The sequence below is a fragment of the Pygocentrus nattereri genome, chromosome 9, assembly GCF_015220715.1.
Source record: "Pygocentrus nattereri isolate fPygNat1 chromosome 9, fPygNat1.pri, whole genome shotgun sequence".
NCBI classification, from domain to species: domain Eukaryota; kingdom Metazoa; phylum Chordata; class Actinopteri; order Characiformes; family Serrasalmidae; genus Pygocentrus; species Pygocentrus nattereri.
Genome location: NC_051219.1, coordinates 39,071,717 through 39,215,413, shown reverse-complemented (window position 1 = coordinate 39,215,413; position 143,697 = coordinate 39,071,717). Strand labels below are relative to the sequence as shown.

At 40.2% G+C, this 143,697-nt stretch overlaps 5 protein-coding genes across 6 annotated transcripts; 2 read left to right on the top strand and 3 right to left on the bottom strand.

Annotated features, from left to right (window-relative positions):
* Positions 1 to 9,613: 9,613 nt before the first annotated feature.
* On the bottom strand, positions 9,614 to 15,259 carry zgc:103759 (U8 snoRNA-decapping enzyme). Its single transcript, XM_017712707.2, has 4 exons — positions 14,977 to 15,259; positions 13,317 to 13,357; positions 12,986 to 13,211; positions 9,614 to 10,234 (listed from the first exon to the last, which is right to left on the bottom strand). Exons 1-4 carry the CDS (start codon positions 15,115 to 15,117, stop codon positions 10,028 to 10,030), a joined length of 615 nt encoding a protein of 204 aa, XP_017568196.1. The 5' UTR covers positions 15,118 to 15,259; the 3' UTR covers positions 9,614 to 10,027.
* A 17,868-nt stretch (positions 15,260 to 33,127) lies between these two features.
* On the top strand, positions 33,128 to 55,514 carry myh7bb (myosin, heavy chain 7B, cardiac muscle, beta b). 2 transcript variants are annotated; one of them, XM_017712764.2, is made up of 43 exons: positions 33,128 to 33,230; positions 33,423 to 33,549; positions 34,149 to 34,252; positions 34,495 to 34,638; positions 35,577 to 35,733; positions 35,845 to 35,872; positions 36,110 to 36,206; positions 36,721 to 36,813; positions 36,904 to 36,967; positions 37,046 to 37,144; positions 37,223 to 37,326; positions 38,422 to 38,560; positions 38,644 to 38,762; positions 38,876 to 39,025; positions 39,155 to 39,325; positions 39,716 to 39,895; positions 40,359 to 40,491; positions 40,679 to 40,755; positions 41,188 to 41,275; positions 42,848 to 42,965; positions 43,173 to 43,296; positions 43,385 to 43,521; positions 45,987 to 46,242; positions 46,443 to 46,685; positions 46,778 to 46,954; positions 47,492 to 47,637; positions 47,758 to 47,848; positions 47,931 to 48,320; positions 48,476 to 48,602; positions 48,682 to 48,800; positions 48,891 to 49,087; positions 49,304 to 49,487; positions 49,630 to 49,795; positions 49,885 to 50,009; positions 50,113 to 50,228; positions 50,316 to 50,508; positions 50,690 to 50,893; positions 51,014 to 51,139; positions 51,460 to 51,630; positions 51,720 to 51,824; positions 51,905 to 52,000; positions 54,882 to 55,019; positions 55,159 to 55,514. In XM_017712764.2, the coding sequence occupies exons 2-43, from the start codon at positions 33,450 to 33,452 to the stop codon at positions 55,168 to 55,170; spliced, it is 5,808 nt and encodes a 1,935-aa protein (XP_017568253.1). In that variant the 5' UTR covers positions 33,128 to 33,230; positions 33,423 to 33,449; the 3' UTR covers positions 55,171 to 55,514. The 2 variants fall into 2 exon arrangements, with proteins under 2 accessions (XP_017568253.1, XP_017568251.1); XM_017712762.2 differs by lacking the exons at positions 33,128 to 33,230; positions 33,423 to 33,549; positions 34,149 to 34,252; positions 34,495 to 34,638; positions 36,110 to 36,206 and having other exon boundaries at positions 35,674 to 35,733.
* Positions 55,515 to 56,754: 1,240 nt separating this feature from the next.
* On the bottom strand, positions 56,755 to 66,123 carry trpc4apb (transient receptor potential cation channel, subfamily C, member 4 associated protein b). The gene is made up of 19 exons (XM_017712761.2): positions 65,965 to 66,123; positions 64,934 to 65,062; positions 64,668 to 64,784; positions 63,719 to 63,776; positions 63,105 to 63,160; positions 62,860 to 62,988; positions 62,484 to 62,685; positions 62,050 to 62,238; positions 61,428 to 61,570; positions 60,557 to 60,685; positions 60,412 to 60,470; positions 60,173 to 60,274; positions 59,989 to 60,072; positions 59,800 to 59,890; positions 59,564 to 59,704; positions 58,259 to 58,370; positions 58,061 to 58,173; positions 57,703 to 57,909; positions 56,755 to 57,597 (listed from the first exon to the last, which is right to left on the bottom strand). The coding sequence occupies exons 1-19, from the start codon at positions 66,085 to 66,087 to the stop codon at positions 57,460 to 57,462; spliced, it is 2,322 nt and encodes a 773-aa protein (XP_017568250.1). The 5' UTR covers positions 66,088 to 66,123; the 3' UTR covers positions 56,755 to 57,459.
* A 2,632-nt stretch (positions 66,124 to 68,755) lies between these two features.
* Positions 68,756 to 77,609, top strand: emp3b (epithelial membrane protein 3b). Its single transcript, XM_017712760.2, has 5 exons — positions 68,756 to 69,070; positions 70,174 to 70,286; positions 74,386 to 74,488; positions 74,581 to 74,721; positions 76,489 to 77,609. The coding sequence occupies exons 2-5, from the start codon at positions 70,209 to 70,211 to the stop codon at positions 76,662 to 76,664; spliced, it is 498 nt and encodes a 165-aa protein (XP_017568249.1). The 5' UTR covers positions 68,756 to 69,070; positions 70,174 to 70,208; the 3' UTR covers positions 76,665 to 77,609.
* A 2,005-nt stretch (positions 77,610 to 79,614) lies between these two features.
* On the bottom strand, positions 79,615 to 89,041 carry nsfl1c (NSFL1 (p97) cofactor (p47)). Its single transcript, XM_037541488.1, has 9 exons — positions 88,819 to 89,041; positions 86,458 to 86,555; positions 86,255 to 86,326; positions 84,442 to 84,607; positions 84,103 to 84,198; positions 83,906 to 84,015; positions 82,664 to 82,801; positions 81,324 to 81,494; positions 79,615 to 81,204 (listed from the first exon to the last, which is right to left on the bottom strand). The coding sequence occupies exons 1-9, from the start codon at positions 88,918 to 88,920 to the stop codon at positions 81,042 to 81,044; spliced, it is 1,116 nt and encodes a 371-aa protein (XP_037397385.1). The 5' UTR covers positions 88,921 to 89,041; the 3' UTR covers positions 79,615 to 81,041.
* Positions 89,042 to 143,697: the final 54,656 nt, after the last annotated feature.

The window sequence follows — 143,697 nt, the reverse complement described above, 5'->3', positions numbered from 1 at the left end:
GAGGATGTTTGTGTCTTTAAAACAAGCTGCATGAAAGCAGAAGAATCTGGAAATGCATGAATAAGCATGACACATACCCGGTTTGAAGAAGTAAGGATTCAGTGAGAATCTTATGATGATAAATGATGCTTTGATATATGCGTGGTCATAAGTTTAGTGTTAATGGCTGATTAGTTCTTATAGTGCACAGGGTAGAGAGAAGTAGCACACCCTTTCCACCCCCAGCTTTCCTGTGCTTGTTTCCTTCCTCTGTTGGCCTGCCTCTGTCTCTGGTTCTGCCTCAGCCTCTGTCTTTGAGGCTCAGGATGTGGTGACAAGACTACGAGTTCAGAAAAACATGAACTCCGGTTTTTTTCCTTTAGTCTGAATTCGAAGGACAGGCACATATTACAGCAGCACAACATAGACAAAATATAATATTGCGAATATATTGCTGGCATGTATTCTTTTGACCAAAATTATTTAATTTTTTTTAACCTCCTGTAATAGAATCCAAAAGTGGTGGGGCAAACATGTATTGGTTCTTAAAATAAAACAAACTAACAAAAAACACGTGTGCTACTGGAACCGGAGAGAAATAACCACTTTGACTAACAGAGGACAACCAGGCCGCTGACTGACTAAAGATAAACAAACTTTCAGCACTACATTTACCATATTTCATGACTGTTATCTGTTATATGGGTCATATTATCAAGGAGGAGGACAGTTCACTGCTTGTAACGCTCAGTTCTGCGCATGTTTACAGGAAAAGTGACATGCTTCAAAAAAAAAAAAAAAAGAAAGACCCAATCGGCTTGTTTTTCCGATGTGATCGTGCTGCACGTGACAAACTCGTAATTTGGGATGGAGTTCAGTGTTTGACATTAATCAGTGTAACTGCTCAGTCAATATTAATTAACAACTTCTATACTTTTAAACAATATTTCAATATTTAAATTAGTCAACATGCTGACTCATCATTAATGTCAGCTGGTTAGCTTGTTGCTCACTTTCATAGAGGCATCGTTTTTCCCACATTTTAGCTTGAATACATTGAAAATGATGCAATTCTGACCTCCAGATTCCCTCCTCTGTGTCATGTCAAACGCTGAATAAATGAAAAACTGGTGGATCCTCACCTCAACACTTTGAAAAGTGGTGGGTCAAATGCCCTAACACAGGCCGTGATTTCAGGCTGCAAGATCACCTGAATGTCTTAACACTCTCACAAACACTCTGGAACATCTGCAACCACTGTACACAATAAAAAACTGATTTATTAGAGGCTCATTGCATGCGGGATCTGTCTGCAATAACATATTGCAAAGACTAATACTGCAATATCAACCTAAGGGCCCGTGTTATGGAATAACATGTTTTTGTAGGATGTAAACATTGTCAAAGTTTCAGAATGTACGATTCACTCCCCAGGCTATTTACGGAAAATGAGAAGCAATTTCGGAATTCATATTTTATATGATGTCACAAAAACCAACACATTTACCGGCCTGTTCAGTCTTCAGCAGTTAGGCCGTGGCAATTCATGGTGATGTTTTAAGTCATGTTTCAGCCTGGACTGCTTTTTGAATGAGGCAATACAGGGCAGCCAACTAGAAGAGGGATTCTTCACATGTCATTTTGAAAGGCACAGTAAGAAAAAAGGCTGTTTAACTTTAAGAAATAAATAATTGTTGAACAATCAGGTAAAAATGAACTGGAACTGTTTTTTGTACATAAATAAAGAAAAATGGTTTAACAAACATCATATTGCACAGCATGCATTCATGTTAAATCTGTACAAATAAATGAAATGAAAAGACATTTTTAGTACATTACAAATGGAGAACTGACTGGTAATTCCTTTCAGTTTCACAAGGAATAGAAAAAACATTCATAAAAAAAGGAGCAGATTCACAGCTGCACGCAGACGCCTTACAGTAACCCATTCCCAGCCAAGAGCTCATCAATCTCAAGAGACGTCCCACTTCAGCTACGGTCATCAAACTCTCGCAGAAGCACAGATGTAGTAGGTGTGGAAACCGTGATTGGCCGGCATGATACCACAAGACCAAATGTGGCATGAACATTAGAAGTTGTGACATTGTGGGGGTCTTATACAGTCTGGCAGGAAGCCTATACACACGCACACACATACATAACACAACAGTTAATACCCACCTTTATGCTAACGCAGTCTTTGGTGCCTCACCTGCCCCTCCTTCTGCTGCATCCCATGCTGCATCACTCTCTCCCCCAGGGACAGTTCAGTTTCCACTTGGTCAGTCAGTCCTCACAGCCCTGACCTACTTCATCACTGTGGCTTCACACACATGCACACACTGAACAGAGCTGTGCAACTAAAAACAGCAAAGTTACAGCACCATAAACGGTGCCATGCCAAACACAGAGAGACCCGGATCAGTGAAAAAAAGTCTGCACTTTCACACTTGACCACACTGGCAGATGTGACAAACCGCATTTCAAACTGTTGATCAAACAGAACTCATCATCATCCCGAAACTAAAATTGATTTTCTAAAGAATGGTGAGACCGCTGCCAATATGGCCTGATATAGAGAGAACACTCAGACTGAATTAAGGGTTAGGGTTAGGGTTAGGTCATCAGGACAATGATTAGTAAGTACAATGATATTTTGTTCTTAAAAATATAAGATAATAGTTAATACCCTTCCTCCTGCCTACATACAAATGGTCCACTGCAGCAAAGGCCTACTTTCCATAGCTTTTACCTCCAGCTTTTGTTTTTAACCTTAAAATCATTAATAAAAATGACCTGAGATAACACCTGAAATACCATATACCTGAAATAACATCTCTACTGAAACACACTGATTTTTTAAACTTCTCATTTTACATATCGATACTGCAAACACTCGTGTTTCTTTACTTTAAATGACGAACACAACAGCGATTCCTGCGCTATAAGTAAAAATAAAGTATATTTTTTTATCATTTTAACTTGTGGACCATCACAACTCTAAAGCTGTAGGGAAAATTGTGAGGATTTGTTGAGACAGTATGTTGCATTCTGGAAGACCCTCAACAGAGACCCTGAGTGCATTTACATGCACTTAATAATCTGATAACTGCAGAAAATCAGATTTTGTCAGCAACCCGATCAACAAGTTTGACTGCACTTAAAACTCCGGCTACATGAGTCAGACAGAAATCCGATTTCTGCTTTACAACCAGCCCATAAACTCATAGAAGATGTAAAATAAACATGACATAAAATCTTCATGCCACAGCTTTTCTTTAAAGCATCCCGCCACATTACCTGAAAATATGAACATACGTCATCTAGAAGATGAAGAATATTCAAATCCTTTATTTTGTGTGGTTTCAGTGCCACTCCAAAAGTGTCTTGCTGTGTCTCGTGGCAACACTACACATTTATTTCTGGTACGGCCACTTGTTCTCGCGCGATTGAGAAACACAAAAGAAATCAGTAATAGTTTACATGAACTGAGGAATCTGATTAATGAGCCAAAATCCAGCTCTCTTTATCGGATTTCTTAATCAGATTTCTAGATTGGTATGGTGTTTCCATGACCATTTGAATAATCGGACAGCTGCAGAAATCTGACTATCATCAGATTATTCAGTGCATGTAACACTCAGTGAGGACTTGGCTCCTCTGTAGTCCAACAGTTTATTACTGCCCTGTAATAATCCGTTGCTGTAACAGTAAAATGGAGTAAAGCTTTTTATGCAAGTTGTTTAAAATTAAAATTGTCCTTAAGTTCTCTGCAGGCTCTGTAAAAAAAATGCAATTATTTTCTGTGAATCATTGGCTTTTTTCAATCGTCACCAATTTTCAATTACATTGCCCGTTCACCCGTTCACCCGTTCTACTGCAAAGGTTTTAGAAATCTTCTGCAGTCTCACTTAAACACAAAACACATGTTTGAAGACTTGCTATTTCAAGGCAATAAAGCTAAAACTTGCAGTAGAATTCATTTCACTCCATCTACAACTGTTTGATCTAGTTATACTAGGCTGACTCCTAAATAAAAGGCACTAGATCATAGCCTCTAGCACATTAGCACAAACAAAGCACAAGCAACTAGCAAACGACATGTTGTGGAGCTTTAAATAGAAAAATGGATAAAAAAAAAAAACATCTGGAAATTTGCATAGTTTACTCGTGCAGTACTGATATGCTTTTACAAGAAAGGAAACCTTTATGCACTAAACCTGAAAACAGATTACATTTGGGTGAAGCTGCATTCATAGGTTGGAAGTCTCTCCTCCACTCAAGATACTTTTTCCTAACTAAGCCATGTTTTTCCCCAAAAGGCCTCAGCAAAAGCATTACTGACACCATAGGCTCGAACCCCAGCTATGTCAGGTGCATTTACATTGTATGTCTTCACTGAGAAGTTTTGGAAGTGTGTGTAGTGTTGGTCTGCAAGGTTAGAGTGCAGAGAGTGTTCACGGCGAGTGCTCATATAGTAGTAAAGTTTTGGGCAACACTGTGTGACCGTGGATGCAAAAAGATCCAGTAGCAGTAGGTTTTAAATACTGGGTCGGGTCAAAACACAAACATTCTTTAAATTATTTCATTTTTTTCCTTCTTAAAAAGGGATTCTCAACAGTTTTTAGTTCATTAACCCACTTTGCATAATTCACTCACTCTTCATAATGATGGTTCTTCATGGGTTCTTCGGTAAAGAAATTTATAGAACCATGAAAACTCAAAGAAAGATGTGCATGATTAAGAGGGTTCTTTGCATTGTGAAAGGGTCCTTCAGACTGATGGAGTATGTGTTGTATATGGCTCTACATGGACTACAGAGGGGTCTTTGAGTGTTTATGGTTCCATATTGAACCATCATTTTTAGGTGTGTCTACCAGTTTTAAGCAGCTCAACAAAACATTAAAACTAATTTGTTGTTAGGTACTCCAAAACCAGAATCAGAATCAGAATCAAGCTTTATTGGCCAGGTATGCTACACATACAAGGAATTTGGTTTTGGTTACAGGAGCTCACAGTGCACAGTATCAGACAGTCATTCACATGTAGGGAGTAAGATAAAACAAATATAAAATATAAAAAGATAAAATAAAATAAAACCTGCATTCCTATCATCACTCACTCAGACACACACACAGTCATACCTGTAAACAATGTGCAAAGTATGAGTCTAAAGTTAAAGTGCTGAGTGCAGCAGCAGTTAAAGGGTGTATAGTGGCAGAGAAAGGGATCTATGGTGAGTAAGATGCTAGAATAAATACTGGTTTGAGCGGCAGTTCCAGAGGATGGAGTTAACTTGATACTATATACCAGCGTATGTAGAAGTGCAGTTGAAGCTGGAATATTGTTGTTGTGTAATATTTAAACTGTTCAACAGAGTGATGGCTTGGGGAAGAAGCTCCTTGGTAGCCTGTATGCCCTGATCCTCATCTGGCTGAAGCGCCGGCCTGAGGGAAGGAGCTGGAACAGGTGGTGTCTGGGGTGAGAGGAGTCTATGGAGATCTTCTCTGCACGGTTCCTGGTTCTAGAGGCATGCAGTTCCAGCAGTGCAGGCAACGAGGGGCAGTCGTAGGCTGGAGGTTAGGGAGCCAGCCCTGTGACCAGAAGGTTGATCCATGACTGAAGTGCCCTTGAGCAAGGTACTTAACCCCCAAATGCTCCCCAAATGTAGGTAGGGCTGCCCACTGCTCTGGGCAAGTGTGCTCACTGCCCCCTAGTGTGTGTGCGCTCACTAGTGTGCATGTATGTGGGTGTTTCACTGCATGAATGGGTTAAATGCAGAGGTCTAATTTCACAGTGTGCAAACACAGTGATAAATGGTTCTCAATTCCAATTCAATTCAACTTAACCCCAATTGTCCTCTCTGCAAAAGAGTTAAAAACAAACACTGGGCCAAAATCTTCCTGTTTTTTCTTAAATATATTCTTGAAAAATGGCCTAAGAAAAAAGTCTGTCCGATTCACTATGTGTTTTAAACCACACTTTTGTGCTCTGGAGTGTGTGTAGATTCAGTTCTTACCAAAGGAAAAATCCCAAATAAGAAAACATTGGTGAAAGTCAGAATCTTCGTGAAAACTGCAGATGTGGGATTTAAGAAGAAATTTCTTCTTAAGAATGAGGCCCAGTGATCAGATTCGTCCAGGCAATGGGCTTTTCTGTATTTCTTTATGACTGCAAAAGCTGGACAGTAAAAAAGTGAGACTGGGAAAACTATCATTCCGTTGAACTTTAGTGTTGGTAAAGACTTTTGAGATTATCCTAGGTCACTGAGAAAAAAAAACCCAAACAAATGGATGCTTGACCAAATCATGCCTCTCACTCAAAGATTGAAGCTCTCCTATTTTGGGCATAATATGAGAAGAACCAATTCTTTGGAAAAGCCAATTACGCTTATAACAGCTGAAAGTGAAAGAGGAAGAGGACAGCCAGCCACAAGATAGATGGATACAATTACAGGAATCAAGAACAAGCCATTAAGGAGCCTGAAGACCCAAACAGAAGAGACAAATTCTGGAGAAACACTAGTCATATGATTGCCAGGATTCAACGGAGTCGACTTGATGGCACCTAATAATAATCATCCCATTAATCCCATTAAATAATTTTTTTTTTCTCTAAGACATACTATAACAAACTATAGGCTTTCCTGATTTCATATGAACATTTTCATGATTGGTACAACCAGGCCAAAGCCATTTACTTCAAGCATACACCTGAGAACGATGATGTCAGCATCAAAGTTTAAAAAAAGAAGACATAAAAACAAGTTATAATGCAGCCATTTGGAACATATCATCTTTAAAGCGTCTATGACTGATAATCTAACAGGACTGTACTGTTGCATTTCTGGCTATCGTGCTTACAGTCACAACTGTAACCAGTGGGATAGCACAAAGGCTCAGATGTGCTGTTCACCAATACGTTTCTTCAAATAGCTTGACTTTGTCCAAGGTTTTGAGCATGCTAGAACATTATAACCCAATAAAGTCTACCTGCAACATTTCCGCTATTATACGTAGCACAGTGCTTCTGTTTTTTAACATGGTTCACTGTTTATTATGAATGTGCACATCTAATCGAGTAGATGGTTAACCGTTTGAGGTGAACACTGAAATCACTATTCGGATACTCGTCCCGTTTCGTCACAGTAGAAAATATATTTTTCATAAAATATATATTTTAACGGTAATCTTGTTATAAGACTATACAACGGTTTTGCTGGTGTTACACGTTGCCGCTCCAAGGCACAAGTACCTAACCATGAGCTGTTGCCAATGATGTGTTGAGAAAGTAGCAGCACGACTTTATCGCTAACCTAGCTATGCTAGCTAGCTACTCTAGCTAATGTTAGCTGGGTCACACACACACACACACACACACAGCCGCTTATCCTTCTGGGTCGCAGGGGTGTCCTAAAACAGTGGAAATATATTTCCCTGACAAACTAATGTGTTGTGACATCGTCCACTGAGGCCTGTTTTTAGTCAAAGCCATTCGGGTATCCAGCGCTGTAGCTAACGTTACTAGTTTAGTCAGCTAGTTAGTAACGTTTCAGTTTTACATTGCCGTACATTTTCTGAATAACAGAATTTTTAAACATATTCCTCTGCTCACTACTAAATTTTTGTGCTACTGATTTTGTGCCCCTTATCACCTAAACGATAAGACTTTAGCCCTGCAGTAGTTAGCTACAGTTTTCTTTCGTTGGCCGTTATTTCCTGACCCTTCCCTACTTGCAGTTAAGCGGATATTCGTTCATTAGCTAATTCTGGCTCAACTCGGATGCCAAATTAGCCAGCGTCCCTGAGCTGTGTATCCCTTTATTTTCACCCATGTTTCTTCTGTAGTTAACTGGGTCTAACTGTTGCAACCGTGATGTAAGGTTTGATTCTGTCACAGCTGTGGCCAAGAATGACACTATTCACTCTATTGCTACGTTTACACAGCAGGTAAAAGTGGCCCAAATCCGATTTTTCCACCAAATCCGATTTTTTGTTTGCCTGTTCACACTCTCTTTTAAATGTGATCTGTATGTGACAGATACTTCACTTGGCTCCCGGTTTCGTCTTCGCCAGCATTACAGGAGCGATTATGAAGTTCCAGTGGTTGACAGCTGGACAATGTGTTCGAGTTCACTGTAAAAAGGGCGCGTTATTCGTTCACGGCCACTTCTTTGGTTCGTGTTCTCGGGTTCTTTAAACTGTTTCTGGCATTGCGGCCTCGGGCTCCTCCGGCCGCGCTCGGCCACTTCGTTCAAAACCTCTACAAACACGGAGCGGCTGCGATGAGTCTCCTCTAATTTTTGTACAGAAACATCAGGCTGTATGTTTATGAGTCTCAGCAGCGTGAAATGATGACAAATGACGTAAACGTCGCATGAATTCGGATCTGGCTGTTCAGACTGATTCGCATTGCCGCAGATCGGATACGGATCAGATTTCAGTGCCACTGAAAGCGTCTCAAATCGCAATTGAAAATGTCAGATTCACTGCATTTCTTGCTGTTCACACTGCCACACAAATGACACATCTTTGTCACATATGAAGAAAAACATCAGATTTGGGCCATTTTTACCTGCTGTGTAAAGTTTCAGTGACACTTTTTAATCCCACAAACGGGGAAATTCCACCTCCGCATTTAACCCATCCGTGAAATGAAACACTACATACACACTAGTGAGCACACACACCAGGGGGCACTGCGCACACTTGCCCGGAGAGGTGGGCAGCCCTATCCACAGCACCCGGGCAGCAATTGGGGGTTAGGCGTCTTGCTCAAGGACACCTCAGTCATGAACTGTCAGCACTGTCACAGGGCCAGTTCCCTAACCTCCAGCGCACGACTGCCCATAAACATAAACATAGCCTATGAGACACACCTACCTTGTTGGTCCACCCTGTAGGAGACAGTAACTGCATGATTTGTGTTACTCATCCTCTAGTCCTTCATCAGTGGTCACAGCTGCTGTTGGCTGGATATTTTTGGTTGGTGGACTATTCTCAGCCCAGCAGTGACACTGATGTGTTTAAAAACTCCAGCAGCACTGCTGTGTCTGATCCACTAAGATCAGCGCAACACACTAACACATCACCACCACGTCAGTTCCACTGCATTGCTGAGAATGATCCACCACCCAAATAGGACCTGGCCTGGGAGGGTCCATGGGGGTCCTGACCACTGAAGAACACAGTAAAAGGAGGCTAACAAAGTATGCAGAGAAACAGATGGACTACAGTCTGTAATAGAACTACAAAGGGCTCCTGTAGAGTAAGTGGAGCTGATAAAATGGACAACGGTTGAAGGTGGCTTTTGTTGTGTTATGGCTGACCAGTGTACAGTGCATTTCGACACTATTCACTGGGTACTACTCAGAGATGTGCAAAAACAGCACAACTCTGTGGCCAGTTCTGAAAACTGCAACCAAGAAATGACCTTGACTAAAGTCCCCTCTCCTGGGGCTTAACAGAGTCTTTAACATGGAGAGGTTACTTCAGTTCAAATTGAAGTTAAGTGGTTAATTATACACACATAGAAGAACAAAACCTATAAAGAATAAGTAAAGTTATTTCTGCATCCATATCTGAAGCTATTCTCTTAACCTTCCAGTCATGAAGCAAATCATTAAAAACACCAGCCCGGGAGTTTCATTTAATTATGCTTATATTGGAGCAGACATTAAGCGCATCTCATTATCATTCTCAAACAAAAGGATTTTTTCTTTTCATTGCAGGCTGTTTCATTTCCCACAATCATCTATCCGAGCTGAACGCCCACACAGATGTACAAATTATACTAATTTCACAGGTGTGAACACATCACATTTACACGTGCCCAAATTAACAAGCTCTGACCGTTCGGGGGACGGCACATCTATCTGCATCGAGGAGATTTCTCCCATTGAGTATGTTATTGCGGTAGCAGAGAAGGTTTAAGAAGACCCCAGGGTGTAAGGCCCATCGCGTCTCCTGCCAGGGTCTAGGAGATTGTGTCGGCTCTGCTCACTTTGATCGCAGTGGCGCATGGGACCACAGGGCCAGCAAAGCCGAGGTCAGTGAGGATCGGCTTTGCGTGCATGTCTCATGTGCTCTGCCTGTTTGACTGCCTCATCCAGAGCCCCCTGGGGCACCAGTCTCAAGCGCTGCAAGGCCCCCAACAGCTGAGCCCGTGAGTTACTGATGAAGGAGTGAGACAGGAACCAGGGAAGACCACCACCGTTCCTGAGGGTGTAGAGAGGGACACGAACCATGCCCAACACCTGGAGGACGCGCACACACACACACACACACACACGCACACACACACACACACAATACTGGGTTACTCTGGCTAGAGATGATGTTGCAAAGATAACTGCAAATAAGATCTACACTGAGTTGCCAGTTTATTAGGTAGACCTACCATATACAGTTGTATGCAAAAGTTTGGGCACCCCGGTGAAATGACGCTTTGTTGATTTTTTTTTTTTAAAAGTGAAACTAAGCAAACTCATCCTCTCAGAGACGACAGTTCTGCACACTTTATTGCACAATTGCTGTTTATTTTCTGAATTTAACATAAACGTAAAATGTGGCTTGTGTAAAAGTTTTGGCACATTTTATATTTTATTTTTCCCTAATATGTTAAATTCAGCAAATAAACACAAATTGTGCACTAAAATGTGCAGACAAATGACACATTTAATTAAGTTCTCTGTAGATGATGTGTTAACTTATTTTTACTTAGAAAACCAACAAAACATGTAATCTGACTGGGCGACAGTGGTACCAACCAACACTGTGTACCCTTACTGGTTACTCTATTAGACACTACAGGTGAGAAAAATCATTCTTTGAGGCAAAAATGTAAATATTCCGCATCAATGCACAGTCATAATCTGACTTTTATACAGGCACTGTAAGTGGGCTACATTCAAAAATCAACTAAGCTACAATACTATATACAAATATAGGCAAAAAGCATGATGTAGGTTATAAAATAAAAAATTGACATGCATAAAGAATCAAATCCTGGCACACTGCATCAAAATCATATTAAACTGTGAGGTGTCTCAAGATTTACACCCCTGGAAGACACTCCTAACTTGGTGTGGTACACAGTTCAAGTCTCAGGTGTGTAAAATACTAAAACAATTTGAACAGTACTAAAACTGAGTGTTATATTAAACATCCAGCAATGTTTGGATGATGAAACATAATATATATTATTAAAACACAGCTTAAAAAACACTTATTAGGCCTATCTGAGAAGTGCCTGGCCATGATCCTAATATTCTGATAAGCAGGGTCCAACACACTCAGTCTGCTACACCACTGAAGCAGAAATAAACACAGCATAAGAGAGAAGAAATAAGTGAAACGGGCTCGACAGGTGGTGGCGTATACAGGTGGTGGCGTAGACTATGCCTTCTGTGTCCAGCCGATAAAATATTAGCCTCATTTTATGTAACGATGTTATATAAACAATACTCAGTTTACATCGAAAGAGGAGAATTTTAGCTAAATACATGAACCATTTAGTGAACACTGTAAAGTTAATTACAGAACATAATTTGTACATGTGAGCTCATACTGTGAGCTCACAAGAGCAAGATTAACCTACTTGGATTTAGGTTCCCTCAGGCTTTAAAGAACATAAAGAATGTAAGGAATACACTTCGTGTTAATCATCTTCTAAGACTATTCTCAACCTGGCATTGAGGCATGTAAAAACGTCAGCATGGAAGCTATACCAGAGCAACACACACCGACCTGCCACATCCGTATAACATCTGGTCAGTGAAGGTCCTACCCTGGTCCCTTTCCATTGATTTATGTGGAAGATGGTGGCTGACCAATGGCGCAGCAACAAATGGGATACACTGGTGTTTACAGGCACACCAGTGGTTCAGTATTTGTCTAGACTGTTAATCTAGCTAATACACACTCACCAGAGAACACCTTTAATGTTTATGATCAATTCACATTGGATAAGAAATCTCATTACAAGTCATAGAGATGAAGCTATTTAAATTACCCACAGCCTTCACAGCAGAAAACAGTAGTCAACATGTTAAAAACATTTCATTTAAAAGTTTTTCCCTTTACCCTAACATATCAGAACATGCGTAAACCCTTCTTTAAATGCCTCCAAACTTAAGAAACCTTTTCCACAAGAAATGATAGCATTTTTATTGACGTGTTGACTGACACAGGATTAATACAACCTGGGGTTAGTTCTACCACTCATTTTACAGACGGTAAAAAGTGCCAGAATCTTTACTGAGTCAGAAATTATGAGAAACAACGGTCAAATGATATAACCTCACCTCCGCGTGCAAAACTAATCCTGTACGATCATGGGCTGGGCTGATTATCGGCTGATTGTCACGGTCTAACTAAGGCCTTGGTCAACTAAAGCTTAGTGCAAGATTTTGCAGCATTTTCTGTTAAACCACATGTGTGATGACAGCTTTATGACACCAAAACATGAGTGGGGGGTTTTGGGGGGGTGGTGTTAAATGTTTTAAGGGACAGACATTTTGGTCTTGTGTTCCAGAACTGGATTTAGACTAAGATTACATGTTGTCACCACTAAAAAGTCCAAGATTACGCTTAATTTACGTCCATGAAACTAGCCCCATGACGTATTTGGATGTACAGTATTTATTAATCATCACAGCACTGCTGCAGTGACAGCTTTATTGTGTTTAACTTTTAAAAAGTGTGTTTTTTTTTTTATTTAAAAGGCAGAAAAAGCCATATGTACAAGCTGAAAGGGTGCCTCACAAGAAAATGGGACCATAAATGGGCCAGTTCTCGCTCTTAATTCATGTAAATGTTTTGGCTTCTGTCTCTTAGACACTTAGTTGGCCTATTGTGTGCACATGGATGTGATTCGTCATCGTACACCTACAAAGTACACCTATAAAAATTAGGTGAACCACATAAAATAGCCAATGAATGTATGTGCAAACATGATATACACAATAAACCGGCAACTCAGCACGAGTATGAGCACACCTCTTTACCTCCAAGCCATGGTCCACAGCATTAGCTACTGCAGCTTTCTCTATCTCTACCAGCTCAGGCTCTGACATCTTCTTGGTATAGAAGTGGGTGATGAGTTGGGGAGGGGATGGAGCGAGGCGAGAGGACACGTAGTCTTCCACGGTCACTGGCACTGCAACACCCACCTCCTCCTGGAGCTCTCTGCTCAGTCCTGATTCCAGACTCTCCTCTGATGGCTTTACTAATCTAGAGCACAGACCACACAGCAGACATGGGGCCTATCAGCAGGCTGTTTCAGTGATGTTCAGAAAGTTTAAAGTGCATTGGATTATCACACATAGAAGAACTCACCCTCCAGGGAAGCCAAGCAAACCGTCAAATCGCATCTGCATCTGAAAAAATGATCAGAATTTTTTTCTTTACTCATTACTTTAAAATGTTGGGTGTGGGTTTAAAGAAGGTTATACTGTAATCCATTACATACAAAAGGCATTTTTGTGGAAATGATTCGACAACCTGCTAATCTGTGCAGATTTGCTTCTGTGCAGTTAAAACAGGAGTTCCACTGATTTTATACATTTTATGCATCATCCCGTTGTTGAGATATTAATGTCATTCAGAGTAGTCTAAGAAACGGCCCAACATGACTTGGAAAGATGTCTGGTTCCATTGACTTACATTAAAAGTAAATTAGCTTTATTTCTTGTCCTGTGAAGTTACCAATTTGGAGATACACGGTTTTGTTCCGACAACAGTGATATACCTATATCACATACATATCATAAGGTTGTACATTTTTATTATAAACCTCTCCATTATAAACTATTATAAATAAATGCCTCAATATCATTAGCAGTGGTGGACAGTAACTAAGTAAATATAATTCGTTACTGTACTTAAGTACTTTTTTGTTTATCTGTACTTTACTTAAGTTTTTCCATTTTGGGCGACTTTTTCCTTTCACTCCGCTACATTTCAGAGTCTAATATCTGACTTTTTACTCCACTACATTTTGAGAAATCTGTTGTTCCTTTTGGTTTCTGTGTATAAAAACGTAACATGTCTAAACAAAAGAAGCGCAAAGCCAGAACACCAATCAGGGCACAGCGGTCACTTTGTTTAGAGCTGGTTTTGACCTGTTGGCTGAAGGACTTTCACCTGAAATGAGTTCATGAAGCGAGTCTTGTTATAAAAATGATAACAGGACATCAGAGCCAGAATTACTCTTTTAGTACTTTTACTTTAGATACTTAAGTACATTTGAAGGCAAATATGTTTGTACTTTTACTCAAGTGGAGGTCTAAAGGGAGGAACTTCTACTTTTACTGGAGGAATATTTTACCTTAGGTATCTCTACTTTAACTCAACTACATGGTTTGTGTACTTCATCCACCTCTGATCATTAGGCATCATATTTACAACCACTGCCTGTAATAACTTCCTGTTAAGTAACTTTTAGAGGGATTACACTCTACAAATGTCTGGTTCCTAAGACCACCACTGTGACCAATTCTGGCCACATAAATTTCTCTAGAAAAGAGAATTTCAGATCAGACCACTTTGATTTACATTGTTTATATCGTGACCACTTAAGCAGGCGTTGGTAAAAATCACTGGAACTCTCCCCAAATTTTGTATATTGTGCCATGAATCTAGTATTTATTTCATAGGATATGATGAGCAAATCTGACCCCAACACTCCCAACCAACTACCACCATCGTTCTACTGCCATCAGGCTGCTTTACACAGAATAGACTGGGAATGCAAATGGAACGAAGCATAATCGCCAGCGTCTACTTCCAATTTTCCGTTCCACCTTAAATGGTGCAGCGGTCTCACGCTAGCGCCTGTAATTTGGCGTTACATGTGTCATTTAAGGTGGACCGGCGTGACATTAAGAACATTCTGGGAACCAGCAGTCACACACAGGCGTAGTACACAGCCGGTCAACCGGCCTGGTTGTTTGTTAGAGAGCACTGGGTCGGTGAGCCGCAGTGAGGACCGTCTTACCAGCACTACGTGTTTAATGGGGATTTTGCCGAAGAGTTTAGCTCTGGTGTCGGCATGGAGAAGGATATGACAGGCGTGTTTGTAGCCCACCCGGGACAGCGCCTCCTCTCTGCTGATCTCCTGCCCCTCCATTTCTTCCATTTACACACTGAGCCCCCACAGTGAGTTATTAAAGTTGATTAGGTGCGACTGAAGAGAAGCCACTGTAAACGTGTGCGTAGGGAAACAGGGAGAGGCAGCCAGCAACAGCGGGAACTATCTTCGGTGGCGAATTAGCACCGCATTTCAAAATACTAGTCCTAGAGCCTGTAGCAGAGAGAGCAACACGCACACAAAAGTCCCATAGAAAACTGGCCAGCACGACACAGCATTTCACCTGCATACGGTCATAAATCACTCTGAATATTTCAATCAGATTCAGAAATCCATCAATGAATATGAGCAGTGTCACCGAAATCACATGAAATTTTAAAATCAAATGTATCAGTCGGTCAGTCAGTCGATTGCACATTAATAAAATGTGTTATATCAACACAATTTAATATAAAGTAAGTAAACTGATAGAAAATGCTTGTATGCAGAATATTTTATATTTAAAAAATATTTTATATTTTATATTATATATTATATATATATATTAAAATATATTTTATATATATTGTCCAGGGTGTATCCTGCCTTCCGCCCGATGACTGCTGGGATAGGCTCCAGCATCCCCGACCCTGACGGAGAACCGGATGGATGGATGGATGGATGGATGGATGGATGGATGGATGGATGGATGGATATATTTTTCATGTGCTACCATTTGGCTTACAACAACAACAATAATAATAATAATAATAAATCTTAAAATGTATTTAAATTAAAAATCCAAATTATTTATTGTGCTGTTTTATTGATCTGACTTTCAAAAACACTGTGTGCCTCTGAGAGGAGGGACTTTGAATCCAGTTAGACTGTTTGCTTGGACATATCTGACCAGCAGATGGTGACAGAGAGCTGGACTGTGACAGAAAAAAGGGGTGCCTGATGGTGATCCTGGAGATGTACCACCCTGCAGAGTTTGGCTCTACCTCTAATCCACACCTTTCAGGGGTATCTGACCATTAGTGATGGGTGTGCTGGATCTGAACTCTCCAGGATGGTAAATCTCCAGGACCAGGATTGAGCACCCCTGATTTAGACAGAGGGAAACCCTCAGGGCCTTTGAGGCCATCAGAGACAGTTAATGATTTCTGGGAACTAAAAAAAGCTTGTCTGTAATGTTTAGTTCATTATTATTCAATAGAATCATGCTTGTATTCAAACCCTGCGAGTACTGCAGTACTACTCTTGTTTCATTGTTAAGTTTTGGATGGAAACAAAAGGGTTCAACCTTGAAACTGTGAGCGGAAAACTGTTGGCCAGTCGGAGTTTGTTTTTTCTGTGGTATCTAGGTAGATATTGCTAAGTGAGTTCTCCTATTGGTTAGGACTTCAAGAGCTGAAGAGTAGGCCTAACACATTAGATTAACTATCAGCAAAAGTGACAGGGGAATCAATATTAATTTCCAGGCAACATCAATTTTATGAGAAAAGAATGTAATTCTAGGGCCCAATCCCATTTCCTATTTGTACCCCTACACCTTGTTTTTGAGTGTCACCTTGCCCCTTGGAACTGAGTTACAAAGGGTAAAGAATACTACTTCATTAACAGCTACTAGCACTGCTCTGTAGGCAACCCAGCCTGTCTGCAGTGACAGCAGAGGAGGGGAAAGTTCAGCTCCTCACTGCTGGGCTTTAATTCAATTCAGAGCATCATGTGCCTTCAAAGATAAGGGATGCAACAATTACTTACTATCACTAACCCCTAATTCTTCAGTGACATGAAGCTGAAGTCAGATATTTGCCAGCTTCTCATTCAAACTTTGTCTGAGGTGCCAGAATGTAAGTGCTGCACCATTTAAGGTGGAACAGGAAATTTTGCTAGCTAGCTGCTGAGAAATCAGCATACAACTAACAATTTTTATACTTGTTATGTAGAAAAGCTAAGATAATATGATGGTTATCATATTTTTTAACTGAGAAAATTCTCACATTTGTGGGTTTCTTTGGTCGCTTGTGTAGCCATTTTGCCATTTTTTCTTTTTTTCTCATAATACTCTGTTTGGAGCGAGCCTCTGAAAGTTCTCCACTTGGAGGGCCATGTAGCCCGAACGCTTTGCCCTTTGTAGCTGTAAGAGCTTCCACTCTTCTGGGAAGCTTTCTACAAGATTTTGGAGAGTGTCTGCAGAAAGTTTTGCCCATTCATTCAGAAGAGCATTTGTGAGGTCAGACACTGATGTTGGTCGAGAGGGCCTGGATCTCCATTCTGTTTCATCCCAAAGGTGTTTGATGGGGTTGAGGTCAGGACTCTGGTGGGCCAGTCAAGTTCTTCCACACCAAACTCATCCAGCCATCACTTTATGGAGCTCGCTTTGTGCACTGGGGCTTAGTTATGCTGGAATAGAAAAAAGTAGGTTCCCGCAAAGTAGGAAGCACACAGTTGTCCAAAGTGTCTTGGTCTGCTGAAGCATTATGATTTTCCTTCACAGGATCTAGGCCAACCCCTGAAAAACAACCCCATAGCATCATCCCTCCTCCACCAAACTACAGCTGGCATAGTGCAGTCATGCAGGTAATGTTCTCCTGGCATTCGCCAAACCCAGACATCAGACCTCCAGATAGAAAAGTGTGTCTATCTTGACTACATAGTGTGTTTTCATCCCAAAACATCTAACCCATAAGCAAATTATCAAACCCCTTATTGAAAGAATCAGTTGTTTTGTGCTAGGAAATCAGGAAACAGCAGGGTTTTTCTATTATATTTATATTTGTGTAGGCCTTTCTATTATATTTATGGCATAAAAATTCATATTAGAGTCTGAAATATGAAAACTAATTTACAGTTTACATCAGGGGTGCTGGGCCCTGGTCATTTAAGGGCTTACCTGTCTAGAGTGATGGAGCCACATTGGGGCTTTATTTAAGATCCAGTACTAATCATCCAGCATTAATACCTGACCTCTCTCTATGCTCTTGAGTCTGAATGCAATCAAATCCTCACAGCAATGTTCCAACATCTAGTTTAAAGCATTCCCAAAACAGAGGCTGTTACTGCAGCAAAGAGGGGGGGCAAACTCTCTTTTAATACCCCTAATTTCAAAAGCAACGTCGAAGGACCAAGCATCTACAAACCTTTGGATATATAGGGTTGGCTTCATAGACACGGCTTAAGCCTAGTGATGGATTATATAGCAAGACTCTCCAATGAACATAAACTGCAGTCCAGGACTAGGCTTAATCCCTGTTTGGAAAACTGACCCCTAGTGCATTTATGCAGTAAGATTCTAACAAACAGACCTAGTTTGTTCACTCAGTTCTGGTTTTTGACAACAGCCTTCATGGCGTAACCCCCAAGCAGTTGCTTTCCAAAGCAAATGTCTGGCAGTATATTACCACTGCAGTGCTTGCGGTCTGGAGTGTGTGCTGTCCATCTAAGGGGTGCAGGAGAGAGAAAAGGAGGGAAGCAGGAAACAGATGGGAGCTCAAGTGTTTGGCCTTGTGCCCCCAAGCACTTGTCGCGATTCTTGAGCAGCCTTACAGGGCGCTCGGAGGCTTGCAGCAGCACTAAGCTATGGGCTTTCCACCTCCTGGGAGGAAGAGAGGACGGCATGCGTTTCACAGCCACACCCTACTCTCCTCGAAAAATAATTTGTCTTCACGGCTCCTGTGCCAGCTGGATATAGCAGCACACGCGAGCTTGGCACTGCAGACCATGAAGACATTAACTTCAGAAGCATATCCAGCACGACTGTGTTTACTGTGAGCTCATGTATGTGCTGACATCATCACCTTTCCCTAAGCACAGTGTATACACATATGACGATCTCACTGAGGAGGCCTCAGCCGGTAAGTCATCTAAAGCAGCAGCCAATAAAGCCGCTTAATGATAAAATCAGTGTAAGTTACTGTGTAAACGGATAAAAATCACCTCACTGATCACAAACAAGCAAAAACAATTCCTACATGAAGAGCAGTGATTCTAAAATGTGTCATGTCAGGGAGGCCATGCCACACAGATGGTGTTACACTCTCTGAGAGACATCAAGTCTACAGAAAGCAGCAGCAGTCCTAAAATCTTCTGTACACAAATGTAGCTTCATGCTAATTACATTTAGCATTCGTGTGTGTTGTAATTCTCAGAAGTAGGAAAAATTATTCTTAATCCAACTCTTAATTTAATTCTAAGTCAATTGTTGACCCTTTCTATTGGTTCATTGGTTTGTCATGAAATTTTGACAGAATCTAAATGGCAGCTGGCAACAGCAAATAAACACTAAAAAGCAGCACATTTTACACTAAAATGTGCAAAGGTGTTTCCTCTGTATTGGATGTGAAATCATTGTCACTTAGAAAATCAGCAAAATGTAATACAACAACTTTTGCCTACAGCTCTCTCTATATATATCATTCACGTTGGTCCATTCACCATGAAATTTTGACCCACTATAAAGCAAAGTTACAAACTGTAACTGCTATGACAGGTAAGCCTTTAGTTGAGGCCCTAAATGTTAAAACTCTGTCAAAAAATGGAAAAAACCCACTACAATAAGGTTAATTTCTGTGAGCACACCATGTGGTTTCTAACAGCGTAATCAATAAAATAATTTAGTGCTTGTTAAAGACATCCCATGTTTTTTTAACTGGTAACATACATTAATATACAGTTTATCTTGTATGTTGTGGTTTTACAGTGATTTTTTAATAAGCATTGTTGATGTATAGTTGCTGCTGTTCCCATTTGAAACCTAGTTAAACTACAGTCACTGATAAAGATGTATCAAGACTTCCAGAAGGCCTGGCACTACGTTTTTTTCTCATAAGGTTGTTCCCACCCATTGTGAATCAAAATATAATAGGTTGATACCCCTGTCTTTTTTTCTAATTATGTAGGCAGATAATATAATGCGCAAGGCCTTCAGTCCAGCTCCTGAAGTCCTAACCAACGAGAGAGGTCGCTTGGCGGTATCCACCTAGACACCACAGAAAAAAATCTGGACTGGAAAATTTTCTGTTAGGCGGTTTGTGAATTTAACACCTTCGTTTCCAAACAAGAATAAATAAAATAAAAGTTTTACTATAATATTTACAGAGTTTCAATACAATGATTCTATTAAATACCAATGAACAAAAAATGACTTTTTTTACAGGAATAATTTCATTTTACAGAAAGCATGGAAAGTCATGAAGGTTCCCAGAATCTATTTACATAAAATCTTGTTACATTTTCATTCTTCTTCTATAAAGTTACTGTTTCAGATACAAGATTTTGTTACAACAACGATATACAACATTATTGCATGTCTACATTATACACATTCACACTGATTTGAAGTATGTAATAAATGTATTACCTTTAATGTGCAGTTAAAAACATGCATTTAAACTGTGGGATGTTGTGGACTAACTATTTTGCTTTAAAGTTCATACTGAATATACAGTGCTGTATGTATGGAGGTGCATATGTGTGTGTGTAGCAGCAGTTGTTGCAGGGGACAGGTGCTGGCCGTGTCTCCGGAGGCTTCTGAGTGAGCCGCTCTGAGGCCCTCTCTTTCTGCCAGCATTCCGGGCCTCTTTGAAGCGCTGCCTTCTCTCAGAGTGGCTCACTGCGAACACACATTTTACACTGACATATTTGTGGCACACTCCTCACACACCACGCTGACCCACTTCACCCCTCACATCTCTCATCCGCCCCGACAGGATCAAGGTCCTCCCAGCACCACACTGTGTGTGTGTGTGTGTGTGTTTGTGTGTTGAGGGGGAGCCATACATTTGTGCAAAGGCATGTGCACATTTGTGTATTTGAAAGAAGGAGACTGTGTTACTGTGTCAGAATTTTAAGTGCATGTTCTGATTATCGGTCTGGTTATAAACTAAATACTTGATAGAGAATGATGTTAGCAAATGAATGAGCGAGGGAAGATTTAAACTAGAGTGTGAAAGAGAGAGAAAATGCTACGTGTTATTTCACATCGCAGAGAACATCAAATATGGCTCAGTTGCTTTGTGTTACAAACGTTGTTTACCAGCTCTGCATGAAAATGTTTACTGTGTGGAATTTACTCTAGTACCCTGCATTACTCTAGTACCCTGCATTACTCTAGTACCCTGCACTACTCTAGTACTCTGCATTACTCTAGTACCCTGCACTACTCTAGTTCTCTGCACTACTCTAGTACCCTGCACTACTCTAGTGTCTTGCATTACTTTAGTACCCTGCATTTCTCTAGTGTCTTGGATTACTCTAGTATCCTGCTTTACTCTAGTACCCTGCATTACTTTAATATCTTGCTTTACTCTAGTACCCTGCATTACTCTAGTTCCCTGCATTACTCTAGTACCCTGCACTACTCTAGTACTCTGCACTACTCTAGTACCCTGCACTACTCTAGAAGCCCACATTACTCTAGTACCCTGCATTTCTCTAGTGTCTTGGATTACTCTAGTATCCTGCTTTACTCTAGTACCCTGCATTACTTTAATATCTTGCTTTACTCTAGTACCCTGCATTACTCTAGTTCCCTGCATTACTCTAGTACCCTGCACTACTCTAGTACTCTGCACTACTCTAGTACCCTGCACTACTCTAGAAGCCCACATTACTCTAGTACCCTGCATTTCTCTAGTGTCTTGCATTACTCTAGTATCCTGCTTTACTCTAGTACCCTGCATTACTTTAGTATCTTGCTTTACTCTAGTTCCCTGCATTACTCTAGCACCCTGCATTACTCTAGTACCCCTAGTAACATGACTTAAATATTTTTAATTAATGTAATCAACATATTTTTTCCCCTATGTTGGCAAATCTATTGGCTAGTTACGCTTTAGAGAGCACTGCTGTGTAAAAGCGGAGGGAAAAAACGTTCACCTGAGAGACCTTATGGAAAACAGGCAGACATTGTACTCTGTGGCTATTGTGAAAAAGGCTTAAGGAAAAAACCTTTCCCAAGCCGAATGCTAGCATCTCAGCAGCAGAAGTAGAAGAGTGCAACCTTACATGCCGGCCTGGGCCGACTGGGATTTGGTGGAGTGTGCGAGACCCTCACACTCCCAAGAGAGTATCAGTTTTCAGTCCAGGTACAGTTCAAATAAATTTCCTAATTCTCCGGATTTAGTTGTGTTTATTACCGAGAATAAACTAAACAAATTTTGCCGCCTTGGCGAAATACCATAACACATATTTATAGGTGGCTTAGTGTGCTAAATAAAACTGTAGGTAGGATATATTTTTGGCCTGAATGACCTCATCAGAGCTGAGTCTGTATAATACACTCAATGTAAAGTTAAAAGTCAAATTAACAAAGCTAAAAGTTAGAAACACTAAGAATGAATCTCAAATGGCGCTTAACATAGTGACTCCTTCACCATAATATGTTTAACAAAGAATCCAATTTCATTAAGGCACATCTGACAGTTCTCTACTGCACATATAGTCCACTGTTTTGTTGCAGAGGCCAGTGTTTCATGGCTCACAGTCCACTATATAGGGAGTAGAGAGCAATTGGATATTTTGGCCCAATTCCTTTTATTTTTACTCCTACCCCTTGTTACTCCTACGCATTGCCCATTACAACTGAGTTATGAGGGGTAGTGATTAAAATCTTCCCCTATGAAATAGGACCACCCAACCCACAAACATAAAAGAACATTACCTCATAAGCGCTGCTCTGTAGGCAACCCTGCCAGTCTGCAGTGATAGCAGAGGAGGGTAAAGTACAGCAACCTCACAGCTGGGCTTTAGTTAAAAGTAGGGAATCATATTGGGGTGGGTTGGGGGGCTTGCAACAATTATTTTCACCCACCCTTAATTCTCTGGGGATATGAAGCTGAAGTCAGCTATTCCGTTTTAAATAGTGGCACCATTTAAAGTGGAACTGGAAATTTAGCTAGCTATGTACTGCAACATTAGCACACTACTACCAATTTTTTACTCTTGTTATGAAGAAATGGATCATAATACATGGAGTATAAAATTGACATCATTTGAGATGTGAATATCTGAGTAACTACATGTCAAATGAAATGAAATAGGTTTTCGATTTATTTATCAAAAATTCGACAAGAAATTCAGCGGGATGAAGATTTTATAACCGATTTCACAGCTTCACAAATGTTCAATATGTGCTCTGCCCACGAAACACGTCAAGTCGGTAGTCCAGCTCCTGCCAAACACGGGTTTCAGGAGATGCTCTTCTTACAGACTTTCTGGGGCTTCGCGCAAATGTTTCTCGAACCTATTTGATGGTATCTTCAGATACCGGTGGTCATCCAGATCTCTTTGTCCTGCACAGACAGCCTTCCTCTTTGAATTTTTTGTGCCATGTCTGAATCTGCTTTGCTGTTGGTGCATTTTTATTGAATTTTCTCAACCATGCACGCTGCTCACTCTTGTTTGACTGTGTTTGAGCATATTCTAACACACAAAATGCCTTTTCACTTCTAGTGAACGCCATTTTTTCAACCTGTAAACAAACCATTAAAAATGAGTTTTTACACATTTAGTTCAAATTTGAGCTTATTTGAGGGAGAACTGGCTGTGTTATTCGACTACGAAATGATATCAAATTCTTTGGGACACCCTGTACATTGAAACGGCATTAAACTGATAAAATGGTTAGCGTAATTTTTATAAAGGAGAAAATACTTACATTTGTGGGTTTCTTTGGTCGCTTGGAGGGTCATGTAGCCCTAACACTTCGCCCTACCCCTCAATCGGGACACCCTACCCCTAGACATGAATGGGCAAAATGGAGGGAAATTGCTGAGTGGTAGGGACAGAGGGTGAAATGGGATGGGGCCTTAGCCGAAGTAACTACGCTACAGTAATCATGTGCACATGCGTGGTAGAACCACTTGGTAGATTGTCAACCTAGCAGCTGTCCAGAGCTGCTGGAAAACTATATTACCAGGTTTAGCTCTTGCTTTGCTATGAAGCGATGTTGAGCTTCATCACTCCCTCGTTTACCGATTAGAGTTCACCAAAAGTTATTTTCATATTTTAAGACGATGGTTTAAAAAGATGCTCTTAGGCAACAGTGCTGTTCAGAGCCAGATCAGGGTTGACAGATTGGGTGATGATTTTATTGTAACTTGCTATGAAATAATTACTTAATAAATGCTGTTTTGTTACATTGTAGTGGATTTCAGTAAATACAGTTTATGCAGTAGTGCAGACAAAAAAAACAAGTAAAAGTTCAAGAATATAATGATATGTAAAAAGTTTTTGCTCTATTCAGTAGTTAAAATGAACTGTGTTTTTATACTGTTATAGAATATTTGAAATAATACATGGTCAAATATTTGAACATTAAATTATTCGATAGTTGCAGCGCTAGACTTAATGCAATCATTCCATAAAGTCACCAATGAAGAAAATGATGTGCTGAAGCAGTCAAAAGAGCATACTCTGAGCTTTAACGAGTGTAGAAATCCTTTAAGCGGGCATTGGACCAAAAATCAGCAGCAAATTGTCAAATGTCTGTTCAGGGTTCTGTGAGAATGCTCCTCCTGCCAGAGCCCTTCTCTCTGACTCAGGATTTAAAGAACTGTTGTGTGCAATTTTATGTGCAAATGTGCAATTTTATAGGCGCCAGTGACCCTGAGCTATTTTCAGCAGTGAAGTTTATGGCGTTCAGAATTAGTGAGTTAGCAAGTAGGCAACTTATTTTAAAGAAGCTTTAAAGAAGCTTTTAAAGTTTCACGTTGCATTTTGGTAAACATCAGCAGGCATCAACTCCAAAGAATTCCAGCAAAGGTCCTGTACTTACATCTCATGTCCACTTGCTGTTTGCCAGTTATGCAGCAGTTCACTATTTCTACAGCAACAGGCTAATAGTAAAAATCAAAATTAGCTGCAGCGATGGCTTTTGGAAAATTTTAATGGGTACTAAATGTGGTACTTTCAAATGAGATTAAGGGCTTTGACTCTGTTATTCAGGCAGCCCACGAGAGTAAAAATAAAAGCATCTTTAGCTTGAGGTATTAACAGTTCCACAGATGGTAGCGTCTCATTTTTGAAGTATAATTTTCTCCTCGATTTAGTCAAGTTGCTCTCACTAGCTAGGTCTCCTCCAATCACAATCACACACTGTAACCTCTCTGGGAGGTGAAGACGATGTGCTACCTCTAAGTCATGTGAAGCACCACCACATCTTTTCAAACTGATGAAGAGGTGAGGCCATCCTACCTGCCTCCTACCCACAGCTAATGGTGGCATTACAGAGGATTGAAATTGCAATCTCCCATTGATGGGGCCAGAGAGCGACTCTGTATCAGGGGTCTCAAATTACCCACCCGAGATAGATCCATATGGCCTGTGACATGCTTACAATTTTTCTTTGAAACTGGCCTGCACACCATGCACATCTTTTTCAGTTTTTCAGCTAAATATTTATATTTGACAGCTATACCAAAGTGTCTGGTTACCCCATATAAAGTTATTATTATATGATAATACCTGGGCAAATGTGTGCTGCAAGCAAGGTGAAGCAAACAGAAATCTGACGCCGCATGAATGTTGCACAGTGAGTGGGTATGGCTGTGATTTGGCTCTCATCCCAAATTCAGAACCATTGTTAAATCTGCCAACTATCTGATACAATCCTAACACAGTGGTAGATAAAGTGTGTCAGAATCAAGAAATGAACTGAACCACTCAGAACACAGATTTACCCTCCACTTAATTCCACTCACATAATCCCCGCCCCCTCTGAAAGAAGACCACCTCACTAGTGGTTCCCCAGTAAGTTTCAGAGTTTGAGACCATTCTCTGTGTACTACTTAACAGCACTGTTTAAATAAACTCCAAAACACAGATATTGTTATCTTTCCTGGTTATGCTTATAGTCAAGCATCTATCCTTTCTTGCTTTTTAACTTATTTCATTGAAAGGCTTATTACTCAGTAACTATTTGGACTTCAACACAAACTAACAGAGCCATCTTAGATTATAGAAGTGTGTAATACAACTATGGGCCCGTTGGCGGGCTCACAGTTTGTTAAGGGGTTAATTAGGCCAGATATCCTCCCAGGAACCTTTGGAAGAGGTGCTGGAATTATCCACCTCAACAAGACTTCCTGGAACTTGTGTTTGGCACTCAGTACATGGAGCACTGTTAGTGTCTTATAATATCACTCACAGTGCTAATACGCTGTCTGGGTAAAGTTTAGTCTCCCAAGGTAAGAACAATGTAAAGGTTCTTAAGGTCCAGTTGTGTACCTTAAATGAGTTTCAAAGCTGCACTACATTCACTTTCCCAGCATAAAGGTACACATTTGTACCCCTTTTTATCTTGAAATAAGTAACTGAAATGGTAACCAGTACAATTATCTTGCCTAATTAAAGGTACTGAAGATGTACCCTTGATGATAACACCACAGTGACAGTGTTTGCACACTTTTCATTTTTAATGGAACTTCTGACCACTGTATGTTTTGAAAACCATTGAGCCAGCACCTAAGCATGACCCTAGGGGCCATTGGTTTAATCCCAGTATATCCATTGCCTAGTGCCTTTGCACTGGAATCACTTCTGAAGAAACATGACGAAAACGTCATCTACATACCTCACTTGAGGAATCGGTCTTCTTGTGTTGACTCAAGGCCTCATGAACCCTGTCCATCTTCTCTGGGCTTACAGTGTGGCAGCACAGGGATTGGTCTGGCATTGCTGTGCTATTCTGGAGCCAGTCTACTTTCTAAGTTTAAAGGGTTTTACGTGAGCTGGTGGCTATTGTTCTGGTTCAGGCGTCGGGGTTTCGGAGAGAAGAGGGGGGGGGTGGACATGTCGCTGTCAAAACGTTGACAAAAATAGACAAACAGCTGTAGGTGCTCATATCTGGGTTATGTGTTGGAGTGTGTGTGTAGTGGGAAAAGATGTTGCGGGACAGGAGATCAGCCCTATCGCAATGCAGACGGGCCCAGGGCTGGAGCCGCGAGGTGGGGGCGATGGCACTGGCATGTCCCTCGTGTGAGACACTCGCTAAAAGACTGATTAGCTCACATTATTGCTAACCCTGAGGGTGGGCTGGTCTGTAAGCTGGAGATTAGAGCTCCTAGTGATAGCCAAAGTTGAACAGACTCAGGCTCGCTCTCTCTTTCTCTCTCACACACAGAACCGTGATTGATCGGGGGGCATGAGGGGCTGCCAGGGGCTTTAAACGGAGATCAGGGGGAGAAATTAAGCTAAAACCTTAATTCAGATAAACAAATCAGGGAGGGGAATCAAAAGCCTGTGGGTTGGGTGTTGCCCTGCAAGAGTCAAATGCTACCGGCAACTGCGGAGCGCATAAATCATGTACAGGATCGAGAGAAAAGCTCCCATGTTTGCAATCTTTTTATTGGCTTCAGAACAGGATTAATCAGTGTGCATGTGTTTAGGTGCCCTTTTAAACATGGTTTTTTAACATATGAAGGAGCGCACCATAAACAGCCCTGTGTCAGCTCTTCAGCCTGGGTGGCATTAGCTCAGTGTGTGATAATCTAAGGCAACTGCACAGCTCCATGAACTGAGCTCCAAACCCAAGTTCCAGGAATTCTTGCTAAGATTGGGTAATTCCAGCTCCTCTTTCAGTGGTCCCTGGGATAATATTTGGCCTAACTTAAAGATCCTTTCTGGCGAGAATAACAGTACATTTGCAGATTGCTTCAAAGCCAACTAAACACACGTGAGTGTTTGGTTCATCAAGAGGTTTGGGTAGAATGAGCTGTTGGTCATTTTTCAGCTGTTGGTCATTTTTTTGACCATGAACGTAACTTCTTCTCATCATACAGTTCCACACAAAATACCAAGACCAGTCAAAACAGACAATAAGTAGAATGTATTCATTTTTCAGTGGCACACATTTAAAAGCAGAAAAATATATAGTACTATATAAGAAATATGTATTTAACACACTGTTTATCTGGCCAGCAAGCAATTATTTATTACTAATATTAGATATATCAGACATATTAATAATACTAATATTGGAATAAATACAAAGATCAATGTAATAACTCTTAATAGCTAGTGCACCTGTAAGTGTGTTCCATTTCCAAACTTCATGGCAGCCCAAAGTTAGTTGTAGATATTATCCAGCACCTGCTTTAGCTAACCAATGCTTCTTTACATTAACTCAAGTGTAATGGTCATGAAATTGAACAAATCCATGTGATTGCTGGAGACACTGAAAAGAAATCTGGAAACAAACTAACTTACAAGATATCAATTACTTTTTCAAAAGAAAACGTCTTGTTTTTTTTTACTGTATTTATGTTTATTAGTATTTAATGATAATAATATATGGTATTTGGTGATTTCACAAGCACAAACAAACTTAGCATCAAGATAAATGGTTTTAAATAATGTGCTTGAGGATTTGCGCAGTACTGACTATCATCAATACATTACACAGAAGCCTCAATAAGTAAATATAATATTTTTTCATTTTCCGGTATTTAATGTGCCTTGACTTTGCCTTTAATACAACTTTCATCACACTTTAGGAGACTTGCTTGCATTTTTTTCCCAAAGAAATCTGCAAAGACATGTTTCCACACTTCTAAAGTTCAGTCGTAGAAGGTGGCTGCATTTTCTGCTGCTATGGATCTCAGGAATCACACTCAGTGATGCTGAGGTCTGGACTCTGGGTTGACCAGTTCATTGTTCTTCAATATTCTTCTTTATGTCTGTTTCCTTTTCTCAGTAACAGCTCCTTAACAGCTCCACATCCTTTCTGACCCATAGCGCTGAGTCGTCCTCTCACAGTGGAAGCATGGACAGAAACACCTGTGGATGTTTTGGATCTGAAACGAGAGCAGAGCTTGATTTTCTCCAAGCTTGATTTCTATCCCTCAAAGACGAAAGTTTTCAGTACGGTTTATCTGATGACAGTTTTGTGGCCTATCAGGTCTTGCATGAGGGTTAGGAACCCAATGTTCTCAGTATCCTTTGATCTTTTTAAACTCTCTTTTTTTCACTTCTTTTCTTTTGACTTGCACTTTTGTTATGCAGGTGGATCATCTTATATCTAACCTCCTCCAAAATACATTCTGAAAAATACATAGCTATATATTTATTTGCTTTTCTGGTAATATATGCTCTTCTGGGGTAAACAAGGACAGATTTTAAGTGGATGTTACAATTGGCTCCTTTATCTGTTAATCTGTTATAGTGTGTTAGGTGGTGTCCTGATCTCCCCTTGTATGCACAATATCGTCGCTGTCCAAAGAAAAATGTGTTTCTCCGTTTTTTCTTTTCTGCATCATCTGAGCTCAGCAGTTGTCCTTCACATTCTGTGAAAATTCCATGAAGACTGGACCAATAGAAAACCTCCAAAATTGCTTACAATAAAACCTCTTTCCATTAACTTATTTTGAAAGTAAAGGAGGTTTTTGCCCTCTCCTGTAAAGTCAGTGTTTTGGAGATACTTGTTTTCTTTGGACAGCAAGAAGAAACAAGAACATGCTGTTATTTTTGCAATTATAGGCTGCCTTAATGTCAAAGTACCAAATTTAGTGGTCATTCAAATGCTGCAAAAAGCAAAGCAGAGCTTCAAGCCATTCTTTTGATTGAAATAACATCAATAAAAAATCCAACATGATGAGAGCAGCTTGAGTAATAGAAGAATACATTTCTGTGGGCATATCAAAGCACCGTAAACTGTAAGTGATCTGAAACAGAAGTGCCGTCTGCCTCTTTAACCACAGAGCCATGCCAGACAGTGTGTCTATCTCTAAACATGTCTATCTGTGCATGGAATGGCTGCCATTGGGAACGGGTGTCCTCTTCTATTTTGGGCCTCCATAGTGGGCTCTGGTCTTTGCTAGAGGACTCTTATCTCAGCTCCGGCTCTCAAGGTCGAGAGCTTCTGAACCCAACCCCACCATCCACCCCCAACCCCCAGTCCAGCCCATAAGGAGGTTCGGGTTTTATGAGTGATTAAATGTAAACACTGCTCGTCATATATCACTTTAGTGGGGCATTATAGTGCAATCACCAAGACGTGCACCCAGCAGCAAGTGTATCTGTCACATAGACAACAACAGAAAACGGCGAGGCTGCTTCAAAACATATAGGAACCCCACAGTATATTATTATAAAAATACTTTATTTTTGTCTTTAATTTGACGTATTTTCTGATGTTACTTTTATCAATCTCCAACTTTAATTATAACTTTGTAAGCCACTTTGAGCTGCATTTAATGTAGGACAAGTGAATTTACTTTTAACTCATAAGAATCACGTCAGTACAGCCATTACGCACAAATTCTTCATTTTTCAGGAGATGTTTCAGGGGATAAGGAAGAGAAACGTCGAAGAAAACATATGAGAAAACAGGAGTTTCCAAAACTGGAAACGTATTAAAAGATACAGAGAGAGTGGAGCCGCTAGCCACTGTGCAGGACCTGGTAGACCACCAAACATGTCCCCATCAGATAAACAGTACTTAAAGCTTTTATCTTTGAGAGAGCGAGGAGAAGATCAAGCTCCACTCATGCTTCAGATCCAAAAAAAGCTCTCAGAAAGGCAAAGGGTCAGTACTGAAAAAAAGATATATTTAGTTGCGGAGGTGGTGCAGTTTTCTGAAAAAATACTGGAAATAAAGAAAAAAACATATTATATTTAGTTGTTGACGCCGTGTCATTTTCTGTTTAATATACAGTACTGTGTGAAAGTCTTAGGCACCCAAGACACATTTTCAAAATCTATTTATTTGTGTAGTTTGTATTTATTTGCTGAGAAAAGTGTTAATATTTGAATAAACTAAATTTATAGAATATTAATTGATAGTGATTATATATATATATATAAATAATAAATAGTGATTTTCTGGATGTTGGTGTGTTTGTGTGATTGTTTAACCATTTCCAAGCCTCTCCTCGAGGAAGTCCAGTATTATATGTAGTTAAAAAGCAGCTCCTGCTTTGACCAATCAGAGCTTCAGTAAATTGAGCTCATGATGTAACTGATGATATTAACGAGTCTCTGTGGCGGCTGTGAAGGTGTCCAGGAAAAATATGGACCCAAGAAATTCTCGTTACTTTTTATTGCATTTATGTTTATTTGAATTATGAATATGACTTTATTCTAATGTATATTGTGATAAACTCACTGCTGAGGTCAATCGTTTACAAATTGGCTTAGATGCCTAAAACTTTCACAGAGTACTGTGTGTTTTCTGCTTTTTTTTCCTGAATGAAAAACTTTTGACTGGAAGATTTAAATTATGCATCAATTTATTTATTTATTTATTTATGTATGTATTTTTATTCTGTCCACCTGAGACAATTATGTAATAGAAACATTCATTATCACATAAAAAAATAAATAATAAAATAATAATAATAAAAATAATAATAATAATAATAATAATAATAAAAGACGTCCTCACTCCACACCAGTACATGAAGCAAAAGCTCTTTATAGACTAGGTGACAAATCAAGTCAGTATAACAATATATACACAGTATATGGCTCACAGATAAAGTATATAGGCTACATGCATGACTGTCCACCCCCTGCCCATTAGTAAGTCATAACCCATAAATAAAAATAATGTCTGTTCCTCACCTTTAGAGATTAACATGTGCTGACACGGGATGTATTTCCCACCGTCCTCCTACTTCACCACCATTTCAATCCCCATTTATATTCAGCACATTTTCACATGCCTGTAATGTCACATTACTGCCAGTTACAGACATTTTGAGCCTCTTGACTCCTTAAAAGCCCCCTGACAATTCTCCGGCAGGACACCAAACCGCAGAGTGATGCAGATTTCACACTCAGGAATGAGTTTAAACTGTCTTATATTTAAAGTCTAAATATAAAAAAATGTCGAACTTCAGAGAAATATTCACAAAACTAAATAACTTTTAACAGTAGCAGATTATTTAGATGTCTAGAATAAAACAATATTGAATGATATGGAACGTTGCAAATATTTATTACAATTATTTACCATCACTAATAAAAAATGTAACGGTGTTACTCCATATAAAAGAAAAATATGAAGTAAAAGATACGCAAATTGGCTCATATTAAAAATAGGTTAATTATATGGCAAATATTTGTGAGGTTTTAAAATATATGTGAAATGTATTTAATTGAGTCTTTTAAAAATATTTCAAATATGGGCTTATGGCAGTATATTGACATATCTGTAAAATATATGCAATATATACTTCTTTTTTTGTTTACATATCGCTGCTGCCAGAACAAAACCTCATATCTCCCATTTTCAGTTTTTGACATAATTTGAAATGACCTGTTGGCCTTTACATTGTGTTTCAATTTCATGATGAATGGACTAACGTCTGTTTTTTTCCTTCTCCTGTAAAGTTACCAGCAATATATTTTAGATGTACATATATGGAAATATATTATAAACATGACAGATTTTGAAAAAAATATATAAAATATATTTCCTTTGTATATAGGTCTGTACTGGTTGGGTTAAATATCTATTTCTTACAGGTTACTCCAAATTCTGCAGAAAGTGAGGAAACTTTTATATTCTATATGAATTCTGCAACATTTTGCTAACTTCTATTTTATACTGTCATATTTGCTATGAACTAAGCAGTCCACGGTAGAGGCTTAGTGCACTTCCACTGTGTCTTTAACAAACATTCAGTTGAATATCTATGCAGAATCAATAAAGTTAAATATAAAAGATTCCACTATAATTAAACCAGATAGTTTGGTAACAGTTCTGTAGTTAGTCTATAGTGGACTATTAAAATAAAGTGTGGCCTATTTCGTGTTCATTTCGTCAGAGCTCAGTTTTAATCTCTGGATATATCAGATAAGATATATCTAATAAAATATTAGATCTGCATCTACACAGAAGTGGGTCCAAGCTATTTAAATGAGCATGTTTAGACTTTTAAATGTACAACGATTGTAGGATTGTAAGTTCCACATTGTAATTGCAATAGGAAATCTTCACCAACAGCAGTGGAGTTTTAAAAATAACCCTCTTACAGAAGAGCCCTGCGGAGATAAAAATGCCGTTGGCCTTTTCTGACGGCGCAGAGCTGGTGCGCGCTCACAACCAATGAGCGAGTGCACACACAGGGACACGCTGGGATTTCTGACATATCTCCCCAGCTCTGACCTTGAGCGAGACAATAAAAGGGGATCAGTCCCTGTGCCTTGGGCCAACCCATTGAGAGCTTTCAGAGGTTAGTGACCAGGCGCATGTGTGCTCCACTGCTTGTAACCATTTTCAGGAATTCCGGCTTGAGGAATTTCCTTTACGATGTTACTCAGTTTTCCAAGAACTTCCAGAAGTTGTTATTTAAAGTAGAAAGAAAGTGTATGAGAATTACTTTTTGATCTTATATTGGAGTGGAATAACGTCTGAATACTTACAGGTGTGTCCGGGGCGCAGAGCATTAACCATGTCCCGCTTTATGGAACTGAGGGAGTTTGGAGAGGCAGCCCAGTTTCTCCGCAAAACCAACCTGGAGCAACTGGCTGCGCAGGCCCATGCTTTTGACGGTACGCTCCATTGTTCACTTTCTGGCTACTAAACCTGAATTTGGATTTCCTTTAAGATTTTTAATGAGGGGAAATTGCCTTTACGTGCTGGACCAGTGCTGGATGAGCACTGCAGCTGGCTTGTTCTTATGCCTGCTGGTTGACATTGAATTAGAAAGATGTTTATTGCATTGAAATTGTTTATCGTGGATATTTAAGTACTGGCAACATTTTATACCATTTTAAACTCTTGTATTATATTAAGAATATAATGCTCAGTTAGTAGATGAGTATATCACTGCTGTCGAAACAAAACCTCGTATCTCCATGTTTGTCCTTTTTCAGTTTTTGACATAATTTTAAAATACCTGTTGTCCATTACATTGTATGTAAATATCAAGATGAATGCACCAAAAGAAACGACCCAATATGACTCTGGTTCCACTGACTTACATTAAAAGTAACTTGCGAAGTTACCATTTCAGAGACAAGGTTTTGATCTGACAGCAGCGATATGTAAGAAAACAATTACCATTGCTATTAACTGAGACAGCCAAGAGTTGAAATCCTCTGTCAGTGTTATTTGACTGCTGTCTTTTCTTGGCTACATCCATGTGCAGGAAAGAAACGAGTGTGGATACCAGATGAGAAGGAAGCTTATATCGATGCAGAGGTTAAAGACATAGATGGGGACAAAGCCATTGTGGAAACCAGAGATGGAATGGTTAGTAACACGTAACATTCAATGTATCAATAGGAACACAGTCTAACAGATCACACGTGTGAATAGTCAGTGCTGTGGGGACACATCCGAGCTGTTGGTAAAAGAATGTCATGAACTGGATTTTATCAATTTGAAGCTAAACGTGGATAATTAACAACTGGAAAGTGATGTAATTAAATACGTATCAAGATTGGGTTCGGCAGGAGTTCAAAACTTTGTTACTCTTGTTCTGCTACGCTCAGATTTTAACAGTCAAAGAGAACGACATCCAACCCATGAACCCGCCAAAGTTTGACATGATCGAGGACATGGCCATGCTGACCCACCTCAACGAAGCCTCCGTGCTCTTCAACCTCAGCCGTCGCTACAGCTTCTGGATGATCTATGTGAGTCTGACCCAGAGTGGCTCTTTACAGTGATAGGAGGCAAAACATGCCATGACATATTACTGCTAAACACATTTTAAAGACTAACATGAGGATGTCTGATCTGACAGTCAGCCTAGTACTGCCACAGGTAGCCTGTCGCAAAAGCGTTGTACTCATTATGCAGTCGTATGCCAAACCTTCAGTGTTTTGTTGATTTTCCAAGTGAAAATAAGACAAAACACATCATTTACAGGGAACAAACCAATCTAAATATGGCATATTTCTGCACATTTCAGTGCACAAAATGTAGTTTTGTTTTTTAATGAAGTGCCATAAATGTTTGCACAGGCCACACTTTTGTTTAATTTTTTCCCCCAATATGTTAAATTGATTAAAGTGATTTTGTGATGATGTTTCACAAATCAACAAAAAATCATTTGCATATGACTGCATTTCCTGTGGTCTTATTTCTGTTTTTTTCTTTCTAAACCCCTTAAACTGCCCATATGTCCAGCCACACTCTTGAAACTGGATATTAGTTTTATAGTAGTTGTTACTGGTTAATGAATTAATGTCTTAAAGTAAATGGCCCATTTAATTTTCCTTGCTTTTGTTTTTTGTTTTTTTTTATATGTAAACATTATTTAAGCCATCTTTCTCATATCACAAGCATCAGTGTATGTTCATAAATCAGCCATTTCAGTCTACAACTCCTTTTTTATTGAGGCACATTACAGGGATTTTTACATATATCAGTCTTAAAGGCACATTAAGGAAAATAGCCCTAATTTAATGAATGTAATAGTTCAATTTTCTGGTAAAAAAGGTTGGGAATTGGTCATTAGCATAAGTGGATTTATGGCAAATGAAGCACAACACAAAGTGGGCCCTTTGATAGCAAAATAAAGCCACCTGTAGTTGGAGGGGTTCAAAATGTTGATGTCCTCTCCCCACAGACCTACTCAGGGCTCTTCTGTGTGACAGTGAACCCCTACAAATGGCTCCCAGTCTACGCTGCTGAAGTGGTCGCTGCCTATAAGGGAAAACGGCGCTCGGACACTCCTCCTCACATCTACTCCATAGCAGACAATGCTTACAATGACATGCTGAAAAGTAGGCCTACGTCCACTCACTCACTCACTCTTCTCATGAATTTTACAATAATCCAATGGATGTATGGAAGTTTTCTGATTCTGATTCTTCTCTGACTTTCCCCGTTCACAGATCGGGAAAACCAGTCCATGCTCATCACGTAAGTCGGCTCTGTCTTACTGAGACCTGCTCCACACTCAGCTTAATTTACTGCCTATTGAGGATTTGTAGTCACTGTGTGAACATTATTTAATCACGAAGAGATAAAAAAAAAATTATAAAAGGATGCTGCTGGTCTTCTTTTGTAGTTATTCCCAGTGACCCGGTCATGTTCTCAGTTTTTATACATGCTCTTGGTGTTTGTACATATTTTCTGATGCATTTTGTCCACTCTTAGCGGAGAGTCCGGTGCTGGCAAAACTGTCAACACGAAACGAGTAATTCAGTATTTTGCCATTGTAGCTGCTATGGGCGATGCAGGTGGCAAAAAAGGAGTAAGAGCAGAAAGTTTCCCTTCTGTGTTTTTGTTTTTGGTTTTTTTAATCACTCATTCTTTCCCCTATTTTTACCCCCAAACCTTATTTTTTTGCTCCATTTTATGTTGCTTTTTAAATTTCTTTTATCTCTCCTGAATGTTTACCAATTCCCCTCTGATACTGCCGTACGCAGAAAAGGGCATTTTTAACAACAAGAGTCTCCCAAATCCCAGATTTTCCTAAATGTTTTTTGTACCACTGTTTTATACCAGTCCTCGTTCTCATCTGTGAGCAGTCTTTAGTTTCAATAACGGTGTACGTGGGTTTTTTCTGCTGTTTTTTGAGACCAAGTCCTGTTTTCATCCATTCCCTTGCATCGTGATGAATAATCTTTCATTTCCATCAGCTTCCATCAATTTGTACCGTCTCCCCTCAAAGATTCCTTCTTTTGCCTTCCTTAATATTTTTTAAATCATTGATCTTTGACTCTGCGTGCACACCCTGCTCACTGTCCACCTTAAAACCCCCACAGGGTACACTAGAGGACCAGATCATAGAGGCCAACCCAGCCATGGAGGCCTTTGGCAATGCTAAGACTTTAAGGAACGACAACTCGTCTCGCTTTGTGAGTGAACAGTGAATGACGTGTAATATGCTCTGAGATGTTTCTGCAGTTCCCCACGTCACTTGCCCTTTTCCGTTTCTTTCTGCACAGGGCAAATTCATAAGAATCCACTTTGGCCCCACAGGAAAACTGGCATCTGCTGACATTGACATCTGTGAGAAACTGAGACATTGTTTTTATCACAATCCCTTCAAATACTGATCCTCTGCTAAACGAATTCATACGTTTTTAGATCTTCTTGAAAAATCCAGAGTGATATTCCAGCAACCCGGAGAGAGGAGCTACCACATCTACTACCAGATCTTATCTCACAGGAAACCAGAGCTCCAAGGTATGGAACAGCGACTGCACTGAGCGTGAATAATGTACTGTTTCACTACATCTGACTTTTTTCATTGGTCAAACACAGACATGCTGCTGGTGTCGTCGAATCCCTTTGACTACCACTTCTGCTCTCAGGGTGTGACCACAGTAGATCATTTGGATGATGGAGAAGAGCTACTTGCAACCGATGTAAGTATAACTATAAACAATTCTTCCTTCAAAAGGAAACGATCGGAAAAATGACGCAAAAGTCAGAGACCCCCCTTCATTTATATCACTCCTAGTCAAAAAAAACATTAGGGACAAGCTATTCAATTACTAATTTATTAGATTTTTTTATTTAGAATTGTTTATATCTTTATGTTTGTGAAGGATCAAGTTTTACCTGTAGTTTTATGGATATTGTCTATAGAGTAACAAGTAACAAACTTTAAAAACCTTGTTAAGTAATTAACCTTATTAATTACTTGTTAATTCTGTTCTTGTTGCTTCTTTTTTAGTGCCTTGTTCTCCCTTTGCTGCTGTAGCACTGTGAATTTCCCCGGTGTGGGACTTAAAAAAGGATCTGATCTTATCAGAATCAAGAAAGAACAACAAGCATAATAGAAAATTACTCTGAATATAACACAGTTTTTTTCAGTATTCAGTCCAACCGTTGCAGAATCTGCAGGGATGTTTTTCCACACCTTTAAAGTTCAGGCCTAGAAGTTGGTTGCATTTTAAGCTTTTCACGATCAAAAGAATCCGAATCACAAATTTACTCACCACAAACCTCACAAATATTTACTCCACATCTCACATGTCCAGTTTCATTGTTGTGCAGCACTTGTGAGGCTTCTTAACAGATACTCATCCTTTCAGATCCGCAGCACTAAGCTGTCTTCTCACAGTGGAAGGGTGGACATCTGTTTTCCTCTGTCTTAGAGATGAAAGCTTTAAGTCCTGTTTATCTGACGGGGGCAGTTTTGATGGTTTACCAGGTTTTGCATGGTTGTTAGGAGTAGTGACTTTCTCCGCATCCGTTAATAACTTTTTGAACTCCAGTTTTGGAAACTCCTGTATTTTTCCCTTGTTTTTCTTTAATGTTCTTCTTCCTTATACAAGTCTAATATGTAATCTTCTCTGATCTAGCTCCTGAAAAACGAATGCCTTACATACCTAATGGCCAATTTGAGTAGAAATGAAATGACGGGTGATCTCAGATGTTTGCACAGCAATGTACGCAACAGTACTTATGGCTTAAGCACTTCGTTTATCCATTCTTTGCCACCTTTTTCACTCCAGCATGCCATGGACACTCTTGGCTTCACTCCTGAGGAGAAATATGGCTGCTATAAGATCGTGGGCGCCATTATGCACTTTGGCAACATGAAATTCAAAGTAAAGCAGAGAGAAGAGCAGGCAGAAGCTGATGGCACCGAAAGTACGACCAACTCACTTACAAAAGCACATAATTCATGAAGCTATAAACCATGCCACTCTTTAACTATGATGTATGTTGCTTAGGTGCAGACAAAGCCGCCTATCTGATGGGAATCAACTCAGCTGAGCTTATAAAAGGCTTGCTTCACCCCAGGGTGAAGGTGGGCAATGAGTACATTGTGAGAGGCCAGACTGTGGAACAGGTGGGTTTGAAGCTTTTGACTAGAAGAATCATGAGAACATGAGTGTAAGTGTCTTAAAACATTATTAGAAGCCTTCAGACTTGGACTGAATATCTGTTTCTGTGGGTTCGCAGGTGACTTACGCTGTTGGAGCGCTCGCCAAAGCTACTTATGACCGCATGTTCAAATGGCTCGTCAGCAGGATCAACAGGACACTTTACACGGCCATCCCTCGCCAGTTCTTCATTGGAGTTCTAGACATAGCTGGCTTTGAGATCTTCGAGGTGACTGCATTACTTTAAGAATATTGTTCAGGAAGTTCTCAGAAGGCAGTTCATTAAAGGAACGCATTATTTTGTATATTCCAACACATTGTTCAAATCCTGTTAACCTTCTCTTTCTCTTCTCGACAGTTTAACAACTTTGAGCAGCTGTGCATCAACTTCACTAACGAAAAACTGCAGCAGTTTTTCAATCATCACATGTTCATCCTAGAACAGGAGGAATATAAGACAGAGGGCATTGAGTGGACGTTCATCGACTTCGGCTTAGACCTACAGGGCTGCATTGACCTCATTGAGAAGGTGGGCTTATTATCCGCTTATTCTTCAGGATATATTTTGGTTTGTCCATCTGAATTTACATGACCAAATCATAAGGCAAATTATTCAGTAACTGCATGAAATTTTGTAAGAGACACCATCTGTTTATAGTTTATAGCCCAGATTTGTCTATTTGCCATCTATTTGACTGGAAAGAAGATAGTTCCAGCTCTCATGAGACACCCACCTTTTTAATGTAGCTTATGAAATATGAAAGTTATGAAGAATATGACATGCATTTTGGAACCACCAATGGTTCCAAGGAGTTTACGAGGTTAAATACATTAGTTTGAGTCAGAAGGTGCTTGAGATGAAGCACAATATTTATCAAAAGTGACCTAAACATGAGATTGTTTTCTATTCTGGTGGCAGCCACTGGGTATAATGTCTATAATGGAGGAGGAGTGCATGTTTCCCAAAGCCACAGACAGCAGCTTCAAAGCTAAACTCTATGATAATCACCTCGGCAAGTCCCCCAACTTCCTGAAGCCCAAACCGGACAAGAAACGCAAGTATGAGGCCCACTTTGAGCTGGTTCACTACGCTGGCGTGGTGAGTGTGTTTTGCCTTACGTAACTACTCAATATACATATATGCCCCCCAAAAGTATTTGGACACTTCACACTATCAATCTTAGCATTGGTAAAATTTTAATGAAGTTCTTTAGGTGACTTCTTTTCTTCTTCTTTTTTTTTTTTTTTTTTTTTTAACAAAATCATTTTTTTTTCAGACAGAAACACATTTAGCTCAACATTAAACTGTTGGTAGACTCTTTGTGTAGAGAAGGCCTGGAGAAGAATTCCAGCCAGGTTTCAGTGTGCTTGTATTCACAGATGGGAACGTGAACTTAGAGTTCATTTTGGATGCAAACCTGCAGATGTCTGCAAACATACTTGTTTCCATACATTTTTAAGTATAGCACAAATGTCCAAATACTACTGGGGGGCCACTGTATTGCCTTAAATAAGTGTAAGAATAAGAAGTTTCAAATATCCCCCTACAACTGTGTTCACAGGTGCCATATAACATCAGTGGATGGCTGGAAAAAAACAAAGACCCTCTAAATGAGACTGTCGTGGGCACCTTCCAGAAATCATCCAACAAGTTAATGTCCTGCCTGTTTGAGCACTTTGTCAGCTTAGATGCAGGTACATACATCACATGTCCAAATCTAGTTTTTGCTGTTTAAAATAACAGTAAAATACTATGCAAACATAGTCTAATTCACAACAAGCGCATTTGCATTTACTGAAATGAACATGTATGTCCTGTAAGCACTGTTGACAGGACATTAGGAACATTATTAAGGACCTACATTTCTTGGTACTCTGGCAGGAGCAGAGCCAAAACCTGGCGGCAAGGAGAAGAGGAAGAAAGGAGCATCATTCCAAACAGTGTCACAGCTTCATAAGGTGGGTTCTAAAGCAAGGGAGCCCCCCTCAGGGATTGAAAGAATGAGGGAGCATTGATAAATGTGATCAATCATGAGTGATGATGCAAAAGAAAGGAATCAAACTGATGGCATAGCAGAGCAAATAACAAAAATGTGTATTGCTTAAGTACACTTATATCCAAAGAAAGATGTGACCTTTTATTATGGACCCGTAACCCCCACACTGACATTGGAGAGCGAGGCAGTTAAGACTTGCAGTGATGTTTAGGTAACTTCACCCATGAACATCACTTTAAGTCTGTGCTGGCTCCACTCTCACCTGCAGCACCAAAGGTGATGATGGTAAGAGTCCACCTCTTTGGATCAGACAGCCTACAGCTAAAGTCTTCTCAATGTCTTGCAGTGTTCACCGAACTTTTAAATATGAAGATAACTTTGTCTTTTTTTACAGGAGAATCTCAACAAACTGATGACCAACCTGAGGAGCACTCAGCCTCATTTTGTGCGCTGCATCATCCCTAATGAGTCCAAGACTCCAGGTATGCAGTATCACTCCAGAGCAGTGAATTATATATAATAATCAGTGGTGGACAGTAACTAAGTAAATATAATTCGTCACTGTACTTAAATCATTTTTTCATGTATCTGTACTTTACTGAAGTTTTTCCATTTTGAGCGACTTCTTACTTTCACTCCACTACATTTCAAAGTCAAATATCAGATTTTTTCCTCCACTACATTTTGTGAAATCTGTCGTTCCTTTTGGCTTCTGTGTGTATAAAAACGTAACACGTCAAAATGAAAGAAGTGCAAAGCCAGAGCACCAATCAGGGCCCAGCGGTCACTTTGTTTTTAGCTTGTTTTGACCTGTTGGTCATACCGACCCAGTGCAGCACACGGTTCAACGTCAGCGCAGCAGCGTAAAACTTTGGGAGAGTCTGTTCAACATAAATGATGAACTAACCTAACTTTGTGTAAATAGATCACAATATAGAAATATGTCCACATATGCAGTCGAGACTGACGCGGCTTTTTTCTGAATTTCTACAAACACCATTTCATTTTATAGTAAATTTGTCTTGGCTGGTTTATGTTTATGAACAGAGGCCTACAGATCAACATAGTAAAGGAGCTCATCTGTGATCCTGAGTTTAAAGCCAGTTTTTATTAAACTTAAACTTGGAACTAAGTTGCAAATAAATCTTAACTTTTTACAAACAAGCAAAGTTTATTTATTTCAGAGCCACTCGGTTCTCCCTGATGGAAACTGTTTACCTTCAGTGTTTTGTGCTTATGATCATTTTAATAGACGTCAGTGTCACTAATTAATGACGTTCTATTAAAAGACTGGTTTACCAAGAGAGACGCTGGAGGATTTTCACATAAAATGAATTCATGAGGCGAGTCTTATTACAAAAATGATAACAGGACATCAGAGCCAGAATTACTCTTTTAGTATTTTTACTTTTTGATACATTTGAAGGTAAATACTTCAGTACTTTTACTCAAGTGGAGGTCTAAAGGGAGGAACTTCTACTTTTACTGGAGTAATATTTTACCTTGGGTATCGTTATTTTAACTCAAGTACATGATTTGTGTACTTCGTCCACCTCTGATAATAATATAAGTACTGAAGTCTCAAATCAGAACTTGAAGCCTGGCCACCTTTAGGCAAATATGGCCTTTTTTCCTCCACTGCAAGGCCCAACAGTTCTGAGCATGGAGAGAAACGGTACAGAACTCTTACATACTTAGCACGGTTTCCTCAGCTACTTTATGCTTCTACATTTGTCATTTTTGTGCCACTGCAGTCAAATCAAAAGTTAAGTTTGCCCACAGAGTCACCAAATGAATGAATGCAGTGCACGTTTCGATCCACAATTCAATACATGTCAAACGATCCATCTAACAACAGCTGCCAAATGTTAAATGGTGCTGCTATCCAGGAGAGGAGCTGGTTAGCATTAGCTAAGCTAGATGGCTAACAGCTTTGGTCACCACAGAACAGTTTTGATTCTGGGTAAAGACTCCCAGCACGTCCCATCTAAGATCCACCTCTCTTTTTAGATGTCTCATGTGGTGCCTCTTGGTCTTTTGCCTGTTGCTGGTAGGTATGATGGAACCGTTCCTGATCTTGCACCAGCTGCGGTGTAATGGAGTCCTGGAGGGCATCCGCATCTGCAGGAAGGGATTCCCCAATCGCATCCTATATGCAGAGTTTAAACAGCGGTGAGGTTTAACTCTTTTCATTGTGTGTACTTTTGCATTCCATCTGTAGACCAATCCCAGGATTCAGATAATTTTAGGTCCCAGTGGTTTACAGAACCTTGCATATAACCTGTATAAACTAAGCATGTAATTTAGTCTCTTAAAGAGATCTGGCCTCTCTTTAGCATGGCTCTTTGAACAAAGGTTTGAATGTGAATATTTCTCCAGGTACCGCATTTTAAACCCTTCAGCTCTTCCAGAGGACACGTATGTGGACAGCAGGAAGGCTGCAGAGAAGTTGCTAGGCTCGCTGGACATAGACCACAGTCAATACAAATTTGGCCACTCCAAGGTGAGGAAAACTTCTCTTTCTGCTCTGCCAGTCTGTGATTCCTCTGGTGTCCTGACCCTGACTGCATTGCAACCTGTGAAATCCGCAGGTTTTTTTTAAGGCTGGTCTGCTGGGTCAGCTGGAAGACATGAGGGATGAGCGACTGGCGAAGATCATCACCATGTTGCAGGCATTCTGCAGGGGCAAACTTATGAGGATGGTGCGGAGGAAGCTCATGCAAGAGAAGTATGTCGCATGCACAGGGAGTTTACTGTTCTACATGGGCCAGAGTTTTACAAATTATAGGACAAATTTTACACTCCAGAAGTTGAAGGTGGTGGGCAGACAGTAACTAAACCATCAGTTTTATACCAACAATCTACTTGTACACACCTTTTAATGAAGAATTACAGATTTTTTATCAATGAATATATAATTAAGCTGTTGAGAAGTAAACAAAGTCATTCAGAGTGGTGAGAAATGAGAAATGGTTCATTGCACAATGTACAGTGGCAGTGATATGGACCAGGGGCTGGGGTGTCTACAACTCAAATATAGCCATTTTATTCATTAACCAAACTACTAGTGAACCTACACTACACTTGTCTTCTAAAGCCTATATGCAATGTTGATAAATAGTGATAATTCTTAAGTTTTCTTGAATGACTATTTTGCCTTACAATGCCCTTTATTCCTCTCTCTGCCATTAGTGTATTTTCATAAAAGAGGTTTTAGGCCAAAGAACAGCACATTTCACATCAAACATTTTCAAGCAGCCTTTCACCATTAATTCAATCAGTTTCTAGAGAGGAATCTTTCAAGATGTTTGCTGTTCAGCTCTGAAGCTATTCCTAACCACAGTGCTAAAGTGTTGAATGCGAGGGTGTGGGACTGTGAGTTCATAGATCTATGTGAGGAATGCATGGAGTAGTTCTGGCCTGTGGTGTGGCGTGTGGCGGGCGTGTGTCCACACACAAACAGACAGGATTGTGTGTGTGGTCCCTGTGGAAAAAGCCTGTTAAACCCTTTCCATTCCAAATGGCATTGACAATAGCAGGTGTGGAGGTGGGTCATGTGTCCCGCACTGAGTCTCCATGCCAGTTGTCCAGTATCCCCCCGGCTGCCTCCCCTATTATAAATAACCTCCATCTACGCACCTGCTCCCTCTATTGCTCCTTTGTTAGGAATGGTTGTAGTCAAGAGCAGACACATCACTGAAATGCCAGCCCAGGTGACTGAGGATTAACTCCTCTTGTTTCACCAGTGAGTTGGGTTGCAGATAATCAATGACCTCTGTCCAACCTCTGACTGTCCCTCAGTGTGCTGCCATGCCAGCAATGCGGAATTGATTTACTTTCCAGGCATGTTCAGTGTCACCACAGGCATACTGATATAGAACACAAGACACAATGGCGTGTGGTGTTCTGGCCCTATTTGGTGCTGGCCTCGCTGAGCTAATTTAGAACAATGGGGGCAGTGAGTTTGGGTTACACCAACAAAATGAAGGCTGTTCCACACATACCCAAACCAGAATTAAAAACCGTTGTGCCATTTTATGTTCTGTTAGTTGATGAAAATCTAAGTTTGTTCAACCTAAGGAACCCCTAAAGCAGCAGAGGTCATTAGTGTTGGTCATCTGTTGAGTGTCATTTAACATACTGCTGCTGTTGGAATAAAACCTTGTATGTCCAAAATGATAACTTTACTTTTAATGTAAGTCAATGTAACCAGATTTTTCCTGTTTCCTTTGGCCCAATTATCATATACTTCACCCATAAGGTAAAGGACAACAGGCCTTTTAAAATTGTCAAAAACTAAAAAACGACAAAAATGGAGATCAAGTTTTGTTTTGACACAGCGATTTGTGACCTAACCCTAATTTTTCCAGCTTTATCAACTAGTTGCCCTTAATGTTGTGCAAATAAAAATGGGCCATAGATTAATAAAAAAAGTCCAAAATTAGTTTGTAACAATAAAATAAATTCAAAGTATGGCCATGTAAAATAAGATAGTTTTCCTTCTCTTATAAGTTATCAAATCCCATTGGACAAAGAATTGCTTTTTTTTTCAGGCTTGGAGGCATCATTACAACAGTAAAACAGAATGGTAGCCTCTTATTCTCTGGGGTATATTTTGTTTTTTCCATCAGAATTTACGTGACCAAATCATAAGGTAAATTATTCAGTAACTGCAATAAATAAATGTAAACTTAAGTTTTTTTGTAAAAGCTCCCCTCAAATGAACACAAAATGTGTTTTCTGATCACACATATTGCTATATGCCAAAAATCTGAGATGCTCTTATTATTTTTATAATACATTTTACAGATTGTATCACTGAAGAGACGTCATCTGTTTATAGTTTATAGCCCAGATTTATGAAAAAAATGTAGATAAAAATGGAGACAAAAAAATGTTCTATTACAGAACTTCTATTATAAGGGTTTAAAATTACATTACCTGTCTATTTGACTGGAAAGAAGACAGTTACAGCCTCATACAACACCCACCTTTTGAATGTAGCTTATGAAATATGAAAGTTATGAAGAATATGAGGAAGCGCATTTTGGAACCACCAGTGGTCTCAAGAAGTTTAAGAGGTTAAAGTCCTCAAAGTTTCATCCCTGTAGTGCAACTTAGCAGCTAAACTGATGGACCCAGCTCCATGCTTACACAGCAACTTCAGAAAACTACTCTTTTCTTCTTTTACAGGGAAGCTATAATGGTGATTCAGTGGAATATCCGATCATTTTATGCAGTCAAAAACTGGCCATGGATGTGTCTCTTCTTCAAGATCAAGCCTCTCTTGAGGAGTGCAGCCACTGAAAAGGAACTGGCCACTCTTAAGGAAGAATTCCAGAAGCTAAAGGAGGCATTTGAGAGATCAGAGGCCAAGCGAAAGGAGTTGGAAGAACGACAGGTTTCCCTGGTACAGGAGAAAAATGACCTCTCTCTGCAGCTTCAAGCTGTAAGTAGCTAAAATCATAAAATTCAATGTGTCGTAAGATGTAGCTTAAATGTTACAAACTAAATATAAGCAATGTTTGTAAGAAGCTTCAATAGAAATTTCAGTGACATACCTACATGGCAACACGTGATCCACACTAAATCATTGCTAAAGCACACAAATGAAACAGAAACTCATCCTCATTCACATTTGACCTGCAGGAACAAGACAACCTGGCAGACGCAGAAGACAGATGCAACCTGCTGATCAAGGCTAAGATTCAGATGGAAGCGAAAGTGAAGGAGCTTATGGAAAGACTGGAAGATGAAGAGGAGATTAGTTCTAGCTTGCTTACCAAAAAACGCAAGCTAGAGGACGAGTGTGCAGAGCTGAAAAAGGATCTCGATGACCTGGAGATGACCTTGGCCAAGGTTGAGAAAGAGAAACATGCCACAGAGAACAAGGTGAGAGGAGCAAACCTGATAGAAGTGCTAAAGGTTTCCTTCACGGTTATCTCCAGCTAGACAGTTCTCATTGTTTTTCTGTTTGGGTCCAGGTGAAGAATTTGGCAGAAGAGATGGCAGCTCTGGATGAGACCATCCTCAAGCTGACTAAAGAGAAGAAAGCCCTACAGGATGCCCATCAGCAAGCTCTGGAGGATTTGCAAGCAGAGGAGGACAAGGTTAACATGCTGACCAAGGCTAAAATCAAGCTGGAGCAGCAGGTGGACGATGTAAGTGTGAAGTAAATCCAACAAACCAACACTGGCATAAGCCAGCTTATTAGGGTGTTAGGCAGTGCCCATGTGCCACATAGTGTACACCGATCAGGCATAACATTATTGCCACCTCCTTGAGTAGACACCTACAATTACAGACTGCAGTCCATCTGTTTCTCTACATACTTTGTTAGCCCCCTTTTGCCCTGTTCTTCAGTGGTCAGGACCCCTCATGGACACTCATAGAGCAGGTACTATTTGGGTAGTGGAACTGCACTACAGTAACACTGACGTGGTGGTGGTGTGGTAGTGTGTGTTGTGCTGGTCTAAGTGTATCAGACACAGCAGTGCTGCTGGAGGTTTTTTGCACCTATATAGTAAGTGGAGCTGATAAAATGGACAATGAGTGTAGAAACAAGGTGGTGGTCAAAATGTTATGCCTGTGTACGTACTGCATCTGTACTGTATAGCTTCACTATTAGACAAGCAATGAGATTAGTTTATTGGAATGCATTGTGAAACCTGTATGAGCCAGTGAACTGTCATTCACAGCTTGAAGGCACGTTAGAGCAAGAGAAGAAGGTGCGTATGGACCTTGAGCGAGTCAAGCGTAAGCTGGAAGGAGACTTAAAACTTTCAGTGGAGTCAGCCATGGATCTGGAGAATGACAAACTGCAGCTAGAAGACAGGCTGAAGAAGTGAGAAATCAAACGTTAAATAGAGCCCTTCTGCCTTCAGGAGGCACCTAAAAAAATGGCAGCTAGAGTTCTGCATTCATGTTTATAAAGCTCATAAATGTGCTCCTTCCTCCTGTTTAGGAAAGATGCTGAAATGAGTCACATTAACTCCAAGATTGAAGATGAACAAGCCATGGTTCTTCAACTGCAGAAGAAAACAAAGGAATTGCAGGTGAACTGACAAAGCTGGTAGCCTAACATTTCAAGTACAAAAATAAATGAGCAGCATAAATGATGAGAGTATTTGCTTATAGACTCGTATCGAGGAACTGGAGGAAGAGCTGGAGGCAGAGCGGGCAGCTCGAGCAAAGGCAGAGAAACAGCGTACAGATGTAACCCGGGAGCTGGAGGAGCTGAGTGAGAGGCTGGAGGAGGCAGGTGGAGCCACTGCAGCTCAGATCGAGATGAACAAGAAACGAGAGGCAGATTTCCTGAAGCTGCGGCGAGACCTGGAAGAAGCCTCTTTACACCACGAGGCCACGACAGCGTTGCTGAGGAAGAAGCATGCAGACAGCGTGGCTGAGCTGAGTGAGCAGTTAGACAACTTGCAGAGGGTCAAACAGAAACTGGAGAAGGAGAAGGCTGAGGCCAGAATGGAGGTTGAGGATTTGGCTTCTAATTTGGAACACCTCTCAAGGGCCAAGGTGAGACATTATACTTCTCCTGTTCAGCAGAAGATGATTGAAAAGAGCTACAGGCACATAAGTATCTTCTTGAAGACTGATATGAGCTGCAGACTCTGCAATTTAAGGGTACCTTTTTAACAAAACTGTGATATTCCCTTGATCATCTGCCTCAGGCTGCAACAGAGAAGATGTGCAGGATGTTTGAGGACCAGCTGAATGAATCTAAGACCAAAGTGGAGGAACTTCAGAGGCAGCTGATGGATGTCACCTCTCACAAAGCTCGTGCCCAGACAGAGAGTGGTAGGTGAAGATGTAAGGAACTCTTCTTGCTATTGTTTTGACACAGTCTTTTGACATCATATGTCTTGTCCACCCGCAGCGGAGATTAGTCGCAGATTGGAGGAGCGGGAGGTCCTAGTTATGCAGCTTCAGCGCACCAAACTCTCTCTCACACAGACTGGAGAGGACCTGAAGAAACAGCTAGAGGAGGAGTGCAGGGTGAGAAGATCAGATGCAAGATAAAAATGTTGCTCAGTTAATTCACAAGATTAAAAACACAAATAAACATTGCTTGCATTGCTGCTTTAGGCAAAGAATGCTTTAGCTCATGCAGTGCAGTCATCCAGACATGACTGTGACCTGCTGAGGGAGCAATTTGAAGAAGAGCAGGAAGCCAAATCTGAGTTGCAGCGGGCCTTATCCAAAGCTAATGCCGAGATTGCTCAATGGAGAACGAAATATGAGACTGATGCTATTCAAAGGACAGAGGAGCTGGAGGAGGCCAAGTAAGTGTTCTTTGAAAAGTTGTACGTTATCAAGGGTGCAGTTTAAAGGAAAATGATTAAGCTATGAATTCATGATGACGGTGTTTCTATAATATGTGGCAATTACACATTGTATACTGACACTTGTTTACATATGACAGGGTGCCTGAGCATTCCTTACAATTTTCCAAGGCTACAGTGCAGATCTACCAAAGTCCTTTTTCATGCTCCACTCAGGAAGAAGCTGGTGACTCGGCTGCAGAGTTCAGAGGAGGCGATAGAAGCTTCAAATGCTAAATGCGCCTCACTAGAGAAGACCAAACACCGCCTGCAGATTGAGATAGAGGACTTAATGGTGGACCTGGAACGCTCCAATGCTGTTGCCGCTGTATTAGACAAGAAGCAACGCAGTTTTGATAAGGTTTGAACGTTTCTATTTCTAAGGTTGATTCACAAGCTTTGCAGTTCAGTTCAACTTACATGTGCTCAGATTGCTCTCTTGACACTTTAAATCACAAAACATTTTGGAGCCGTATTCATTGTCACTTTTTTTCAATGTCCAGGTGTTGTCTGAGTGGAGGCAGAAGTTTGAGGAGTCACAGGCAGAGTTGGAGAGTTCTCAGAAGGAGTCCCGCAGTCTGAGCACTGAGCTCTTCAAGCTCAAGAACTCCTATGAGGAGGCACTTGAGCACCTGGAGACTATTACTCGGGAGAACAAGAACCTTCAAGGTATGACAAGGTCCCTAATCAGTGCATTCATTTAAAGAAGCTGTTCAAATAAGGACTTTCATATGCAAGCCAACCTTGTGCTTTTGCAGAGGAAATCACTGACCTGACTGAGCAGATTAGTCAAGGAGGCAAAACCATCCATGAACTGGAGCAGATGAAAAAGGTCTTGAACCATGAGAAGATTAACATCCAAGCAGCTCTGGAGGAAGCTGAGGTAGATCACATACAGATTCTGCCAGCTCTCAACAGATTCCACTGTCTTTTTATGATGCCATGAGCTGTTGACAGTTGTCTTCTTTCCCTGTTACTGGCCACAGGGTACACTGGAGCATGAGGAGAGCAAGACCTTGCGAACCCAGATGGAGCTCAGCCAGGTCAAAACTGAGATAGACAGAAAGCTAGCTGAAAGGGACGAGGAGATTGACAACCTCCGGTAAGGAAGACTCTGGTGTGTAAATTGGAGGCAACAGTGAAATGATGAATGATGAATGAAAAGATACTTTTTCCTGAACTAATCCAGGCGGAATCATCAACGGGTCCTGGAATCCATGCAGACCTCTTTGGATGCAGAGGCCAGAGCAAGAAATGAAGCTCTTAGATTAAAGAAGAAGATGGAGGGAGATCTCAATGAGATGGAGATCCAGCTCAGCTATGCTAACAAACAGGCCGCTGAGTCCCAGAAACTCGTTCGCCACCTACAAGTTCAAATAAAGGTGATAGAAGAATAATTTGCAGGAAATTGGAAAATCCTGAGTCATGAGTGCAACTTAAATATGTCTGCAAATGAATGCATTACATTATATTAACTACAATAAACAGTACCATATGTCCACAATACATCTCTGAAGAGCCCATAAGGTCAGTGATGTGATCCTAGTTGTATGTGGCACTTAGGACTTGCAGCTGGAACTCGATGAGTCTATGCATCAGTGTGAGAACCTGAAGGAGCAGGTGGCAGTGACGGACCGCAGAAACACCCTTCTTGCTGCTGAGGTGCAGGAACTCCGCACAGCCATTGAACAAACGGACCGAATGCGGAAGGTTGCTGAACATGAGCTGCTGGAGTCTGCTGAGAGAGTGAATCTGTTACATGCACAGGTGAGAAACTTGCATATACTGTTTATCAAGCACATTCAAGCAAATACAAGCAATAAAGCAGATAATGGTTTGCGTATGCCCCGTGTTCTGTTTTCTAATGGGCTTTCTTGGCTTTTGTAGAACACTGGTTTACTGAACCAGAAAAAGAAGCTAGAAGGGGATCTCTCCACGTTGGCGGGTGAAGTGGATGAGACGCTGCAAGAGTGCCGAAATGCTGAGGAAAAAGCCAAGAAGGCAATCACTGATGTGGGTTCCCACAAGAACATTGTCAATTCTAAATAATCCACCTACGCCTGGCATAAGTCATATCACAGTATTCATATGAACACCAATTCGATTGTTGAATGGGAGTATCCATAGACTTTCTGCAGACCATTCCACCAGCAAAAACGGAAATCTCATATGTTGAATTAATATATGAATAAATTAAATATTTTTCAATGTATAACTCCATTATGAGATTTACTAGTGCACTGTTGGCTCTCAGTGTGTGAAATGTTGTGACTATGTTGAGCTGCTAGTGAACAATGAAGGTTGAAAATTAAAGCAACCTATTCATCCTACAGGCTGCCATGATGGCAGAGGAGTTGAAGAAAGAGCAGGACACCAGCTCCCATCTAGAAAGGATGAAGAACAACATGGAGCAGACCATCAAAGATCTGCAGATGCGTTTGGATGAGGCAGAGCAGATCGCCCTCAAAGGAGGCAAGAAACAGATCCAGAAACTAGAAACACGGGTGAGCACACACAATGTTTTAGAGGCTGTATTAAATATGAAACTTTTCTGAGCAAATACCCATCATCTGTTAAACATGCCAAATCTCAGGTGAGGGAGCTGGAGGGAGAGCTGGACTGTGAGCAGAAGAAGAGTGGGGAATTCCAAAAAGGAATACGCAAATATGAGAGGAGGATCAAAGAGCTTACGCACCAGGTATTACACACATTTATACAAAGAGGGCGTGATTTAGTCCTATATCAAGCCTTACTGAGAGGGCTGTACTCTCTCTGCAGACAGAAGAGGACAGGAAGACACTGTTGAGGATGCAGGACCTGATAGATAAGCTCCAGGCCAAAGTGAAGAGCTACAAGAGGCAAGCTGAGGACGCAGTACGTATCTTTGTCTCATCACAAAGCATTAGCTTTTCTATTAGAAAACAATAACGCTTTCAAGACAACACAAGTTCTAGGAAAGCATTCATTAACAGCAAGGGTCTGGGTCAGGGGTTGGCAACATGTGGCTCTGGAGTCTTTTACTGTCCTGTTGTGGCTCCACAGCATTGGGATTTTTAGGAAAAAATAACCTTCCTTTGCAGTAAAATAAAACTCTCCTGATCGTTTTAACAATAAATGGTCTTAAAACACCAGAGTTAATGTACAGTTGTGTTCAAAAAAAAAAGTTAAGCAAAAAAAAAAAAAAAAAAAAAATATATATATATATATATATATATATATATATATATATATATATATATATATATATATATATATATATAAAATAGTCTTTAATTCCATGCATTGGGAACATTGCACACTGTATTCTAAATCAAAATATGAAGAGAAAGTATATCATTTTTAACGACTTTTAAGAAAATAACACAAAGGAGTCATTGGGCTGTTCAAAAAAATTGCAGTGTCTGCATTTGTCTTTACAAACTCAAAATATGTGCTTGCTTGCTTATTTATTTATTTATTTATTTATTTATTTTAGGATTTAGCATTCCTGTGAATCACTAATCTAATATGTAGTTGTACAACCAGTTTTTAGAACTGCTTCACATCTATGTTGCATAGAATCAACCAACTTCTGGCACCTGTCAACTGGTATTGCAGCCCAGGATGCTTTGACTACATCCCACAATTCATTTGCGTTTCTTGGTTTTGCCTCAAAAACAGCATTTTTGATGTGACCCCACAAGTGTTCTATCGGATTAAGTTCCGGGGATTGGGCTGGCCGCTCCATAACCTCAATTTTGTTGGACTGGAACCAAGATTTTGCTCGTTTACTGGTATGTTCAGGGTCGTTGTCTTGTTGAAACACCCAATTCAAGGGCATTTCCTCATCAGTGTAAAGCAACATGACCTCTTCGAGTATTTTGACATATGCAAACTAGTCCATGATCCCTGGTATACGGTAAATAGGCCCAGCACCATGGTAAAAGAAACATGCCCATATCATGATGCTTGCACCACCATGCTTCACTGTCTTCAGAGTGTACTGAGACTTGAATTCAGAGTTTGGGGGTCATCTGTTGAACTGTCTGTGGCCCTTGGACCCAAAAAGAACAATTTTACTTTCATCAGTCCACAAAATGTTTCTCAGTTTCTCTTTAGGGCAGTTGATGTGTTCTTTGGCAAATTGTATCCGCTTCAGTACGTCTTTTTTTCAACAGTGGGACTTTGCCAGGACTTCTTCTTTCTAATAGATTAGCTTCACACAGGCACCTTCTAACTGTCACAGTACTCAGTTAACTTGAGACCGTCTTTGATCATCCTGGAGCTGATCATCGGCTGAGCCTCTGCCATTCTGGCTATTCTTCAATCCATTCGAATGGAAGTCTTCCGTATTCTTACACATCTCTCTGGTTTAACTTTCCATTTTAAAGCATTGGAGATCATTTTAGCTGAACAGCCAATCATTGTCTGCACTTCTTTAGAAGTTTTACCCTCTCCAATCAACTTTTTAATAAAAGTGCGCTGTTCTTCTGAACAATGTCTCAAACGACCCATATTTCTCAGGCTTTCAAGGAGAAATTCATGTACAACATGTGCTGGCTTCACCCTTAAAAAAGGGCCACCTGATTCACACCTGTTTCTTCACAGAATGATTGACCTCACTAATTGAACTTCACACGGCTATTATTTTGAACACACCCCTTTCACTTAATTATTCAAATACACAGACTCAAGAGCATGCATATCATGAATGCTGAGTCTGTTATTTTTCTAAGAATCTACTACACCAACTGGTAAATTGTCATGTGGTAATATAATTTATAGTGATTAACATGGTTAGTTATATTGGACTGCTATTATTTTGAACACAACTGTAGTTTATACCTGCTAATTCACCCTTTAACCTTTTTGAAGATTGGTGTACAGACTGCTGGTCTGTACTGACTGCCATAGCAACACCCACAACAATCTTGCCTAGCTAATAGCTTTACTAAAAGGCAGAGAGAGATTTAAGATGAAGAATTTGGAGACAAAACTCTTTATTTACAGTTATAATCACTCCAATTGGTTTCCTGATATATTTAATCTGCAACAAGAAACAAACACTAAAAAGTCACAAAGCTGAAGCTTCTCATTTGCCAAAGAAAACAGACTTACTTTGGTCTACTTTAAGCTTTAGCTCAGCTATAGCTGTTTTTCTTGCATCTCTGGCAGGAAACTTTTCCACCGAAGTAGAACAGTTTGTTGCACCATTTAAGGTGGAAGAGGACATTCGGACAAGAAACGAGCGAAAGAGAAAACCGACTTCAGCCTCATAAATAAGACAAGCATTGAGACATTATACAAGAAATTTTTCTACTTCTGTGGAAAAGTTTCCTGCTGGAGATGCGAGAAAAACAACTATAGCTGAGCTAAAGCTTAAAGCAGACCAAAGTAAGTCTGTGTTTTCTTTGTTTTTTTTAGCCTATCCTAGTACATTAGCACATACCGAGGCATATTTACAGCCAAGATGGTAAAATGAACATAAAATGTTTGGAAGGTTGAAAAAAAAAATGGCTTTGGAGGTTGATTGATTTATGTTGAAAGGACAAAATGGATCTTGTTAATAGGTTGCAGACCCTTGATCTATGCCAAGGCACAGTGAGTGTTGGCTCATTGTTAGTCAGCACCGGACCAAGACACTGCTGGCTTGTAGAGCTCATGTGATTACAGCCAAGTTGCTCTTCTTGTGCTATGCACCCCTATTGCCATTGTTCTCTGAAAAGGCCCACCAGGCTGCTGAGACTGACTGAGTTGTGTGTTCTCTGTGTGACAGGAGGAGCAGGCCAACTCCAACATGACCCGCTTCAGAAAGATCCAGCACGAGTTGGACGATGCAGAGGAGAGGGCAGACATGGCCGAGACTCAGATCAACAAACTGCGCGTGCGCACTAGAGAGATGCATACTGTCAAGGTACAGCATATAAAAACAAAAGTAGATTCTAAAGCATACACAAGAAAACCAACGTGATGACCAAATTGTTTTGAGAATGATGTTTGTCAGAAAAAGTGAATAACTGTATAATCGTAACAAAAACAACATGTGTTTGCAGATCACAGAGTGATGAACGAACCACATCTGCTAAACATGCGGCAGAGGACTTCACAGAGTGATGCAGCACGTGTGAATCTATTTCTGATGAAGTTTTTGATTTACACAATGCAATGGACTAAAAAAGCTTAATGTAATGCTTACTGGTGATCAACGAAGACAAAAATGTATCATTTTATTAATACCGTAGAGTAGAGCATGCATATATGGACATGGCGGGTTTTAAATGGAGTCGAGATGCTAAGCTTAAAGAGTGATTGTGAAAATCTGAAATACAAAAGATAAATACAGGGCACTGCTGATGGAATTCAATGTGTGTGTACAATAAAACAGTAATGTGTGGCTTTTGATTTTAAACCCTACTTTGTGCATTCATTTCAGGGGAAAACGGGGCGTGGTTGTGGGGAAGTGGTTGACACATTGTTTTTAATTAAAACGAGAACACTAAAGAGGTTGAATTTACGACCCAAACTCATTTAGTGGCATTATTATTTTAATAAATAATTTTTTTATCCAGTCCTAGTATTTAACCTTTAATTGCATGAATATGACACATAACAGAACAGATTGTGTTCATGTAACAGTGAGCTGCAAAAATTCACATACAAACTTTCTGATGATAATCTAATAAAATAATTAAATATTTTCATGGCAATATGCTAAAGGGGCCCTTATTTTTACCGGGGGGTAAAACAGGGGGGTACTTCATATCACTTTGAAAGATGGCCCCACCCCACTGCTCTACTCCACAACTAAGTGTATTGTTGTCTGCACAACACCCTCATGAACATATATTTTAACTCATTTTCTTATACAGATTATTGTAAATACACAGATCATTTTTAAACCAATGACAACTTTTCGGGTCAATAAATCTGGAATATGGTACTTGATAAGATCACCGCCATTTAGTAAATATGTCCCATCATTTGATCAAGAACGGTTGGTTTCAGTAGCCCATTTCCATCAGAACCACAATGATGTGTTTCACTGGTAACTGGAACACACTCAATCACACTGTCACACAGATCCCCACACCTACGTTACCTGACATTGATTCCCAGCGTTGATACAGCAACTATGATTATATTAAGCTCACATTGGACAAAATAGGAAAGATGACCTCAATTAACTGCTAATAAATGTCCAAGAACAGATACAGTTGGGTGTAAAAAATTTGAACAGAGCTGGTTAAACTACACGTTTTGTTGTTCCTCTACAGTGAACAAATTTAAATCTGGCACTTTTCTACAACTTTCAGTGCAAAATTTCAATTTTAAGTTTAACACACTGTAAACATAAAAATGTGCACAGGACACATTTTATATTTTACCCACCCCCACCTCTCTCCCAATATGTTAAATTCAGTAAATAAACAGTAATTGTGGATTAAATATGCAGAAGTGTTCACTGTAGAGCATGTTTGCTTATTTTCACTGAGAAAACCAACAAAACAGCACAAATTTTGCATTTCGACTGTATTTGCAAGCCAATATTTAGTTCACATAGCTAATTTTCATTAGCAAAAAAGAAAACGATTAACGCCTTTCTTAGCTAGATCTTAAAAAAAAAAAATAGATGCCACACAGACACAAACTCGAATTGCATTGTGAATGATAGTTTATGTAATCATAAGACATAATAATTGTGATAAAACATGTTACATCTTTATTTTCATTTACTATCTTTTGTCACTGGGTTTTAAAGTTAGAATTTGAGTTGAAGAGTGAGCTACACAATATTATTAAATATAGAGGCAGTACTTAAACTAAGCAAAACACCAACACCAACAATTGCATTGGCCCTGAATTTCAGCTTGTTTGCTGGAGGAGTGGGCTCTTTTCATGGGCATCTCAAGGTTATGTTTTTTTTTTTTTTTATTTAATCAGTTCACAACACCCCCAAGTATCTAAAAAGGAGAGAGCCCTTAGACTACAGCCAAAAGAAAGTGTGCCTATGTAGTCCTGGAGAAAAACAGCCAGCGTCTACAGCGAAACACTCACAGGCGTGCTTACACACTCACAGGCGTGCTTACACACTCACACACACACACACACACACACACACACACACACCTAAGATTTAGAAGCACTGGTTCACTATAACCAGCACTTTCACACACACTTGTAAAAACATAAGCGCATCCACGCCACTTACTTGTTCACACACACACATTCTTACAGCATCCCTATAGAACAGTCCTATGAGAGGAGACTTGGGTGTAACTCTGTGGAAGTTCAGAGCTGTCAGTAGCTCATTACAACCTCCCTTTGCTTCCACAGCTGCCACACAGTCTCCAGAATCACACCTCCAGAAAGTCTCTGTCCAGATCCCTGTAGGCCTCATCTATGTACATGGCAATGGCACAGAGGGAGCTCCTATCCGAACTTAGCAACACCGTCACTGTTTCCTTCCAGTAGGTAAAAGGAATACAGGAACTCTGTACAAGAAGGTAGAAAGATGGAGTCATTAATAAACTGATTTAATGTATGTTTACAAGTGTGTCTAAGTATATGTGCCAATGTTGGACTAGCGCTGTGCTCACATTCTCCAGGCAGGTGCTGTCCTTGTCTTTGTTGAGGTAGTGGTGTTGCCAGAAGCGCAGGAGGTGGTAGAAGTTGTTGAATAAGCAGCCAGGGTATTTCTCAGCATACTCCTTCTCTTTAAGAGCGCTCAGGTAAAATGGCAGCTTGCCTCTCCACCGCGCCAGCATCAGCACCACCAAACTCGTGTTCAGGCAGCTCACATTCTCCTGGAATTGGCGAAAATAAATGTTCAAATGAATAAAAATTCTTACTCAGTACAGTAAAGGTTACTGTATTCCACAAACCAAAATGTACAGGATTCTGTCATGAACCAATTTGACTAAGAACGGGCAAAATGATGATGAAGTACAGACTTGCCTGAGTTAGTGTCTGAACATTGATGATGTTGATCAGCCTGAAGAGGAAGGAAAGTCTATTCTCTACTTGAGCCATGTAGGACAAGAGACGACACTCCGACAGCACTTCTACAACTGAGAAACAGTTTACAAACCTGCTTTAAAAAAAATCATGTTATAAACTTGACTCAATTTATGTTCATGACTTTCTCACTAGTACCTTTTATGTCATCCGTCTGGCCCTCAAAACGGTCCAAGGACAAAACAATGCAGCGCACCAGCATGTTGGAGTCTACCAGTGAGCTATTGATCTGGCTCAGGAACATCTGGAACTGAAATAGTACACAAGGGATAAGAATCTTGTGAACATAATTTAGCTGAGTAGGCTTTGGATGGCTTTGCTTCGTTCATCACTGGTTGTAAATGTTCAGAGAAAATAGTTTTTGTTTTTTTTTTAAGATGTGATCCAAATGTGTATCTATGATTATCTCTGATTATCTATGTTAGAGGACGAGCCATTTTCTGATAAAGCTGACCTTTCAGGTGGTGATAGGAACCACCAGACTCACCTGCAGCTCTCTTATTGGCCTCAGTGAAATGACTGGCCAAAGCGCTCAGGGCAAAATTTGGGAAAAAAAAAAGACCAGGCGTGTGTCTGCCACTGTGGGTTCCTTTTTTTTTTAACTGTGCTGCTAAATGAGCTCCAGCAGAAATCCACATCAGCGATTAATTTTTCATTCAGCATTCAAAACTGTATTGTATGCCCAACATGAGCCCTCAAAACAGTAAAATCATGCAGGCTCTCACATCATATGGCTTTAATAGGTCAGGCTTTATTTATATCTATACACTTCATTGCAGTTATTTTGTGATGATTTTTTTCTACCACTGAAGCGGAACAGAAGCAAATAAAGTGACAGCATGCGAATGTAATCTCTGTCAGATAAAAGAACATAACAGCCCAGTTCCCCAAAAGCATCTGTTAGGATCATTTTAACACACAGAGATTGTGTTCAGCTTTGGGCCAAGCTGCTTTTGAGAGACCCAGCCCTGATCAGTAAATGTTATAGTTGTGGCCAATTAAAAAAAAACAAAAAACACAACACCTACAAAACTGTAATCCAATATGAAAAAGCAGAAGTGGACATCACACAAATTTTACCATCTAAAGCTGTTTTGTTTGAGGCTGCTTAGCCTGATGTCCAATAGTATGAGAGCTGACAACACAGCCAGGCCTGAAGCTGTTTTGCCTGATGTCTGAAACATGACACTGTGAATGACACTCAGAATGTACGTGGCTTTTGTACAGGTGTGGTATTTGGCTGCCACAACACGCAGTGCCGCCCACCCCACGCCAAAATTATTTTTAAGCCTGTGGTAAATGAGTTTCTAACCATCACTAGGCGCCATTACCACAGTACACACACGTACACACCCACATATACACACGCACACACACACATATACATAAATGGAATGAATGGATGGAAGGGACAACAATTTTACACTTCTGACAAAAACTAACCTTCTCTTCGGTGTTTACATATTTGTTGAATCTCTTGAAGGCATCAATGTTGAACTTCATGAGCTCACCCAGAAGATCAAAATAGCTCTGAAGGACATCACGTGATTTACAGCCACTGTCAATGATGCAAAAGAGGATGTGCTGCAGGGACACAGAAGCAGGGGCAGATATAAAAAATACAGCAAGATAACATACAAATACAGGCATTGTGGAAAAGAAAAAAAACAGTCACTCACCTCCAGCAAGCCCCTCTTCAGCAAGAAAATCTGGTCTGCATAGGATGTAGCTCCTCTGAGAAAACTTTCCACTGCTCTAGCTTGCCAAAACCTACAGGGTGGAGTAGGATTGACATCAGGCAATGCACATAGAACAATCATCTACTTTTAAGGTCAGAGGTAGTATCTGCTCAGTTGCAGGTGTCTTACCTGAATGATGAATCAACAGGTTCTTTCTTCATGATGGAAATTAGGCGTGTCAGGAGACCCTTCTTACCATCACACACAAGATTCCTGAATAAGAGTGATGGAGAGTGTGTTAAAATGTGAAAGCCAAGATGAAGTGGATTAAACTGAATCCTTATGCAACAAAAAATTCTCTCTTGGTCAGTACCTGTCTGTGTTGACCAGTGCCTCCACTTCAGGGATATTTGCTTTTAGAGAGATGGCACTTAACTCATTCAGCTCTTGCCCATTCAGGAGCAGATACTTGTTCCTGAGGTCAAAAGGACGTTACAATACATTCATTGAGGCCCCACAGAAAACCAAACCAAAATTCACTACACCATAAAGCACTGCATAACCAAAACCAAAGTGCTGGTTTTCTTTGCTCAAAGTCCAAGTCATACTCACTCATGATGGTCACTGAAGCTCTGCAGTAGCCTGAGGAACTGGATCTTGAACGAGATCTCCTGCAGACAGAATAAATGCATTAAAGGTGTGGTCCCTGAGTAAAAGTTGTAAACAGAACCAGTCTGATCAAAGGGCTGGGTCTTACTGGGCTGCAGTCACAGTTCTGGTTTTGTCTGTGTAGGGTCCGGCTAGATAATTGCTTCCTCCAGATCAGCTTATCAAACAAGTTGTTCAGGCCAGGAATCAACCGGTATTCTGCAAGCATCCTGTGAACCTGTTTGATAAAGAGTTAGAGAGGTAGAGTAGACGTACTGCTACTGTTGTAACATTAGAACCATGTTATACACTCACCTGCCACTTTATGTTCAATTGCTTGTTAACACAAATAGCTAATCAGCCAATCACATGACCGCAATGCACTTAGGCATGTAGAGGTGGTTAAGACAACTTGCTGAAGTGCAGACTGAGCATCAGAATGGGGAAGAAAGGGGATTTAAGTGACTTTGAACGTGGCGTGGTTGTTGGTGCCAGACGGGCTGGTCTGAGTATTTCAGAAACTGCAGATCTACTGGGATTTTCACACTCAACCATCTCTAGGTTTACAGAGAACGGTCCGAAAAAGAGGAAATATCCAGTGAGCGGCAGTTGTGTGGATGAAGATGCCTTGTTGATGTGAGAGGTCAGAGGAGAATTGGCAGACTGGTTCGAGATGATCGAAAGGCAACAGTAACTCAAATAACCAACCAAAATCTCAGAAGAACGTTTCCAACACCTTGTTGAAAGTCTGCCACAAAGAATTAAAGCAGTTCTGAAGACAAAAGGGGGTCCAACATTTTACTGTGTACCTAACCTAATAAAGTGGCTGGTGAGTGTACATAAACTTCTAAAGACACACACTCTGAACCCATGCCACCATTACACCCACAGATTTATAAACCATCCAGAAAGTAAAAGTATAAAAAAAAATTACAGAAATTAGATACCATTAAACAAGACAGTTTCAGTACAGACTTTACCTGATTTCTCTGCCGGCCCATGAGCAGCACACACAGCACATAGAGAACCTCTACTTTGTACATGATCTCATGCACTATCTTCATAGACTGAGGCAATGTATGCCTAAGAGGACTTGAAGAAAGTGAGCCTTCGTCTGATGACTCTGGAAAAAATGAGGATTAGTAAAGAAGATGAGTCAAAATTTTCAAAAAATTAAATTCTTATGAAAGACTAAAAGTATTCTAATAGTAAATTAGGGTTTTGATATGCAAAATAGCTTCACTCTGTTATCCAATTCATGTTGAAAAACCCTGTGACTTCTTAATTATATTCTCCACTAGAGGGCAATGTAGAATGTGCTTTTGGTTAGAGTCTCTTATCTGTTTTGTCCAAAAGATGCACAGAAAGACAACTGCAGCTGGTTAAAAGCTAGAGCACACCAGATGAGACGTTCTGTGCTGTATCTTATACCAGGTAGCAGAGAGTACAAAGCGCAGCTACAGCACACAGGAATTTCAATTTAGAGCATTAAAAGACTGAAAACTACAATCTCTACAGTACTGTGGCTTTGCAAGAGAAGCAGCGAGTCCGACAACCCTGCTCTAGTAGCTTTCTCTGCTGTCAACATGACCTCTCTCTCACCTGTACTGCTCTGTTCAGCCTCCTCGATTGCCATTTGCATGAGAGCATCCAGCACCAACGCATTGTCTAGCCAGCTGTGCCAGTCCTCCAGCTCTTGCAGCAGGGCTGAGGTGCCTGATGCCTCCGACACCTTTCGTGTGGCCAACTTACAGAGCCGCTCAATAAAGCCTGGGATATTCAGCAAAGCCACTGGAGAAAGAGCAAAATGTCATTTACTGCCATGTGGAAAGAAAGGGAAAAAAAAAAAAAAACAAATGCTCCATGACAACTAGAATTCCTCCTTAAGTTTGTAATTGTTGTGGCACAACCATAAATGAATAGACATGACTTTCAGATACACAAGGCTATAATAAACATAGCTATACATGCTGTAATCACAAGCAAAACAGACAGCATTTTGTACATTCAAGCAACCATATAGGGTCCACACTGACCTTGGTTGCTCTCAGCACGTGATGGAGAGGCGTTGATCTTCTGCTGGGCGTTGCGGGCAAGGAGCGTGTGCTTGTCATCCACCCCCATGTCCGGCTCCGATATGGTGACAGACAGGATACGACAGAAGTTGGCCAGTTGCTGCTGGTTGAAGCTCTGGACTAGACTAGCCAGGTTTGGAATGTCCTCCAGTCGAATCACCTCCTGCACAAAAATTTTTTTACATCAACATCTGGACCTCCTATTATTTTATACTTGGGTAATTCATAGTATCCACACATCAGCCACCACTCAAACTGCAATTACACAAAGAACACCAACTCAGCAGATCAGAATGCATATCTTTAGCCAAGAAGAGCAAAATAACACACTGTTTACCTTCCTAACCCCCATTATGTCTTCAATAAGTGTGGCAGTCTGTAAGAAAGTCTTTTTATTTGACATGAGTGTAAAAAGGAACATGACAAAGTCATCCCTTGCTGCGAGGCTTTTTGTAACACCCTCTGTCTGCAGAAGAAAAAGAAAGAGAAACACTATATTTACATAAACTGTACAAAAAGTCAAGGATTAACATGAATTAAGCTTCAATCCTCATTAGCTGACCAGTATAAAATGATACCTACACATATACAACAGTTGTAAAGAACACTCAAACAGTCCTTGATCAGGTCATCACTCACTGCAAAGTAAATATATACATGATTAAAAACACTTAACATAAAAGCATTTTAAGTATCTCTTTACCAGAGACAGAAACAATTTGCAATCAATCTTGAAAACCAGTGGTCACAATAACAGAAACATTTCACATATGCTGCATTTATAATTAACAAGCATGTTTAAGGACCACAAAAAAAAAAAAAAAAAATTCTGGTCCACTTTGACATCAGCAGATGTCGTACTGTTTAGCTACAGCAGTAACAGCCAGTTGGTGCAATTCCAATACATTTTACATAAAACCTGTGTGTCATAAAAAGATGTTGGCAAAGTTCAGTCAATAAAACAGCATCTAAACTGCCAGGTAGACCTGCTCATTAAGGGGCCACCAGAGTTACCACACAATCACACAAGCTACCGCAGTGGTTACAGTAATTACCTTTAATCAAATCTTATTTAGTGCAACTAGTCCCTGTTTGACCAAAAGGGTTTGTTAAAAGAGCAAAATGTGGCCAGGGGCACAAGGCAACAGGCAATATCTAGCCTTAGTTTGTACAAAGCCGCTTAATTTAATACTTACTTATGGGTACATCCCCCTGTATTGAGAGAGTGGGCCGCATCAGAATCTCTACAAACAACTGATGAGAAACAGGAGGGTTAACAATGTCATTCATCAACTTCAATGTTTTCAATGACACTAAAAACAACTTAAAGCCCGCTGTCTGGACTTACAATAGACCACCGTTTTCATGCATCATTCTGAAGAACACGTTATGCCAATATTAGGAACTCTATGTGTGTTTGTGAATGAATGTTTTTTTTTTTTTTTTTTTTTTTTTTTTTTTAAATCACACCCTGTTGTGAAAAATGTTCAGAACTTTATTATTTATCATTAATAATGTCATACCTTTTAAGTCAATAAGAAGCTGATGTCAGCGTCTTTTCCAACAGCTGCTTGTTTGAATTTTTCTGGCCCATCTGAAATGGTGCAGCAGTTCAAAACATAACTGCTGAACCATTTAAGGTGGAGCGGGTGATAGCATAAATCAGCTGATCAGGGGGTGAGCAATAACATTAAGCTGGGTTTGTGCTGAATTAGCCTGAGTGCAGGTAAGTTCGTACAGCTTTTCAAATCAAGCTATCTATGAGATGTATGTATCAGATGAAGAACAGTCCAGGTGCATTAACTGACACATAGCAATATTCATATTTCGACTCTTTAACAACCTCTTAATTCAGAGGATCCAGTGATATTCAAGAGAAGACTGTTCATAGGACAAAACGTATCAGCTTTGGAACATATTTGACTATTACAGGACACAACAGAGACCATTTTTAAAAGCTTCATTCATTCTTGTAATAGAGAAATTCCTTTTAGACCCAGAAATCCTAATATGGGCATAAGAGCATGGGGCAGACAACAAAATGAAACCTTTACTTGCTTCATATTCGTCTCATAGACTTGAAAACAATTACTCAGACAAGCAAATTGTTACGTAACAAAGTACAGCGAGTTAGACAACACTCACGTCAACTCCTCCAAAAAGGTCAAAAGTGTAAGTGTTAGGTGATACAGACTCCTGCGGTGTCTTACGATCTTCTGTGACAAAGGACATCGCCTCCATGGAGAGCAGCGACGACAGCTCCTGCATTTGCACAAGGAACATTTACTTTCAAACGCTGAATCACTAGTGTTAACAGCAATATCTTATAGATGAGCGTGGCGCAGATATACAAGAACACTCAATATGAAAATATAAACACGTTGATCCACGTCATCCATGGGTGCTGGTACCTTAACAACACTGTGTGTCTTGGAAAGGTCGTTGTTTATGTGGCTGCTCTCATGAAGTTTCCTCAATAACAGTGGTATTCCCTGCCATCGAGCCTTCTTATCCCTCTCCTCAAGCAGGTCCACAGGGATCTACCAGTCAGTCATTAAAATAAACAAATCATTAAAATAAACAAGGAATTCAAACATTGCCACACACATACAGCCTACAGAGTGTACATAAGCCGAATCACGTTAAATATGTGTACTTGTTTGCTTAATGCAAAGGTAGACAACGTAAAGTAAACCTGTGTTGTGTGAAGAAAGAACTGTTATCGCAGGAACTAAGTGCCCAACAACTAAGACCAGCCTAGGTAAACAATACTGCGTGGGTACAATAAAGTAATCGGGTACAGATCCTAGTTAAATTAACCAAGTGAAAGGCAGCGTAAGACGTGTGGTACTTCTTCAAGGTGTCAGGTTAGGTAACCAGACTGCTAAAAACAGGAACGTGTTATCTAACGTTACTGCGAGATTATCTTTAGCAACCCGTTTGATTACTAACGTTAACGTAACCGCATTTAGAACAGGATTAATATAAAACCTCTCTGACAGTTCGTACAATATAAACTTTGAACAAACGTGATCCGAAAAAGCTGCCTAGACAAAGCCAGGAACGCAGAACGGAGTCAAAACAAGACAGTAAAAAATTATGTTACGTTAGCTTAGCTCGCTAGCTTAGCTCGACAACGGAGCCAGCTAGCCAACCACTCAACAAAACGCTACGAAGGCGGCATAAACAGCTAAACGCTCGCTGTCTTTCATTTAGTCTCACGTAACGGTCTGTATCGAGGCGTCTGAGTGAGTCCACTGACTAGAAAGTCAGTCGGGCTGACGGGCTTAAAGCTTGGCTGTACAGCAAGTAAACACAGCTAAGCTAAGCTAAGCTAACGCTACAACTCCAGAGTCGGGGCTTGCGAGGCCTGCTGGGCTGTGAGCTGCTGCACAGGAGCAGAACTGCAACCAGAGGGGCAAAATATGCAGGGGGTCCTCACCTGTGTGCCTCGGGTCATCGCCAAGCCTGTTATCTGACCATATTTGATCTTACTTAATATGTTTTTGCCTCGGCTTCTTCGCCTTGTCTGAGTTCTAGAGAGTCGCTGCCCGTTAGCCGCCATTGTTTTTCCTCTGACGTCGCAGCGCTTTTCTGTTTCTTCATAAGATTTGAGCCGAATCGCTCCTCACGGAAATTACTGTCGCCTGCTGGCTCGGAGAGCCGATGATTAATAGGGGGTTTGAAAAAAACAGAAGTTGGCTGACTTCAGATAGTCGAGAGTGCAGTTATTTTACAGACAGAAACCGTAAATAACAGAGAAAAGAGCCTGAGTGACCCTCACCCAGCCCACCTCTCACACTGAGAAGGACCAGGCTGTGGGAAATCGCAGGTAACGTGAAAAGTGAGGGTGGGAAAAGTACAGAGAGACTGTACTTAAAGCGAAATTCCACCTATTTATCCATGTTTCTCCATAACGCAGTGGTTAAGATATAAACAAAGTAATTCAAAGTGATTTGATGTAAAATGATTTATTTGTAGAGAAACATACCAACACAGATGGTCTTTTCTGTGGTGGTGATAGGAACCAGAGATCTCAACGTCTGCGATTCAAATACAGGCATTTTATTTACTGTCCAAAACCAACAATGGACCTACACGTGTCTTGTGAGTTTATATATGTAATGTTGATGATGTCAGTTCATTTTTTTTTTAAGTTTTCTTTGGGGGCTATTTTACCATAGAATATTCTTCATGTATCGGTCGATCATAAATGATTAAAATACTTTTTAAACCAAAACTATCACAAAACTACCATAGAATCAATGTGTCAGATATCAAGCAGTGAATTTATAACCATTTCATGAAATAACTTTATGTGAGGGAGCTTTTAGAGGTCTGGTTCCTTTCACCACCACTGTGTCCAATTCAGACTCAGTAGTTACTCTAGGACAAAGCTTGTTTGTTGAATGTTTGTTTTGCTTGAGTTTCCCTTTAAGTAAAACATGTTGGTTAGGGTTGAAAATGAAGGGGAAAATATGTAACTGTGATTTTTCTGATCAATATTACAATTGTGATTATTCATAATATACTACCTTCATATTTATCTTATGACCAGGCATAAGCTCTATTGGTGCAACTGGCCTTGTTTTCCGCCAAGAGTACCAGCACATTTATTTTTACGAGCGTGTGGCTTGAAGGCTAAATGTAGTGTGGCAGACTGCTTGTTCATAAGCTTGCCATTATTCAGTTTTACTGCTTACCATTAGCAAAGACAGCGTTGAATAAGACATAATTTCTCTTGCAATATGAAAATTGCACTTCTTCAAATTGTGATTCCTATTTAAAAACGCTTAATCTGTTAGCACTAGTGTAGGTAATGTAATCAAAGTTTTACTCAAGTAAAGGTGGAAGTGTGGAGCCAAAATGTTTAGATTAGATGACCCTTATTAGTCCCACAACGGGGAAATTTCACCTCCGTGTCTACACACTAGTGAAGACACACACTAGGGGCCAGTGAGCACACTTGCCCGGGGCAGTGGGCAGCCCTGTCCGCAGTGCCTGGGGAGCAGTTAAGGGTTAGGTGCCTTGCTCTGGGGCACCTCAGTCATGTACTGCTGGGATCACACAGGTGACCTTCCAGTCACAAGGCTGGTTCCCTAACTTCCAGCCCACAAATAGCCCATGACTCAAATAAAAAATTATCTACAGGGTGAGTCAAAAGTCACAGGACGAGTTTTATTTTATTTTATTTTTTATTTTATTATCGACTTTTATCTCTGGGGTCATTGTGTATGCTGAGAAAATCCACAACAAACACCACCTTCAGCACCACATCGTGGAGGCTTGTGACAGCAAATAAAATAAAATAAAACGGTGTCCTGTGGCCTTTGACTCACCCTGTACATTTAAACATACTTATAGATGATACTGGGCCAAATAGTTTCTTTGGAAATTACTGAGCTTTCAAATATTTCTCCTCTTACTTCATAAGCTTTGTTAAACTTGTAAAACAGATTTCTGACTTAACGTCACCGTCAGTTTGTTTGAAGATGAAATATCTGGCTATCTAAGATGCTTTTTTCCCTCCAATATATGATTCAACATCAGCTCAAAACCGATTTCAGTGTATACCGTTGTCCCATCTCTTCTTTTATTAAATTCATTAGAAGTGGTCTTTTTTGGTGGGGTGTGGTGAGCGGAACTGGTCTTTTTACAAAAGCAGTTAGCATAGATATGAGCTGTTCAATCAGTATGAATTTGGTTGGATCCAACTGAGAAATAGAGAAAAATCCTTCCCTTTGAAATTTGTACTTTGAAGGTCAACCTGAGAATGTAAAGAGTAAAAATGATGTTTTTATTCTTACAGAAACGTAACTGATTACGTACAATTATTACGTTTCAATTATACTCAATTAGCAGTAGCAGCCTCTAGTGAACACCAGGCCTAACAATACAGGTCTTAAAGAATGGAGCCATTTCAGATCCAAATGTGTTCATTTTGGTTTTAAGTCATAGTTCTGATCAAGCTGTATATCTAACATCTGCCTCCTTACAGTGAGATTTTTCATAGTAATGCAGCAGCTACTTTCAGTGCACACCCGAACAAGTAAACAGCGTAGTTCATGTAATTTTCCTCATTAAGGTGTTTACTTCCTCCCTATTCAATTATAACAATTTTATACGGTGAAACCCACCCTGTGGCTCTGGGCTCCATTCACATGGCAGAGATGCCAGAGCGATAGACCAGGCCTAGGAGATCTGGTGGGGTCAAAGAAACGTGTTTGTAGATGCTCTCATGTGTTTTCATCCAGATGGGTGGGCCTAGTTAAAGAATCCGTCTGTAGACGTGGGGGAGAGCGGGAGAGCAATGGGAGTGTTGTTCTCGCAAAAGGAAACAGCCATTTAGACGATCATGAAAAAAACAACCCTTCTTCAAGAAGTAAAAAAAACTGGCCTTTCCACCTACTGGAAACCTAGAAATTAAGAGAAAGGGAAAAGGAGGAGCGTAGTATGAGTGGAAAAGACTGAGGGATCAACAGAGCGGAGGAGAGGAGTACAGTTGAAGCTGGTCATATCAGTTTTTCCATTGACCGGAATCTTTTAAGGTGAGCAATAACTTCTTTTTCATCTGATTCAGTTCTTTTTCATCATAGTAATGTTATGCCATGTGAGTACTGATTCAGGATTTCCATACAGAGGTAATGTTAAGTAATGCTATATGCTTTATGACTGGTGAATAGGAATGAATATGAGCCAATAGTTTACCTTTATACAAAGATTTTACATTACAAAATGTGCATTTTATGACATCACCATTCCTTCATTACTTCTCTTACTGATGTATTTTTGTAATCTTCTGAAAATCATCAGAAACATTGTTAAACGTGTAAAAAAGGAGTTATAACTTCATTACTCAATGTCATTGTCAATTTGCTTGAACATGAAATATCTGGCTTGCGCCTGAGAAGCTGTGGCCCCCTTGTTTCTATGTGATGTACAAGCTGATGCGGTCGTGTGGGCAGTAATGTGAATTTGATTAACTTTGCTGATTAAATCCCTCCCTCTGGTTATAATGGGAGTCAGCACACCCTAGAATCTCCAGAGACCGGAAAGCGCTTTGAAAGAGCGTCGTCAGCTCCCGCTGCTGGCCCAGAGCCAGACAGAGTTTACCTAGCTTTCCAGGAGGTCTATTAGTGGCCCACTTTCTGCTGCTGGCTGTGGAACAGTGTAGTTCAGGATCCGAACTGCATGATATACACAAGCATGGTGGTAGGCGACACATAAATCCCATCTTTGGAACTGAAGGCATTTTAAATGTATCTAATATTTGCACAATTCCTCAGTAATGTTATGTTGTTCTATCAATTTATAGACATTTTACTAATTTTAAATGACTTCATCCAGGAAATTATGATGATATATTTGAAAGAAATAATGCAAATGTGTAGAAATAGGTTGAATAATATTATAACATTATTACAACAGTCTTATAATGAGAAGTATTCATTACATTGCTTACAGTTAATAGGACCAGACATGGTGTTTGTCATGCTCAAGTCAAAACAAGCACTTCTTACGAGACTCTGTCTGCAGATTTTATTTTAAAACCAGTTTAAAGGACATACTGCACCATTTCTCAGCTGAACAATGTGTTTTGAGGCCTCTGTGGTTGCAGTACGACTCTAAATAGAAATGCTTGCTGCTCTAGGTTTCTCCAGTGACTCAGAGGGACTGTCCGGCACTATGGCCTACCTGCTGATGTTTGTGACCCTGCTTCATCTCATCACACTGGCTGTCCTTTTCATTGCCACCATGGAGAAGGTTACTTTAAAGACAATTAAGCATCTGTCCACAGTTCAAGAATTTTTATTCTTGTTCTTTTAAATTTACAATCATAATATATTTTGGCTTTGTACTTATAAGCACAACAAAGTATTCATGAGCATAAATAAAGATACAGTAGGGTCCAAAAGTCTGAGACTACTAGTGTAACACTTCTATTGTACATTCCTTTCCAATTGAACCCAACGGTTTTGCATTAGAAATGATATTATCAGCATCACAGTCTGAGTGACATTAGAATTGTTGAAATTTTAACACAAAATTTAGAATTTCTTTGTATTTGTCCCCCTTTAGCTTTAACTGACAGTACTCAAGCTGTTATGAACTCTGATCACTAACAGTGACAAAAGCTTCTGATGAGTAGACCGAATCCACATGAGGGTCATTTTTTAAGTTTTAATGGAAGGAAGTCATAAAAATCTGAGCTTTTCATACAAAAGACCTCAACATGGTCAGCGTCAGGAATTTGCTTGATTCAAATAGTCACTTAGAAATCATGCAGCTTTGCGAATATTTCTTCTTCATTTTACTTGTTTTCGTTTCTTTGTTTTCAGTTTTTAAAAAATGTAAAGCTTTTCTTAACAAGCTTCAGCTAGTCCAGAACGCTGCAGCCAGAGTCCTCACAAGAACTAGGAAGTTTGACCATATTAGTCCAGTTTTATCAACCCTGCACTGGTTACCAGTTAAATTTCGCATTGATTATAAAATTCTATTACTGACTTATAAAGCTCTAAATGGGCTCGCCCCTCAGTACCTGAGTGAGCTCCTCTCCCAGTATGAACCATCACGCCTACTTAGATCACAAGGTGCTGCTCACTACTGGTACCTAGAATAAATAAAGCTACATCAGGGGGGAGAGCTTTCTCATACAAAGCCCCCCAGCTCTGGAATAATCTTCCTGCCAATGTTCGGGAATCAGACACAGCCCCAATCTTTAAGTCTAGGCTAAAAACTTATTTGTACAGTCAAGCATTTGGTGACTAGTCTTCCCTGTCAGGTCTAGACCTGCTGGAGTCTACACTGCTCTGTTTTACTGTAATCTGTGGTCAGCCACTCTTTACAGTACTAACTCTGTTTTTTCTTCTCCTTTCTCTGCCGAGCTGATCAGCTGCCCATCCTGTGCGCCTGATGCTGTTGCCTCTACTGCCTTGATTGGTGCCGCTGCTCACCAGCTTCTGGACCGGTTTGACCACCACTGAGCTTCTTGCTGTACAGCGCTGTGCAGTCCTCACCCTCAGATCTTTCTTTTCCCACTTTACTATAATTCTTCATACTAATAATGTTTGCTATCCGGTGTCGACCAGAGGAGGATGGGTTCCCCTTCTGAGTCTTGGTTCCTCTCAAGGTTTCTTCCTCTTTTAGGGAGTTTTTCCTTGCCACCGTCGCCGCTGGCTTGCTCATGGGGGCTCGGACCCAGATTTTCTTTCTTCTTTTCTCTTCTCTCTGTAATACTGATTGTTCTGTAAAGCTGCTTTCTGACAACACCTGTTGTAAAAAGCGCTATATAAATAAATTTTGCTTTGCTTTGCTTTGCTTGCTTCTGATCTTCATTTCCAGGACTAAATGAAAAAATCCCAGATTTTGGTATCAGATATTTGGACCCCACCATATGCTTAAACAACAACAATTATAGGGGGAAAAGTATTCATTCACTAAATTAATGACTTTAGTACCGTGTTGTAAAGCTGTTGTTGGCAATTACGTACTTGAGACGACTGCCATAAGAAGTCATTTTTGTATTGTGGTTGAATTTTGGCCCATTTGTTTTGTCTAACTGGACTTTTTTCAGCATTTTGGTCTATTCATGTGTGGCGTCCCCGTACTGCCTGCAGAGAAGAAGCTCTATATTATGATGCTCCCACCTTCATACTTCACTGTGGGTGTGGTGTACTTGGGATTATACCCACAAAATTTCTTTCTATGAACATGATAAGCTGAATTATTGCAGCTATTTTTGCTCTTTGGTTCTTTGCTGTTTCATATGACTAAAGTACATTGTTTCAAAACTTTTTGTGTGCAAACTTTAGACGTGCATCTCTGTGCTTGTTTTTTTTTTTAGCACAGCGAGTTCTGTCTTATCTTCCTTATCATCTGTCTCAGAGTATGTTGTGAACTAAAAGGACCTCTGTGGGACCCACCACAGTATTTTGTGGTGTGGGACTAATTTCCAGTGCTATATGCGGGAGTGTGCGCTAAACCAACACCATGTGAGAGGGAATGGGACAGTATGAGTCCAAACGTCTGAGTGAAAATGCTTCTATGTTGCATTCATTTCTAATTTAATAGTTTTTTTTAGGTACAAATGATATTAGCATTAGCATTATGAAATCAGCATAACAAAAAAGTACAAGTAGAATCTTTGAATGTTTACATAAATTTCAGAATTTGTGTCCCCATTTTACTTTAATGGCAGCAAGTGCTAAAGTTTCCAAAAGCATCTGATCACCTAAGACTTGTCTACCCACATGTTTCACTGGAAGGGATACTCTGTTGTCCTTTTGTACAAAGGCCTTAACATGGTCAATTTCAGAAATTTGCTTTAATTTGAAAAGTGACCTAGAAATATAGATTTTTGCTTGCCGCACCTGTCTGGGGACAGTTAGTTGGTTCCATGAACTTTCCACTTATTATTATATTATTGAGCCAACTGACAGGGATGTTCAAGGTCTTTGCTATGGCTCTGTAGCTTTTTCCATTTGAGTGTTGTTTAATAATGTTGTCTCTGAGAACTTTAGCAAGTTCCTTCAACTTCTATCAACTATCTACTATTTACTTGTTGAGTAAAGTCTTTTTGCAGAAGAACACTTTTTTTTCTTTAGAATTTTTAATAATATCTTTAAACAGCAAATAATAAATCAAAAGTGACAAAATACTTGTTTCCCCTCCCTGCATACACACAAATAAACTGATTTATCATGTTTACATCATACAGTGCCTTTAGGCAGTTTAACGCTTTTTTGATTACAATCAGTATTTTTGTAGTGAACTCATAAGCATTAACATAAAATTTTCAAAACTAAAATAAACCAAATTGTCCACATGTATGACCAGAACATATTCTAGTTACATAAGCATTCTACATCAATATATCCTAGTGTAATGTGCTGAAACAGAACTTTTGGTTTCTTGCTGTAAGTGTGTAGTGGCCTTGTACACTTACAAATTCAGGAATTAATCGTCTAATTTTCAGAAGGACGTGTGTTGGTTGGATGATGTTAGTGGACGGCAGTTCAAACAGTGCTACAGATTCTCATATGATCGAGCTTAGAACTTTGACTAGGTCACTGAAGGGCATTCACCGTTTTGTTTTTTAATCACTCCAGTGTTACTGTTTCTGTGCTTGGGATTGTCATCTTGCTGAAGGTGAATCATCAGTTTATTATCAGATTAAAGCAGAGGTTCATTTGTTGTCTTTCCCTGTATCTTACTCTGGCCAATTTTCTTTGGGTTTTGGCAGGATGCCCTGCTTGTTGATTAAAAGCATGTGAAACAATATATGAAACAGTGTGATACTACCGCCACCATGCTTCACTCTAGGGTTAGTGTTTCTTAGGCAGTGTTAGGTCTGCTCTGATCAGAGTGCTTTGAATTTTGGAAAAAAAGCTCTTTGTTTCCACTTTCTGATTATTGATCCATTACTGCTCACCTGGATACAAACACATAGATATTATGTACCTGTTTTTTACTCTACCATAGTTTTCATTACTATGATCTTTAGCCTTAATGATCTTATCTCTCCTTCAGTTTCACAGACTGAGTAATGACCACTTTAACGGAGTGATCAGAGACTTTTTTGTCCTTGTTAGGGATTTTTTCAGTTCTTTTAATTTCTCTCAAATATCTACAGACAAATAATCTATTTTGGCTTTTTGCACATTTGTTGACATAGGAATTCACAACAACACAGAAATATGTGTAGTATCATTTGTAATCTGGGAAATGTCGGTAACTTTCAAGAATGTTTCATGTGTTGGCAAGGCAGTGTATAATTGCTGTGATAAGAGATTTGATTACTATAATATCAGGATCATCTGTCCTCGGCAACAGTCTTATCCCTCTTCCTCTCTTCCTGACTTAGTCATGGTGGGTGTGGTCCAACACTGAGAGCTCAGATCTCTGGTACAACTGCAAATTTGACAATGAAAAAGAGACATGGTTCTGTGAATCATCAAAAGAAACGGGTGAGAATTCTCCTTAGGCTTTAGTAAAACATGCCTTAAGGATGACTCCACCTCTATTCTCATATACCCATGACTTTCATCTTTCATTTCAGAGTGGCTCCAAGCTGTCCAGGTTCTCATGGTCTTCTCTGTGGTCTTCTCCTGCATCTCATTGCTCGTTTTCCTTGGCCAGCTCTTCACCATGTCTAAAGGTGGACTCTTCTACCTCACTGGTATCTGCCAAGCATTTGCAGGTAAAACTGAGTTGTATTTAGAAATGTTGATTTTGCACCTAGTTGATTGGATATACTTAAGTATATGTATGAAGAAAGGAATCTACTGTTTACTCTTTGCCTTTTACCTTTTTTAATGACATTTTAGTCATTAACGTTTTAGACCAAAAGCATCCTAAAAAGAGGAGAGTAGCACATATTGGAGGTATAAAGAAGTTCTGCTACAGTTCTGTAAGTTACTGAGTACACAGTTTTTAGACTTGGTACTCTTGTGTTTCTTAAGTTGTTTTTTGGACAGGTGCATTTACTTTTACTGCAGACATTATATAAACAAAGTAACAATACCTTTGCATGAGTTTAGGTTTGGGCTTTTCAACCCATTTCTTAATACTACCAAATAGGGCTGCACCATTTATCACTTTCACTGATATCAGTTTCGATTTTTGTTAAATTTCCATTCACTCCCCAGAACATACGGTTCATTTACGGAAGCTGCAAAAGCTGTATAAAAGCAAAAAAAAACTAATATGGTCCACAGCAGATTAGCTCCATCCACTTGCACTGAAGTTATAAAGAGTGTTTCAGCTTGGACTTTTGACACAGGGCAGCCAGTGAGAAAGGTCATTTACAGATATCATTCTTAAAAGCACAGTAACAAACACTGCCTGTTTAATTCTAAATCATGTAAAAATGAAGTATGAGTTTTTGGCACATAACTGAAAATACTGATCCATGGTACTAAAGTTTAGAGATATTTTATGAGAAGCTCAACTCTTTTGCTTTGTATACCAAACCTGAGCTATGAAACCTGGATGTAGTCTTAAGATTCTGAGCTCTGTTTTATCCTGCGTGTAAACACAATTACTAAAGTAGCTTTTTATCATTTGAGAAATATCGCCAAAGTTCAGCCTTTTCTATCTCAGAGCGACGCAGAGTAACTTCTTCATGCATGTGTTACAAGCAGAGTTGATCACTGTAATGCTCTTCTTACTGGACTTCCTACAACTCATGCAAAACGCAGCACCACACATCCTAACAAAAAACGAAAAGAGGGATCATAACACCACACTGGAATTGCACTGGCTGCCTCGGTCTTTTAGGATAGATTTTAAAGTTGTTACTAGTGTTTAAGGCTCTAAATGGCCGAGCACCTGCATATCTCATAGAACGTCTCTCTGTTTATGTCTTAGCATGTGATCGTAGATCTGCAGATACTGGCTTTCCACAAACATCTTCCATAAAATACAGAAAACATGAAGATGTTTAAAAAACATTTGAAAATGTATTCTTTAATTTAGCGTTTAAAATTCTACATCTCTTGGTGTTTAGCTTTTTAATTTGGTGTGATTTCCTTAAATGATTTGAATTTAATACCCATAATTTCTGTTAAACTTTATAAACACTTTTATTAATATCATGTTATTCTCATTAGTATAAACACACACAAATGTCAAGAAAAATGGGGGTTACTTTTACTGCAAACACTACTTCAGCAAAGTAGCTGCACTTTCACTTGAGTGTGGGTTTAGGCAATTCTACCCACCTCATACTACTGCCAAGTAGGGTATGTGATGTAATTTCACGCTGTAGACTGTGTGCAGGTGTTTGCAGAAAGGCAGAGAGCTACAAAGTGATCATGTCCAACAGCTACATGGTGCCTAACTACTAGGCTGTAAAAAAAAAGTCCATCATCTTCATCGCACATCGCATTTTGTCCATATGATGCAGCTAAACTATAGAAATCTCTTTCCTGAAACATTCTCAGCTCTCTCCAAATCTGCCCTCTAGGTCTCACAACCTTTACGGCAGCACTCATCTACACCCTGCACAACAAGGAAATCCTTGAGGACCCCAGAGAATTGAGCCTGGGACAGTTTGGCTACTGCTACATTTTGGCCTGGATTTGTGTGCCTTTGCTAATATGGAGTGGAATCATGTACATCCATTTGCGCAAAAGGGAGTAGCTTCACAGTTTGTTGAGTTAAAAGAGAAAAACTGTAAGTCTCATGTTGAAAGCATTCCATGTAGTATATATTTATATAACCTTGACTATATGGATCATTCTGCTGAAGTGGTTTGAAACACATTTTGGACTTTTGGAATTTTGGACTAAATCCTAAATCCTGCACCTTAATTATGTTTATTTTTTGTTAAAACAAACGATTGAACATTACATTTGTCACAAACAAAGCAATCAAAATACAACCCAAACTTTACAGAATATTTTGGTAGTGACAATTTTAGCTAATTTTGAGCTTGAAAAGTGTACTTGACTGCAGAAAATATGTTTTGGTAGTGATATTTCATGTTTCACACAGATTTTTAGACTTTGGGACAGGGATGCAGTCACACTGCCTGCTCTACAATGCAGGGGTGTGGCTAAAATAATGGGCTAAAGCTCTTTGTGTTTTGGTAATGACAGGGGCAGCATTTTTGGATAAAGTTTTTTTTTTATTTAAATAATAATACAGGATACACAAAAATGTAAGTATTAATTTCACAACTTGAAAACCCTTTTCCTTGAAAGGGTTTGGTACAGACCCCTCCCAACAGAAAGTAACCTATTTTTGTGCATATTTATCTTATTACTATCTCAGTTACCCCAGTTTAAATGGATCATAACAGAATCCTTGTAAATGTCTGTGAATGCTCCTTTTTTCAGATCAGCAGTTTGAACTAATTCTCTTTTTGCATATCGCCTGATTAAGTGGACAGTATCCTAAGCAGAACTGTAGACATTACATATACAGAGGGAACTACATTCTTTCCATATAGACAATATATAGACTAACTTCATATTCTTTTGTATTTCCAATATGAGTGATATTTTTCTATACCATGATATTACTCTTTATATATGCTGTAAAGAGAATCTGTATTTTTTACGAATAAAACCTGATAAAAGTGAATTTGAAGCACGGGTTCATTATGGGTATCTCCAGCCATCAGGGCTAGATGGACTGAGAAAAGACTGCTACTGAATTCTCCAAGTAGCAAACTTGGTCTTGGTGTGTCTAAATGGAAAGTTTTTACTGTTTTTTTTTTCCTAAATTCCTGCATAAATAAGTTATTGCAATGATGCAAACAAAGTCATTCAAAGTGGTTTGATGTGAAATGGTTCATTGCAGAAAAAACTTAATGACAGTTCTTCTCACTGGTGGCAATAGGAACACCTCTGAAAGCTACCTCACAAAAAGTTATTGCAGAGAATAGTAGTTAGTATGTTGCCTAAAACCAAAGACATTATTTTAAGATAAAATGACCTAAAATGCATTTTTACAATGCTGGAAAGGGTCTTCTATGACAAAATAGTACCCAGTGCAGGGCTGCACATGCTAGAATTGGATCCTTGTGCAAATACAAAAAAGATCTCAGTGCATGTGTGATTCAAATACTGCCAAGTCCAAATGCTCATCGAAGTTATAGTAAATTTTTCACAGTCAGTTATTTGACGTGTACAATATCAGTCATTTCCCCACAGCCCAAGTCGTCGGATCAAGCTCAGCTGTGCGAGCTGTTCAGTTCAGTGTCTGTTGAGAGAACAATTCCAAATGTTTGTAAACATCAGGGCTTTGATGTCCTAAATTTAGCCAGCAATGATTTGATTTTACTGTTTGCCTGCATAAAAAGTCTGCCTTTCCTAACTTTAACCTATTTCTTCTGTTAAAATAAGTGTTACGCTTATCGAGCGTTATTCTTTTTCAAAGCATTTTATGGAGTTTTTATCTCAAAATAAAATGTATTAATTTGTCCTAGATTTGCAACAGCCTTACCCTACAGGTGTTTCCCAGATTTCACACTATTTTACCATCATAAGCATTACATATAAAGACTCAGAGGACAGGGTACTGGTGGTTTTGGATAATAAGGTAAATAAAAGTGCTCTATTTGCGCTATAGACATTGTCAGCCCTGGCTTGTATCATGACCACTGTAAAGAAATAAGTCAGTAAGTTTTCTTATATAAAACCTTTAAAACACTGTTCAGCCTCACAAAACATCCACTATGTATTTGGACACACTATGTCTCATGAAGCCCCTGGACACAAGTGTCTTTGTAGGCCAACCATTCTTACAATAAAAATAGAGCTGAATTCATAAACTTTAATAAACTGGTTGTGTTTATTTATGTGCACTTCAAACAGTTTTGGAATGTATCTAAACAAAGAAAATCATTAATACTCTTTATACATTAATTAATGTGTAATAGCCAACCAAAGCTAAATCAAAAAAAAATCATGCGTTTATATTTCTGTATTCTTTGTGGTGTTTTCAATGAACTAATATTTGTAAATATGGTGCCTTTATATATTTATTCACTACATATTCAACGGCTATTTTTTTGCACCTGTTGTGGACTGTACCACCCCCCACCTTATTAGGCCTTGTCAAACCTTGTGGTCTGAGGCCCCAGGCAGTGGCCCCTCTGGGCTCTAGCCCTGACTCTGTATGTGTTATAATTTCAGAGGACATTAGTGTGACTAAATTGCAGTGGTTTCTAAGCAGCATAGATGTGCCACACCACCAAAAACTGAGCACTGAAAACACCTTCACTTTGGCAAGGAAATGGATCAAGCTGTACAGTCAGCTGAACTCCAGGCTACAGTAAGCAAGAGAATGAACTAAAGAGGCCTAGCTTGGGAGACCTTGTGCGGCATGACAAACTCATGACTTGCGGTTCAGTGCTAATAACTTCCATCACGTTGTCTAATATGCATGATATTGCTGAGAGCACAGACGTCACAAATAGACCAATCAAAAGCCATGTGAAAGCTGCCCAGCCCTGGCACTCTTACAAGGACTCTTTTTACTTTCATATTGCTAGTTACACTTCCTCCGGTTGGGTCCACACCTAGATACGAACAAAGCTGTGTGCAAATATCGTGGAGGTGTGTCACACAAGAAAGCGCTCTACAACAGCAGACAGAGGGATTTTAATCACAGGTTTACCACAGCTCCACACAACCACGCAGTGGCTCCAGTTGAACAAGAAGTCGCTGCATAGAGGACAAGGTGGCTGCCAATGTTTTAACCAGCAGCCAGAGTCCAAAAATGAAAGTGATCATCTCACAACCAGCTATTTAGTTATCTTGCTAGCATACAGTCAGGCAAAAAAATGTTGTGACAACTATCACTTCAAAATAAACCACTTTAGGGTTAAAAGGGAATTCCACTGATCCAATTTTTCAGAATTTCTACAGTTAAATTGCTGAGGTGTAAAGTCGTTCAGAATGGCTGGATGTGAAATGGTTCATAACAGAGAAACCTACAGACTCAAATTACTTTACAGTGGTGGTGAGAGGAACCAGGGGTTGTGACATCTACCATCAAATATAGCCATTTTATTTACTATCCAAAACTACAAGGGAGCCTTTTCAAAACTATCTGAAAGCAATGTTTCAGGCATCAGACAGCATATTCATAAGTATCCCAGGTAATGAATTTACATGAAGGCTTTTAGAGGCGTTAAACCAGTGATGGGGATCTCCAGCACAGTTTGAAGATTTCCCTACTCAGGCATACTGGATTCAACTCATCAGCTAATTAGCAGGTTTGGTTGAAGAGCTAGAGCAGGGAAATCACCTAACTTTGCCGAACCCCAGCCCTCAGTTCCCCTCCCCTGCCTTAAACTCTTCAGACGTCTGGCTCCTTTTGCCACCACTGTGAACAATTCTGGCTCAGTAAGATTCTGTAGAATGGAGCATTTCATATCAAACCACTCTGATTGACTGTTTGTCAACCATTTTATTATGCAGAAATTTTGGAAAATCAAGGGATTCTCCTTTGAGAATGCACAACCCCCACTAGTCTCAAAAAAAATAAGTAGAAAAAAATAGTTTACCCTTTTACATTTGCAGCTGAACGTGGAAGTCCATTGGACTGGGTGTTGGGATGTAAGGCTACTGGCATTGGTAGAGAGAGAGTCTGGTGACAGTGGAGAGTTTGTAGTGAAAGAGGAATCATACAGAGAAGAGAGAAAAGCGAGAAGGTAAAGGAGGAGCAGCAGAGCTGTCTGACAAACACAGTGTCAAAACTCTTTAGAAAGCTCTTTATTTTCAATTTAGATAAGTGTTCGCCTACTTTGCTCTAACAGTAAAATTTGCTGTTCCACTCCATCTCTCTCTCCTTCCCTTAAAGCATCTCACACAATCTAGTTTATTCCACCCCAACTCCATTTTGTTAATTCAGGGGTACCCGCTGCCACAAACTGCTGAAGAGGGAGATGAAAAATATCACTAAAGAAAAAAAAATTAAGTAATTAGAAGTCCTTTAGTCCATGCGTTTCCTGTCGGGGAGGAAACTCCAAGTGCCATGATAAAACCAGGCCACTAAAGGGCACCATCACTTTAGCCGTTGAACAATGACAGCATTCAGCAGGTTGGCCTCCTTCAGTGTCTGGCTCTCATCTGTTAGCTCCTTGTTGGGGAAGGTAGTCATGAGAACAAACTCGGCCGCAGCCATGGCCGGGCGAGCATTCACCACAAACTGACGCAAATCAGACACCCTGAGGAGATAAGATCAGAAATGTACTACAAGCTAGAAGTGTAGGATATCTGCAACAACAAGAGTATGAATATTAATGTAAACGGAGGCCAACAAGCCTAGCCACAATTAACTCTTCACCTGTGGGTGTGGTTGAATTTCTGTACCAGTCGGCCTCCGTCAGCCAGTCTGATCTGAATGTTTGTGACAGGCTGTGAGTCATCCACACTGATGGAAGCGCTGGCCTGGGCCTCTCTGGCAGCCTGTTCCTGCTGGCCCATTCTTGGGGCAGATACCAACTCTGGTGTTGCACTGAGAGAAGGATTAAAAGGGAGAAAGACAGAAGTGGGAAAAAAAAAAATCATCTTACGCCCCTTTGTGGGCAAATGGTGGAATTGCATCTTAGCAAATGCACAGTTAAGCACTGAACTCCCATATCACGATGTAATACAGGATCAAGACATCAAATCATATAAATTCATACTGTTACTATTACTAGGTTACAGTGATACAACAATTTAGCTTAATAAGACCTGTTCTCATAAAACCACAAGCTTAGGCTGGGAGTACAGGACAACTTTTAGAATCCTCGCCGATTTCTAAAACTGAGCATCACTAATGTAACGCAAGTTTATCCCAGAATTTCTTGTCTTTTTGCCATGTGGACACTCACAGTTAACAACAAGGCAAAGAGAGAGTGTAACAAGTTTCAGCTATGAATAAGAACTCAAAATTCTAGATCTCATCAGAGATCACGACACAAACAAAGCTAAACATACTGGACCAGTCCTGTTTGCGCTTTTATTCATAGTCATATCACAGTGAGAGCTGGAAAAATATTTCACAACAAACTGGCAGCTGACTTAAAACTGTAGAGAGACATCTGGTCCATGCAATATAAACATAGGAGCTCTTATTTGCCCGTGTAACACACAGTCTCTGTCTCTGCGGAGCGCTGTACAGGCAGTGTGCATGCATGTCTCTTCTCTATTTTCTCCACTCTTCTAGCTCTCCAATTGGCTGCTGAATCCTTCACTGAGTACATCTTTGACCTTCTCATACTACAGGACTCATAAATTTGAGCCGTAAATATCAAAAGTTTCATAACATCAGAGGGCTAAAGATTCACTTGTTCCTTTCATACTACCAGATTATCTGCTCCATCAGTCGCTTCAGACTATAAAAAAATCTGTCGCAATGGACATATCAGGGTTAAAACTGGGTAGTATAGGCCAAGCTTAAGCAAACTGCTGGCCAGCAGCGATATTATTTTAGCCTTTTTTATAAAATACAGTTAGTTTAGTTGCATTTTGTTTATTTTATACTGCTTTTTGAAAAGGGCAGTGTTTTTTTTTTTACATATGACCATTTATGGAGTTTTTTTTTCTCTGTTCAACATGGGTGAACACTAGAAACAGCTGATTAGCTAACTGACCATTAGACTGTAAGCCAAAGTGAAACAAACAGACACACTTGCTCACCTGCCAAGTTTTTGTCCCTCTCCAGCAAAAGCCTTGAAAGCAGCCTTGGGTCGACTAAAATCTTCATCTCTATGGTCCTCCATATCCAGATTCACCTGCCCTCCACGAGAACGCTGTCTCAGCTCCAGAGGAATCTCCCTGAAAGATAAAGAGTGTGACTAGTCAGCTTAGCTACAGCAGGGAAAAGGGAATATTAACAGCCAACAAAATCACCAGCTGCACCAGTTAACAGCATTGCTTAAAAATGCCTTTCACTCGTAGGTCCATCTACGGAAAGCTTCACAATCTGTTTTTAATCAATTGTTTGTGTGATGTCACAAAAACGAACACATACACTGCTTCAGCCTACCCTGATTTAGCCCACTCATTCCTGTTTATGCTGCTTTTTAAATGATGCAAAATACAGGGCAGCCAATCAGAACAGAGGTCATTTACATATTCTAAAAGGCACTTTAAAAATCTTGTTTATTTCTAAGGGATACACAGTTTGTAAAAATGGTCATGCAAAAAATGAATGATAAATTTGGGTACATCCTGCACAATTGGTACAAAAACTAACAAACGAAAAATGTAGAACACAGCCGCTTTAAAGGGCACATATACTACATTTTCCAGTATACTACCTTTCCCTGCGGTCCACTTATTACATTTGTGTGGTTTTACGTACTGCAAAGAGTCATAATTCATTTTTACACAATGATTTTCCAAACTCACTGTATCCTTTAAAATTAAATATATTGTTTGTTACTGTGCATTTATATTCATATATCAATTCAGCTCAATTTCCTTTGGGATCAATAAAGTACCTATCTATCTATATGTAAATGTCTGTTCTCATTGGCCGTCCTTTGGAGTCCCTTTTAACCTCACCATGAATCAGTGAAGCTAAACTGCTGTAAGCTGAACAGGTGGATTACAGTGCTGTAAAAAAAACACTCTTTATTGTTTATCCTTTTGACCTCTAGTTCTTTTATCTTTATCTGAAGTACAATGATTGCAAAAAAGAAAAACAAAAAGACTAAAACTGCAAAATCAGAACAGGATGCTTTTGCAGCTTTGTTTTAATATATAGACTGTATGCAGTGGCGGAGTAAAAATTACATTTAGGAAATTTAACAAGGTTTACATACCACAGCAAACTTGGGCCCTTAGAATATATACAAAAAAAATCCAGCTATAAATAAGCTGCACTATAACCGTCCTTCCCTGTCACTCAATCACTTATTCTAATAGTGAACCTACCCCCTGCGGATAGACTCCAGGAAGAGGGCATTCCCAGGATCGTCATAGTTTCTGAGGTCACCATCATCAAGACTGAACCCAGTCTTCCACAGCTTCAGCACCACATGTACCTGTGTAACAGAAATAGTCACTAAGTAAAACTGCATTAATTTAACTTTAATTTCAAACACTGCAAGGTCATAAATTTGTTCACGCACATCTTGCGTACTACTGGAGGTTCTCCTTTCTCCAGCTACATAAGCAGACTCTTCCTCTGGTGCTGCACCCAGTCGATAACCACCTCCTCCAAACGGCTACAGAGGACACAAAAGGATGAGAAACAAAACTGAAAAAAGAATCAAGATAATAAAGAGGGCTACAGGGTCTATTAATGTCAATCATAAAATTCGCCTCTGGAATACTGACATTGTAGAAGGCTGCTACACAGAAAAGAACACAGTAAGAATTTTTACTGTGTGAGTAATAGTGGGCAGTTATGACTAAATTAATACTGTGTAATCAACAGGTGTTTAATTACAGTAGTTGACAAGTAATACCTTAGCCCTGCTAGACTCTCCAGGCCCCCTGCCAGCTTTGTCGACTGGAACAGCCCCATGCTCCTTAGCACCCTTAAACAAGTCCTCAACCACCTCATTCGTGTTCTTCTTCTTAGGAGGACCAACAATCTGCTGTCCACTACGCTCTGAACCACCAGCAAAGAATCTGTGGGGAAAACAACAAGGTCAATACCAATATTGGCAGTGTGCTGAGTAGTGACAGCCAGGATCTAATGATCTGATACAGAGATTCCCAATAAAACGTTCCCATAGGACGTCCCACAGCACAGTGTGCTGACGTGGGCATTTAAAGAAGCGCATGTGCCACTGCCGACTTGGTCTGTCAGCAGTTTTAAGTAACTGCTAAACTGTTCAGATGAATGCATTACATTGTGTTGACTTTTGAAGTGAAAATAAGTAAACGCGGCCTCTGAAGCAAACATATATACATATAAAAAAATGTTTTTCTGCAAGTTACAGAAGAGTTACCTTATATTTACATAAAACAAATACAACAATAAGTGTGGCATGTGCAAATATAAGGATACCCTACTAAATGAGTACCTTTTGAGCCATTCTTGGGTCGTCTTGCCTGTATAATATCTAACCAGACTTTCAATGATGTTCAAGGGTCACTCCAGAAATTTCACCTTACATTTCCTGAGGTAGTTCATGGTGGATTGAAGTATGTTTTGGATCAGCCAGCCTCATTTCAGCTTGTTTCTTGATTGTCTGTATCACATTTTTGTGATACTTCACTGACATCAATGTGTGGAATGTTTCCTGTGCCAATAGAATACCCCCATGCTTAACAGCTGGCAAGTTTTTTTTCTCCAAACAACAATGATGATTGGTGAGTGTGACCAAAGAATTCAAATTTACTTCATCAGTCGACGGTACTATTTTCCAAAATAGACCTGGCTAATCTAGACAAAATACCTCTGACAATTCAGATGTTGACTAGATGTAGAATTATGCATTCGTGGTACTGTGTCAGCTAAACCTTCCTACAGGTCCTTTATTGTCATGTGGGGGGGGTTTTGCTTTGCCTTTCTGGCCAGCAAACAAGCAGTTTTATCTGAGAGTTTTCTTGGTCTTCTAGATCTTGCCTTGGCTTCCACAGTTCTCCTTAACTGTCATTTCTTATTGACATTTTAGACACTGAAAGCAGGCAGACAGTAACGCATCGATATCTTTATATAGCCATGCCTAGCTTTGTAGGCATCAATTACCTTGACACTCCAACTGACAATTCTTGCCCTGTCTAACAAGTTCTAATAAGCCTTATTAGTTATTTAAGTTCTGAGACTTTTTATTTAAAAAATAGAATTAAAATAATCACACACAAATTAACTGTGCATTAATATTTGCAGGGGGAAAAATTTAATTAAATTTTACATACATACATATATATATATATATATATATATATATATAGCAAAAGTTATTAGCATATATGTACATGAGAAACACTGAATACTGGCATTGATACACAGCTATGTCAGATTAAAGGTACATCCACAGAAATAACACTACTACCCCACAGGAGGAAATAATCACCTATTTCAGGCTAGATTTGTCATAGGATTGGATTCTTTTTCCCCCTTCAATCTCCAATAAACCATTTTCTGCTGATATCAACCCAAAACTTATACCTGATGTCAGACTGTCTAGTTAAAACAACCAACTTTGCATTACCCAACTTAAACAAGAGTTTAAGAATAATGGGAGAAAAAGTCTTTCTGAAAGGTGAACTGTGTTTACCAGCTTAAATCAACTTTGAACCAACAATAGCATGAATACATATACTGACCTTTGCCCTTCGTCATCACTGTCGTCTTCATCTTCATGCATCAAGTCTCTGAAGGAAGTCACTCTGTGTTCACTGGATGAGCAAAAAATAAAATCAGCCTATAAATCTTGCAGGGAAAGCCTTTATACCTTTATCCTTGCATTGGATAGCAGAAGGCAGGTAAAAGATGAGATGAATCAGCTTTGACCCACACATATGATTACCTTGGCCCTGTTGATCGGGAGACTGATCCGCTTTCTGACTGAGGGAGAGTAACAATATCATCTTCTGCTCCATCCTCAAAGAAACTGGCAAGAGCAAGCTGGGAAGAAAGGCATATGAGTGACACAGTGGCACATATATACAACTACATCATTACATATAGCTGTCAAATAAAATATATTGCTGCAGCATCTAATTACCTAACATGGTTATCACACAAAACAGGAACATACCAGTGTTCCCAAGTGCCCTATGTACAACATTTTGGCAGAACTAGTGAGTAATGGCTGACGTGGAAAGGCGAATGATTTCTGGGCAAGCTCTGCTCCTGAATATTCACACTGACTTGATCCCTCACTGCTCTAAGGTGTCACTTGAGCTAACACAGCAATAGAACAGGGATTAAGCCGGCATCAGAGATTCCTCCACCAAGTAGGTGAGGGCAATTTGACAGGGGCGTGTTAAAAACAGTACTGAAATGGACGGTAGATGTCGTCACTGAGGTTCTGCTCAAAGATTTAATCGTTAACACGTCTGTCAACTTTGATAATGTTCTCCAATGTTGTTAATATAGTATAGTTCTAATAAAATTGTGTTTAAAAAAAACCTAATTGCTGAATACATTGTCATTTCTTATATGCTGAAATGTACAACCAGATTGAGTTTCAATAAGGAAATCTATTTCAAAGAAGTATGTCAGAAGTCAAATTTTAAATACAATTTACAGAAAACACAATATCAGAATATGTACATGTGCAGACCTACTCTCACTGGCCACTTTATTAGGTTCAGTTGCTTGTTAACACAAATAGCCAGTCAGCCAATCACATGGCCACAACTCAAAAGCATTTAGGCTTGTAGAGGTGGTCAAGACAACTTGCTGAAGTGCAGACCGAGCATCAGAATGAGGAAGAAAGGGGATTTAAGGGACTCTGAACGTGGTGTGGTTGTTGGTGCCAGACGGGCTGGTCTGAGTATTTCAGAAATTGCTGATCTACTGGGATTTTCACACACAACCATCTCTAGGCTTTACAGAGAACGGTCAGAAAAAGAGGAAACATCCAGTGAGCGGTCAGTTGTGTGGATGAAAATGCCTTGTTGATGTGAGAGGTCAGAGGAGAACGGGCAGACTGGTTCCAGATGATAGAAAGGCAACAGGAACTCAAATAACCAACCAAAATCTCTGAGGAATGTTTCCAACACCTTGTTGAAAGTGTGCCACGAAGAATTAAGGCAGTTCTGAAGGCAAAAGGGGCTCCAACCTTTCACTAGCAAGATGTACCGAATAAAGTGGCCGGTGAGTGTATCTGAAGTACACACGGTGAGTGAAACGACTGAAGCAACACGGAGCTAAGCATTATGGAGCACACTGCCCTGGGGCAGATTTTGTCAGAAATGTCAATGAGCAGATAAAGAGCCCCTGGGTACACAGAGACAACACAACAATCAGGAAACAAGTGACCCAACAACCTCATCAGCATATTGGGGTGAGCGATACGGCAAAAACAGGTTGTCGAGATGCTTCGTTTTCATGATGCCTAATATGCAACACAACGTTTTATTATTTCAGACACTTAATAGGTTTGAACAGACAAATTATAACGTGTGGTGTCACGTGTAATACTGATAACATACAAACAACTACAACGGCTTTTATTCAATGTTGTACAAACTGCACTGTAATAAATCCAATTAAACAGCACTAATTATGCTCACGGTATAATGAAACATGCAGCTGGCGTTCTCTAAGAACTGACGATATCCACGACATGCTCTGCAACGCGTACTGTGACATTTTTTTTTCGATATTGCGATAAATGATCATTTCGCCGAGCCTTAGTTATCAGACTCGCAGATAAACAGAAAGCAAAGGTAACGACGCTGTTTCCCAAAACGTCGTGGTGAGCTGTTTTATAGTTTGGGGTGAATAACCTACGCCATTAGCAAAGTTGCGGGGGGTTGTTTACTGGGTAATAATTTGCGTCCAGAAACGAAAATGAATGAAAAGCAACCAAGTGGAGAAAACCGGGTTAGCCAGTTAGCCAACTACAGTGGCTGCTAGCTAACTGACATTAAGTAATGGCAAAGTACTCCGGCTGCGTAGCTAAACAGGGCGCAAACGTTTGCACTGAGTCGTGATTTTCGTTCGTTGTCACGACAAACGGGCTTATAATAGCGAAAAGATGGTCAAGCTAAAGCCGCTTCCCAAGACAGTGACTTGCACATTTCGTTAGCCTGTGCCGGCTAACGGTCGTCCTGCCGGGTCGGTGAGCCGCCGCGGAGCCCCGAGCGACAGCCTGCTCACCGGCCGCCGCTGCGCTCAGCCCTCACAGCCACACACAGCACATTCACATCCCCCTCACCTGCAGATCCCAACCAGCCGACTCGAGGAAAAACCGGGCCCTCTCCTCGTCCACATCAGTGACTGCAACAAACTCCCTCACCGCTTCATCCCGCTGCGCCATTTTGATATGTTAGACTGAGAGGTCCGGTCTCTGAACGGAAACAGCAGCCCGAGAACCTCCGTTCCACTCAGCAGCTGAGATAATCCTGAGAGCGGATCAGCGCTACAGCTGCCGAGCGCAGCACTTCACGCCTAGTACTGAGCAACGCTGATAACATCAAATATCACGATATGTGATCAAAAGTTCGCGGACAGCTCCCCTAATTATTGAGTTCATGTGTGTTTTTTTTAAGAACCATTTTGCCAACTGTGGAATACACTAGTGAACACAGACTCTAGGAGCGGCGGGCAGCCCGGGAAGCAACTGGGGGTTAGGTGTCTTGCTCAAGGGCACTTCAATCATGGATTGTCAGCTGAGGGGATTGAACCGGCGGCCTTTCGGTCACAGGGATGGTTCCCTAACCTCCAGCCTATGACTGCCCCACCCATTGCTAAAAGGTGTACAAACCAAGCACAGAGTTACGCCATCTCTATAGATTCAAGAGTTTTATTGTCATGTGCACAGCAGAACAGGCAGTCACACTGTACAATGAAATTCTTACTTTGCTGTTCCTCCATTCCCCAAATATAATCTTAAGAGAATAATAAAAAAGAAAATATAAGAATAACTCTAAAAACAGTAGTAAAAAAGTAAAAATACAAGTAATAATGTTCAGTATGTGCAAAGTTTAAATAAAATTAAAGTTACATGTGCGTATGTGCAAATCTGTAGAGCAGCTGTTCATAAAGTGCATCAAGTAACAGATGTAAACAGATGTAAACAGTAAACAATACTGTTCTGTGCAGGTAATAGATGTAAACAGTATTGTTCTAACAGCAGCAGTACAGTGTAGGTAAGGTGCAGTTATTGAGTGCGAGGTTAAATCAGTTCAGATTGGGAGGGATGAAGAGGTAGTAAGTGAGGTATTCACCAGCCTGATCGCTTGTGAATAGAAACTGTTGGTCAGTCTTGTAGTCCTAGACTTCACACTCCTGTAACGTCTGCCTGAAGGTAGGAGTGTGAAGAGTCTGTGCTGGGGGTGTGTACTGTCCCTGATGATGTTGTGGGCCCTCCTCATGACCCTGGCGTGATAAATGTCCTGTAGTGAGGGGAAGACTGCTCCTATAAAAACCATCCTCCTGTAAAGCATGCCACTGCTGGACCCTGAAGCAATGGCAACATGTCCTCTGCCGCGATTAATCATGCTTCACTATCTGGCTGTCTGATGAATGATTCTGGGTTTGGCAGTTGCCAGGAGAATGCCACCTACTCGAAAGCGCCAACAGTAAAGTGTGAAGGAGGACGGGTAATGGGCTAGGGCTGTTTTTTCAGGTTTTGGGATCCCTTAGTTCAGTGATGGCTAATGTTAATGCTACAGCATACAAATACATTTTAAACAATATTTTGAACTTTGTGGCAACAGTTTGGGGAAGGCCTTTTCCTGTTCCAACATGACTGTACCCCTGTGCGCAAAATAAGATGAATAAAAAGATGGTTTGATGAGTTTGGCGTGGTGCAAATATAGTGACCGCAACCCCACTGAACACCTTCGCGATGAACTGCAATGCTAATTGTGAGCCAGGCCTTCTTGTCCAGCATCAACAGCTGACCTGAAAAGTGCTCTTTTGACTGAATGGGCACAAATTCCCACCAAAACACTCCAAAATGTTGTGGAAAGCTTTCTCAGATGACTGGAGGCTGTTATGTCTGCAAAGGGGGAGGCGACTCGATATTAATCCCCATGGTTTTAGAATGGGATGTCAAATGGCATGATGTATAGGTGACCACATACGTTTGCCATATAGTGTATATCGCTGTGTGGCCCCATGCTTAGTACTTTGACTCTAGGCTAAACCTTACACAGTGTTAACAGACAGTAAACAATTTCCAGAAAGAAAACTTACTATTTATTTAGTTTTCATGTATCATAAACTGTTCTTTCAAAGTATTCAGAAGCAGTCAGCAAATCATACGATTATGTGGTTTTCCATCAGATCTTGGATATCATGTGTAAAGCACGCAAAATAGAGTTAAAAAATAAAAGAAAAACTGAAACAAATAATTTGGCAACAGGAACATTACACAGTATATCAGTATCAGGGTATATTAGTATAGATGATACATTGCTCAACTTCACAATATAATACAAGTTCAATTTGGTCATTTTTATAAGGTACTTTTTGCTTTTCACTTTTACATTTGATTGGCAGCCTCTCAATCAAACACAAGCCTAAAGGAGTTTCTTCTTATAATCCAGTGAAAACTACTTTTGTTTTGATTGTTTTTAATAAAAATTGCATATTTATAGCATTTAGACACACACACACACACACCTCAAAAAAATTAAGAGAACACTCAAATAACACATCCTAGATCTGAATGAATGAAATATTCTCATTGAATACTTTGTTCTGTACAAAGTTGATTGTGCTGACAACAAAATCACACAAAAATCATTAATGCAAATCAAATTTATTAACCAATGGAGGCCTGGATTTGGAGTCACACACTAAATTAAAGTGGAAAAACACACGACAGGCTGATCCAACTTTGATGTAATGTCCTTAAAACAAGTCAAAATGAGGCTCAGTATTGTGTGTGGCCTCCACGTGCCTGTATGACCTCCCTACAACGCCTGGGCATGCTCCTGATGAGGTGGCGGATGGTCTCCTGAGGGATCTCCTCCCAGACCTGGACTAAAGCATCCGCCAACTCCTGGACAGTCTGTGGTGCATTGTGGCGTTGGTGGATGGAGCGAGACATGATATCCCAGATGTGCTCAATCGGGTTAAGGTCTGGGGAACGGGTGGGCCAGTCCATAGCTTCAATGCCTTCATCTTGCAGGAACTGCTGACACACTCCAGCCACATGAGGTCTAGCATTGTCCTGCATTAGGAGGAACCCAGGGCCAACCGCACCAGCATATGGTCTCACAAGGGGTCTGAGGATCTCATCTCTGTGGACGTCAGGCCCTCATACCATCCTCATGGAGTTGGTTTCTAACCGTTTGTGCAGACACATGCACATTTGTGGCCTGCTGGAGGTCATTTTGCAGCGCTCTGGCAGTGCTGCTCCTGTTCCTCCTTGCACAAAGGCGGAGGTAGCTGTCCTGCTGCTGGGTTGCTGCCCTCCTACGGCCTCCTTCACATCTCCTGTGTACTGGCCTGTCTCCTGGTAGCGCCTCCAGCCTCTGGACACTAACTAGCAAAACGTCTTGCCACAGCTCGCATTGATGTGCCATCCTGGATGAGCCGCACTACCTGAGCCACTTGTGTGGGTTGTAGAGTCCGTGCTACCATGAGTCTGAAAGCACCACCAACATTCAAAAGTGACCAGAACATCAGCCAGAAAGCAGAAAGGTACTGAGAAGTGGTCTGTGGTCCCCACCTGCAGAACCACTCCTTTATTGAGTGTGTCTTGCTAATTGCCAGTAATTTCCACCTGTTGTCTGTTCCATTTGCACAACAGCTGTGAAATTGATTGTCAATCAGTGTTGCTTCCTAAGTGGACAGTTTGATTTCACAGAAGTTTGATTTACTTGGAGTTATATTGTGTTGTTTAAGTGTTCCCTTTATTTTTTTGAGCAGTTTATATAGCTAGCTACATTTCAATTTTTGATAAGTGTGCTTTTATAAATACCTTTATGAAAATATATGATTAGTGTAATAATAATAATAATAATTATTATTATTATTACATTCTTTAAAATAGCAATAATATTTTGTATTTAAATAAATGTATTTATAAATGTGTTCATCTTCTAAACTGCTTCTCATTCTGGGGGTGCTGGAGCCAATAGATGCTAAAACACCTTCATGTAAATAAACAAATAACTTGTGCAGTACCTGCTTACAACACTAGATGGCGACGTAAGTTCGAGTGATGTCCACTGTTATTTAAAAGCTGGCAGATCTGTGAGGAGGACAATCCTGCGGGCAGGGATCCGTTTATCCCAACCCGTACCACACTAGGCACGTCCAAAAAAGATGTTCCCATTTCCTCTTCAGTGGTTATATAATTAAATGTTCTCAAACAGGCATATTTTGTTGACAACAATGTTTTTGAATTGTATCTCGTATTGACATTACATTGTTGCTACATTGGATTTCTTTACAGTGGTGGTCACAGGAACCAGAGGTCACGAGCATGGTCAACGTTTTATTTACCATCCAAAATGACCAGTGAACCTACACACCTCTTCTCAGGCTAAAACCTGAAGTCAAGGCTATCATTAAACAGTGGCTCAGGCATCTGTCACACTTTCCTGTACTAACTTTCCATGAAGGAGCTTTTAGAGGTGGACGTCTGGTTCCTATCATCACCACTGTGAACAGTTCTGACTCTGTAAGTTTCTCCAGAACAGAGCATCTCACACTAAACCGCTCTGAATGACTTTGTTTACATCTTCGCCATTTAATTATGCAGAAAATATGACAAATCAGTGATGTTCCCCTTTAATATTGGGCGCCCCAGGGTTGTGTGTGCATGCACAAACACAAAAACACTATAAAGAAGATTAATTTAGAGTGCATTAAGGGTCATTTTTTCCCTTTTCCTTAGTCAGAACTTTAACAATGAAACAATAGCTGGGCAAGACACAAACAAGAGTGGGTACGCTTCAGTACCTTCAGTGTTTTGGGAATGTTTTGGAAGAGTTATGGAAACATTCACTTAGTGTGCCACTGATGAATGGCTGCAAGAAAAGTTTTCCTTCCATAGGCAAATTCAGCGCGTTCTCCGGTGCTTCAGTGTTTCCACCCATGGAAATATTTATTTATTTATTTATTTTATGTGTTATTTAGCACGTTACCAGCGCTGTTAACAGGAAACGAGGCCCTGCGGTTTGATTCCCTGTTTCAGTGACATTGCTAAAGTGCTGCAGTCCTACTTTTTAATGATAGTGTCAAAAGCCATGTTCTGCATGAGGATCATTTCTACGAGGGGTTTGTTCAATTGGCAGTGTAATAAAAAGTGACAGAGCGGTGGGCAGTGATGACAGAGGGGGCAGTAGTTAACACGGTTAGTTATGGTGGGTGAAGTGACCTTTAACACAGCGACTGGCCGTGATGTATCGGTCTGCCCTGCTGTCCTACAGTCTGCATACAGACTGATGACGAGAGAAACACACAGGCAGTTTGATCTCCGAGCTCTAGAGGCTGATTACAGGCGTTTGTCTGATGCTGAAACAATGAGCAAAGCTATCAGGAATCGCTCCTTTAACATCTCCTCTGAACAGAACGAGGGAGGGGGTGAGGTGGAGGGGTGGGGGGTAGTGATTCCCCCATAAACCCAAAATGCGAACACTGAGAACAGCTTGCTCATAAAATACAGACTGTTATGGCTTTTACGACTCCAGACAGTTTTGACAAGAGAACGTCCTCCTTCTCACCTTTCATGACATGCAGAACTCTCTCTCTCTCTCTCTCTCTTCCTTTATCTCTCTCTGCCCCTCTCTCTCTTTCTTCTTACTCCCTCTCTCTGCCTCTCTTTCTCCCTCTCTTTCTTTGTCTCTGCCTCTTTCTCTCTCTCTCTCTCGTCTTACTCCCTCTCTCTTCCTCCATCTCTTTTTTCTCCCTCCCTCTTTCTTAATCTCTCTCTTCCCCCTCTTTCTCTTTCACTCTTCCCACTTTCTCTCCCTTTCTCCATCTCTCTTTCTCTTTCTTTCTCCCTCCCTCTTTCTCAGTCTCTCTCTCTACTCCACCCCCTCTCTTCTGCCCCTCTTTCCGTCTATCTTGCTCTCCTTTCTCCATTTCTCTCCCCCTCTCTTTCTTTTTTCTCCATCCCTCCCACTTTCTCAGTCTCTCTCTCTCTCTTCCCCCTATTTCTCTTTTTCTCCCTCCTTCTCTCTTTCTCCCACGAACACCCATCACTTTCTTTCTTTCTTTTCTCTCCCTTTCTCTTTTCTTTCTTCTCCCTGTCTCTTTTTCCTATTTCTCTCTGTCTCTCTCGCTCTCCTTTTTTCATTTCTCTCCTCTTCTTTCTGTCTTTCTCTTCTCTCATATGCTCTCTTTTTCTCCCTTTCTCTTTCTCTTCTCTGTCTCTCTGCCTCCCTCTCCACCTTTGTCTTTCTTTCTCTCTCCTTTTCTCCATTTCTCTCCCCCTTTCTCTCTTTCTCTTCTCCCCTCTCTCTCTCCTTCCCTTTGTCCATCTCTCTATCACTCTCTTTCTCTCCCTTTCTCTCCCCCTTCTCTCTCTCTCTCTGTCTCTACCCTTCTTTCTCTCCCTTTTTCTCCCTTCTCTCTTTCTCTTCTCTTCTCTTCTCTACCCCACCCTCCCCTTTCTCTCTCTCTATCTCTCCTTTTCTCCATTTCTCTACCCTTTCTCTGTCTTTTGTTTTCTTCCCCCTCTCTCCCTCTCCTTCTCTTTAATCATCTCTCTCTCTCTTGATTTCTCACTCTCTCACACTCACACAGAGAGAGAGAGAGAGAACCAGTCTTCACACCCTCGTCCTGGCTGCTGGAGCAGGGCCACAGAAACACAATGCAGAAGAGCAGAGGCCTGTGAAAACCTGCATGTAGGACAGGAAAAGCAGCCAGACAGAGGATCCTGCGCCCAAAATACGGAAGCCTCTCTGCCAGCCTGTCCAAATGAGGAAGTCCGTGAGGCTCACAGTACAGCTGAAATAACAAAACAAACGGGTTTGTCCTTAACACTACCCATGTTAAAATACCCACTCTATCCATGCTGGGGTTTTGGAGCTGATTAATGATGGCTATGGCTGATCCACGACACCACATACGACTTCTATGACTAGGAGCACGTGTACAGTGAGAAAACATATACATGGACCTATTCCAGCTGGATAAGTGTTACCAAAGGAGGTTTGGTAAGGCAATCCTCAGAACAGGGGTGTCAAACTCAACCACTAAAGGGACCATATTAAAAATCCGTGGGCCAGAGAGAAAAAAATGTATTTCATTTTTAATTTATGTTGTGCTGTAACCTGAACTGGCCATTGTTTATTCAAAATACGCAATATTTTCAGCAGTAATATACAGGCACTTGTAGTAGATCTTGAAATATTAGATGAACACTTGAAATATTCAAAATTTAAATGTTCCCAGGAGCTCAGTCTTTTAAACTGGCCTATTTGCTTTAACTAGACACCTGGCATACTTTCTTTGCTGCAAGTTCATTAAGACCTGGGCTCAATTTCTGAGCTGCTAAGCTGGCATTAAGTGGTAATACTGGCTGAATTACATCTATAATGCAGCTTGTGTGTTTCGTGACATGACTGGTGTGGAACTATGTAGAATTGAGGTGTAACTGCTGTCCCATGGACTGTTGTTGGGGTAGGACAGTCAGAGCACACATTACGCTGCAGTGCATGCTGGGGATTGTAGTGCAGCACATTGTGAAATGGGCTAATATTAACAGAAAATTAAAATACTTTTGCAGGCATGATAGGATTGTGTTGCAGGCCTGATCTGGCCTGCAGGCCTCGTGTTTGACACATAGCCCTTAGAGCAGGGATGACCAACCTTTCAGACACCAAGAGCCAGAAAAAATGCTCATTATTACTAGGAGCCACAGGCTATATTTACACAAACATTTATAGTTTTTAAAACCATTTTCTGACCTGTCATGTAGATGAGTTTAGTGGGACTTCTGGCATTTTTTGTTTTCCACAGTCTGTTTCAAATCTGGCTTGTATTTAGTTGGTGCTACTCGAAGCAGTTCTTTCACATGTGTATCAGTAAGAACAGAGCGATGCTTTGATTTCACATGTTTCAGGGTGGAAAATACTGATTCACAAACATAGGTTGAGCCGAACATTGGCAGGAGCTTCAGTGCTGCTTGTTTTACGTTGGGATACTTCTCCACAGTCACGTTTTTCCAAAATTCCAGGGTTCCCTCACTCAGAACAGACCTGAATCTGTCATCTTCAAAAAGTTCAGTCATCTCCATTTGAGATGTAGCGTCGTCTGTCACCAATGGGGGTTTCAAACAGTCTGAATCAGCAGCAAAAGGGTTAACAAGGAATGTAATTTGTGGCCTTTACAGCTGTAGATCATGGAATCTGTCCTCAAAGTTCTGACTTTCAAGAAGTGTTGCATAGTGTCCCTTTTAGGACCTTAGCTGCTTGGGCACTTGCATTTGACACAGACTGGAAATGTGTTAGTTCTTCCTTTTTAAGATGAGTTTTAAACAGCATGAGTTTCTTAACAAATGCAAATACTGACTGCACTAGATCAGGTAGCATCTTTAATTTTCCCTGGAGATCAAGGTTCAGGGTGTTCAAGTGGTGCAGCATGTCCACCACGCTGGCATGCAGTGAGGTAAAGTGGCACTGAAGATTGGAAGCTTTAAAATTGGATAACGACGTTTGGCATATCAAACAGAATAAATAAAATAATAAAAATAAATAAAAAAATTAAAAAATGCAAATCCTCCCACTGTAGTAAGAAGGTTTTGTGTTCATCTGCATATTTTCGTTTGGCTTTACATTTGCCCGACGCTGCCATGTTTCGGCAGTTGGATAGCTAGTAGCCTGGCTCAGTGCGTGGTTCTGCTGCGACGTTCTCCTTGCAGGGGGAAAGGCGGGGGTGTAGCATCACTGAGGCTTCTTCCAGCGTGGAAAATATGCCAACATCTGCTACAAGTCACATAATGTTATACACTAAATGCTTAAGATGTAAACAAAGTTATTTATAGTGGTTTAATGGGAAATGTGGCATTCTAGAGTCAGAATTGTTCACAGTAGTGGTGATAGGAACCAGATCCAGATCCCCAAAGCATTTGATTCCAACAAGTGATTACCTGAAGTAGTTTTAATACATTGCCTGATTTCTTTACTTTGAGGAGGTTTTTTTGGCTAAAACAGATATATTTTTAGATACATTCACAGTGGTGAGGTAACTGCATTCTTGCTATTTTACTATTACCAGCACTGATGTCTCAACCACTTGTGATGGTTATGGACAGTAAATAAAACGGCTATATTTGCGTTGTAGACTTCATAACCCCTGGCTCCTATCACCACCACTGCAAGAAATCTGAGTCAGTAAGTTTCTGTACAGAGAACTATTTCACATCAAACCACTCTGAATGACTTCGCTTCTGTCTCATTAATTGAATAATGAAGAACATTTGGGAAATCAGTACTCCAAAACTAATCCAGCTATTGTAGTTTCCATTTTACAGGAAATTTCATGTTAAAAGGTTAAGCAAGACTCGATTAAGCAGGAAGACAGAGAGGAAGACAGAGGTGTGGAGCAAACGGTCCAGAACTACAGGCTACACCTGTCTGTGTGATTTAAAGCCAGACACTACTGACACAACCCTCTCCATCACACTGCTGACACTCTCTCTCTCTCTCTCTCTCTCTCTCTCTCTCTCTCTCTCACACACACACACACACACACACACATACACACACACCTCAAGGACAGGCAAACGCTCACACAGAAGAATGGGGTAAATGTGATTGCATGTTGGTGAGGCACGACAAGATACACATTTTTCAGAGCCATAAACATCCCACCCGTTTGTGTACCTCTCGCTTTGCCAATCTCATTTAGATAGTGAGGCTGTGGTTTGCCCTGTCTAAACAGGAAGTTGTAAAATGTGCAGTGGTGGACAGATGGTGAACAGCACAGCGAGGAACAGAGAAACATGAAGAAGTCATTAGTGAGCATCCGTATCTACTGATAGGGTGTGATACACCTCCCCCTGTAACTGCTGGGGTGGTGCTTTTATGGTACATGGCTCAGAAGGTCAAGGCACTTGAAAACATTTAGCACCACCTAAACAGCTCACCAGAGAAATATCAGTGGTGCATTAGAGCCAACTATCCAAGAGGAGAAACAACATCTGCCCTCTTCTTGTCTACTTGTCCTCTCGCCCCCCCCCCCCCCTCTCTCTCTCACACAGGCTGTGTCCCAATTGTAAATTAAAATCAAATTCTGTCTATAATGCCTGTGATGTATACATTGTACAGTTGTATGACTATTGTGTTGATGGACATGACTGTCCTGCAGTGCAAAGTGAAGTGAAAAGGGAGGAGCTTCTCAAGGCTGAAAACATGGTAAATGCCAAAGTAAGCACTCCTACAATGGCCTGTCCCAAAGTCCAGTGTGTGCTTTTTTAAAGTGCCCTGCTAGGAAAAACAGCATATGTTGTGTTTTGGATGCTGGTGTGCTGGTCAACCAGCATGACGACGCTGGGGTGACCAGCTAAACCAGCACTAGAGCAGCATAGATCAGCACAGACTGGCTTAGACCAGCATGAAATGCTTGCTATTCAGCTAGTTGTACACTATCATGGCATATTTTTGCATTTATCAAACTACTCATTAAGACCATGCAGTGTGGGCAGGAGTGCAATTGTAAGGGGACCAACAGTGAGAAGCTGCATACATACAGAGCCTACATACAATGCTAGCACCACATAAACATTGCAGCTTTTACACGTAAAACTGGAAAAACAAAGTACACCATGTTACAATGTTCTTTTTCTATGTCAATATTAAAAAGCATATCATTGGAGTCCACAGAAAAACATGTACCTCCAAAACAGCAATTTTGTTCTAGATTTGGGGGGCAGTTGCAGACTGGAGGTAGGGGCCCAGCCTTGTGACTGGAAGGTTGCCGGTTTGTTCCCCAGAGTTGAGTGACTGAAGTGCCCTTGAGCAAGGCACTGAAACCCCAACTGCACCCCGGGAGCCGTGGATAGGCCTGCCCACTGCTCTGGGCAAGTGTGCTCACTGCCCTCTAGTGTGTGTGTTCACTAGCATATATGTGGGTGTTTCACTGCACAGATGGGTTAAATGCGGTGGTGAATTTCCCCGTTGTGGGTCTAATAAAGGGTGCAACATAACTTAATAACTTTAGAGGATTTTACAGTTATACAGTATACAGTTAACGTACAGAGGCACAGAACCAAAACTACAAACCTGAATCTGAACCTTTGAGCTCTGAGCCCATTTAAGCCCATGCATGTATGTTCTCAAATTATTGCAAGTGAATTGCTTTAGCAGGTGTTACACATACAAACCCTGTCCTGACTCCACAGGACGGTGTATCAGCTATGACGTATTCTCACCCTGGCTCCACCCTCAGAGCTCCACAGTCTGATATATGTTATATGGCCAAAACGACTGAAATCTTGTCGGTTTTGCTCTGATTGGCTGTCTGCACTGCTGTGCGTACACACCTTTTTCTACCAGTCGGGTGGGAAACTTTTGTTTATCAAGCTGAATGCTAGCTAGTCACTGGATTGAAAGCCATATCATCCAGTCCAATTAGCAGCAATTAAAGATATCTTCCCATGTTTGCTCATGGCTTAGGTTCTATGTGTAGCCCCATCTTAACAACTGCCTGCCCTTTTCTGTCACGAACAAACAGCAGTTGTGGTTGGTTGTTTGTCCCTGGTCGCATGTCAATCTAACAACCCTTCGTGTCACAATGTGCTCAGTTCTTCATCACATTGAGCAACGAAACCCACCACACATTCTGGGGATCATTAGACATTTGGCCTGCAAGACTAGCTGTGATGTGCTAGCGTTAGTAATGGATGGTCCCAGGACATGAACGTGCGGCCCAAGTCAGGAAATAGGATCTCCATGAAAACTCAATATTCACAAGAGAACAAGTGCAAATATTATGTTAACAAGCACTGAATGAGCACCACAAATTAAGATAAGGCTTCAACTGTCAGCTCTTATCTTAATCGAGATCTGTGCACATCGCTGTTTATTCAGGAAGACCATGTTCCCCACGTATCTGCAGCTCTCCAGGGGGCTTAGCTGGACTAGTCTGAAGCTCTTGAGGCCTGTACGATGGGTAAATTGGACTTGGATCAACAGGAAGAGGCCTGCCTACCCTGGCTTTATCTCTCCTCTCCCGCCTCTCATCTTATCTCTGCCGCTGCTGTCCTCCTTTCCGCCACAATCGCAATGTTGACAATACAGGACTGAAGTTAGTGTTATCCTCACTGTCTGCATCCCATCCCAGTGGGATTCCCTTTCTCTCCCTCACGTTTTCCTCTCATTTCTTTGCTAGGTTTTTGGATGTACCTCCCCCAGCCCCCTCACTCTGGCCTGTGTGGCCCTGTCATTTTTCACCCTGACACTTTAATCAGAGAGTTCAACCGAACGCCATCTCATCTCTCCCTCTATCCCCTCCGCTCTGTCTCAATCCTCCCTTCATAAATCAGCTTCCATCTCTCTGATTGTGGCTACTTTTCCTCCTGTAGTCCTATGTGCGGAGTTGAGGAGGTGTAGGTTCCTTCCAGAACACTGCTCTGCAGAGATTTGCCTTTTCCTGATTCTATATTTCATATTTGAGGCCTTACTTAGTAGCTGATGAATTGAAATAGCTTCAGCAGAGCTGTGGCCCGGTACACTCTCAGAAAAAAGGTACTAAACTGTCACTGGGGCTGTTCCCTTCTTGTCACTGGGGTGGTACCCTCAAGGGTACATCTCAGCACCTTTAGATAGGGAACATAAGTACTGTAATTCATTGAAATTATATTTCCTAAATTGTATTGACTTCTAACACCCTGTCTCATCTCCAGGCTTCTTATTTTATTGTTCTGTTTTAAAACATTCAGTTATGAAAATGTACAAATATGAACTTTTTTATGAACTTGAGGGGAAAAACTTATTTAAGGTGCACAATTCGACCTTAGAACCACTGCTGTACCTTTAAGAGGACATTTACATTGTTTGTACCTTAATGAATGAAAAATGTACCAGCACAGAACCTTCATTTCTAATAGAGTAGGAACCTAGTTTGACATCCGAGAGATGCGTAGTGTATGACTTTTCCCTGCGTCGGTACTGTGCAACTAATGAAGTGACTAATTAACACTTTTTTAACTTTTATCTTATCAAAGAAAAAAAACAATGGTGATATGAGACAGAGAAAGAACATTTTTTACATAACATTAACATAAAATTATATAAAACCACAAAGAGCAATGGCTCACCATTAAAATTGGTCTGTAAACTCAGCATATTTCTCAGAAGTGTTTTTACAGAGTTTTAATGGGGTTTTATCCTCTTGCACACTGTTAGAAATGAAGGTTCTGTGCAGGTACATTTTTGTCCATGAAGGAACAAACAATGTAAATGTTCCCTTAAAGGTACAACAGTGGTTCTAAGGTCCAACTGTGACCCTTAAATACGTTTTTCCCAGGTGAAAAGTTTGTATTTGTACCTTTTCATAATCAAAGGTTTTTAAACAGAACAGTGAAATAAAAGCCTGGAGACTGGACGGGGGTGTGTGGAGTCTTAGAAAAATCTTAGAAAAGCTTAGAAAATATCATATCATTGGATTATGGAACAGATATGTTCCCTGACTTAAGGTGTTGAGATGTACCCTTGAGGGTCCCACCCCAGTGACAAGAGGGGCACTGACCCAGTGATGATTTAGTATCTTTATTTCTAAAAGTCTATAGAGCTGATGGAAACCCAACCTTTGTTTGTTTGTTTTACAACATTTAAATGATTTGACAGCTGAAAGGAAAGCTGTCTACTATCAATCATATTAGCAATTGAGTAACCTAAAGATTGTTTTGACATATAATCATGTAACCAGTCTCTTTAAAAAAGCCAGAACAATAAAAACTGGATTTAACTGAACAATATCAAACATACATTGCCTTTCCAAGACTCTAAAATACATTCAAAAGTCTTACAAAGCATCTAGATCACACATAGATGAGTTTGTCCTTCAGGCTCTCTGACTTACTGAAACCAGTAGGAGAGTTCAGTTATACACGAATCATCATGCAAACTGCCAACTAATCATTTCAGATTCATCGAGAATGTAAATAAATAACGTCAAAAGATCTTTGATACTTGATCTCATTCTTTCAAATGTTCCTCAAACGCTTTTTGAATGATCAGAGAACTCTGGTTTCTAGTTTCTAGTGGACCCATAAAACATAGGCAGAAGAGTAAGGGCCCACGGGGCAACAAGAGGGGATTCATCTCTCCCTCGACAGAGTGGGAGTCGTAAATCTGCACCCACAGAGCAGAGCTAACAGCCACTCTACAAGCCTACTTCTCGGTGAGCTTTACTCAGCAGGAGACCACCTGCCACCAACATCTCCCCTTTGTTCTTAAAGGACAAACTGACCTTTCACTGTTGTTGTAGGGGCTTTAATTAAACAAACAGGCTGAGAGTGGAAGCTGCTTCTGCTCAGGTACTTCTGTTAATTACTGCAGAGGCACGAGAAGGGAAGGGCCGTTCACTGAGTAAACACGCTCACAATAGCACCATACAGGATAGTGAAAGGCAAGAGTCATTCGCTTCGGGTATCAGTAAACACAATGAACATGCAGACAGATAACACTTTGGCCTTTTGGAGACAGTGGCTGGGATGGTTACAGGTCCAGCCAGGGCATCTGTCTAAACAATTTGCTTGCAGGTCAATCATTAATTAGGGCTGTCACTGGATTAAAGTTGATTATTTGAATAAAAACGATCAATTAAAACACATTGCATGGGATTATGTGGGAATTGCACTGATTTTTCAACATTTCTGCCTCATTTTATGGTTAAAATGTAAACAAAAGTTTGATGTGAAAGGCTCCGTTCTAGAGAAACAGACCAAGTAAGAATTGTTCACAGCAGTTCTGATAGGAGCAAGACGTCTGAAGAGTTTAAGGAGTTTTACATGTTACTTCAAATGATTGCAAATGTGCTGCCTGACATCTGAAACATTATATTACAATTGTTTAAAGAACAGATTTTGACCAGTGAAGTAGTGCCCAAAAGGAAACCTATTTTTTCATATTTAGCACCATTTTATCATCACATGTACATATCGCTGCTGGTGGAGCAAAACCTCATCTCTAAAATAGTAACTTTACAGTAAAAGGAAAAAACATACTTTACTTTGAATGTCAATGGAACCAGAATTTTTTCCAAGTTATTTTAGGCTGTTCCTGTTGGTTTAAACACAATGTAAAGGGTAACAGGCATTTTCAAATTATGCCAAAAACTGAAAAACAACAAAAACGAAGATACGTGGTTTTGTTCCGAAAGCAGCAATATATCAAATTATATATAAGAACGTATATGTACACGTAGGATCACTGGTGGTTCTGGCTACAATGACTTGACTATATATGGCTATATAGTAGTCCCCATCACCATCACTTTAAAGAAGTCTCAGATGGTTCCATTTCACATCAAAACACTCTGAATGACTTTGTATACATATCAACATCAGAATTATGTAGACATTTTTAATTCTTCTATAATGTCCCTTACAGATAGATGCATCCATAAATATGCATTTTTCAATAATATTATTATATCATTTCTGTCCAAAGACTTCCATGTTTAATTTTCAATGGCTACACATGGTTCATTATTGTAAAGTCTATTTTTCTTGTTTGCACATTTTAAAAGAAAACCATCAAAATAATTTGTAGATTATTTGATTATATAAACGATAGTCATTAGCGGTCCTATTGTTAGTGACTCATTCTCATTCATTCAATCTAATTAGATAGCATCTGGCAGCCTTTCTGCATTTACCAGCACAATAGAGCTAATAAAAGTAAGTGAGTACTAAGCAAACCAATCAAAATGGCTTGAAAACCATAGAAACAAATCACTGAGCCTTACGTCTTCATTTAAGGCCTGTTGCCACAGAGTCACTAGGCCTCCTCCCTTGTCCTATATATCTCTATAGTAGTGGTGATTCTGCGTGACATTCCGCTCGCAGGCTCCTGGGCAATCGCTTTCCTGCCTTTTAAACGCTTTTTAATGGCAGAGGAGCGGTGGGGTCTCCGTGGCAACCACAGTGGACCTCATCTGGTCGGCGTATGGCCTAGGCCTACAAACAAGTGCTGTAGATCTCAGCTGACAGGAGCCTCTTTCGTGGCTATAATGCTTGCACGTAACCATGTGTGTGTGCATGTTAAATGAAGTGTGTGAGTGGGGTGAGGGGAACCTAAAGTCGCCAGCAGGGTTAATCTCTGCTTAGTATGGACGATATGGGTTTAATTGAAGTGTCCTGATCAAACAAAGAACATTAAATGAGAGCTCATTTTGTATTCACACTGAGGATTTTACAAAGCCTGACCGGATCCAACAGGACGTGAAGTGTACGTTATCCCCCATTCAGTTTTGGGCAATGACAAAGATTAATTTGATTTTTTTTCCTTAGTAATTTACCATTAATCAGAGGTTGAATTAGCTTTTTGGATGTGTGAGAGACCTACTTCTTTCATGGGTCCCATCGATGTGGATATAATGTTGTTCAATTTATGTGTTATTATATGATGTCTCAGTGTAAATATCATGGAAATGTGATATGATACACCCCACTATATGGCCATGTGTATATGCACACCATCACACCTCTATGAGCTTGTTGGACATCCTATCCAAAACCATGGGCTTTATATGGATTTGCCCCCTTTGCAGCTATAACAGCCTCCAATCTTCTGGGAAGGCTTTGCAGAAGATTTTGCAGCGTGTCTGTGGGAGTTTGTGATAAGTCAGAAAGGCACTGTTGACACCAGGAACTGTTGTTGGACAAGACTGCCAGGCTCGCATTCAGTGCTCTAATTCATCGCAAATGTGTTCAGTAGGGTTGAGGTCAAGGCTGTGTGCAGGCCACTTGGGTTTCTCTATTCTAAACTTGTCAAACCATCACTTTTGGGACCTCCATTTGTGCACAGGCTTGCTGGAACAGGAAAGGGCTTTCTCCAGATTGTTGCCACAAAGTAGGAAGCATTCAACTGTCTAAAATGTCTTTGTATGTTGTAGCATTAATATTACCCATCACTGGAGCTGAGGGACCTCACCCAAACCCTGAAAACAACCCCAGACCATTATTCCTCCTCCACCTAACTTTACTATTGGGGCTTGAGTGCAACTGCTTGACAATGGAAACCCATTTAATGAAGCTCGCAAACCAATTCTTTTTCTGATGTTGCTTCCAGAGGAAGTTTGGAGCTCTGTTGTGAGTGATGCAACAGAGAATAGGCTGAGATGTTGCTGCTCCTTGATACTTCAATTTCACAATAACAGCATTTACAGCTGGCAGGACAGATCTAGCGGGACAGAAATTTCATAAACTGACTTGTGGCAAAGGTTGCAACTTATGACAGTGCCAAATTTAAAGTCACTGAGCTCTTGAGTGTGAACCATTCTACTGCCAGCATTTACCAATGGAGACTGCATGGCTATGTTATAGATTGTATACACCTGTTTGCAGTGGGTGTCGCTAAAATATTTGAACTCAGTAATTAGGAAGAGTGTCCAAATATTTTTGATATAGTGTAGGTAGGTGTAAATGTGCCTTTAGAGTACATTTAATAGCAGCCATCAGTATGGCTGGGAGCTGATCCCTAAACAAGCCAACTCCTCGATACCTGGCAATCGAAAATCAATTCCATTGCAAATTGAATTAGAAATTGTAAGTCAACAATATTAAACATCAAAAGCTTTGGACAGATTTAAAAATCTAAATCTTTGCCCACAGACACAAATAGATTGGCAGTAGTTTGCTTGGATAAAACAAACTAAATAAAGTGTGCAAATTTTAACAAAAATTGCCAATCAACTTAAACCATGCTAAACATCTACCCACTCGAAGCTGACAGAGGAAAATGAGGTACAGCTTAGCTATTTAGTTATTGGCTAGCTTTTTATATCATACAATCGAAATAGCATCTTGGCTGTATATAATGGCATACTACCACACTAAATTGTATGTGAAAATAGTACACCACCACTTATACTGATTAGTACAGTATGTATAGTATGCAGTTTCGAATGCAGCTCTTGTTTTCCAGAAGAACAAGTGAGGTGGCAGCATATGAAGTCAATATTTCAAGATCCCTTGTAAATCATAACAACAATCATGATTGTTTACTATGTGCTTTCAATTTTCCAGATATCTTCCTTTATGTTTTCATTTTTGGACCCAAGAATGGAGAAAATTACTGCATAAAATCAACTCTTGGAAAGACCTACAGTAATTCTAATTCCTTGGCACTGGAATCCCAGTCAACACCAAATTTTTTCCAATAGGCCTAGTCTTTGGGAAAAATGTCAACAAATTGGCTGTATGAAGATGCTTAATTTTACTAGCTTAGCAGCGACAGTTTTATATGGCTATGCAAACTAGGCTAATTATCTATGCGATACATCACTATGATATTGACCTGTCCATGCTCTGGCCACAAACAAGTTTTTTTATAGCAGTAGTTTCTCAGTTGGCTGAGCTTCAGAGGATGAAGCAAGAAACATGCAAGTTAATGAGAATTTGTAGCACACAACCAGTTTACATTTAGAATGTGATATAGCTTTTCCCAGAGGTGTAAAATCCATGTCCAGTAAGTAAAAATCCTTCCCAGGATTTTGTTCCCACAGCCTGGCTTCTTTAGTTAGATCAAATCACCAGGAGCTGTCCAGGCAGTTGGAAGAAAATCCTGGGAAGGATTTTTACTTTCTGGACCTGAATTTTCCACCTCTGGCTTTTCCCTGTGAAAGGTCACATGTGTGAGGTCTTATTGCGTAATGAAGCTAATATTAGCACACAGGCAATTTGCTGTTGTTTACAACTCTAGTTTAGATTAGCTGCAACAACAGTACAGCTCAGCACAGCATTTTAACCCCTTAAAATGGGTCCTTCCATACTAAGGCTTACGATTCAGTAACTACAATGACTCCATTTTGTAGCGTGTCTAAAACTACATTTCCAAATTATTATAGAGGGTGATTCAAAAAGATTCACCTGATTTCAAAATCATTTATTTCACTTGTAAATCATTACAGAACAGTGCAGTAAACTGTAAATGCTTTAAATGACCATAACGTTTATTATGTCAATTTGTGCTCAGTGATCTCCTCCAACTGTACAGACAACATCAATGCCATAGTCAAATTCATCCCATACTTGATTGAGCATGTCAGGTGTCGCTGCACTCACGGCTCTTTCAGTGCGGTTTCGGAGATCATTCAGGGTTGTGGAACCAACAACAAACACTCTGAGCTGTTGGAGGTTCACTGCCCACGAAAATCATGCTGCACAGTTATGACAGATTCACTCTTATTAAAGTGGAGAATGCAGAACACTTTCTGTTCAGGGGTTGCATCTCCTCACAGGGAAGGGAAGCATCTTCCAGTGACAGTCAGAAACACCCTGACCCCCTCTTTCAATTGGTATGTGATTGGTTCCTAGGTGCCTTGTGGTTGTAAAAATATGGTGCTTTGTAATCAGAAGAATCTTTTTAAATCACCCTATATAACAATATTAACTATTCATGTAAAATACTCCTGCCTCCCTGGCCAAAGCTTGGTGTTCTGCTCAGTAAGCGTTTGGTAAGGTTGCCAGTATTATGACCCCAGTGACCGTTAGCTTGCTCCATAATTCAGTCCACCATTCAGGGAACGTTCAGGCGCAGAGCAAAATGCATCAAATGTGGATCATTCTTGTTCAGGATCTGATTTCTGAAAAACTATTCATTTCATTCATTTTTCCCATAGTTGAAACTGGCTGGAGACCAGAAATTCATCATTCAGGTGTGCTGTTAAATACAAAATGATGACACATCCTAAGAGTCTGCGCAGGAACATCGCTGCTCTGATCCCTGATTCTAAGACCTGAATTGAAAGGAGCTGACTGATTCTCACCTGCCATATGACTGAAAACTACATGAACTTCATGAACTCCATTTAACACTTCACAACACTTGACCAGTACATCTCAGCCAGCAGCTGTGTAAATGAATGAGCTTGCTGTGATGGTATATGGCCTAAGAGAAAGGGTCTGTGAATGGCTTTATCTACATTTGGGCCTCACAGCTGCCCTTTGGCTCTGATAGGAGAGCAGGATGTACATTTGTGTGTGGACGCGGAACAAGAAGTCATTTAAGGGAAGCAGCAGTCAACAGCTGTTCCCAAAAAAAAAATGTCAATGTCATAATCGACACTGGCATAACGTTACTACAACTGCTCGATCGTACACAATATCCTGACAGTGAAGAGGAACGGACAGAATGTTAGGAACGACTGGAGAAATGCTGACATCTTAACACGGTACACGTCTTAACAGACATTCAGAAAGAGGCAGAGTTAATTCACTGAATCTCACACATTGTCTCTCCCTCCCGCACGCACACACAACCACCTACACACACAGCTGTCGTGCTGCACTGCTGTGGGCCAACAGTGCAATGTCCCAGGCCAAGTAGACGCTGTGAAAGCAGGACTCGTCAGGTTGAATCTGTCCTTGAGTCACGCAGGATGGAGGGGGGCTGCCTATTTGTCGTTTTTTGTCTTACTGAGCTACTCTCACTGTCTTTCTACGCTCTCACGTCACTGGCCTGTATGATCAGGCAGGAAATGCCTTTGAGTGGCATCCTGTCCTAGATCCATGCTGAATGATGATAATGCACAGCGAGCGAGAGAGAGACAACTTTTTATGAAATATTCAGAAGACACTGGGAAAGGCTCATCCCAACATGCCTTTAATTTTTCATAGAGCTTTTTACAGTACCAGCAGAACGTGCCGTGCTTTGTCTGCGAGATCCACCCTCGCCTTCTGCCCTCTCTCAAACAAATCAAAATCATGAGCAAAGTTTAAACCTTCACATTATCATGGTCAACTTTAGGCCAATTTCAATTTCAGTTATACAGCTTTACACTGAAGCCCAGCGCGCATCTACCCAACTACCAGTAATGTTCTAATGTTGGCAACTGTTTCATAATGTGGAGAAAAAGAACTGATAAATCAAATGATACCAGAGCGAAGGGGTGGAAAACAATGTAGATAAGAGCAACTGTGTATAACAGTGCCTAAAGGAGTACTTGGGGGAGAACAATCTAAAACTGTGTGAACGGTGGAGAATATTCTAGAACGGGGTGAATGCAAAAGAAGATTCAAGAACAGTGTGCATGGCTAAGAACATTTTAGAACAATATGACTGGCAAAAAATCTTCTAAAAGAGTGTAATTTGAGGAGAATATTGTAGTACACTGTGAATGAGAAGAACATTATAGGACAGTTTGGTGGAGAACATTCTAGAACTGTGTAAATGAGGAAATAACAATCCGGAACAGTGTAAAATGGGGGGAACACTCTAGAACAGTGTAAATATTAGAGCACATTCTAGAATGGTGTCAATAGTGTAGACCATTCTAGAGTGGTGTGAATGGCAGAGAAGACTCAAGAACAGATGCATTGCTAAGAACATGTTTAGAACTGTGTGACTGGGTGAAACATTCTAGAAACGTGTGAATGGGCAGAACATTCTAGAACACAGTGAATTGTGGAGAACATGCTAGAACTCTAAATGGGATAAACATTCTAGGATGGTGTAAATGTTAACCCTGTAAACTGTATTCAGTCACTCTTTACAGAACTGATGCTGTTGCTTCTTCTGCCTTAATTAGGCGCCCACTGCTTGCCAGCCTTCTGGACCAGTTTGACCACCATGGAGCTTCTTATTGTATTGCTGTGCAAACCTCACCTGCATGAACTGAACATTGTAGAACAGTGTGAATTTTAGCAAACATTCTAGGAGAGTGTTAATGGTGTAGACCATTTTGGAGATACAAGGTTTTCTTTTGACAACAGCGATATCCAAGAGACTCAAAACAGTCACTTACAACCAGAGGTGGACAGTAACTAAGTAAATGTAATTCATTACTGTACTTAAGTAGTTTTTTTGTGTATCTGTATTTTACTTAAGTTTTTCCATTTTGGGCGACTTTTTACTTTCACTCCACTACATTTCAGAGTCTAATATCTGACTTTTTGCTCCTCCACGTTTTGAGAAATCTGTCGTTCCTTTTGGTTTTTGTGCGTATAAAAACGTAACATGTCAAAACAAAAGAAGTGCAAAGCAAGAACACCAATCAGGGCCCAGCGGTCACTTTGTTCTGAGCTTGTTTTGATCTGTTGGTCATACCAACCCAGTGCAGCACGCGGTTCAACGTCAGCGCAGCAGGGTAAAAATTTGGGAGCACATACGTCACCTAAATGATGAACTAACCTAACTTTGTGTAAATAGACCACAATATAGAAATATGTCCACATATGCAGTCGTGACTGGCGTGTTTGTTTTTTTCTGAATTCACACAAACACTTTCATTTTATAGTAAATTAGTTTGGGCTGGTTTATGTTTATGATCAGAGGCCTACAGATCAACACAGTAAAGAAACTTATTTGTGATCCTGAGTTTAAAGCCAGTTTTTATTAAGCTTGTAACTAAGTTACAAAGTAATCTTAAACTGTAACTTTGCTTGTGTGTAAAAGTGATTTCAGAGCCACTCGGTTCTCCCTGATGGAAACTGTTTACCTTCAGTGTTTTGTGCTCATGATCATTTTAATAGACGTCAGCGTCACTAATTAATGACGTTCTATTAAAAGACTGGGTTACCAAGAGAGACACTGGAGGACTTTCACCTGAAATGAGTTCATGAAGCCAGTCTTGTTATAAAAATGATAACAGGACATCAGAGCCATAATTACTCTTTTAGTGCTTTTACTTTATACTTAAGTACATTTGAAGGTAAATACTTCAGGTAAATAGGTAAATATTATAATTGATGCATCAAGATCTTACATACCTAACAAACTTCTTGATATATAGCATAAAATGTGGAAAATGTGCACATGCAGCTCTTGTCTTGTCATGTGGACGAAAACAGTAATAAAAACAACACTGATGCTGTTTATCACTTGCAAATGTACCACTGCTGCTGTGACTGTCTGTCCCTCAAAATAGTTCAGTAACCCTGAGCAAAACCACTGGCTTGTGGCATTGATTTTTCAACATCAACTGTTTGATTAGTTTAGAGAAATGAAGTATGAAAGATAGATCTCATTAGTGTGATCCAACGTTAAGTAGACGCCTTACACTAAGCTGTGTGCCAGATGCATCACTGTATTTGTGATCAACATGCTGGATCCATCGCTACACAGTGTTCTGTGCCTTCATCTCCCACAAATAAAGCCCTGGCTCTGGCCTTTAGAGCAAACTGTTCATTTATGACAGAAATGGGACAGTGCCAGGTAACTTCACCTTGGCAAACTAGCAATCAACGAATCATTCTGTTTTACACTGTGCTGCACTTAGTGGTCATGTACTTGTGTTAGTAGCGCTCAGCTGGACGAGTACAGAGGTAGAAAAGATTAATATAGATCTAAAAGTACAGGTTTTAACTCTGATTTCAACTACAAGTGTTGCCAAACACAGAACTCCTAAATTGAGCTTGTACTCAAATTAATACTTTATTATGTGCTGCTCTATTAAAGTGTTGCTGCACCTGTTAGAAGGATGAACTTGTGTTGTTTTCATAAGACTGATGCTGTGTCTCAATTAATGTGATTTCTGTTTTTTTCAATATTTATATATTAGCCTTGCATATATTAGCCTTAGCAGTGTGTTTCTGTCAGCTAGCCTTTGCTTCCTGGGCCATTATTTCTCCGCTGTGTAGTTGAACATGGGAGAAGAAAGGAAAAGTGGTCAGTAACACATAATTTGTGTTCCTGTATCGCCAGCATGACCACTCAGGCATGCAAGATATGCAGAGCCAGAGCCAGACAGTTGCAGGCCCAAGCAGGTCCAGGCTTACAGAGGGGAAAAAGTGTTAGAAACATGATCGCCAAACATTTTCTACAAACAATAAACGGATTGCCCAAGAAACACTCTTTGACCACAATGTGAAGGTGAATAAGTATAAACCTGAGTGAATGTCTTTATCATAGATAAGCACTAAAGCACAAGCACAAGCACTAAAAAGACGCAAAGCTTAAGCCTCCTGTTCCACCTTAAATGATGCAGCAGTTGCATCCTGGCACCTCAGGGACCATGTAAGGTGGAACTGGAAAATATGAACAAGAAGCTGACTTCAGTCTTGTTGACAGGCATTTTACAAGAAACTGTTCTACTTTTTCCAGAAAGGTTTCCTGCCGGAGATGCGAGAAAAGCAGCTATAGCTGAGCTAAAGCTTAAAGCAGAGCAAAGTGAGTCTGCCTTTTCATTTATATTTTTTGGTCTATACCAGGGACAGTGGGTAGCACATGTTAAGATATTTTCAGCCAAGATTCTAGAAAAGTTCTTCAATAAAATGGGCATGAAGTGTGATGGTCAAGGTGGTTTTGATTTTTTTGCAAGGATAAAATGGCTCTTCTTAACATTTGGGTTGATGACCTGGGATCTATAGGCTTGAGCTAATGCTAAGGCGAATAGTGAAGTTGATATCTATGTATAATAATTCATGTCCCCCAACAAGTAGTTCTGAGCAACTGTGGAACTTCTTCAAGCCTATTGGAACCAATCAGGTGTCCTCATTAAGCTGCTTGAGAGGATGTGCATGCAAAATGCATCAAGAAAAATTGGAAAATTTCAATCTAAAATATAATCTAATATGGATTGAAAAGGGAATTCCACTGATTTTTCAAAAAAGTCTTATTCCGTTGTTAATGTGTGAAAAAAAGTCATTCAGAGTGGTTTGATGTGCATCAGCCATTCTAGAGACACTTACTGAGCCAGAATTGTCTACAGTGGTGGTGATAGGAACCAGACATCTGAAGAGTTTAGTGACTCTGAAAGATATTACATGAAATGGTTATGAATGCACTACCTCATTCCTAAAACACTGCTTTATGCTAATTTTACAAAACATTTTTGGCTTAAAACATATTATAAAGCCATTATTGCTGGAGAGAGTCAGTGTAGTACTGCTAATTCTCCGTTATCATTGTTACATATTAAAACTCAGAAGACATGTTGGTTCTCTGGTTGTTCTAGATAGTAAATATGGTGTTGTAATGCTTAAGAAATCACAACCCCTGGTTCCTATCACCACCACTCCAAAAGAGATGTGGCTCTGTGAGCTTCTCTACAATTAACTATTTCACATGAAACCCCTTTGAATGACTTTGTTTCCACCTTAATTATAGAAATATGCAGAAATTTAGATCTGTTCTACATAGAATTAATACTTTTTAACATGTGTTTTGTGATATATCCAGCATCCTAAACTGTGGACAGCAGTAAAACTTTTGACTGTACATATAATGAGAAAATACATTACACTATAACTGCATTATAATTGTATGAAGGCCCTTTCAATGCATTGTAAATCCTTTTTTAACACAGGGCTAATTTTACCTTTTTAGTAGGGAGGGACAGGTGCTGATTCAGCAGCACACTCCCTTTTCTGCCATTGCACCAGCATTGCGAGAGCTGTGTGTGTTTAACGCATGAGATGAGCACACTGTGTGTAAGTCAGTGAGATGTGTGGGGTGTGGAAGTGTGGAGATTGAGGGGGGCTTTCATTATCAGTGCCCCAGAAACCCAGCACCTTACAGCAGGGAGGAACCAGTGTGGAGCAGGAAGTGGAGATCCTGAAAGGCTGGAATGGGCTTTTTTCTTGCCCAAATAGCTAAACATGAGCCTAAGGTAACCATGCTCAATGCCAATCATCGGCTTGGGGGAATGAAGCCCCCAGCACTGGGCTGGGGAGCAGTGGAAGTACATAAAAAAGAAGTACGTGCAGCCTTTTTAGAAAACGTCAGCAAACTATAAAATAACATTTTTATGTAAGTGTAAATGCGCAGTTACTTTAGCTTTGACAAACCTAAGAAAATGTAAAATAAATAAATAAAACAGTAATTGTGGACATTCTGTCTACCCTTTGGCAGATTTTACAGCTTAAATATGCTTTTTATAGCAAGCTCGGTGACTTTCCATTCTAGTTTTGGGAATTTACAACCACTTGTCCTTGCAGAACACTTTAGTTCTGCAATGTTCTTGGGCCCTCTTGCATGTGTGATTTAAGATCTACCAGCTGGCTTTTACTGATGTTCAAATCAGGACACTGAGGGCCATTCTAAAGGCTCCAGGTTGCCTTTCTTAAAGTAAAGGTGGAAGAAAGTTGGATTTCAAGATATGTTTTAGATGATTGTCCTGTTGCAGAAGCCAGCTTTAGGTTCTTGACTGACTTTATCAAATTTGCTTCCAGAATTTGCTGATATTTAGTGAAATCTGTTCTTCCAGCCACCCATGTAATGATTCCTGTGTTACTGGCTGCAATACAATCCCAAAGCGTAACAGATCCACCAACACCTTTATCAGTTTGCAAGGCATTCTTTTCATTAAATGCTGCTCTTTTTTTCCTCTAAACATATCTTATGTCCAAAGAATTATATTTTACTTCATCAGTCCACAGCACTATTTTCTAAAGTGCCTCCAGCTTCGATGTTGACCTTTATGATGAGGATGCAGGTCAAATTTTCATCTGATGACTCTTTCATGCAGATCATGTTTGCGCAAGCAACACTGCACAGAAGAACGGTGCACCGCCACTCCTGTGTCAGATACACTTTGCTTCAAATGTCATTTCCTAAGATACTTTTATGGTGGAAATTGCCAAGTTGAAGTGCCTTGACTTTTTTTATAGTCTTCTCCTCTTTCATTTTCGGTTTTTCGGCCAGCTTCTTAGAGGAGCCTATGATTGTTGAGTGTTAGTAAGATTTGACCTTATGACTTTTCAGGACCTGTCTAACCAGTCCTAAAGAGTCAATTAAGACCTAATGAGTCAATTAAGTTTCTATATTTTACAGCTAGAAGGGTGTCTGAAGTTATCAGTTACCAGTCACAGTTATTATCCACTATTTAAAAAAAACGAATTATTCATGTCAGATTTTTCTGCATTTAGAATCTATAAAACACACTTTGCACTGTACTGTATATTCATACACTGTCAAAAATGAAAGTCAAATCAACTTAAATTTGTCAAAATTTTTCTTCTTTTTTTTTTTTTTTTTTTTTTTAGTTCTGCTTCTCAGTCAGGTAATTTCTTTTCATCACACAATCCTATCAGACATTTTCTAATTTCAGTTACCCAGTTATGGATGGCTATGGCATTACTGGGGTGCAAGCTCCCAGTCTCCTTTTGGGGTTATGGCTTAGTCCATTGCACCTGAAGTTACTCACATTTCATGCCCATAAATTGTTGTTTTAACTTTGAAAAGCACCATGGTGATGTAACATGTGATGCAACTGTCTAATAGTTCAACATTAGAATCAGGAGACTGTGAGTTTGAAGTCCATCAAAGCCAGAGCCATCCTGAAAACCCAAGAGGAGAAAAGGTTTGGTGGAACTGAGTGATGGAAAGTCTCAGCTGGTGGGTAAATTGAGTTAAAATGCTAATTCTACTTTAACCAACTGAGATACAGAATTAGGAAAGAGAGCAGAAAGAACTTTTGACTCAGCTAAGAAGTTTCAGTTGGGTAAACTGTGGAGTCTTTGAGCTGAGTTACCTCAAGAAAAGCAGTGTAATCAGTCACCTTGTAATTTTAAGTTAAGCTGACTTATTATTTAATTTTTATAGTGCATACGTAACTTTAAGGCCCAAGTCTATCTGTATCACAGACATTACACAAATAAACTTCTTCAAAGTTTTAAACATAGCCAATCAGGCCTCTATCTGCAAACAGATAGAGTATTGGAATGTTGTCTTGATAGCAGTGTAGGCTACAGTGAAGGACAGTGATAAAAATTGGGGAAAAGAGGGTCACAAACTAGAACTTCGTAACTTTAGTTTGTTGGTGGTGTGTATATGTGTGTCTGTGTGGTGTAAGTGCTCATGCCTGACCCCACCTATCGAAAATACGTACCCTTTGGGCCCAAAGTAATATGATCCAGAGGTTACATCACCTCGTCATCATCCTGACGTTTGGATGAGGCTGCAGGCAGGTCATGTGCGTCACGGTGCAGGAGTGTGTGCGTTTGGGTGTGTGTGGATGGAACCAGTGAGGACTAGACCAGTGCAGGTTCTGAAGTATAGTATTAAACATGACCAAACAAAAAGCTCTCAGTGATGAAGGAGACCCTGTGTGATTATTCTGCCACAGAAGATGAGTAATGCAGCAATCATCCCTCCCCACACACATACACACACTCACACACACATACACTGTCCTAGTGAAATTCCACACCTCTCCTCTCTGCATGCCTCGGGTTACGTGGCTGTTCTCTGAGTGCCTTCTCTTTTTCTCTCCGCAAGCACAGCCTGTCCATGAACAACAACAAAAACACAGGCCACTGAGCCAATACCGCTCAAGCATGCAGACAAGAGTCAGTCCAGCTTCAGGATTACACTTTTAAGAGTGTGGAGTGGGAGTCAGTAAAAACCCCCTGAAAGAATATAATCATGATATATAAGTCCATTGCAGTTTTTAATGACTTGTGATCAGAAGTGAGTAGAATAGATTAAACCCACTCTTTAACCTTTACTGCATAGCGTTGCCATAAGGTAACAATTACTTTTTACATTTTTTACCTGTCTATAAGAAGTACAAAAAGTCATTTACTTGGGGAATGTGGGTAATATTATATGCTTATCTTACACACATCACATGGTGAGGTCAGGTCTCTGACGCCATCTCAAAGTGTGTGTGTTTAGATTGTATAATAATATAATTTGTAAACAGCAACAATCCATGGGTGATTGTGTTTTTTGAACATATCTGTATAAAACAGTTCAGATTTGATGGAATTTGGACACTTTCACATCATTTTTTAAATTTCCAAATTGTTGCTTTTATCGGTGTAATCATTTTCATACACTATCTATTCTCAAATCATGCATGCATATTTGTGTATTATTGTAATTCTGTGGTAGAGCGATGAGGAGGCAGACGCATGTGCGAAGAGAAGTGAAATTTATTATGGGCAAATTCAAACTCGGGGTCAGAACAGTCCAGGGTCATAGATGGAACGGGGAAAAGACATGACGAAAAATGAACACAGGGATAAACAAACACCAAACAATCCAAACACTTCAAACAGCACAAACAATACAAAGACCAACAAACAACTAGGAAAACCACAGGGCTTAAATATCACAGGGATAACAAGGGATAACAGGACACAGGTGGGAAATACAGGTGGTAACAATCAGGGGCGGAGTCTGAAAACAAGGGGGCCGGACTGGGAAGATAAACGAAAGCACATTGACATCTTAACAAAAGCACATGGAAGACCAAAACACAAGCACATGGATAACTGGGAGGGGCCAATCATGATAATTATTATGCACATGCATGTGGTTACACCTACCGCAGTATACTGGTTTGCTGCCATTACAGATTGAATTTCTATTGTCGCTTGCAGTTGCCAAATGGCAACAAAATGCAAAGTTTTTTAATTAGAAAAATAATTTAAAAACAACAGTGAGGTTAAATACCACTAATGTTTTTTAAACAGTGGAAGTTACAGTTCCCCTTGAAACAAGAGACAACAGTGTTATGACAGCGAGAAGATGCAATTGCAGAACAATTGGAACCACTGACTGTATATATTTCATACATCGATCAGACACATTATAAGTACACCTCTTAAAGTTCTACAATTGCAATTATTCATGCTTGGTCCTCCATGTATTCATACTATTTCTGTACCCAAAATATACATACCCCAATTCACTTGTATTGTGTATAGGCACAGACAATAGATAGCACTGAAAACTAGATTCATAATAAAGAGGGAAAAACCCAAACAGAGGCTTTATCAAACCCAGCGTAACCTTCTTCCCTTTAAAACAATGATGAGGAACTTTCGTATATAACTCCTGCTGACCTCCACACACACACTGCAGACTCAATACACTGTTATGACGTCAGCGGGGTGGGGAGGCGAGATGGAGACCGGTGACAGACGGAAAACTGACCTTAAACACACGCACGGACACATACACAGCTGATAGTCAGTGCCTGAAAGCAAGGCGGGCACACTCACTGTTATTTCAGACTTTTCCTGCTTTCTTAAGCATCTACTCCAACCAGCAGCTTTCACCTCAGAGCCAAAATAGCTTTACGTTTCTGTTAATGTAGTACTGTGTTGAAAAGTGAAGGTGTGTGCTGTGCCTTGCTTTATTTCAGCAGAATATGAAAAAGATTTGAGTAAGCTGCTATGGTGACGCCTATGCCGGCTTATTAAACCAGTTTTTTTAAAAGAGAAAAAGCTCCTTTCGAAATAATTATCATTCTCACCTCTGCTGAATCTCAAAGGAGCCCTTGATGCATTTAAAATTGACAAGCAAGCAGCATCTAAAATAGAAATGCACAGCTTAATACCAGCACCGTGCAATGATCACATGCCACAAGAGTCTCAAAAGCAAGATATCTTTAAAAGATTCGCTTTCAAATACTAAGACCACATATTCACAACCATTTACTAGGAACCAGGCCCAGCCATCTATTTCAAAAAGTAGAGACAAAATCTACCCTTGGCGATGTCTGCTACTTTTGGTTTTCCTAATGTGCTAATATACTTTGCCTGTGTTTATAGATTTCTTGTCACAGCCATTCTACCTACTAGCTTCCTCAATTCGCTAACGCATGTTTCCTCCAAAACCCACTGAGCATCTTGATAAAGCTGAAAACAAAACTATGGTGCTACATCATCGGAGCGCTCAGAGCACTTGGAGGAGATAGCTAACCTCCAAATGCTGCTATGTCAGGTAACACTGGCTATTCATGCTAAATAAAGGGGCTTGAGAAGGAAGGCCAAACTACCCACCTTACAGAGTGCGAGGCTATTATACTCTAATGAAACCTCAGCCACAGAAGGCTATGACATCAATGGGGATTGAAATCGTGATCTAATGGTAGAAGGTTGTGCTACTCAGAGGCCCTTAAGCATACGTTACTTGTTAGCAACGTCAGCTAAAACTTCCCTTCTTTGCTGTGTATATTAGTCTCATAGATCTGGTGCAAAACTAAATATGCAAACTGCACATACCAAAGATCTAAGCTGACTGTCTACATTTAGGTGTAAAGAGGTAAAGGGGAACAATTCTTTGATTTAAACATCTCTGTGATGCATTGTCAACAATGGTAATGACCTCTTAATTGTTTCTCTTCACCACTGCAGTAGTGGACACCTCCCTTCCTCTCTGTGGTGTTTTTCCCCTTGCTGGCTGTGGGGTCTCCACAGGGCTGTGTGCTGGAGGTATTAAAGACTCAGACCCTTGAGCAGGTATAGTAAGAGGCTTTAGGCCTTGGGATGGTGCTCATCATTATGATCAGCAGGACAGACAGGCAGCCCAGTCTTCCTCTAATCCGTCCCCCCAGTTCTCACTGATCCATTCAGTAATCCCTTGTAGTCATGGACAATAACAAGCACAGAAAGGCCTGGTTCTCCATATAGTCCCTGTGTCACAAATCGAGCATCTTCATAGGTCACCAGCCACTTTCACTGTGTTCACACTGGAAATGAAACAGGATGTTTAAATATAAGTTCATGTGTGTAGGATGTAGTTTAACTGTTGATGGCTAATGTTGCTGTGACTTGGACTTTAGACTACAATTCTAATGGTTTGAATGACACTATACCTGAATTTTGTTTATTTTATTAAAAGAAATAATTGAATATTCCAGTTTATCACTAACAAAACAATAATGACCACACCCCTGCACTTTAGAGCAGGAAGTAAGACTGAATCCCTGTCCCTTTATAGCTAATCTCCTCAGAAATATCGCCTTAAAAATGAATAACGTGTACTTAATGGCCATTTTGACTGGAAAAGAAATAAATGTAGGGTGGTCTCTCGCTATGCACAGGACCCTATATATGGAAAATGTAGTATATAGTGTAAAAATTATGCATTTTGAATTGACACACAGGGACTGGCCAATAAGATAAGATAAGATAAGATAAGATAAGATAAGATAAGATAAGATAAGATAAGATAGACTTTTATTATCCCACTGGGGGAAATTTGCATTGTTACAGCAGAATACACAGTAAGCAGATAAAGAGCAGTATGTAGACAAAGATGTGCATCATACAAAATACAAAATATAAGATATACTATAGAAATAAATAAATAAGCAAGGTGTCTGTTAGCAGAAAAATATAAAAAATAAAAATAGAATTAAGAAACTATACAAATTTACAGTTTACACATGCAGTTGTATGGATATTGCACATTTCTGAGCGGGTAATGACTGGATATTGCACAGAAATTGTAGATATTGCACAGTAATGATTATAGATATTGCACAGAACTTGCGTATGTATTGCTTGTACCATTCTTTCAGCAGCAGATATTGCACATTAATTAGAGGTAAGATAGAGGTCTATGTGGTGTGTTCGTGATAGAGTGCACTATGAGTGACTATAGAGTGACGTGTGAATCCATAGTGTGTTTATGACAGAGAGTGTCTGAGTCTCTGCTTGGGGAGGTTTTGATTGTAATAGGCGGTTCCGAGTCAGAATGCTAGCAGGTCCATTGTCATTTAAAAAATTATTCCTTGTAAAGGACAAGGAACCTATGTCTTAAAAGTTCAGCTCAGTGCTCTCTTTTACTGCCCCTTTAACGTCTGTAACACGGCCCCTTAATCCCTTTCTGTATTACACAATTCAATTCACCCATCTTGCCGAAACAACAGCCCTCTTGCATCTGCTTTAACCTCAGCTAGCCTAACCCCGCTCACTCATCCCCTCCCCTCTTCTTTTAGGAAACACACAGTATAAAGCTGAGTGTATGTGACTGCGGCTGAGTGCGTGTCGGTTCCTGTGGTGGTCCAGTCCCACTGGTTATATTCCGGAACTCTCCACAAGCTGTCCTCCATAATTCATCTGCACATGGCGAGGAGATGAGCAGTAATGACTGGCCTGATTACAGTACGAAGTTATGCATTATTGGATGGCCTCCTAATGAGGAGCCAGGACTGAACATTAGGGCCTTTTTGGGAGAACATATGGACTCCTGGTTCAGCATTACAGCAGCTGAAGTCTAAATCTCTGACCTTACAACAATTTGATTAGCTCATGATTCTTCAGAAATGTTTCGGGGCATCATAAGTCCATCTGCTTTTCCATTCAAATTTATTTTAGAATGATTTGGATTTTAAAAAACATATTTGATGCACAAATTTGGAAGAACTGTTTACACAGTAGTGGAATACAGACCATAAAAACAGTACACAAGCTTTGTCTGAAAATAGCTAGGGAATTTAGTTGAATATTACTATAACTCAGTCAATTATAAGTCATTTATTTTGAAGCAATTTATAAATTATTTAAATAAATATTAATAAAACATGCACTCGATTAAGAAACTGGAGATCCGAGATGTGGAAAAAGGATTTATGGACTGTCTAAATTTGCAATTCGGATTATTTGGATGATGAAAAGAAAGAAAATCCAACCAACTTCTAAGACTGAACTTTGGAGGTGTGGAACAATGTCCCTTCAGATTTTGAAAAACTGAAAACGAGTCTGCTGAAAAAAATGAGTGCTATAATAAAGGCAAAGTGTGGACATAATAAATACTGAGATTATGTGATATTTACATGTTGAGGCTTCTGTTTAATTTGCTGTTAAATATGTTTTTTATAACACTGAAAATATTATTTCGTACGTACATAATGTTCATCAATAAACTAAGAATTGTACCCGGGGAAAAAAATTCCATACATATTAACTGCATTAATAATCAGTCATTCCTAACCATCCAAAAGTCATACATTTTTACATCCTATCCTATCAACAAATTTCATAGCACACAAATATGTAAGTATTTGAACACCCAGTCAGGATCAAACACTCTTTCATAATAGAAAACAGATGGCACGGCCAGATACACACGTGGTTCATGTGGTAAAGTGCAAAATGTACAGCACAAGGAGGCCAAGGCACGTACGTCAGTGTGGTAGTGCACACTCAAACTGACACACGCCTGGGGAACTGGGCTCAGGCCATGCGCTCATGCACTAACTCATGCATATGTGCAGCCATGCAGCTTTTGGAGTCAGCTACATGAATTTAAAGGGGCAGAACAGGACTTGCTAAAGCAAAGCTGATCAAAGGCCTCACTTCCTCCGTTAGCTCCTGGTTCTGACAGTTGTGCTGCTATATATGGCTGCAGTGGCTGAATTGTGAAAACATATTAAGGTGATGGTAAGGTGCTGTTTATAAACAGGTATTCATTTTTACTTTCTTAGCACAGGAAATATATAAAAATGAGACTTCTCTCATCTTACACTGTGATTTCCCGTGCAACAATAATCACAATTCTAGGCCTTCAGAACAGGCCTATTAATTTGAGTGAAATAAAAGCACAATACAGTAATTTTACGTAATGTTTCAGTTCATTTTTATGTCAGTATTACTGTCGTTTCATTGTGTTTTGGTTGGAAACAATATGGTTAAATTATCCAATCAGAATTTTTCTTTCTGTAATATCGATGTAAATAAAACAAGCAGAGCACTCTTATTGGCTAGAACTTCAGGAGCTGAAGTGAAGGCCTTGTATGTCAGATTAACCACCAGTTTAAGTAGGAGGTGACAGATGAGTCAACCAATCATGTTTTAATTTCCAATGGGACCACTTTTGTGAGGAAAAACATTAGCCTAGCCCTTGTGGAAGTCCTACACAGCACTGACTGAGAGTATGAGTTACCGCCAGTGGTAGGTTGTTTTAGCCCAGACTGATATCCCTTGGCCACACAACCACACTACAATAAGGAAGGAAAAAGGAGGGGAAAAAAAAGCAAGTGGAAAAAGCCAGCAAAAAACACAATCTCTCTTCCACCCCACTTTAAGTGTTTGACAGCAGGACGAGACACACAGGACGGACAGACAGATTAGACAGACAATCAAGTACAGAATAAACAACTTACTTAAATAGTAAATGATGTACTTAAACTAGTGTTGGCCTGAGCAGCACTTGACAGGCTTAATGTTAGGCAGGTACTCAGCTACTCGTTTTCAAGATTACCCTAAACAAATTGACATTCATATTTCATACTTACACATGATTTTAAACATGTCCAGTACATGACAGCATTAATTAAAGTATATAAAATAACATATAAAATATACAGCATTGTCGCTTTACAGGAGATGGTAAAAACATTTATGACATTTAATGCAAAATAATGTAAAGAGATTTTATTCCACACAGCTTTGAAGCATTTCTACTGGTCCAACCATCCTGGAATTCAGCATGGAATTCACACAGTGTAAAGGACAGCTGCTGGGCCCAAATGAAGTAGAAAGACAAAAAACGACAGCAACGATAGGTTAACATGTCTGCTACTTCACATAAAACATTGAATGTGCTGTCAAATTTCAAAAGTTTGCGTTTAGAACTCTTGGAAAAGAGTATAGTGCTTAGCGCTAATATACTACTAGAGGCCCATAGGGGTGCTAGCAGAAATTAACATTGTCATACAGATGTTATTTTCCTTGTTTTTACCATGTTTGGACATTCTCTGAAACCGCTTATCCTTCTGGGTTGCAGGGGAAGCTGGAGTCTAATCCAGCAGTCACTGGGTGCAAGTCAGGATATACTCTGGACAGGTCATGTTTGGACATCTATGTCCCAAACTGAAGGCCTAGCTCTAACCGTCAAGGCATGTCGGGATTATGAGCTACAACCGACCGTAAACATAGCAATGCAAAGGAATCTCTCAAATTTCATGGAGTTTGGTGTATTTTGTACATCAAAGGTATACTGTGGAAGTCTTAAATACAGATGACTCTATAAAGGAAGACACATGCATAGAGGCAGTAAATCTATGGCTCTGTTGCCCTTGAGGGGAGCCCACCTGCTGGACCGACAGCAGACCTAAACACTCAAGCAGCGTGCACCAGTCTGACTCATTACAGAGTGTTTTATTTTTTTTCCCAAGCCAGGAGTCTCTGTAAAAAAAAATCTCCTGCCTACTGGAGCGACCCAGTTTGGAGGCATTGCCTTTGAGACATTAACGTTTCCTTTTGAAGATGTGTCAGCCCGCGCAGCATGACACCCCCCATTACAGCGCGAAAGAGAGAGGAAGAGAGGAGGAGAGATGTTTGATGAAGGCTGGAGAGGAACAATAAGATGTGCAGGAATATATCTGTGTTACAAGATGCAGAAAGACACAGAGAGCTCGCCGTTTCTTGCTAAATCAAATGCATTTTTTAATTAAAATGTCCAAGAGGCAAATTCATCTGTGTGTAGGACACGACAGTATAGTTAGAACACATTAGCAGAACATGGAACGCATATTTGTGAAGGCTGCGACTGAACAGGCCATAAAAAAACTGTTTCATAACGTAATATTAACCCTGCAGACGATGAGGATGATGAAGATGGTGGAAAGAAATGGAGAGAACATAAAGAGGCTGACATTGCAATCTAAACCCTTAATAACTGGCCTCTTCAAGATTTCCAGCTATAGAAAAAGGTGCCACAAATTCTTGGAGTAATGACTTTTGCTACCCTAAAGAACCCTGTTTGAAACAGAGATTCGTGAAGAACCTTCTGGCCTTCACATAATCTATAGGTTCTTTAACAATTTAAGGGCACTTCCTAGAATCTTTAGATTATGTGGAGGTTCTTCAAACTTTAAAATGTGTTGTTTACACTCCTCACACATCTTATTTCCAAAAAAAGTTATCTAAGGAACTATGCACCAAATGTGGTACTTCTATAGCATCATGCCTTTTTGGCACCTTTAGGTGTTCTTCATTACCCCTTTTTTTTCCAATGTTTACCAAAAGAAACAATTATATGATTTATTATTATTGTAACCTCAGGTTCCTTGTCCTTTGCTCTTTTCCTGTGAAGAACATTTAAAATAACACATTTTCAGTGACTTCACACTACCTTCACATAATCTAAAGGTTTTAGGAAGTACCCTTAAATTGGTATAGAACCTATATATTACACATATGGTATTGGGGTGAACCCGCGGGGAATAAAAGTGTGGATTCCCTTCACTCTGTTAGTGTGTGTGTGTATGTGTTTGTATATGTGTGTGTGAGGGTGGACAACATAGACAGGCTGCTGACTGGCTACAGCTGCTAAAGGAGAACCCAACACTGGCCACTTGTAATATTTTAATATCTGGTATATTTACATAAATTGTTATGACTGTATTGATAAACACACACACACACACACACACACACACACACACACACACACACACAGATTAATACAGCCCATCTTTAGACTGCATTTGTAGAAAATTTCATCACTTTACCTGCTTGTTTTATGTTAAATGGTGTTAAATATTACACTTAAAAGAAACTTCTATCCTACATATTACCTGCCTTTGTTTAACTATGCAACATGAACTGACCAAAAAAACACAAATGAAAAAAATTTTTTTGAGAAGTTTAATTTTGTAAGTTACATATATTTTATTGAGTTATTTTTAGTTCATCAAAACAAGCCAACTGCAGTTTGATTGACATTACCTGGAATGTACAATTAAAAAATACATATTCATAACTGATAAAAATTGAGATCTGTTTCTACAAATGAACTCTTCTGTTTATCTGCATTTCACATACTGTCCCCCTTTTTAGGAATCAAGGTTGTATACAGAACCCGCTCTGCTACAGGAGAAAGAGCGGCCAAAGTAATGGAAACTGCTGACAGTGAACAGACGCAGAGTTTCATGTAAATGAGTGAGATTGTGGGACACTGCAGCACGGAGGAAACATCAGCACTCACACCATATATGACTCTATATAATAACATGCAGTATGAATCACTGCACAGACTCCACCGTTAATGAAAAAAGTTCTGTAGGCTTTTTATGCGCAATCAGATTCTTTCCCCCTGTGTGTTCGAGTGTGTGTGAGGCAGGGATTGAGGGAAGCGGGATTGGGCTGCTTCAGTGGCAGCCGCGTCCCGGCTCTTTTTCCACGCATTAGCGGGAGCAGAAAGTGGGCTAGATTCTGCATGTTTAATTAGAGAAGGGATTTACCCTCTGAAAGGATCCTCAGCAGACTGAATAGAGGAGGAGAGAGGAGCAGAGAGAGAGAAGGAGGTGTTTGTGATGATGCTGTTGTTCATGCATCGTGAACACAACTCTCTCTTTTTCCTTTCTCTTTATATCCTTCTCTCTTTTCCTCTTTTTTATCCACCCCAATCCCCCCCCTCCCCCGCCCTCTGTCTGTATCTCTCTCTTTCTCTCTGCCTCCTCATTTTCAGCTTTTCAACTGTGTCTAATGTCTCTGATCTTCCCCTCTGGACGCTTCTCTCTTTCTCTCCATCTATCATCGTCTACCTTCTTTCTTTTCTCTCTGTCTGCTCTCCCCCTCTTTTCTCCTTCTATTTACTCCTTCTCTTCTTCTCTCGTTTCTCATTCTCTTTCTCTCCTGCTTTTCTCTATCACCTCTTTCTCCTCTCTCTCTTCTTTCTCTCCGGTTTTTTTCTCTTCCCATTCTCTTTTTTCTCTCTGTAGCTGCTCTTCCTCTACTCTCTCCCTCTTTTCTGTCCCTTCTCTCGCTTCCTGTTCTTTCTCCCTCTCTCTCTCTCCTCTTTCTCTGCTTCCTCTGTCTGACTCTCCCTCTTTTTTCTGTCTATCATTGTCTGTCTCCTTTTCTGTCTTCGCTCTCTCTGTTTACTCTTTTTCCGCTCTTTTCTTTCCCTTTTTCTCCATTTCTCTCCTTTTCTTTTCTATCTATTTGCTTGTTCTCCTCTTTTTCTGCCTTCTCTTTCTCTCACTCTTGTCTTTTTCTCCCTCCTTTCCCTCTTCACTTTCTTTTTCTCTCTCTCTCTCTTAGACTATATGTGAATCTCCTGTGTATTCGGCTCTGCTCCACTGTGCAGACACACAGATCATACTGGTCAACTGATCAACTGGAAGGGCACAGTGGACAGCTGCCTGCATCCAGGCCAGAAGGTCCAGCTCTGTCCAGTCACACTGTCAGAACAAACAGTGTTGCCACAGAAGTCACAAAAAGAATCCCAGGCCAAGTCTAAGCATCACTGAAAATTTGTAGCGTGCAGTGAATATTTGTCTTGAACAACAGTTTTGCTCCTGTTACAGTCAAATCCAAACTCACCTGAAGTGGGACACCAATATCCACTCCATCACAAAGCCCAGCAGAGGATGACCTTCCTGTTGAAGCTGAAGAAGTTCAACCTCCCTCAAGAGCTGCAATTGATCTTTACTTTAACTGTCAAGTCTAAATATCATGTGTAAATTGACTATCATTTCTTTTTTTGTATTTTCTGTGCTAAAAAGATGTAAATATCAATACCGGTAAACTGACCTGTGATGGCGGCCTGAACAGGGTGTTTCCTGCCTTCCACATAATGACTGCTGGGATAGGCTCCAGCACCCCCATGACCGAGGAGGATGAGTGGCTTAGGTTTTATTTTTATATATATATATATATGTGTGTGTGTGTGTGTGTGTGTGTGTGAGTGTGTGTGTGTGTGTATAAATAAACAATTTCCATTAAAAAGGTTAAAGTGCAATGCAAAACAATGCAGTGTAAAGCGCCACCATTGGATTCTAGAGTAGTGGAGATGTGTTCTCTGGAGTAATGAATCACGCTTCTCTGGCAATCCGATGAACGAGTCTGAGTTTGGTGGTTGCCAGGAGAATGGTGCTTGTCTGACTGCAAGTGTAACGTTTGGTGGAGGGGGGATTATGGGGTGGGGTTGTTTTTCAGGAGTTGGGCTCGGCCCCTTGAAAGGAACTCTTAATGCTTCAGCAGACCAAGAGATTTTAGACAATTTCATGCTCCCAACTTTGCAGGAACAATTTGGGGACGGCCCCGTCCTGTTCCAACATGACTGAGCACCAGTGCGCAAAGCAAGGTCCATAAAGACATGGATGAGCGGGTTTGCTGAGGAAGAACTTGACTGGCCTGCACAGAGTCCTGACCTCGACCCAATAGAACACCTTTGTAATGAATTAGAGCAGAGACCAGGCCTTCTCGTCCAACATCAGTGTCTGACCTCACAAATGCGCTTCTGGTTGAATGGACAAAAATTCCAATAAACACACTCCTAAACCTTGTGGAAAGCCTTCCCAGAAGAGTTGAAGCTGTTATAGCTGCAAAGGGTGGGCCGACATCATATTAAACCCTATGGATTAAGAATGGGATGTCACTCAAGTTCATATGTGTGTGAAGCCAGATGAGCAAATACTTTTGGAAATATAGTGTAGATGTAGGTATACTTGGCTAATAAAGTGACTCTGATTCTGACTGAAGATGGCAATGCACTGACAGTGAGACGAAGAGACTGTCAAGAGTAACTGGAAAATGATGGCATCTTAACACGCACTGTGTTTAAACACATTCAGAGACAAGCATAGCTAATTTACTGATTGAACACACACTCTCTCTCTAATACGCACACACTGCCCCTCTTATCTTAGAAAACACCTGCCATCAGTTTGGACCCATTACCTAGCATGATAGACTGTTCAAAGAGAATGCGAGTGAGTGTACAGTACACGTGCTTGTGCTTGTGAGAATCAACGCAGTCCCATAACGTCTATATGGAGAGACAAAAGAGAGAGACATGGGCGGGGGGAGAAAAAAGTTAAACGCAAAGTAGGGCAGATAGAGAGAGTGAACGGAGCACAATAACAATGCCAGTAATTACCAGAGAGAGATCACAGCACTAAATGGAAAAGTAAAAAAATCTTACATCCACATCAGCATTAATCTGCTAACAAACTGGCCCAAAAATAAACTTTCCCATCTCACAAGCAGGGCAGCTCCAGCTCGGCCTCAGATGGTCTCTCACAGTGGGCTGACAGTCGAACTGACACTTCAGGAAGAGAACAGACAAAAGAAGCCCCACATCTTTACATCACAGGCTTTAAACAGACTGAATGCCTAATAACTCTACAGCCAACGCGTCTCAGATGGAAGAGAATCAGTGAGGCTAGAAGACTTCGAACATTTCCGCATTGGTGGATGTTCTCCCCACAGGAAGAAGGCTGTGTCTCATTTGTGGGACGGTATCCTTCGAAGGCTTTATTTCTCATTCTCATAACAGAATTCTGAAGATGCTCTAATGTATCCTTCCTTGCCTGGATGTCCCATAAGCCTCTGTCACGAGCCACAATGAAAACAGAGCAGAGGCAGGCCGGAAATGTGGAAGATGTAAAGGACGCTATGGATGGGTGTTCTTTAGTTGTATATCAGGTTACAAACGACCAGATTTGTTTTTAGTGTAAGTGTTTAACATAAACTGAGCGTATGAGTTTAGTTCACAATCATTCAAGTATGTCAGATCAAGGATGTTATTGTAGGGCTATTGTTGACATTTTGATTTTACATTCATTTGAAAGAATGTAATTTTCAAATCACCAGAGCTGCAAATTTAATTATAGCCCATAGTATTAACACTGTTTTTCAGTCTTTAGCTTGTGATCTGCATGTACGTCCATTAGGTCAAGGTGAAAAATATGACAATATTTTACTGTTTTCATGATCATTTTTTGTTATGTCATCTGGTGTACTATTCTCTATGTTTAAGCCTTGACCAAGAAAAAAATGTATATTCGGGTATTAATGGCTAAAGTATCAGGCCCTCAATTTATAGAAAATACTCACTTTTTAAATTGCAATTGCAATCCTAGTAGAGGTATATAGAAAAATGGTAATTAGATTTTTTTCCAAAATCAATCGGCCCTATATTATTGTAATAAAACTAATGAATAATGAGGGAGCCAAAGCTGCTTCTAAACCCAAAACTAAGCTCTTTGTTTAAGTAGAACAGCATGATGTTCAGCCCAGCAAAAGCAGGGCGCTCACTGACGTTGAATTTGAACCACACAACTGACTGGGAAGCAGCAGCAGTAAAAAGGTTAGGAACCATGTCAATATTAATCATTATTATTATATTATATTATTAATCATCATTATTAACTAACATATTGTCACTGTCCAAAGAAAAACATGTATCTCCAAAAGTGTAACCTTTCAGGAGAAGGCAAACAAGTTCTTATAATTGTAAGTTAATGTAAAGAAGTGATTTTGGAGAATTGCTATTGGTCCATCATTGGTCATGATGATCATGCACCAAAAGCTTCAGTCTGACATGGTTTACAGGTCAAAGTTCAAGTCTACTGTCCCACTGCCACACATTCATCAGGGCCGGTGGGCATTGATTAGTTGAGTCTGGCTTCTGTGAGAACACACTGACACAGATCTGACCTGTGCACACCGCTGAATGTTTGGGCTCGCTGGGGAGATTCTAGTAAAAATGTTATTATATCATATATCTTATCTGATATATTCTTTCAGGTGCTTGGCATGTTTTTATGTCTGAAAACTTTAAGAACATGTTGCACAATAAGGCCACTTTAAAAGTTTTCAACACACTTCTTATTTCCAATGTCAGGTGACACAACTAAAAACAAAGGACTTTTATTTTGACACAATTTTAAGAAAAAAGGTGCCAAGGTATTGCATCATAAAGAAGATTAAATTGATCTAAATGGCCAAGACATTACCCATTACTCTTTTTTGAGTTAGAATGGGTTAGTTTGCCATGTCAGGTAGTGTGACCTTAGGAAAACCATGAAAAAAACACGTTCGAGAACAGAGGTTTCTAAGAGTGTCTATGTAGATGTCTGTTTGATTTGAAAATGGTCTGAAAAGTCAGGTCACACAACCAACTGTAACCCTAACTAAAAATGTCATTAAAAGCTCTGATAATACTGATTAATGCACATAGACAGAAATGCAAATATATGCAAAAATTGTCATTCTGAAAATCTTATTTGTCATTGACTCTTATACAGAGATCATTTCACATTCCTAATTATTTCTCAGTCATAGAAACCTTAAATACAGTAAATATACACTCACCAAGCACTTTATTAGGAACACCGGTACACCAAGTTATCACTGCAATGATCTAATCTGCTGATTTTATGCAGTGCAGTGCCTAAAATCATGCTGATATGTGCCAGTAGCTTCGGGTAATATTCACATCAATCATCATGATGTGGAAAAATGTGATCTCAGTCATTCTGACCATCACTGTTGATGCCAGTGAGTTACTCAGAATGTTGCAATGAAAAAAAAGTCCAGTGAGCAACAGTTCTGTGGATGGAAAATCTTTGTTGATAAGAGAGGTCAATGGAGAATGGCCAGACTGGTTTTATTAAGGAATCCCTACTCAGTATTAGTAAAGCGTTTGTAATGAAGTACCAGATGAATGCGTTTAAGAAAGGCTCCTTATAGGCACTATGAAGCATCATCAAGAGGTCACAAGCTTGACCTTCAGCGACGCCACAGCCAATTGTGGCCATGAATCCAGAACAGAATAACTGACCTCGCTGTCTCTGGGTGGGTAGATTGGCCCTCCCTCTCCCCCCTTTATCCAGTGTGTGATGCTAGCCGACTCAGGCTAGCTAATGTAACAGAACCAGTAGTTAGTGTGTTGAGCTGTCCAATGATGATGTGGTAGCAGCAGCTCAGAAAGCTGGCTGGCTACACGTTTCTCAGAGGAAGCACATGCTTGCCTTCACCTTCCTAGCATTTCTAGCATTATATGATGGCCAGACCTAGCTAGCCAGTGGAATTGGCCTTGACCAAACTAGAGGGGAAGAAAAGGGCCATTTTGAAGAGATTAAAAGGAGGATTGAAATAAAGGGCAGATAGCAATTTAGATCAAAACTCATTTTATCAATGAAATAAAAAATGAAGATGTCTGTGTGTTACATTTGCAGTCTGCCCTAGTTTTGGGGTAGGGGCTTTGGAGCACTGTCCTGATTGTAGTGATCTGTGAGAACAAATAGCCAGTGGCTAGTGCTCCATTCCCTCTGTGAAAGTTTCCAGTTTTGTTAAACTCTCGCTTATAGCAAACACCTGTCGTGTATCCTTACCCAAAGCGTTTGCTCAGTATGTTCTATTAATATGCAGTATTTGACCTTGAACAGTGTAGTGGTATGGTATGGATGCTACAGTAAAGCTTTGAGGCCAAAGTCCAGAAAAACAGAACCCTCATCCTATTGGCTCAAAACTCCCTTATCTCGCAGTGTTAAGTCCCCACCAGACTCCAAGCACAAACCAAACACAAAAATGCCCCACATTTCCTGAGGAACTTCCCTAAGTCAGGAATTGTGGCAAGCTCTCCGCATAAGTAGCTCAGAATAGTGGACAGTTCTTACAGACAGTAAAGCTTAAGAAAAGGCTTTTTATTGCTTTGGGCAGTTCTGAGAGTTTAGCTCCAAGCCCACTGTTTCTTATTCCCACCACTTTTTAAACCAAGCCCTATAGATTGCAGACCTCCTCCGCTCACAGACCTGCTGTTCCAGGGCCGTGTATGTGGGTGTGAGGGTACTGACAAAAGTTCAGCCCCCATACTCTGACTCTTCTAGCATTACAACACACGCCTGTTACTCATGACTTGCTTCATTTCTCTACAGACTTCTTTTGGCAGGGTGAATGTGGAGGTAAGGGGTAAAGATTTAAAGCCATTAGCCAAAAACACGTTTACACAACTTTCTTCTTAGTTGACAAACCAAGATATTTTAAATGTCTGGAGCTTGTCTCTTTAGTTTTTGCAGCGGGGCTGTGAGGCTCATGTTGCAGGCTTGTTGAGGCTTGTGCTCGCTTTGTGGTGACAAATGGCATCGTCAATGTCTTTGTTCCATTTCTGAATTAACCAACAAAAACTATGAGTGCTTTTATTAGACTTTATTGGTGATTTTTCATCACATTGTGAATGAAAAACATCACAGGAGTGACTTTTGGTCTTATTTTTGCCTTTCATTTGTCTGTCCTATGCTAAATATCTTCAAATATATAAATATCGATTTAGTTTGATAATAAATCTTGTCCGAACGTTTTGTGTCAATGGTGTTACAGCAGCATAAAATGTCATTTTAAAAACAGTAAGGTCTTTTTTTTCTTGATGTATGGACATGCCAAAGCAAGACACCAGTCCACAGTTAGTGAGATATCTCTTTTTATAATATTGATAAAAGTGGTCACAATAGTGACAGCTTTGTGTGTCAGTGGTCTTCCTCATGAAACATTAGGTAATAAAGATGATAAACTACCAACATACAACACAATATACAGTACTGTGTGAAAGTTTTTGGCATCTAAGCAAATTTTTAAACAATTGACCTCAGCAGTGAGTTTATCACAATATACATTAGAATAAAGTCACATTCATAATTCAAATAAATAAAAACACAATAAAAAGCAAGAATTTCTTGGGTCCATATTTTTCCTTTACACCTTCACAGCCGCCACAGAGACTCGTTAATATCATCAACTATATCATGAGCTCAATTTACTGAGCACTGATTGGTCAAACCAGGAGCTGAAATCATTATTCTTTAATATTCTATAAATTTTGTTTATTCAAATATTAACACTTTTCTCAGCAAATAAACACAAACTACACGAATAAATAGAGTTTGAAAATGTGCCTTGGGTGCCTAAGACTTTCACACAGTACTGTATGCAATTTTCTATGCGATTCATATACGATGTAAATGACACTTTCTTATTTCAGTGGTGATACAACTTTGTGTTGTTCAGTATAACAAGCTATGTTTTATGCATAAAATACACATCTCAGCATCCATTTCCCACTGCAACAGTAGTAATGTGGTTGGTGTAGTGTAGTGGGGTAACACCTCTGCCATTTATGCTGTAGACTGGGGTTCAATCCCCTGCCTGGATAAACACTCTACACTATACCAATAAGAGACCTTGGGCAAGACTCCTAACACTACCTTCACCCACCCATGTAAAATCATCCAGTTGTAAGTCGCTCTGGATAAGAGCGTCTGCTAAATGCTGTAAATGTAATGGAAGCTTATAGCCATCAGGTTAGCTTCATGCTAAGTGCATATCTAATTCATCACATGTGCCTCAAACTGCACTAAGCTGTTAAGCAATCTCAAACAGAGCTGTGCTCTCTGTAAATTATGGTATTTATCAGACTGGCTGTGTGACTGGATCACCAATCAGGTTCCTAGAGTTTTTACTGAATTTGGAAAATGTGCTTTTTAGCTACAATGTCAGCAAACTGGAACACAATACAGGAGACCCTAAAGCTCTGTTCACTGGTGTCATTTGAGCATTTTAAACTTAGAATTTCTACCTGCACTCAGAATGCAACTGTTTTATTTGCTCTTACTTCTTTTACAGTTTGATTTTATTGCACTATTTTACAGAATCATTTTTTTTAGCTTTTTCTCATTGTTTATTATGTTAGTTGGCTTTTAAACTTCCTTTTTTCATTACATATTTTATTCATTTATTTGATCTCTATTTCTCTTTGAGATTTAATTTATTAGATTTTCTTTATTAATTTTCTTTGTTCATTTAGTCTGGTTGGTTTTGATTTTTTTTCTTAGATAATTTTTTTAAATTTAGTTTTAATATTAAACCCCACACTTAGTTTAAAATAGTACAAAGACAACATATCGAATGCTAAAACTGAGAAATGTTACTGTTTTCGGACAAATATATGCCTATTTTGAATTTGATGTCAGCAATACATTTCAAAAATTTTGGACAGGGTCATGTCCCCCCACCATCATGGATACTGGCTTTTGAACTGGGACTGACACCGAGCCAGTTGGTCCCTCTCCTCTTTAGCCCAGAGGGTCCTTAGGCCCAGAGAAGGTGGCAGCATTTGTGGTTCCTTTTTATATATGGCTTTTTCATTTTGCATGGTGCAGTTTTAACTTGCATTTGTGGATGCAGAGGTGAACTGTGCTCACAGACAGTGGTTTTCAGAAGCGTATCTTTTATTTACATTTTGCAGAGTGTCCCAACATTTTTGGAAAGAGGGTTGTATCTTGCTCGGCTACTGTAAATGAGGGTCACCCTCATTTTTTCCTGAGTCGAAATAAAGGCTGATTGATTGAACGATGGACAAAAATACAGACAAAATGCAGGTTTCAAGTTTGTTTTCAGCTGTGCAACGTCCTTCATCCCTCATTTTTAGAAACCTATGTCTCTGAAGTGCAGCATTAGAAACCCCATAAGTAAAACTATGTTAGATGACTAAAAAGTTTATAAGGAGAAAATTATGAAAACTTGTATTTTGCTTGTTTTTTTGGCCATACCTTCGCCTGATGTCAGAATATTGTAAACATCATCATCTAGGACTGTTTACCTAACCAGCCTGTAGGGGAGGGGCTTAGCAAAGCATCTTTAAAATGGGTAAAATGATGATATCTATGTCCACATGTGGACAGAACAACCACATTTCCATACAGCTCAGTCAGCTAATGGTGGCACGCTCTTTGTAAACAGATCAGCCGTGATAGTCATGTGGTTGCAGCCCAGCGCAAACCCATTACAGCGTGATATCTGCGAGAGTGCACATGCATTAAACAACATTCAGGGCACTTTCTCTCACACACAACCCAATTCTGCCAGAAGACACAGCACCCAGTTTAAGCTCACATACAAACACACAAACATACACAACCCATCTGCCCCCATGCGTCTAATCAGCTTATCAGTGCATATCCCTCTGGCCGACAGTGGGTGAGTGTGTCAGTCTGTGACATACATTGACTGCTGCTGCTTCATTTTTCCACTGATCTCTTAGTGCCTCCGCTGTGTGGCTTACATAAGCACATACTCATCTTATTCATCCACCTCCTCCAAAAGCCACACTGCAGTCATCATAGATGCCAGAGCTATATTTTAGCAAACAGTGGTAAAAACATTAAAATGTAACATTCACATCTGCACCTCAGCTTTACTATTCCTCTGTCAGTATTGAGTTTCATTAAGTGATACTATACTGATGGACTTTCCTTGTACTTCCATTCACTGACCTTTTAATGAGTTATAGGTTCACTATACAGTCTAATACAAAAGTTTGACCATCTCAAACTGGTCAAACTGTATGTTTTGCTGAAGTGAAAATAAGTTCACCTCCACAGGGAGCAAACCTAAATATGCCGCTTTTCTTCACACTGTAATGCACCTGTTTGTTTGCCGAGTTTGACATAGTGGAAACAACATGTGTCATAACATTTGCAAAACCCATATATTGTTTTAGATTCAGCAAACAAATAGTAATGGTGTATTAAAGTGTGTTCTCCGTAGGAGGATGTGTTCACTTATTAAAATCAGCAAAATGTAGGTAGGTTGGGGTACTCAAACTTTTCAACATGAGCCCATCAGTAATAATGCACAATGTATCACTCACCTCCAGCCCACAACCGCCCATACTTTTGTATTAGACTGTAGAGTGAACCTATAACTCATTAAAAGGTCAGTGAATGGAAGTACAAGGAAACCATTTACAAAATAAATTCTCTATAGAACCATATACAACACGTTCTGCATCAATGCCTTTACTAAAGAACTCTTGGAGAGCCACCGTTTTTAAGTGCATACACTTCAAGCTTTATAACATGGCCTCCAAAATAAAAACGGGGCGAAAGAGAGAGAGCAAGAGAGAGAGAGAGAGAGAGAGAGAGAGAGAGAGAGAGAGAGAGAGAGAGAGAGAGAGAGAGAGAGAGAGAGAGAGAGAGAGAGAGAGAGAGACTGTGAGATAAAAAAAGGAATAAAGTTCTATAAAAATAGAGACTTGTACAGTAGATGTGTGAATGCAGTAGGATGTAGAGAAAGTGACAGTAAAATATGTATCTCACAGCCTCGGCACCCACAGCTACCGCACTGCTGCTCCGACTTACTGAAAAAAGTAACGCAGCACATTCACTTATTGCTTTTAAAGGAAAAGTTTAGCAAAAATCCAACTTAACATGATTTATCACTTACCCTGGATGCAGCCGAGACATTTATAGACTTACTTTTGTCTATAAAAACAAAAATAAACAGCGCAGATGTACAGAGGGGCAGCCACTGTAAGGAACCACTCACAACCTCTTTTACTGCAGCACAGTATGTGGTATTATTCTGCGCAAGGCCCCCAAACATGGGGCTACATGAATTCCTAAACAAGCAGGTGAACAGTAGGCTAACCTGGCAAACCTGGCAAGGTTGTGACCTTTTTAAACACCTCAGTGTCACTGCTGGACTAAGAATAGTCCACCAACCAAAAAATATCCAGCCAACAGCATCCAGTGACCGCTGATGAAGGACTAGGGGATGACCAACACAAACTGTGCAGCAACAGATGAGCTATCGTCTCTGAGTTTACATCTACAAGGTTAACCAACAAGGTAGGAATGTCTAATAGAGTGGACAGTGCGTGGACAGTGTTTAAAAATTACTGCTGTGTCTGATCCACTCCTACCAGCGCAACGCACACTACCACACCACCATATTAGGGTCACTGCAGTACTGAGAATGATCCACCACCCAAATAATACCTGCACTGTGGTCGTCCTGACCATTGAGCAATGGGTAAAAGAGAACTAATAACGCAAGCAGAGAAACAGATGAACTACAAAGTGCACCTCTATGGAAAGTGGAGCTGATAAAATGAGCAAAGAATGTAGATGCAGGGAGGTGAACTTAATGAAGCAGTGGTCAGTGTATTATCACTGTTAAAACTCCTTTTTTTCATCTATTTTTAATCCATTTGAAAATGATATTCGCTACGCTGTGTGAACGTTTAAAGATCCAGTAGAAACGATGAAAAACTGTCATAGATTTATTTTCAAACACCAACAATATTTTACTCGTTACGCACTTCAGTAATGTAAATTCAACGCACCACTTTTTTGCAGTGTGAGCTGCACTGACCTGAACACGCCTCCATCAGAGGAAACAGTGACCACACATCTAAAACTCTCTCTACTTTCCCCACACATCCTCATCCTGCTGTTTCTTTGTGACATATTCCTGGCTGACTGAACTCATTGGCATGCAGGGAATGACTCCTGCTCCTTAATCACTCTCCTGCCATCCCTTCTCTCTGGTGTATCACTCACTCCTCTCTCGCCCTCATTGACTCTTCTATTTCCTCCTCATCCCATCATTGCCTCCTCGCATTCCGCCCCCCCTTCTTTTCTCAGCCTCACACTATAATTCTCTGAGCGCTGAAGGCAGGACGTAACTCAGACGTAGCCATGGTGACTGGCTCTTGCTGTCAAACACAGAAACTTTGCTGAATCACCACAGCGCAGGGCTAATCTGCTTACCTTACAGCAGTCGATTCAAGAAACCTCAAGCACCACGGTGCTACTGAGTAAAAGGAGCGGAAGGAAATATGTAAGGGCACCAAAGATTGCCATTAAACACATTCATACAATTGTATGCAAAAGTTTGAACACCCCTGGTCAATTGACATGTTTTGGTGCAAATAGGTCAACGCTTTCTCTACAGGGAACAAACCCAAATATGGCATTTCCTGCTAATTTTAGTGTGCAATTCCTATTTATTTGCTGTGTTTAACATATCGGAAAAAAACATAAAATATGATATGTGCCATAACTTTTGCATGTGCCGCATTTAACCTTTTGTTTCCCTTCCCCCCATAGCTGGGGTCAGCAACCTAAATGTGAAGAAGAGCCATTTTGTCCTTTTAACAAAAATCAGACCACTTTGGGAGCTGCAACATTTTATGTCCATTTCACCATCTTGGCTGTAAATACTGTATGTCTCTGTACGTGCTAATGTATTAATGTACGCTAAAAAAAGCTATAGCAAAAAAGTAGAACAGTTTCTTGTAAAATCTCCCTGACGTTCGACTTACGAAGCGGAAGTCAGCTTCTCACTCACCAGCTTCTTTTTGAATTTTCCTGTTCCACCTTAAATGGTGTCCAAGGTGCCAGAATGTTACTTCGGCACCATTTAAGACGGAACGGGAAACTTCAGCCTGATGACTTTTTAGTGTTGGACAGTTTCTCGTTACAGATTAAACGTATCCGAAATGTAAATAAGTCCATTCGTCCATTCAAATTAGCAATGTTCGCCTTAAATCTTTCTCTTTGCCTTTTTGTTAGCTGCTATCTAGGCCAGAGTCTGATCTGCGTTGCTATGGTGACCAGCAGTCTGGGCGCCAACCTTCAGGCTTAAAGGGTAAATTAGCAGTTATAAATTAATGCCAGCATTTGTTTAAACTGTGTTAGAACTAACTATCAGCAGAGCTTTATTTTATTTTTAGGATTATTTTGTGTTTATCTACAAATCAAATTCTGCTGTGGAGCCACAATAGAGCTGCATGTTGCTGACTCCTACCCTATATGTTAAATTCAGCGAATAAACAGTAATTGTGCATTAGCATGCAACCCAAGAAGCAAGCTTTGAACACCAAACATATCTTCCTGGATGGACTGGGGGAAAGGCGAAAATGAAGCAATGACAATATAATTCATACCACTATACTGTCTCTTTAAGAGAGTATTTTGAACTAAGAAAGACAAAAGAAAGCAAGAACACAGGCCTCCTTTAAATACTGGCACAGTAACGGGCAGGCCCTCTGACAAGTCAAGACAAATGTGTGTCTCTGTGATTATTCATTCAGTCTAGTTTCAGTCCAGCCAGGATTTGACTGACTACTGCTGACTAGGATGTGTTTAGCAACCTTCTGCAGGAAAATGAATCTGAGGGTTTGTAACAACATGCATATTTAAACCACATCATGAGACACTAAAATACAGGGCAGCAAAGAAGGCACAAGTGGACATAAGTAAGGCTAAATGTATAATTCATGTCCGTACAAGAATCTACAGAACCTGCTTGAGCAGCTAAATGCAGCTGTGCTGGCAAAAGGCTGCACCAGCCGCCAGCCCTGGCAGAGCGAGGTGGCCTGAAGTGCCAGTGAGAAACTCTCCTAACTCCAGCCAGAATCCCTCCAAATCCCCACTCACAAAAAAACTAAGAGATAAGCAAACGCTCCCTCAAAAGTCGAGGCAGGGCAAAACACGTTCACTTAGGGGACTCTGGGAATTGATGTCCAGATCTAGTGGGAAGTCAGAGATGTATCAAAAATCACTTTCTCTTCAAAACTTCAGCTCCCAAGAGTCGAAATAAAAGCTGCTTTTATGAAGGCTGCAGCTCAGGGCCATACACTATATGGCCAAAAGTATGCGGACAAGCCACCTAAATATTGAGTTCAGGTGTTTCAGCTACATCCGAGACTAACAAGTGTATAAAATTAAAAATATTCTTAAAAATGGAAACAACTAGGAGCAACAAAGGCTCAGCCTCAAAGACATAGACCACATAAACTCACAGAGTGAGGCCAGCAAGTCCTGAAGTGCGTCTCTGTTACATCAATCACTTCAGTTCCAAACTGCCTCTGGAAGCAACATCAGCATAAGAACTTGGCATCTGGACCTTCATGAAATGAGTTTGTGGCCAAGCAGCTGCACACAAACAGAACACTATGCTTGGGACTGGGAAGTCCAAAAAGCTCATTAAGTGTTATGTTCAGGTGTCCGTACACTTTTGGCCATATCGGGTAGGTGACACAGGGTCAAACAACCCTTTTACACACAGCTTACCTGCAGATGTTAAACCCTTTGCCAACATTCAAACATGAGCAGTCTTTATATGGAGCTGTATGTAGCATAAGCCACCAAATGTCTGAAGTTCTGGCCTAACGTGTATTAAATGGAAACTGCACTCAGGGACAATATTGCAAAAATATAACATCATAGTGCTTAAAGACATTTTCACAATACATGACATTTCACTTTGGGAGGTTTGATTCATTAGAACAGGTCAATAAAAGTCACCAGAAGTGCCAGATTTTAAAAATAGTATCAATTACTAAGAACACAATGATTTTTATTAAAACTTTTCACATTCTGTTCTGCACTGAACCCAGCAGGTCTAATTATGCGCTGACAATCTACTAAAAAAAGTGGCAATTCTTCATGATCACCACTGACCACCATTACTCGTCACATGAAGGTGAAAAGAGACACGTGGGTGAAAGTTTTGTAAAAAACAAATCTCATTTTATTGACATCTTTTGAAGACATTTTGCATCAGAAATTCTTTGCCTTTGATGTGCCGAACGTCAAAGCGCTAATAGACTCAACACAGAACCCAAGTCATACTTCATTGTCCATAGAACACGGCTGAGTGAATATCTTCATGTGATTTCTACATTGGTAATGTAAGTGTGTATCTGTATCTCTGAAGAGTGTCAGTGTTACTACTGAAGGTGTTTATGTTCAAATGGTTCGGTTGCATATGCAAAACCAAACCCATATCAAACTGAAAGCTCGCTGTGCCTGAACACTGAACTAAAAATTGCAGGTTGAAAAAACAGCATTGATATCTCTCTTCTCTGTCCACAAAGTCCCACTGCAACATCTACCCTGTTTTTCTGCGCCTCCTTCAAAGCAACACTTCTTCTGCATGACCTCATCCATCCATCTCTGCAGTAAAGAGATGTGACTGTGCTCCTTCCTCCCCCCCCCGACTCTCCCCGGAGAGCTTTGCCCCAAACCAACTCTGGCTCTCACTCTTTAGGTTCTCCCACATCCCTACCTCCTGCATCCATCCCACACATGACGCAACCTTCTTCCCCAATTATATAACCTCCACGCAGAGAGAAAAACACTTTTGCTGCACAAAGTCAACCGAATGCCCTAACAAAACAACAAAAAAGTCCCCACAGAACTCCATTCCTAATTTAGATGCTGAACACACGTGTTCATGAGTGCTGGAATGTGTGGGTGCAACTGTGCTTTTACTGCAATGGCTTTCCACATAATATTGAGGCAAATCACCTGTACAGAAACGTGTGCATGCTATCGGAAGCTGTCCCATGCTGACATATAGAATCAATAATAATGGTCCAAAAGCCAAGTTTGAAAAGGAGACGTGTGAAGTCTGAAGTGTATATAAGGAAGCTCTGGAATTCCTTCACAGTATCATAGAATGTTGCAGCTTGACCCTCGTCCCTTCGACACGTTCGCACACTCGACACTGACAGCGCAAAAATGTATGCACAGTGAGCAGGGATCTGTGGGTGAGTGTCCCACCGAGTGCATGCATGTGTATTTAGGTGCATTAGGGCTGCACAATATATCGTTTTTGTAATCATTATTGTGTTATCAGCTGACACAATACCAACAGTGGAGTTTGCAAACAAGCCTCTAAACCAGTGGTGTCAAACTGGGTTCCTTTCGGGTCACAGTTCTGCAGAGATTAGCATTTTCCCTCTTCTAAAACTTCAAATGCAATTTCTGAAGGTGCTGCTAATGAACTCAACAGTTGAATCAGGTGTGATTTTACTATTATATATGAGGAAGAACAATAAAGTTTGCAGAACTGGAAGGAATCCAGTTTGACACCTCTGCTCACTGTTGTCCACTGAGGGAATCGTGTGATTCAATAAACATCCTCAAAATAATACAGGTGTCTCATCAAGGCTTTACCAGTGTGTTAGTCATATCGCTGTTGTCAGAACAAAACCTTGTATCTCCAAAATGGTAACTTTAGAGGAGAAGGAAAAAGCCTACTTTACTGTATGTAATGTAAGTCAATGGAATCAGAATTTTTTTCCAAATTATTTTTTGTCATTTCTTTTGGTCCATTTCTTTTGGAACAACAGGCATTTTCAAATTATGTCAAAAACTGAAAAACGACAAAAAAGGAGATACAAGGTTTTGTTCCGAGAGCAGCGATATATTGGGCACATTGCAAATTGTAGCGTTATCACTGAAATATAATGTTCTCTTTATATTGTGCAGCCCTAGTGTGCATGTATTTGAACATGCCTTAGTTGCTGTGTCTTTATTCTGTATCTGGTTCTGACTTACTAAGAACAAGTCCCTGAAACCCTCCTTCCAGCAACTGCTGGACTATGGCCTTACAGACTGCACTTTTCATCTGGAAGCTAAGCCATTACCTGATTCAAACTGTACAAAGGAGGATTCTACTGCTAAACAGTACCTGGCTGGTTATCATGACAAAGCCCTTTCAACTATATCAAAGCCACAGTTCCCATCATCACTGTTATTTGATATAAAGACTAAGTACCTGAACAGCACCATTGCAGCAGGTCTACTGCTGTCTTCATCATCATCATCATCATCATCATCATCCATTCAGTCACTCACAGCTATTAGTATCCATTTTTTAATTATTGCTTTAAACGACTTTCATATCCAAGTCAATGTGCAGAGAGTCTAAAACTCACTCCAGTCTACTCTCTCCTTCTCACTTCTTGAGGTA

Excerpts from the sequence above, each read along its gene's own strand:
- zgc:103759 (XM_017712707.2), bottom strand. The coding sequence starts at position 15,117 with ATGGAAGAAATGGAGGGGCAGGAGATCAGCAGAGAGGAGGCGCTGTCC. Across the intron at positions 13,358-14,976 it reads CCATTAAACACGTAGTGCTG|ATGCAGATGCGATTTGACGG; the intron begins GTAAGACGGTCC and ends TCATTTTTTCAG. Across the intron at positions 13,212-13,316 it reads TTGCTTGGCTTCCCTGGAGG|ATTAGTAAAGCCATCAGAGG; the intron begins GTGAGTTCTTCT and ends TCTGTGCTCTAG.
- myh7bb (XM_017712764.2), top strand. The coding sequence starts at position 33,450 with ATGTCCCGCTTTATGGAACTGAGGGAGTTTGGAGAGGCAGCCCAGTTT. Across the intron at positions 40,492-40,678 it reads CTTTGTCAGCTTAGATGCAG|GAGCAGAGCCAAAACCTGGC; the intron begins GTACATACATCA and ends GTACTCTGGCAG. Across the intron at positions 48,321-48,475 it reads AACACCTCTCAAGGGCCAAG|GCTGCAACAGAGAAGATGTG; the intron begins GTGAGACATTAT and ends CATCTGCCTCAG.
- trpc4apb (XM_017712761.2), bottom strand. The coding sequence starts at position 66,087 with ATGGCGGCTAACGGGCAGCGACTCTCTAGAACTCAGACAAGGCGAAGA. Across the intron at positions 63,161-63,718 it reads ACAGGGGGATGTACCCATAA|TGAGTGATGACCTGATCAAG; the intron begins GTAAGTATTAAA and ends TTTACTTTGCAG. Across the intron at positions 57,598-57,702 it reads ACAGCACCTGCCTGGAGAAT|AGTTCCTGTATTCCTTTTAC; the intron begins GTGAGCACAGCG and ends CTTCTTGTACAG.
- emp3b (XM_017712760.2), top strand. The coding sequence starts at position 70,209 with ATGGCCTACCTGCTGATGTTTGTGACCCTGCTTCATCTCATCACACTG. Across the intron at positions 70,287-74,385 it reads TCATTGCCACCATGGAGAAG|TCATGGTGGGTGTGGTCCAA; the intron begins GTTACTTTAAAG and ends TTCCTGACTTAG. Across the intron at positions 74,722-76,488 it reads TATCTGCCAAGCATTTGCAG|GTCTCACAACCTTTACGGCA; the intron begins GTAAAACTGAGT and ends TCTGCCCTCTAG.
- nsfl1c (XM_037541488.1), bottom strand. The coding sequence starts at position 88,920 with ATGGCGCAGCGGGATGAAGCGGTGAGGGAGTTTGTTGCAGTCACTGAT. Across the intron at positions 84,199-84,441 it reads GAGAGTCTAGCAGGGCTAAG|CCGTTTGGAGGAGGTGGTTA; the intron begins GTATTACTTGTC and ends TGTCCTCTGTAG. Across the intron at positions 81,205-81,323 it reads AAATTCAACCACACCCACAG|GGTGTCTGATTTGCGTCAGT; the intron begins GTGAAGAGTTAA and ends TTATCTCCTCAG.